General features: G+C 45.8%; 1 protein-coding gene across 6 annotated transcripts; it reads left to right on the top strand.

Moving 5' to 3' along the window:
- The first annotated feature begins 29,103 nt into the window (after positions 1-29,103).
- JCAD (junctional cadherin 5 associated) lies at positions 29,104-90,860 on the top strand. 6 transcript variants are annotated; one of them, XM_071805270.1, is made up of 5 exons: positions 29,104-29,389; positions 44,054-44,189; positions 58,276-58,454; positions 74,351-74,703; positions 81,284-85,043. In XM_071805270.1, the coding sequence occupies exons 4-5, from the start codon at positions 74,411-74,413 to the stop codon at positions 85,026-85,028; spliced, it is 4,038 nt and encodes a 1,345-aa protein (XP_071661371.1). In that variant the 5' UTR covers positions 29,104-29,389; positions 44,054-44,189; positions 58,276-58,454; positions 74,351-74,410; the 3' UTR covers positions 85,029-85,043. The 6 variants fall into 6 exon arrangements, with proteins under 6 accessions (XP_071661371.1, XP_065686216.1, XP_065686215.1 ...); XM_071805271.1 differs by lacking the exons at positions 29,104-29,389; positions 44,054-44,189; positions 58,276-58,454 and adding exons at positions 61,244-61,362; positions 89,018-90,860 and having other exon boundaries at positions 81,284-81,727; positions 81,806-84,933; XM_065830144.2 differs by lacking the exon at positions 58,276-58,454.
- Positions 90,861-128,198: the final 37,338 nt, after the last annotated feature.

Raw genomic sequence — 128,198 nt, forward strand, 5'->3', positions numbered from 1 at the left:
GCCCAGTGGGAAATAATCACAAATTATTCAGAATGCAATAAAAACATAGAAGTCTGCAAACAATTGTAAAATCAAGGAGCCTGCACATGTCTGAAGGGTTTGTGAAGGATGTTGTGGGCAGTCTGACTGGGGACCAGGCACATGCCACTGTAAGTTGAGCAGCGGCATCCAAGTGGTGCCATTCGGGCTGAGCTAACCCGCCCTGGGCTATGTCAGTGCTGGAAGCAGAGAGGCGGCTTCCCCACGTCTTTGGGTTTTGTTTGCAAAGCCTGAGTCCCGGTCAGTGGCAGCCACACTGTCACGGCCAACAGAAGGTGGCTTCAGAAAAGGAGATGCCATTTCCCTGTTGTCAAAGACACTGACCTGTGCACCATGTTTGCAGGAGACACTCTCTTTTGAGCAGGAGAGAGCTTTTAGCTAAATAGCTTCTTATCTAGCATCAGTGCCATATGGGACACTGAGCAGCAAAAGAACACTGGAAAACTAAAGTGATGGACAGCACATTTTGCTTTAAGACTTCAGTAGCTGGCTACAGAAAGAAGCCAGTTTTAATATAAAGTCCAGCACATCAAAATTTGGCAGCAGGACCTACCCAGTGGAGTTTTAGATGGTTTACATATTTAAGAACAGATGTGAAGCTGAAGTTCTGTTATTGCTGGGCATTTCTCAGCTATTCTTTGCCATGAAACATTTCATATATTTTATATTCCAATGTACTTCCTCTCCCATCACTATCGCCCTGAAACATTTAAATTAAAACTTCATTTTTTACAAGTGGAAAAAGAAAATGTGTTCTTTGTCTCACATCACCCTCTACTCTCTCTCCTATCCATCTCTCACACACAAAACTATTATCCCAAAGGCTGTTCTGGGCTGCCTCTTGGTCTTTGTCACGCACAAGGTGGAAGATTGCTGCTGATTTTTTTCTGCCGTCAGAGACTGTGGTCACTCCTACAGTCCACTTCAGTTTTACAAATGTAACTGCTTCTTTGGGCTGTAGCATAAACTCTGTCAGTGAAATGATCTAGATTAAGAAATAGCAAGCCAAAGAAGGAATGTTGAATCTGTTTAATGTATGTTTAAGGAGAGCAAATAGTTTACTTTTCTTAGCCATTTTACTAAGGTGAAGTAACTGTCTGCTGGCAAGCGAGCCAAGACACCGGTCGAGCTGTGGCCAGCAGCTGTGCAGCCTCTGGGCCTGGGGGCTCCGTGCTGGATGCTGCTGGGACCCCTGGGGAGGTCTTGGGATCAGAGCTGGTAGTGCCAATGTGGCAGGTTGCCTCTTTATTCCAAATCTGTAACGAGCTGATGTCCCAGGTGATGATGAGACCCACAGGCCAGCTAACAAGGAATGGGTTTGTAGGATGCCAGCATCAGGAGACCCACCAGTGTGGCAAAATACAGAATAAAACCATGAGCATAAATACTTCAAAGGAGCAGACACATCATGGGGTCTCACGGTTCCTTCTTGTGTTCCCTTTCCTTCCAACATGCTCTGTTTACATCCAGGGACGCTGTGTGATCACCTCTGCTCAGCTTGCTGCTGGTGTGCCACCAAGGGGTGCTGTGTCTGGCCGTGCCAGCAGCCACTGTCACAGCATCACCTTTATGTTGCCTCTTTCTTGTCCCTGCTCTAAGTTTCTCTTTAAACATTCTTCATGATCCCAGTGTCACGAAAACCAACCAAACAAAAAAGATAATTTCCAACAGCCAGGAAGCTGGCATATTTCTAGTTATAACAAAAAAAAAGTGACCATAGCCTGATTTATACAGATTACTTCCTTTGGTTAGGCCAAAAAATGTGACTATTTCAAAGCTGATTTACACTTCTAACTGAAGTCCAGAATCTTAATCTCTCTTACTGTTTCCCTGTCTGAACCATGCTTGGCTGTGTGAAGAGTGAGGAACTGGGGTCAGAGGTGGAAGTCAGAGGGAAGAAGGATCAGTTCATATTGCAAAAGTAAACTGCATTAAGTGCTTAATTGTTTCTCTATTTTTTAATCAAGTGGATTTTTTCAGACTCCTCCAAAGAGCCACCAGTGTGTGCAAGCAGCACAGACTGAAACCAAATCAATCCACGTCCTCCTCCTCTCTTCAGGTGCTTATTTTTCTTGTCATCAGTCCAGGGTGAGGCCAAGCTCCTCCAGTGCTCTAAGCCTCTGTGCAGGAGAGGACTGCAAGAAACTGGCTTCTCAGTGGATCAAAACAGTGGTATCCAGCCCCAAACTGGGACAGGTCAGGAGAAATGTCAGGAAATCCTGCTGGGTCACCTTCTCAGAGCAGCAGGGCAGTGCAGCTGCACACTCAGCACAGAAAGTGTGGTCGTGCCCTTACAGCTGTCAGAAACATTGAGGGACCATGCCGCAGAGCTCTGACCCCTGACAGCCCTTGGGAGGTGTGGGAATAAAATAAGCTCATGCAAAATCAAGCCCTTGGTAAACACAGGAGCTACTGACACCTCGTTTCCAATGGGTTTGTGTTTTGTGCTTGCCCTGGGAAATGTGGCCTCCTATGCTATACTTTCCAAAGCAGGTGGGCTTTACCCAAAGCAAAGAAAATGAGGGTTTCTCAAGAGCCTTGCTCCATTGTCAACATCAACCATGCTCCATGTGGCCTGGTCCTGATGCCAGCCAGGCTCCACAGGGGTGTGTGGATGAAGACAAAGCACACAGCTTTGCTCCACACACCAGCGCCTGGTGCTCTCACAATCAGCAGCAGCTGAGAACCGTAGAAAGCATCGCCTATTTTGTAACAAGCCTTCATCAGAAAGAAAGCCACAGGCTGGACTCCTGGCTGCCCACACGTCACCCCCAGGCTGCCCAGGAATTTCCCCTCCAGTGGGATTTTTAATGGCTCCCTCCTTGCCCTCCTCGAAACAAGCTGTTTATTTTAGCCCTAGCACGTGTCCTTCAGGAACATGTCTTCAAGTAACTGAGGGTCAGCCTGCACTTTGCTTCAATCTGATTTCTAGCAGACTGGCTGCGTTCAGCAGGAACAAACCCCTGCTGCCCAGAACAGCCCTCTCCTCCCAAAGACGCTGAAAGGTGTATTTCCCCATGAAGACAAGGATATTTGATGCTCTGGGCTGTCATGGTGATGAATGATATTCCTGTGCTTGAAATGGCCCTGTGAGTGGTGAGATGGAGAAGGACTAGATGAGCTTCCAGGGGCCAGCTGCCTTGTATGTCCTATAGATGATTTTTTTTCTCCCCGTTCATATTTTTTCACAAGGTTTCATGTGTTTTGACAAACAAATGTAACCAAGATGCTGAGGGATTAACCAGGATCAGAAAGACTTCCATGTCTGTTGATGATTTGGGCTGTTATATTTCTCCTGCATTTCCCAGAGTCACTGAAAGGCTTCAGTGGTCCTGTATGGGACCTAATGGTTATTGTATAAACCCAGGCTGTTACGCTGCAGGTTAATTGTGAGCAGAGCAGAGATGAAGAAAAGAGTTTAGCTTGGGCGAGAGGCACACCCTCTCTTTTGGCAAGAAGCTGTTCAAATTCTTACTCTGATTTACACTAGTTTATAGAAAAGGCTGTACAGAGCTCTTGAAGCATGTGGTAGTATTTAACTGTACGAAACTTGGAATCAGCTTCAATACTGCATGCAGGGAGACCAGAGCTATATATTTTATATAGGGAATAGCTGCAATGGAGAAACAAATTCAACTCAGTGATAACCAACAGGGAGAATCTTATGCAGAAACAAAGGCTGGTGCGGTGGTGTTCCTCTATTTGCTTGTTTTGCAGGGAGATTGTTTATTAGAGCCTCCATTTCAACAAAACGTCCTGTACTTTGCAGGAAGGCGCTGAGCTCTCGGGGCCGAGGCGTGCAGCAGCAGACGGAGCTGGGGTCTCTGGCCGCATGGCACCAGGGCAGCCCTGCCTCCCCTGCCAGGGAAGGGATGCGGCTGTGTCTTTCTTCTCAGGCAGCAACATGGAAAATACTTTCCTCCTAGTGTGTTCAGGCTGATATAACTGCCTATGGTTGTGTTTTTCCAAAAGAGGAAGAGGGAGAAGAAACCTTTGCCTGGCTGTTTTTTGTCACAGCTGATGACCAGTTGCTTAGTCCCAGCTTAGCAGGAACTAAAGGTGACTTGTGATGCCTGTCCTAGGGGGCTCAGGGAAGGCCATGGTATTTCTTCACCCCTCGGCACTGCTGCTGACCTTCCACCCATCGCTATGGAAGGTTCTTCACGTTAGAGGACAGCAACCATTCCCTCTGTCATCCTCTTCTGAGACCTCCACTCTCCCTCTTGCTGCTCACTCTTTCTCACCTTGTGCAAGTTCAGCTTTTATGTTCTGGTTATTTGTCTGCAGCTCTCCAGGGCTGCCCCGCATGGCTATTTTAGTCATTTCCTCCAGCAAGTTCCTGTGATTGTTGGGCTGGCATTGTGTGAGTCACCCACCACGCTTCCTCCCACACTCCCTCCCAGCTGGGAAAAGCCTCCTCCTGCTAATTTTCCTTTGTTAACCAAGGCATCCTGAAGAAATCCCACCTTTAACAGCACAAAGGCCATGCTTGGCTACGGCAGCCCGATGCTTCGTGCTTTGCAGGTGCCTACACTGTTGACCAGAGCAGATGATGCCACCATGCTGCCTGGTGTAGTGTCAGAAGCAGGAGGAAGCAGCGGGGCTGACCTGCCACTGCATTTGCTGCCTGCAGCTCCATGTGGCCACTCAGTGCCAGGGGCTTGTTGGCCAGCAGTGAAGTGAAATCTCAACCAGAGAGAGACCCACACCTATGGCTTTGCTCCTGCTCAGCCCCAAGCCTGCCAAGGAATGAGTATTCATATGCAGTGACCTTCCTGGTGGCCTCTCCTACCCAGAGGACACTACAGGTTGCAACCAGCATCTGCTGGCCCCAGCATGGGTAGTGGTCTGTTTCTAAAACCAGCCAAGAACATCTGCTTTAGTAGACACAAGACACAACAAACTACACAGCCCTAAGCCACAAGTCTGTGTGAGCAGAGCTGTTTTGGTGACAGGGCTGCTGGGCACTGGCTGTCACCACCCGGGACGGGGAGCAGGGCTGGCAGGAGCCGCCCCAGCACGCTGCCTGTGCGCAGGGGCGAGACACTGCGCTGTGCATCTGGGCACCACATGGTCCTGGAAACCACGGCACACACCTGGCCAGGCATGCTGGCCGGGCTCCCCTGCAAACGAGCTGCTAGCGTGTGAGTGCTGAAAGTATCCAAAATAGACAAAGGGCAGGTACCTAAATATATGCGATGGGCAAGTGTTAAAAATCTGAAAGAAACAGTCCAGCGTGTTTCTTTACACTCCGTCATGTTTCTTTTCATCTGTTTGTTTTGCTTTTGGGCTTTTTGATGTTGTCTTCCAAAATAAAAGCACATTTTTTTTCTTCCCCTGAGCACCAGACTGGTATGGGATTAACACTTCGGCCCCCAAAAAAGTGGAAAACATCAGCAAGCTTGAGTTTAGCAATTCCTTCCTTTTATTTGATGGAGATATCATGTTTTTCACTTTTGTGCTGTGCTGGACAGACTCAGGGATGCTCCTTGCACACCAGCCTTGGCCCTGTTCACAGAAGTACAGCATTATTCTTGCAGGGACACTATCTCTGGCCACTGGTCCCCACTGGAGATGCCAAGGGCACCAACCATGAGTGAGCGTTTCTTACAGCCACCCAGGCACATACGTTTCTGAAGCTGTCTCTGAAAGACTAGGGACCATGCATGGGCTTTATACTGCTCCTCCTTTATGCAAGATGTTGGCTCGGCTGGTGTTATTTCTGCTACTTGCTAGGTTTGCTCTTCAGTAACTGATTTCCCACTAAGAAGATACTAAAATCATCACCCAGCGGCAGGGGATAATTATAATTTCTGCTGCTTGTTAGGTTTGCTCTTCAGCAACCACTTTCCCACTGGGAAGGTACTAAAATCATTACCCAACTGCAGGGGATAATTATCATTTCTGCTGGAGCAACCCTGATGTTTCTTATTAGCACCAGCAGTATGTGTGGAAACCTGCACTTCAGAAGGAGCAGATGGTGACAAGGTCACCTGAGAGTGCTGGGAGAGGAGCAAGGCTGGACGGCTACCAGTAGAAGTATCTGCCAGCTCCGTGCCTGTGTAACATCATCCTGGGCATCACCAGTCTGAGGCTTTTCTAGCACATCGACACATGGCAGAAGGTGGGAAGAAAAGGAAAGGAGTTTAGAAAGAAAGTTCAAAAAAGTGGCCTGTGAACAAAATCCTATGACTATTTTTCATGGCTTCACTCCAGCTATGCTGAGCTGGTAGCAATGCAGGAGGCAGGTCCAAGTCAGTGTTGTCTGGAGTGATGCCATGAGCCATAGGTTGGGCTTGGCTTGTCCTTCAGCATCTCGCAGGACAGGGTCATAAAGAACAACTGCTTTAGGTCTGGGGAAGGGGGGACGGCCTAACCTTACTGGGTTCTTTTTAGTGCATGTGCAAGGTGCCAAATTTCTTCTCCTAAACACTGTGTCCTCACCGCATAAGGAACATAGGGCCACCTTGTACATATGAAAAGGCAGGTGGCACATCTAAATTACTTCACTCATCTCCAGAGACATCTATTCTCTATTCACCAGACAGCTGCAAGGAAGCTGTTGGCTCTGAGCCTGGTGCAAGAGCACAGTAACACAAGGGTAATACACCCAGGCCTTGCCTTCCCTTGTCATTTCTCAGAGCATCTGGGATCTTCTTTCCTAAAAAAAAAAAAAAAAACCACAAATCTGAAAATCACTCGAAAATCATCAAAATCATGAGACTGGGAAGCTGAAAATGCCTCCTTACAGCTATTTGGGGTTGTTCTACACCTGGGGACTACCCTCCTTTTGAATTTGTTTCTCTAAAAGCCTGTTGGGATGGTCATTGTTGGAATAGGCTGCTTTTCTGGCACTGACAGAGGGATACTCCAACTGACCTAATTTTACTGATCTTTCTCATCTATAACTCGTGTGGTTCATTGACTACAGGGATTGCTGGATTTCTCCTTAGTCGTTAAAAAGTATTTTTATGTTCATATTCACTCAGCACAGAACACACAGCAAAATCTTCCAGAAGGTTTCCTTCTGTGCAGGTCAGGGCTGCAGTGCAAGGAGAAGCAGGTTCCTGCCACAAACTCACCCCTTTTCTCTAAGAAAAGTGCAGATAAGAAAACTGTAATCAGACAGGTATTCATATAGAAAATTCTCCCTGTGCCGACATCTTATTTTTTATGTAAGTTGCTAAAATTTGGAATTTCTTTAATCAGGCCATTTCTCTAATCACATAGCTCTGAATTACTATTTCTTCTCTCATTGCACTTTTTGGCGGTGGAGGTCTTACTGATGCGTCTGATAGCACAGGGTGCTGGGTGTTTTTCTGCCACCCCATCCTTTGTATCAGTCATGGAAATGTGTCCCGGGCTCTTTCACACCCCCTTGGGTGAGGCTGCGCAGCTGCAGAGGGAGCAGGCAGCGTTCACTCCAGCTGCCATGCAGAGTCCTTCTCGCCAGCCATCCCCAACAAGCCACTGCAGTCCTGCCAAGTTTACACAGGGAGAAGAAGGAGCAGCGTGGGGGCCCTGTTATCTCTCTGCAAGGGGGTGAATGCCCTGGCATCATTGAGATGAGAAATGGAGCTGAGGCTATGTCCAAACTCCTCCCAGCAGCCAGCGGGCAAGGGAGATTGTATCCTATCTCTGGGGCAGCACTATTCCCAGCATGTCTAACTGAGTCTGAACTCTGTTGCTTCTTTTTAGTTGATTTTTCAATTTCTTTGCTGTCTCTTTTCATGTCCCATGGCCACCCACAGGCAGGGGCTCTGCTGGGGACCCTGACCCACCAGGTCCCAGTGTTGTACCAGGTACTAGGTTGCAGAGCCCACAAAGGGGTGCTGAACATCAACACCTCACCTACGCTGAAGATACCCTGCAGGACATTTCCTATTCTTCCTACACCATGGTGCTTCCCCTTATTTGTTTCCTCTTAAATCTGACTTGCTGTTTCTTAAGGATGGAAGGAAAAAAAAAAAAGGCAACTCTTAATTAAGCCTAAGATTTCACAGATACCTTCTCTGAGCCTTTTGGTGAAGATCAAGTGCAATATAACATTAAATATTTAGTGTGTCCTCTCAAAAGGGACTTGATCTTTGCATATGAAAAAGGGATGAGACTTAAAGATTAAACAGATATTTTAATATCCAGCTCCAGTGACTCAAAATAACAATGCGAACAGCAGTGACTGAAGAATTTGCATGGGGGGGATTAGGCATGGTGATGAGATGCTAGGGACAGAGCACAGCTCTGGGGAAGCTGTGCTGTGCCAAGGATGTCACTGGGGGAGACATGGAGATACCTGGGAGGAGGTGACATGAGACTGCAGAAACACAGACAGCCAAAAGCAGAGCAGCAGGAAAAAAAGTGATCACACGCATGAAGAAGGGTTGTGTAGCGTTCAGGTGTGGTGGTCTGATACTTTCCCAGTTGGTCATGGAGCAAAAAACCCATTATGTTACAGTGCTGTAGTACCTATTTGTGTGCAATGAAGCCTAGGAGCCTTCCCAAAGGGCTCTGAGGGACCCCTCCTGCAGATTCCTCATCAAAACCACCACTCCCACCCCAGGTAGTGCATTTATGCCATAGAAGACTTTATGCCATAGATACATGTACTTACACATGTGCAGGCAAGTTAAAAAAAGGATTTGTAAAATGTCTTTGTCAAGCAAATGAAAAAGATGCTACAAAAGGCAGAAGAGAAAATCACAACAAAAATCTTTCACGTGCAGTTTGTTAAAACTAAGGGTTAAAACAGAGGGATGCCCCTGCTGCCACTAACCCTCCTCTTTTTCTGCTTTTAAGCAGGAAAACTGTGAGATGAAGACAGCTCATGCAAGAGCCAGCAGCGTGTTACTTTAAACCTCTCTAGGAGGGCTTAACTAACATGATGTGGCAGTGGCAGGATGCAGTGGAGAGCCCTGCCTTGGTACAGACCAGCCAAGCACGGCCAGAGCCGTGGGGAGGCTGCACTTTGCACTTCGCTAGTGACCTGGCTCAAGCATGATTTTCCCTTCAATCTTTCCTTAACAATGCACCTATAGTGTTTGGCCTGGAAAAAAATGCTCAACTGACCTTCTTTGAAGTTCATTTCAGCCTTTTTCCCAGTCCAGCTTTGTGCCATTCTTGTGTCTGAATGAGCAGTAACTAGGTATGTGGGGGGAAAAAATAGGTGGTGGCTCAGTCCTGAAAATAAGCATTCCCCAGCCTTTCCACAACATCATAGTTTCAATTGTGTCCTGTTTTGTTCTGTGGAGCAAAACCCTGAATGATTGCCGTCATTTCCCTTTCAAAAGAATTGCTTTCCTGACACAGCCTTGGACAGTCCAAGCAAAGAAATATTTTTCCTTCTAGCAGCTCCAGTGAAGGAGTGGCAGATACTGGAAATGGAGCTGTGGTGAGCTCAGCATTACTAATGCCCATCAGATCCAGTTCTCAACACTGTAGTGCGGCAACTTGCAAACCTTAAAAAAAAAATGCACTAAAGCTGGTGAAACCTGTCCTCGGTTTGCCATTTAGATTTGCTGGATACAGAATCAGAAGAGACTGTTATAGACATTTATTCTGACTTCCCAGGCAGCTCAGGCCAGAGCTTCCCTGAATTAGTTTGCCTTTGAACTATAGTATTTCTGTCTAAAAATGCATTATAGGAAAATTTCTGGGTTTTGAAAATCCACCTCAGCCTATTCTAAACCATTCTCATGTTTGGTTAATGTCATTGCAAAACATCTTCCTTTTGGTCTAAAATGCCTGTGCTCTGATGTCCAGCTCCAGATTTTGCTGCACTTTGTGTTCAAGATCGATGAGTTCCCTGATCACATTTTTATTCTCTTTAGCATCACTTACAGAGGAGTTCACTTTGCCTTCTCTTGGATAGCTGCTGTGGGGATGTCTCCAGCAGAGCAAGTCACCACACACTCTTTATACTCAGTTGAGGGAAACAGGTACTTTGAGGATACAATCTTTGTCACCTGTTTTAGACCTCTCCTCCAACAGAAGGAGAATTGTGCACGCAAATGCTAAAATGCTTATTTCTCTGCATTGATTTCAAAGGGAATCTAAAGAATAAGATTAAATATATCCGTGCTTAGTTAGATGAGACCCACCCAAGCAAGCGGTGATCCCAGCCCTCTGAACTCATCTCTGACAAACTGAAAAGCCAAACCAAGTGCCTCAAACACTGTTTCAGAAAGCAGTGTTATCTCGCCTTCCAGTTACGCCCATTGTCCTTTCTCAAGCCTTTACAGTTTCCAAACCCTTCCTGCAGTGGTTGCTACTGTAATTCACAAGATCCCACCACATCCCATTAGCACAGCAGCCTGAGCCTAAGCTAGGGAGTAAGCTCCCTACCCATGATGAGGGTGCAGCACCATCGTGGTTGTTTCAGAGTTTATTTTGTATTGCCTTGCTTGTGTCCATGGAGAGCTCCAGGGTCCTTTTAGCAGCTTTATGTTTGCAATGAGGCTGACACCTAAACAAGAATTACCTGCTCCCAGGGCATGACACATCTCCTCTTCCCTTGCAAGAGAGTTCTGCTACATAACCGCAGCTGCCTTGTCCAAAACATCGTGACATGCTGAAGACATGAAATAGAAAGAGAAAAGTCATCAAATGGAATTTCCTCAGCTCTCAGAATAAATAGTAGCTAAAGGAAAAGCTTCTCAGTTTGGCAAGGTGAGCCCTGAGCAGAGATTAACCAGTGTGAAAGATGGTTTCTGCAGGAAAGTGCTGTTTTCCTGCCAGCAGAATGCGTGCACATCTGGCTTCCTCCGTGCCCTTGGCAGAGGTAGGTGGCTCTGCAGCTGCCGCGACTCCAGCGCCAGCTCTGGCTGCGCTGCTACTGCCCCACAACAGGCATCGGAGCTGCTGGGCTGCAGTGGTGCAACCCTCCCTTCCTACTTCCCCCGGGCTGCCTTTTTGCCCTTCTGCTCTATTCCAGTTCTTCCTTTTGGAGACGACTTTTCCTGGGCACTCTTCACCTGCACCATTTGTATGTACTTCCAGTTTACCTGAAAACACCAGTTCACTCACAGATCTTTCTCCAGGACACTGTGGACAAAAAGCAATCAAACAGACCAACTGAGGCCAATAAAAGAGGATTCTCTTTTCCTTCCCCTCATCAGCTTTTGGGACATTTTGCTGCTACTGCAAATTCAGAGCAATCTTTGCTCGCTATGGGGCTGTGTCTGGGTGTCTGCTTGGTTCCCTTAGTGCCTGGTGTTCCCCTGGCAGCCAAGGGAAGGAAGAAACTTTTCTTTCCTGTGTGGGAGTACTGGGCTACACCTTAGCCCAGCCTGCATGCAAATATGCAGTCCCTAAATGAGGGACTGGAATTGCCAGCTCTGCAAAGCAGCCAAGCAATGTGCAGAGCAGGAGGGAACACAAAAAAGACAATAATTGCTCCCCAAGTGGATGGTTTGCATATTTGCAAAGATCACCTGGACAGATTGCCGACACCCTGTGGCTCCGGGCAGCATCAGGCACTTCAGAGCAAACAGCTCAGATCCAGCTGAGAGGTAGCTGACTTCTCAGCCTGAAAAGCCAGCCTTGACCCTGGCAGTCCTGTCCCCCCCTGCCCTGTTACTGCCAGTCCTGTCACCCCAGCCCTGTCCCTTCCAGACCTGTACCCTCAGCCCTGTCCCATGCAGCCCTAGCTTCTGCTGCAGCCATTCCCCTTGATATTTATAAAATGTGCTTCTTACATCTATTGGGGTTTCCTATTTTAAATCACAAAATGTGATGTACAGCCACAGGCTGTCAGATAGCTACCTGAGCTGGATGTGAAGTGAGCTCTGGTGAGAGGTGGGGGATGAACAGTTAGGGACCAAAGTGTTCTGTTCTCCTGCACGATGGAGCGATGAAGGGTTGGCATTGCCAGCTTCTGCCTTATTAACTGCTGGGGTTTAGCATCCAGCCCTAGGGAAAGGGGGCTTGACTAAACCTGACCCACAGTCTGCTCATGCTCTGCAGCCCAGAAGACAGGCTGAGGGGACCTGCTGTACCTCATCTGGGCTGGGTCCCCCAGCCTCCAGACCCATGGCACTGCCACAGGGACATGGTGTGCACAGTCCTGCTGTTCTCCTATCCATGCCCACGTGGGCTGAGGGAAATTTGATGTGTTTGCAAATCCATATTGCTTCTGAAGTCATAGTGGATTATATGAATATCAATATAACAGAATATGACTGCCACTGAACAGCTGATTTTTTTTCCTTCCAGCCTTGTTTTGATGGAGATCTCTATGCTTCTGTAGAACTTTTTCCCCATTAGTTATACTACCATTTGAGTCCATACTGACTTTTCCTCAGCTGTGTCTTAGCTTTTGCTTTTACACGATTCACCAATAGCAGAGAATTCCCTTAAGAGGAAAACAAAACTGCCATTGTCTTCAATTATTTTTTGCTCTTTTTTTCCATATATTCTTTGTCACTGATTGATGGAAGCTGGGTTGTTTTGTTTTAAAAACAGGTCTATTGAGCTAAAGCTAAAAACAACCTATTGGACAAAACTCTTGAAGGTAATGAAGGGTTCCCAACCCATGATGCTCCTTCCCTGGCTAAGAAAAGCTCCACTGGCATAACAGCTGTTCAACACAAGTCTGGGGAAATGCATTCCCGTAGTCATCTTCTCATAATACAGATCTGTTAGGTTTGAGCCTTTAGTCTTCCAGTTATTTCCTTGTGAATATAGTTAGCATTGATCCCGAAATATAAAGCAGTCCTTAAGAAGGATAATTTCTGCATTGTTACTTACAAGTCCATTATGCACATCTTTCTCAAAGGTAAACCTTAAGGCTTCATATATGTTCATATAAAGACATTTTACCTCATGAAATAACTGGGGAGAGTATTGATAGTGAAGCTGTTAGGACAAGACAAGCCATTTGAAAAATCCATCTTTGCTCTGATAGGAGGTGCAGAGCATGGACATGCTCATTGCAGGCACGAAGACATCAACACAAGGCAGGCAGTTTTGATGAGGGCTCTAAACAGTAGCACAGAAAGAAAAGGGTGAGTCAGATGGATGAAGAGCAAACCTCAAATACCAGTATGGGTAATGTTCCTTTGCAAGAAGTGTCACTGTTTGTCTCTGAGGTCGAGTCCACAGAGGTGAAAGAAATGCTCTTTCATTTTTCCATTCAACTGCATATACTGAAGGGCCATTCAAATCTACCACAATTGTCAATGGCATTTTCCTTTTGGATGACCTAAGCTAATATAACGCAGCAGCCTTAGGCTGAATCCAAACTGAGATCACAGTTGGATCAGTTATATTACTTCAGTTTTTGATTGTCCTCATAAATCCTTTATAAAATAAAACAGCTGTATCTAAGGTAGCTTGTAGGTGATGATGCTTGCTGATTTGTGAGAAAGGATTTTCATGGCCAGCTAAATGGATTATCTAGAAATCCCATCAGCAGGGAGAGTGTGGCAGCACATCATTACTCTGTCCCTGCAATCAGTAGGGTGGGTAGAGCTTGTTAGACACTGGCCCTTCATTAGGGCTTGTGGCTGTTCCCCACACACCAGCCTTCAGCTTCCTCTGTTTAAAGTGACCAACAGTGGCACGTTCCCCAGGTAATCCCATGTCTGATGTGACCATCTCAGGGGGGTGGTTCCCAGCTCCCAGGTGGTGGGTCCATGAGCCCTGTGGCCAGATCGACAGGCAGAGCAGGATTGCTGCAGCATCACATACGTGCAGCACTGATGCCAGATGGCTTATGGTAAGAAGGGAAGAAAAAGGGAAAGAGAGAAAAAGAAAAAGAAAAAGAAAAAGAAAAAGAAAAAGAAAAAGAAAAAGAAAAAGAAAAAGAAAAAGAAAAAGAAAAAGAAAAAGGAAAAGAAAAAGGAAAAGAAAAAGAAGAAGAGAAAAGAAAATGAAAAAAGAAAAAATAAAAAAGAAAGAAAGAAGAAAGAAATGGCTCTTAAGATCTGGGCTATTCTCTAATTAATTGCTATTTAATACTGTTAATAATTACACTGAAATCTTTATTTACTCTTTTAATCTGTAGAATTGAAAGCACTGTACAGAAAAGGTGATTATTCCCATTTTACTATGGTGAAAGTGAAGCAGAAGTGGGTGGATTGCCTACCCCAGTGTCACACATCAGTTTACTGGCATATCTGGGAATGAAACCTGTTTTCCAAGCCTTCATTCAAGCTGGAGCTGCCAGGTCCCCTAATGGGGTTTCCTGAGTGTCCATGACTGCTTCAACACTTTTCCCATTGCAGTACTTCCAGAAACTGGATGAAACCACTTCTGGGCCGGGATTCACACACTAAGTTCAAGCTCACACTGAAAATCAGCTACCAGATAAGGATTTTCTCCTGGGTAGCTGATGGACTGTCTTTCATGGCAGTACACAGAGCAAACATGACTCTCTGGATGGTTCAATGCCCTTCCAAGTCACAAGTCACTTCTTTCTGTCTCTCTTCTCCTTTCTCTGTGTGTGCCCTGTACCACTGCCCAAACACAGACCACCACATTCATTTTTTTCTTTTGTGACCCCTTGTGCTGTGGTAGCATTGATCCCCCCGTGCCCCACATTTTATTTCAAGATCTCCTTTCTTCCTGCATCTTCTTCACTCTTTCCCTGGCTCTTTGTATGAATTTGTTGTGTATTCTTGGATGCATGTTTCCAGCACCTCTCCAGGTAGTGCTTATGTCCACCCCTGGCCACAGCATTGGGTGGCTTCATGAGAACCGCTCTTCTCTGTCCACTAGTGCAGTGTAAGAAGAGACACTCAGTGACCAGTTGTCTGACACCTTGTACACCATTTCTGTAGCACTCACTATCACGCACCCTGATGTGAGTATTATGGGTTTGTTGAGTTTGTGTAATGATAGCAAGACCTCTAGGAAGCCTGTTACCCTGGAAGGACTCAAGGACGACTAACTATAAAGGCATATTTGATTTTTTTTTTCCAACTGAGATTTCCTGTATTTCTCAGATTTCATTGGGTGAATTCTTATTTTATAGACCAAAACAGACTTAAACTTCACTCTCCAGCGAAATAATACCTGCATCCTCTCTGTCACTGAGTGAGCTCTCATGTCTGCTTACCAGAACCAAAATTTTTGCAAAATCTCTTTCAGGCAAGGCTGTAGTATCCTGAAATACAACAGGTTTAAGCAATCTTTTTGTAGCTGGATATTCCTCAGTTCCCCTGGCATATCTAACTAGAAAGGAGACATGAAGAACAGCTTTAAAAAGCTGGGAGAAAGTGGAGCATTTCTGTATTAGCTATTAGCAGGCCAAAGGCTTTTCCTAAAGAAACCTGCCCATTTAAACAGAAAACTGAGCACACAGAGTATTTTTCCCCATCTTCCCTGCAGAGAGTGAAGTGAAATCTAGGCACTAGTGCTAAATTGTTTCCAATTTTTGTAATGGCTTTACGTAAGTGGCTTTGTCTCCTCCATGTCAGTACACTTGACAGCTGTTAAATACCACCCTTGTCAATACAGGACCTTGTCCCTTCACTCCTTATGTTGGTAAAACTCCCAGTTCGTGACTGAAATAATGAATCCCACACTGCAAGTGAACCGTGGTATGAATCTCTGCAGTCCCAGTGCTCAGGCAGGAGGGCACAGGGTGGACAATCTGCCCAGCCCAGCCGGGGCACCCTGAGCTCCCTCCTGACACTTGTGTTGTGCTCCACGGAGTTTATTAAAAAAACAAATCAAGCTATTTCAGACTCTTTGAGTGCCTGAAGACAATTGCCAAAATAACTGTCTACTCTGTTATAGCACCCAATGCCTCTACCAGTGTGGTGCTGCATGCCACACGAGAACCAAACCTTTGGCAAGAGCAGCTCCTGACCGATGGGTTCAGAAAGAGATATTGAAAGCACAAGTGATGAATAAAGCTGCTTTTACTATGTGACATCTTCTGAACACTTCACAAATGAACCTTCAACCACTGTCTGAAGTACTTAAGGACCCCTTGCATTCTGGGTTTCTCCCAAGGTCTGAAGAGTCCCCAGCACATGCCAGGGGAGGCTCCCTATCCAGAGTGCAACATGGGCAATCTGGAGTCAACCCTCGAACCTCAGGGTTAGACTCCAGGTTCATCTACAGCAAGGACACAAGTATTGCCCTCATTTGAATTTTGCATTTGTGAGGAAAGGAGTGGAAGCAGGTGGGTGCTCACCTGCTGTGGGGTTAGCAACACATTTCAGGTGACTGAACACCTGGCTGCTGGGTTGACCTCCATCCCCACCAGGCTTTGGCACCATCTGGTGTCCACCCAAACAAGGACATGCACCAGGAGTTGATGGATCTTTATCCCACAGGACTGGGTTTCTGATGCCAAGATCATTGGCAGGAATTAACCATGGTGACAAACAGCTGTACCAGCCTCCTCATGCCCAGGTGAGGGGGACGAACAAGCTAAGAGCAACCAGGTTACCACCACCATCATCGTCCGCCACTGCTCCCTCCCATTGCTGCCATTAGGACTTAGACCCCAGCAGAGCTGTGGCTTCTCTGGACAGAGGAGCACTAAGGGTACCCACAGTCCACTGCAGTCCTTCAGCTAACGAGTAATGACAAATTCAAGCACATTTTCAGGGGATTGTCCACCAACAGACAGACATGGAGTTTCCTTGTGTTGGGAAAGGGTCCTGTAGAACACACAAGACATCCCCTCTCCAGTGTCTCCTGCATTTCTGGGGTTGCTGGTGTCCCTGACACATGCCATGGAGGAGTAGGTGACCTGCTCTTGTGAGTACATCCCACATTCATGGCACCAGCTGTCCTTCTAAAAGCACCTCCCCAGGGTGTGAGACTAGCAGCCTGGCTGGTTGAAGCTTTTCTATCTCCAAAAGCCCCATCAAGAACATACATGTCTAATTTGGCCATTATGCCAGCAAGAAAAAGAAAATGTTGCTTGCTTCCTGCATCATGTTCCCCTGGTGTCCTTTCTCTGCTATTTTGTTCTTTTTCCTCACTACAGTCATTTAAACAATTTCCAGTCTCATATTGAAGTCATTTTAAGGCGGCTTCCTCCTGGTTAAATTAGGAGGAGAAAGAAAGGGAAAAGAAAATCTTTCTTACTTGCCTAAAAAGGTACTGCCACACTGCAAATCCAAGAGAGACACTTGCAAGGCAGGCCTATGAATCTAACTGCCAGGTCGAAAATATCTACGTGTTGTTCATTCAGCAAAACTATGGTGGTGATTATAAGCTTTCAAACACAATATTTTCATTATATGGATATTTTCCAATCATATGTTAAGGTATATTGGTAATCAAAAAAACTGTTCATTATATTTTTCAAAACTATTACTCTCTGTTAAAGATCCATAAATAAAATATTCACGGAAACACATCATCAGTTTGTCAATCAGGGGCAATAGCGTGAGGTACATGCACCGTCCCTCAACATGACTTTGAACCAGCCATTTGGTCTCCTCTCATCATCATGGTGAGGACATATTCATCAGCATTCAGGAAGTGCTCAGAGATTGGGGTAATGAACACCACTAATGAATGGAGGCTGAAAGGGGACATGCCACTTCCCAGTTCTGGCTTTTGGGGCACTTGCTCCAGCTTTTCCTCCCCTGGGAGGGCTCTGTGAGAACTGGGAGATGCTTGAGAGGCCATGATGCTGTGTCTGGGTTTAAGGTGCTTGGCCAGGGAGAGTCGCAGTGAAGGCACAGTATCCCAGTGCACGAGAGCAGCTGTCTCCATCTACAGCTTCAAGCACTCTCACAGCAACTAATCAGTGTTGTTTATTAGTGCTGTCTTCCCCTAGCTGGGCATGCTGCAGATTGCCTCTGTTATGCTCCTCCCTACCAGCCCAGGAAAAGCCCTGGAAGCAAACATGCCCCATAGGTCAGCTCATCCTGCTCCTGTGAGACCAGAGCAGAGGGCTGAGCTTCATTGATGCAAGGAAACCTCATCCAAAAAAAGCATCTGTGCAAGGAAATTATTAAGGGTTTTCATCTTCTCTGCAGTGGGGTACTTCTTGCTGGCTGATGAGACCAGCATCCCTGGAGATGCTAAAGCTGTAGAAACTCAGAGATGCGGTGAAGTCCCCTAGCTGGCACAGCCGGAGTGTGAGCTGGTGGTGTGAAACCTCTGTGCGCCCTGGTCGAGCCCCTGCCTGCCCACAGCACAGGCTCTCCAGCGTGGCTACCAGCTGACAAGGCAGACTTGCCATCACGCCATGCAGCTGAGAGCCCAGCAGGCACCATTCGACAGAGATACCCAGCAGAGAGCCCGATGAGAAATGCAACATGCCACCAGTGCACCATAAGCACCATGCTGCTCCGAAGATGAACACCACGTTAATGACAACATCTGCTCACACCACATCTCCTGCTGGCTCTTCTCTACAGTGACCACTAGCTGAGCATGCAGAGGAAAAACTCTGGGGGAAAATTAAAGAGCAATTTGGTTTTGTCTGGCTGAAACAGGAAAAAGGATCCAGCAAACATGCTCCGGTGTCGAGACTCCTTTGACAGGCGAGAGGATGGGACTTTGGCTGTGCCTAAGGCAGGACTGGCATTCAGGAGACGTCTCCACGAGGTATTCAGGCCAGTGCAACCTTGCTTTCTCTCCCAAGTAGCTTGTGCTGCAGCTTGTGCTGTGCCCACCGCCCGCACCAAGTGGGCTCCTGAGCTCCAAGCAGTGCTCCTGCTGCAGACCTCACACCGCACTCCTGGTGCAGACACCTCCCTCGGCTCAGCCTGTGCGTGCCCCATCCAGCACAGCCGGTCCTGCAGTGGGTGCCAGTCTAGCCTGATGCTTACTTATAATCCAGATATTGTGTTAATTGTACTTCATGGAAGAAGTGCATGTGACCTGTGGCTCAGAGGGCTTCCCAACAGGCACAGGAAGGTCTCGCAAGAGAGAAAGCACCTCACGAGCAAGGGCAAGCTGAGGGGTGAGCTAAAAGAAGATATTCAGCAGCTTTTCAATTTGCCACCTGGATTTTGGTCCTTCAGCTTCATATTTTTGAGCTTTTCTCCCCAAGCAAGAGAGCTACAAACATTTTCCTTAAATAAACTCAGGTGTTTTCACATAATCAGTTTATTCCAGGAACTGCAGCCTTAAAGAAAAGCCAGAACCTGTTACATGAGGTGTGAACACAGGATCCCCCAAGCATCACAGTGCTGTCACTTGGGTAGATGGGAGACACATTTTTGGAGGCGTGGGGTTATCCTTCTTTTTTAAGATTTGCATTCTGATCCACTTGGCTCCTTGAAAATTTAGCAGCCCCTCCCAAAGTTTCTCAGAGCCTCAAGGGCACAGTGGGAGAGAGAGCAATGCAGGAGGAGGACAACGCACCACGACAGCACGAGATTGCAGCAGATGGAAAAGGAAAGCTGCAAAAAAGCGGGGTCACTGGAAGGACAGTGCTCAGATCCTCACAGTCACAGGAGTTCTCTTTAGTTTGATACTAAATTCTTGGTACTTGCCAAGAGTTTTGAGCAGGTATTGGTTACATCCACCAACACCAGACAGATCACCTGAATTATTCTGCTGTGAACTTCTGGAGCAGCAAAGTCAAATGGGTCAGGCACAGGTCAAGAGTCACTGTCTGAGCCATCAATCTGGCAATGACCCACAGCATGTCTTAAAGCCAGCAATTCAGCCTCCCATGTTTCTGTTTCTTTTCTGTAAAATGGAGCAAACCAAGTATTTCACTCAAAAAGCCTGAAACTCATGTTTGTGTGACATATTGAAAAGCAGTGTTATGATTAAACTCATATCTGCAGATTCACAGGAAACTGAGATAAGTAAAGCACTCTGGTCTTTGGTTTCCTAAATTCAGAAAGCATTTTTATCTTCATTTGATGCAGGCAACACTATGTTACCTTTTTCCAGGAGGCACGAAGGGGCAGCAAAAAGTAGGTTGGAGCTTTGAGTGTCTAATTCATGCAATTTTTTCTCTGCTGTTTTGCTTAGCAGTTGAGTTTAAATAGGAGGAGGAGTGGGTTTGTTTTCAGGCAGCTTGGTTTCCATGGGACTTTGAGTTATTGATCAGTCAACATCACTAACACAACAGTGATGTGGACTTGCTACAGTCACATTCATGGCACCATCTGGGTTTGCTAATACACAGATTTTTTGCTATCTTAATATACCAATGCTGGCTGTGGTTCATTGTTAAGGCTCCTCTTGGATTCATTTCCTTTCGAAAGCTACGCCAGCCCCCAGTGCATAAATAGCGTGTCAGTGCAGCACATCGTGAGGACTAGATCCGATTGGATATTTTCCAGCTCAATGTTTTTTTTCCATTTGAAAATGCTAGTTGGCCAAAATGGGGATGTTTTGCAGCTATGTGTCACTTTTGACAGAATGCAGCATCCAGGGGAGTTAAAACCCATCCGTTTTGCCATAGCGGCTCTCACCACAAAGCCCCTCTGCACCCCAGGGCCCCGGATCTCCGCAGCAGCTCGCGCAGCTGCAGAGCTGCAGACAGGAGCTGGTTTTGCCTGAGGGTTCCCTCCTCACTTTCCTCAGAGCAGCCCTCAGAGGGGAGCTGGGCTCATGCAGGCAAACCAGGCAGGGACCTCTGGTTCCTCACAGCAGAGCTTTCCTCAGCTTTGTCAGGTCTCATGAGTTTTCCCAGATTGGAGGACTGCTCTTCTGCCCTGCCTCAAATAACAATCCTTAAAAAAAAAATCCTGTTTATAGACTTTCTGTCATTCTGGAATATCATAACACTCAGATGCATTGGAATAATTGCTGGTTAACTGCTTTGCATCTGAGTATTGTTAACAAGTGCAACCATATCTCCTTCAAACAAAGATGTAAACAAAAAGGAAAAGAAAAATTCTAACTAGATCAAGGAGACAAAGCTGACTAATAATGAAAAATGCTGCATGGGCCTGAATTTCAGCAGCAAACCACCTTGCTTTCCTCTTCCCTACCACCCTCAGGCTCTGGCTCTTGCTCACGTCTGGGCAGGGAAGCCACCAAGCAGCAGTGGGGCACAGCAGTCTGGCTTTGTGCCCAGAGACACAGTCGTGCTTTGAGAAGAAAACACCTGCAATATCTCACTTATCTCCTCATGTGGCTGTGGAGAGGGTGTAGTATTTCTCTTTGCCCCATCTGCAAACAGGGATCAGGATGCTGACTAGGGCTGCTGCCGATCCCCCTGTGACAACATCACATCCTCTGGAGCCTGGCCTAATTCATTTCATTTCAGCTGCCAAGTAGTTCTCAGAGGGTAAGAGCTTCAAATTGCTCCCGTCTTAAATAGATTTGAAAAGATTAGCTAAAAGTGAAAGACTCTGAATCCAGGCCGCTCCCTCTGTACAGCCCAGCACGGTCTGACATTGCCTTTTTGCAGAGATCTGAAATGCATTGCAAAGGGGGTGGTAAGGAAAGAGACGCACCCATTTTGTTACTTAAAGTATAGTAAAACCAGCTTCAAACTCGGGCACTTCCATATGAGGGGGTAACACATACAACTGAGATATTTGCACCTTATTTTTGCTCAGGTAAATGTTCCCACTCCTGTCTTCATAAAACCTTTTATTTGGTGGGAAATCTCACTGCATCTCTGTCACTGTCCAGGAGTCCTCTCTGACCACATCTTGAATGGCGATTAAGCACTCAAAACTTGCATTGCAACAGCAGCGAGGGGGCAAGCACAGGAGAGAGGCTCCGTGCTGTACAAAGACAGATGCAGTTGCTCATCTTTCGGGGATGCTTTCTCAGTACTGAACCGGCCAGTGCCCAGAATAAGACTTGTGGCCTCCTGTGAGTTGTCTGACTTGCTGTGGGCAGGTGGAAACGACAGGTCATGAGACAGGGCTGACCCTGACTCCACCAGCAGCTGCTTCGTTGCAAGCTCCCCAGCAACTAGTGCAGGGACATCCATGCCACTGCACGGACCGCAGGGCAGATAGAGCTGCCCTCAGAGCAGGATCTGGCCCATAAAGTGCCAGATTCCCTGGCTTTAGAAGGAGCCACTGGCACTTAGAGCTTTCTACCAGGCATTCACAATTTCAAAAATATCATCCTGTCAGCCTTGCAAGTTGTGTCTGTGAAGGATGGAGCTGGGAGCTCATCTGTCAGCCTCTGCACAATTTGCCTGAATTTTGCCATGCTTGCTTGTAATTTCTGGTGGGAAAGTTTGCTGTAAGCTCTTTGGTCTTAGTGCAAATCCAAGTCCGATGATCAGAACTTTGCCAAAAATATCCTTGTTTTTCTCCATCGCCTCTAAAGATTTGTGCACTGCCAATCAGTGAGTGATCCACATTGACACTGTAATGTTTGGTTTTCTGGAATATGAACAGGGAGGAACGAGTTTTGATCTGCTAGGGGCAGTGTATAATTGGAGTACAAGTACTCTTGCAGCTTCGTTTGTAAGTTTCCATAGCTCAAAGGAGCAGTTCCAGCATGTGAGAAATCCCATGCTAAACAACAGTTTCATTAAAAAATTTCCAATCAGAATTGCTGTGGCCATAAAATTGAGGAAAGTTCAGTTTTCTCTGACCTTAAGCTCAGTTTCTTTATACTTCCTGGGAAAGCCTGGTGTTTTCCTCCTTCTGATGTTCACTCTAGACAGGGCCAGCTCATCCTTTTTCATCTTCAGCATTAAAAACCCAAAGAGGATTTACACTGACTTTCCCAGAAAATGTGTCTTCTAATCCTCCAAGTGTACAAAGCAGAAATAGGTCCCAAACACCCAGGATCTTACAAGAGAAAAAAAATTAAAGTGCACCAAAGAAGAATCTAACATGATGTTTTAATTCCCCTTTTAGTGTCCTTCCTCTGAGCAGTTTGCTGCTTCAAGTTCAATTCCTGTTACCAAGGGTGTATATTTGTATAACAGGGGCAGGTAGGTCTGTGTCAGAGGTGATCTGCTGTGCCAGAGAGGTTGGGACACCTCACATGAGAGTGGTCTCACCACTGGGAACTCATGGTTGGAATAGGAAAGCCAGATGAAGGGCTCCAAGGAAAGATGGTTTCTTTCAACATGCAGATGGGAATGGAGGCATAAAGGTGCGGGGACAGAGTTTCTTAAGAACTTCAGCCTGCCAAGCACGAGCAGGTTTTCAGAAAAGCTGAGCTCTCCCACTTAGCAAGTAAAATAATGGGCTAATTCTTCCAAAGAACTCTGGACAAGGGGAAAAGAACTCTTCTGGGGATCTTGCCTTATATAGTTATTCTAATAACTTGGATTTAGTGCCAAGTGTATGAAAATCCATCACAAAGTGACTTGCCAAAGTGATACAGGGAGTCTGCAATACATCTGAGGATCAAATCCTGGTCTCTGAGACAACGTACATTATTCAGGCCTCTTACTTGTCTGGAAAGCACAAGATTTGGCCTTGTCTTAGCTGTATTGCTTTAGACAAAACAAACAAAAACCAACCAACCACACAAACAAACAAAAAACCAAACTCAAAGCAGATCTTGCAATTCCTTAGGAGCCTTTTGTGCATTTCCCCAGGGAGCCCTAGAGAAGGATCTGACATCTCTATGTGGAAATGTCCTCAGGGCTGGTATGACTGTGATGAGGTAGAGATGTCCCCATCTTGTCCTACCCACCCTGAGTAGTGCAAAGGCCTTCAGGGCTCAGTAGGTTTTTAGATCTTCCATGCACACTTATGAGGAAATTCCTCTGGGGCTGCTAGACGTGATGAAGGTTTGGAGAATGCCTATGAGCAGGTTGGTGAAGCATCTTCCCCTAAGCCTTAGAATATCATACACGGGATAACTTTTGTTGAAAAAAACAAAAACAAAACCAAAAACAAAACAAAACAAAACAAAAACAACAACAACAACAAAAAACCAAAGGCAACACACAAATACTGCTCTGCAAGCAGCACAAGGGGTGAAGATTGGTGTGGTGCCACACTTTCTGCATTTTATTCATGACCTACCTGTTTATTCAGTAGGTTCTCTAGCTTGGTGTTACCTTCAGACAGGTTTCACACTGCAGTCTGGATAGCCACTTTGCCAGTTGTAACAGAAATAATTAGAGGTAAGTAGCTCAAGGCAAGACAGAGGCTTTCTTAGAGATGCCGGTTGCAGTTCTGAATGCATTAAAAGGAGACTTATTCCCCTCCCTGTTGCCTGTATGCCTCCTACCTTGCTGAAGTCATCAAGAACTGTTATGTGAAAATAGCCTAGGAGCCACAGAGGCCACAGGACAGGACTCCAATTTGTGTCCCACCCACCCTTACTTTCATTAGCAGCAATTACTCCTTTTCCCGGAGGAGCAGCTATCAGGTCAGACCCACTCCCTTCCTGGTGGTCAGCTCTGAATTTTACTTTCATGGCATGGAGTGACAAGCCATAACCACCACCAGACATCATTAACATGATGGCACCTTCCACTAAGATGGTTCATTTTGTGGTCCGTGATACAGGGATCTGCCAGAGGTCCCTGGAATCCTGTAATCAGAGGTGTGAGAGAAAAGAGGAATCGATATTATTTTATAACAAGAACCATCACATGCTTTGTCTAAATATCAACATTTTTTATGAAGTTCAGCAAAGAGCTCTGCTAACTCTGTTTTCCTCATTAGCCACTATTTTCAGGACCTCTGAGGTTCCTGCTCCAAAACCCCTATTTCCTTTCCTCTCAGCCTGCTGTTTCTGCACTTTTTCCACAACATGTCCTGACACCTCCAGCTGAACAAGGACCTCTGTTATTTGCTCCTGTCTCCTTGAATACACCCTCTAAATCAGGGACTTTATCTTGTCACCTTGCAGCTGGACCAGTTTGTGGGAAAGAATCCTCTGGGCTATGGGGACCATCACTGTGACCATACTTTCATTTTGAGTCACCAGAAGGACTTGCTGCACATGGGCCTCCTGAGGCACATCATGTTCTTGTGCTACTTCTGTTCACACTTTTGATATTTAAAGGATAGCTTGGCAACATGTTGCTCCAAGTCTGGATTAACAATCAGCATCCTAAGTATACACACCATCACTGCGGGCAGGATGGCACAGTCCGTGGGGCATCGCTGCTGTGGGACCACATACAGCTCTCACCTGTGGGGTGGGTTGACCTTTACTGGTAACACAGTGTTAAAGATACACATACCTGACTGTAAGAACATGAATCCTTTGTTAAACCAGGGAAAACCCTTAATCTCATAAATCAGAACTCAGTTGCCTTTGGTTTTGATCCTAAATGTCACAATATACAATCTTCCTTTCCAAAGTAAAGATGAGTATATAAACCTTGCAGGAGATGCAACAGCAGAGCTTTCTAATAACACAAGTTCTCCAAGGCAGAAATTCAGTTTATAGCAGTCACGTATCTAGTACAAATGCTCCCCACTGACAGATGGGCTGCCTGTTGGGATTTAATATCCTTGAGGACCTGAGAAGGCACCTCATAACAGAGGCATATTCAGTAGTAGCAATTGTATCTGCCCATCTGGTGGGACTGGAGGAGAAGATAACATCTTCTGGAGTGGAAGGTCTCACTGGGCACTGCTACTGGCACTTCTCTGTTGCTGAGCAAAACCAGCTCTTCTCTAAGAGTATTTTCAGTGTTGTGCCCAGTGAAATTTAGCTGTCTACACAGCCTCGTTTTCAGCTATGTCATTCACTCTTCAGGAAATGCATCTTCTTCTTTCTGAGATCCACATGGACTTTCTTGTTCTGCCTCATACTCACAGCAAGCCAGAAAAGGCTCGGAAATGGGATGTAGAAGAGGGGCAGATAGAGAGACACAATTTGGTATCCTATAGTACTTGATGTTGGCAGGGGATGGTTCAGAACTTCAGTTTCTGGAGCAGTTTGATTAAAGAAAACGCTTTCTTTCACAACAGATGTCAAAACTACAGAGCAGGAGTGTGAAAATGTGGTCTGCCACCATTCCCAATGGGCTTTTTTCCTCAAAGCTTGTGTTTTCTAGATCAGCCATGTGGTTTTGTGTGGAAGATCTTTGTGTGGATTGGCAATATCACTTCTAGAAGTGGTACCCTAATTCAAAAGAAATAGAAACTCTTTATCTCTAATTCTCGGTTCATTTTATAAAAAAGGAGAAAGCATGCAAAATAGGTGGGCAACTGTTCAGGTTCCTTTAACATGTAATTTCTCATCAACAATGTCTATTACGAATTCTTCATCCCATTATCTCAGAAGGGGAGGCCAGTGTGGGAGTTCTTGCTGCTGCAAAATTGTACTTCATTGTACTTCATTGTACTGTTCATTGTGCTTCAAATTTCCTTTCATTTGCTGCCCGATTCATCTAAGCACTGACTGAAATGCAAAATTAAATCCCTAAATAGTTCTAGCATGGGCTGCATTTTATTTTGCAGGCTTTAATGGAAGGCAGGTGAGCACCGCAGCTCACAGACCTCAGCCCAGTGTGATTACGGTGCAGAAATATCCAGCATCGCACAGAGGATGTTGAAAGGGAACATTTCTCTCACAGACCGTGAATAATTTGTTGCTGTTTACACTTGAGAAAGAGCTATTCCTGCTCAGATCTCTAATATTAGGGTTGAATGAAGAGGAAAAGAGCTCCAGAAACTGTGTGGAGCTGACTTTGTTTTGGAGGCAGTGGGCAGGTTTGTGGTCTGCACCGCAGCAAGAGGACACACTGGGCAGGGAGCAGGTCTGAGTGGCTTCAAGGCACAGAAGAAAACTAGCAAACTTCATCAATAGGCAGCTGTTCGACTTCCAGATGCTGGCTGCTGTGTCAGAGCCTGAATCTGGCAAAGGTTTCAGACAGACTGTGTTTTTTGCTGTTGGTGGTTTTGCTTGTTTGCTTGTTTGATAAAAAATACTAACTTGAGTGAACCAGTTTGTGAATTTGAGTCCAACTTGTTGACTTGTTTAGGAGGAAAAAAACCAAGCAAACACTAAACCCATCCCTCTGTTACTACTTATTTCTGCATCCCAAAGAAACAGCAGCAAAGTGGAATGCTGAAATGTCTTGCCTTGACATTTTAGAAATTAAACTCTTCATTTCCTTTATTTTTGTTTTTTAAAATGCTATTTCTTTTTAAATACAATCTGATGTGAAAGATACACCAGAAAAACAAAACCATGCATTAGGATCAAATGCTTTCGCTTAATTCAAAATTATTTTTGCTTTCTTCACCCCCACCTTTTTTTAGTTTCTCTGGAAAAATGGATTCTTTTCAGGTCAACCTGCAGAGCAACTTCTGCTGGCCTCTCTTCCTCCTGCTGTTTCCTATTGAGCCAGCTAAGCAAAAATGAAACCTTCTTTGTGCATGCAAACATCCAGGTGGAGTAGAGAGCACAAGAAAAGGACATGGAGCTGTTTTCTTCCTAAAGTCCTCTCCAGCAGCTTGCAATGTTGGTGCACAGATCTGGTGCCTGTCATGCCAGTATCGCTGTAAACTGGGAGACCTGGGTTCTTCCAGCGGGAGCTCCCCCTGAGAGGGCTGTAGCAACACCTGCCCCCATCCCAGGAGCATTTCTCATGCCTGCTTTCCTTGTGGGGTTCCATGCAAGGGTGAGGTGGGACCTGCATCTGGGAAACATCAGCAGGGTTGATGTTAAGACAATTACAGCAATGCCAAAAAAAGTCAGCTGGGGTAGAGTAAGCTGCTCAACTGGTGGAAGAAGATATTGGCTAATGGGCCAGAGCCATGTTGATGGGACGTTTGGGGACATTTTGTTTTTAGCTCAGGTGTACATCCCTGCCTGTGACACAGATGCTTGGAATCCCAGTTGCCTACCCTGCAATGGTGAGCCAGGCTAGAGCCAAGCATCCGGGGGAGCTCCAAGAGCTCAGCCTGAGCTCTGGGAAGCAGGCTGACTTCTCCAGAGATAACCCTGTCCCTTTTGGGAACCTGCGGGCTTAGCTGGTCATTAAAAATATCCGCTGCTGGTCATTAAAAATACCAGACCTGTCAGTCAGCATGTGCTCTCCTGCACCCAGTGGTGCCCAGGTGGTCCAACAAGCTGACACCCCATGCTCCTGGCCGGCACCCCAAGAACAGGGCACTGTCTGTGACGGCCCAGCCAGCTGCCAGCTCCTGCTGATGGACAGGAGCTGACCAAGCTGCCACAGGATGCTCCATCCGAGTTGCTGTGGGATGCTCCAGCCCAGCTGCTGTAGGATGCTCTGTCTGAGCTACCGCGGGATGCTCCACTGCCTGTCTCCTGCCCAGCACAGGCAGCGCTGCGGGATGGCACTATTCTCCACGCCGGGGTGGGAGGTCTGCCCGTGGTTTTCAGACAGGATGATTACGTCTGCAAAGCACTGGGGAATGCTTTGGGATGAAGAGTGTTATGTAAGTGCAAGATAATGTTATTTATAGAGCCAGGTTTTATTAAAAATGGAATTAAACTTGTGTTCCTGAAGCCTCTGCTGTCAAAGACAAATTGGAATTTGTCCCCTTTCCTCTAGTGTTTTGTATCCAAATTGTTTTCCTCAGTTCAGCCCAAAGATTAAGAAGACCTTTTATTTACAAATCATACCTCTCAGAAAGTTAATAGATCTCTTTTCCATCAGCTGAGAGGTGGCCCTGCAAGCCTGGACTGCAGCCATGCTTTGCAACTGCAGCAGCTGCAGCACCAAAGTGTCATAAACCAGGAAATGAAGGCAGAGCTTGAGCTGGATTAAATAATAAAAACCCCAAACCAGTGTCCTGGGCACAATATTTTGCCGGCATTTAACAATCTCCGTAGCAATCCATGAGCTGCAAGGAGGATATCAAGCTTACATCCCTGTTGGAGAAGGCACTTGTTCGCCGGGCTAATGTGTGTGCTCCTGCAGAACTATAGACCTCATAGCCTTTTAAAATCTTCCCTTATTACCTTAAAGAGTTTTATTTGCTCTTTTGAAATATTAGATTCAAATCTCTCATATCTATACTTTTTACAAGCCATGAAAACCCAAATTGCTGGGGTGCCTGCTGAAATCCATGCTAACAGGTGTTGAGAATATTGTTTTATGAGGTATGACACCTTACATAGGTTAATTTGCGCAGTTCTGCTGCCCCTCACTTGTCATGGTATCTAGCATGAAATTCCACACATGCCTTTTATTTAGGAAAGAACACAAAAGTATGTTATCTTATTCCTCTGGAATTTTCCACAGTTATTTAGCATGTTAGTTTAAGCATAATTGGTTACTGGGCTCTTGAAATTTATATCTTAGCAGTACTTATTTACATCAGACTTAAAGTACTTGGTTTCAGTTGAGGTAAATGTGAAGCATTAGAATGCAAACGTACCTAATCCATCTCTCCTCCCCCATGACTAGAAATCCTGTGGTTAAAATAACACAGCCTCTATTCAGAGCACAAACTTAGAGCTGTGAGCAGGAGCAGGCTTGGGATTTAGACAACTCTCAGCAGATGAGCCTCTTCAAGGGTCTTTCTTGGCTTTGTTTTTCATCCAACTTCTGATCCATGAGAGTAAACCACGTTCTCTCCTCTGGGCATGCAAGGTAAGGATTTTCTGCATTCTATGTGTTGTTGCATGTGCTTGTAAAGGAGCATATAAATGTGATTGCAAAAATGTTGTTGCAAATGTGATTGTAAAAATGCTGTTGCTTATAGAGCAAGAAATGTTTGGCAAATGGCTTCACAATCTTTTGACTGTTATGATGGTCTTGTGACTGTTTCCAGAAGGCAGTGAAACGATGAAATTATAACCTTGCACAGAGAAGCAAGCAGCAGCCACTCTCTGTCACGCTTTGGAGAGGCTGAGCATGCAGGCAATGTAGGAAATAACTCACTCTTGTGATCAAGCCAGACTAAAGGAAAACTGGCATTCTGTTGTCTGCCAGGTATAGTCCCTCCTGGGTTTGCCCAGCTGCTGTAATCCCCACACGGGAGGCTGAGGCTGTGCTGGAGGATGCCACTGACTCTGTTTACAGAGTATATGCTAATGCTGTTCCAGCGTGACTCTGACAGTAACGGCAGGAGGATGCTCTCAGAAATGTTTGGATGTGGCGTGCCAGATAATTATCTGCCTTTATTTGCTCTTATTGCTTTCCAAGTCACAGGGGATGTAGGAAAGCATCATTTTTTCCTTGAATCCTTATTTTATTTGAAATCCAGGAAACAAGCGTGATGTCTGCGTTAATGCCTCTGGAACCGTACTCCCAGTGCTGGAGTCTGTTAACTCTCCCAGTCCCAACACTCTCCCTTTGCCCTGTGCTGTGATTCACGGGGGTTCCCGAGTACCAAAACAGTCCTCCTGCAGCATAGTGTTCAAACACAGCAGGTCACGCTGCTGCATAGTACAGAAATACAGCTTATTAATTCAGAAACACCGTTACTTGGATTTTTGCTTAATTTGAAAAAATGCTGCCACTCCCTTCCCCTCCCTGCCCCTTGGCATGGGGTAGTATGTGTGCATTGGGAGGGTACTTGTGCTCTCATAAAGGCAGAACTGAACAAACTGACCCAGGTGGCACCTTGCCCATGCTGGAGAAAGCCTCATCTCCCACCCAGAGATGCTCCCTTTTCTCTTCCTCTCCACTCCCTCTTCCCTTCCCTAAGCAAGACAGGGTCCTCCCTACAACAACTGCCCTCCCCTGATCCCCGCTGTCCCGCAGCCATGTCAACCCAGCAGCACACACTCCACTCCTCTGCTCCTCCGGAGAAAAGAGGAGGATGCTGCTTGGCATGCCAGGTCCCTCGCAGCACAGAGCTGCTGTGCTGTGGGGAACCCTCTTGGCTACAAAGGTGCCCTCGTCCCCTGAGCCAACAACACTGCTTTGTCCCGGAGGAAGAAATGCAGCTTTATCCACTGGGTGTCCAGCGCAGGGAGGGGCAAGCAGGACTACAAGGAATACAAACATACAGCTTTTCATGATACTCATGTACAGCATGCCGTGGCAGAGAGGCAGCTCTGAGGAGAGAGAATATGTGCAGAACAAAGAAATGCGGTCAGGCAGCAACTATAAAATTTCAATATAGAAAGCGGAGCTGATGTCATTTTAATGTCCCAAGCAGTGCCAAGAATTCTAAGCTCTGTATCAAGATTCAGTGCAAATCCCCCACATACTCACAATTTGTTCTTGTGGAAAAATGAACTTTTATGGAAAATATGCATGGGAACCTGCCAGAGGAGTGTGTTGTTTTATTTCTTTTATTAATTTTGATTACATTAGTTCAGAAAGCAATCCCATTTTAGCATCAGTTGCCTCTATCCAAGAAGCTGAAGCTCAAGTGCAAATACTGGAGGCAAGGGAACTGTGGTTTTTTGTACGACCAGTTGTTAGATGGGAAGAGCTGTTTGAGTAGGAAGGGGTGTGGGAAGGCTCAGTGGGATGACTGAGTTAAAGCTTTCTTACTGGTGAAATATGTGAATCGTGATAAGATGCACATGAATGGAACAGCACCATCAGCTATTATAATTTTGAATGCGTCAAAGGTCGGATTGCATGCAGCTCCTATAATTAAGGTTACTCATATGTGTCCCGCTATAATACTGTATTCTCAGTTGCTTTAAATTTGTCAGACTTGAACCGTTTAGACTGAGTTCTTCCAACTTGATTGTCTGCCTTAGGCTAAGTTCTTTTCTGGAAAATTTCAGCCAAAATTGTCCAGCCATTTCCAAGAAGGAGCACAGGGAAAAAGGCGTTGTAGTCCAACTGGAAAATAAAGAAAGGAAGAAACAGGAGGAGGGAACCTGGTGATCCTTGTCTTGGATACGTCTTATCCCTCTGCATTTTGGAGTAGAGATCTGAAATTTGGCAGCTTTGTGTTAGGACTGTGGGTTTTTTTTTTCTTACTCTGTAAATCTCCTCCAATTTGGCTTAGTGTTAGCCTTTGAAGGGAAAAAATAGCAACTTACTAGAAACCTGCTAGGGCAGTGTAGTCGAAATCAGCTGAGATTCCTTCCCACATGAGCAACTCAGCCCAGCATCCCATCAGCTCCCAGTGCCAACCCCCGTGCTCCTGTGCACCCAGCTGGTGCTACTGAGTTCCTGCTGCTCCTGCTGCCTCTTTGCAGCCCTACAGGGACTGCGGCTACTCATGTCCCCCCAGTGCAGCCCTACAGGGACTGCGGCTACTCATGTCCCCCCAGTGCAGCCCTACAGGGACTGCGGCTACTCATGTCCCCCCAGTGCAGCCCTACAGGGACTGCGGCTACTCATGTCCCCCCTCTGCAGCCCTGCAGGAACTGTGGCTACTCATGTCCCCTCTCTGCAGCCACAGAGCCATCCCCAGCCCAGGGGTAGGATGGAGCTGGGCTCTCCCTGCAGTGCTGCTCAAGGCAGAGGGGCTGGGCAACAGAAAGGCATGCAGGGAACAGCACTCTTCTTTCAAAACCCTTCCTGCAGAGCCAGGGGGCACCCAGAGACCCTGGGGATGCTGGGCTAATGGAAGGTCAGGTACTAAAGGGATGCTAAAACTGAAGGATGGTATGGGAACTGGGATGGGGAGTACATGGTGCAAGTGAGGAACCAGGGGCTCGGAGGGCTTGGGATTGCAGCAGGGAGGAGTACGTCAAGATGTGAGCCATAGGGAGAGTTTGGCCATGCCAGAGCCTGATGTGAAACCTGACCTGCCCCATCGATTGTCCCTTCTTAGGAAGAAAAGTGCTGCCTTTGCAGAACTGGCTTCAGTCCTGCTCTCCCTGCAGGGTCTTTTGTGTTGGGTTGCACTGAGGCTCTCCCCAGTAACCAGTCAGTAGCTGTGGTGTTTGCCCCCCTGTCTGCAGATACCATGACAGCCCAGCACTGCACACCTGCTCCTGAGGTGGGAGTACATGGGCACTCTGCCTCGAGCATGTCTGGTGCCACCTGATCCTGAACACTTGCACAGCCCCAGCTATGTCTGTTGGGCACTCCTAGGTCTCAGCTCACCACCTTGATGCACTGGCTATGGGACCTGTGAAGCCTGCAAGGGTAGATGCAGGCATGGTTGCAGGGAATGCCACAGTGGGGACAGCCAGGGCAGGTGACCACACCAGACCCCTGACAAACTGATGCTTGATGTGATCAAGCTAGTTACTCGCACACCGGACTCTTCTCACCGTTTCCTTCTTGTTCAAGTTGCTAAAGCAGCACCACACCCCTGACAGAGGTACCAGAGCTCAGGGAACTCTGTGAAGTACCAAGAGACTACAAGGAGGTGTGTCACTGAAATTTCCCAGTGTTGGGAAAATCAGCAATTTTTATTCAGAGGATGACTAGGGTAGCAAACGCAAGTTAGGATTGCATTGAACACTACGGAAAAAAAAATTCTATATAACACCTTCTCCAGTAACAACATCCTGTACCATGGGAGAAAGCTAAGACCTCTGGCAAAGTACTGTGTAATCATCTAATTAACAAGTGTATCATAACACATAGCACAAGGAAGTCCTAATTTTGGCATCATGGGTTTTTCAGTCTTAACAGTATTCTTATAGCCTATTTTTGTATGCATTTGCAGACAGATGGTGAAATGTCAGGGTTTCCATTTTGCCACTTGACATGATTTCCACACTGAAAGGTAGGGAGCTGCAGCCTGCTTGTTTCCACTACTGCTGGAGAGGCTGGGAGAGGTGGTTTCCTTCACTTCTTTTATGGCTGCAGGCCATGGAGCATCCCGTGTGACTTTCCTTCCACAAAGCTGGGCAGTGAAGTTTTATCATCTTCAACAGCTCCCGGGAAGTCTATGCACACACCAGGCCTCAGCTGTGTGAGACAATGTAGAAATAAAGACCAAAAGAAAAGCTATTGTTCCACAGGAGCTGACTATGTGAGAAGACCAGAGCTACTACAGACAGCTACTAAGAGATAAAGGAGTGCTAAGAAGCCGTGCGATGGGGTTGGCCAGTGTGGCAGGCAGTGCTTGCTGTAAACCAACAGCCTTGCCTTTGTCAGGAATGTCACAAGAAGAACTTTTAAGCAGAGATTTGCAGGAGAACTGAAACAGAAAAGGAAAAAGAGTGGTGGTGGATGCTTATGGGCAGCTGCCCCAAGTGTCATGGAAGAAAACAAGAAAGTGCTTGTGTGGATGTTGTGGCAAACTGTGCCCTAAACTTTGATGCTGGATGAGAGCAGATGGGTGGAGTGGAGACTGACAGTCAAAGGACCGCAGATGCTTATTGGGGATGTCCTTGTGGAAGTTGTCACAAAACAAATAAATCCAGGAAGCTGTTGCTGTTACAACTTTTATGTGATGATTACAAGTGTGAAGCAACATAATGAATGAAGCAGTCAGGTCTGTGCATAAGTTTTCTTGTACAGCTCTGGAAGAGCTGCCACCTCCTAATCTGCATCCCTGGCTGGTCCAGCCAACTCCTTTCACCGCACACAGCCCAGCAAAAGAGTGAGGTCACCTCATGGGTGCTAACCTAAAACGTTCATTGCCTGATGAATTGCCTGACCTACTTGAGACTCAGGTCCTGCTCCTATCCCACCTCTATTACCAGCTAGCTACTGGCTATATCACATCATGCTCTTCCTACAGTTTTGCTCTGAATTAAAGCAGTATGTGAGACATGACTAGTTCAACAATCACAACACTGTGCCATGAGACTTAGCCTTTGCTGGAAACTAAAGTACATGCAATTAATTCTGTGGTTCCTCAATGAATAAAATGGGGCCTTTGTGTAATTCCCAGTTTTCACTTGTTTTCAAATAGTCATGAATCAGGAGCTATATTATTGTGGAAATTCATGTTTTTTTCCAAAACTATTTTCTGACCTACTCTGCATATCCCAGTCTCTCCACAGATTGTGTGGGCCAGGTCTTCCACCCTTGAACCATGCCAGGGCCTTGGTTTTCTGAAGGCGGTTGTATAGTAACATTGAGGACCGCAGATACCATGGTTGGAAAGAACCATGCTGATTCCAGCCCTGAGAGAAGCTTGATACATTCCTGTGGTTGGACCCTAGATACAAATTTGTCTTCAGGTTATTCTGCTGCCCAGTGACATGAGATAGGGTGAAATATCAAAGAAGTTTGTTCATGAATGCATGCACAGGTTTTCTCTCCTACCAAGATACCACCCTGGCACCCAGTAACCATCTTGATAATTCAGTGTTCTCCCATATAAATCATGTCCTACTTCATACAGGGGATCTGCCATACCTTCATATGCAGCCATGAAATACCTGTCACCTGGGCTGTGTGACCTTTACAGAATCCTCCAATTCCAGTGACACTTTGGAAAAGTGACTTATTTGGTGCTCTGTTGGCTTGTGACTTAAATTCAGATGGGGAGTGAATATGCAGTTAAAAAGAAAAACTCATTTCTAGTAAGGCAAAGATGTTACCTTTTTTCAAAGGGTGAGGAAGATGAGCATTTCAGCCTCTTGCACTGATGAAGACCTTTGGGAAACCTCTACCCAGACATAAATTCAGGTTTGCCACCCTGAGACAAGTGTCATAGGTTCCCCTAGGTCCTTTTCCATCAGTTGATTCATAACACCCTTGTGAATCCCATAGTCTACATCTGAGACTTAGGACCTACATGGGTTCTTAATAAACTCAAACTCACTGAGAGTTTTTGAACTGCTATGGCTTTTTAGCATGTTACAACTTTTATTTAGATGTCCCTCAGCAGCGAATTTCTCTTGTTTTCTCTTCTTTTCTGCTGCTGCTGGTTGGATGTTTATGCCCTTGGCGTTTTCCCCCTGCAGGGCAGAAAGCACCTCCACGTCCCAAACCTCTGGCAGCGCACAGCGTGGAGTTCTGGCTGTGCTGAGCTCACCGCACAAGGTCACTCCAGCTCTGCAGCTACAGAGCACAACAAGCTCTCACCTGAGCTGCCATCCCTGAGCCTCAACCAAATCAAGCAGGGTTTTAAAGTGAACCCCTGTTGCAATGTGCTGCCCTCTTGTATCAAGGTTGTCGTGTATCTGTCAAAGACTGGCCAGCAAACATGATGGCTCAGGCACGATCAGCCGTGCCCACCTTTGTCCCCTTCTCCTGGGGCACACAGTCCTGCTGCCGCATGCCAGGTCTCTAGTTGCCAGGCAGGGCATCACCTGCAGAGCTAAATCCTGCACTTCTATCCCCAACCATCCCATCAGACAAAACACCAACGGGGCTTGCAGAATGGGCAGAACGGCTTCCTTGCACTGCACATCCACTGCCAGGGTTTGTACCCCTGCTGTTCTTTGGCACGAGGCAGAAGTGGTGTTGTCAATAACCTCTCTTGGAGAAACAGAATCAAATGAAACTGCTCTCTCCTCCTCTGCTGCCTTTGTTCGTAACGGTTTGCTTTGGCCTCTTGCATATATGTAATCAAATGCTGCTGCTTTCCACATGCTACAGCTTGCTGTGTTTAAATTGAGAGGAATCTCCCTTAAATATTTATTTAAACAATAACATCCCTCGAGCTCTTTATAAATTGTTGTACAAGATTGCCTTTCATAAAAGACCCCAAGCTTTTTTTAAAATTTATTTGAACTGCTTTCCTGCCTCACCACCATGCTATGGACCAGCATCTCCTGCCTGGGCTGCAGATCCCGCAGCTCCGAAAGCTCCACAGACGCAGCCCTAATTTTAGCTAAAGGTGGACTTTCACCCAAGTACTGGCTGTATTAATGTCATCTCTCTAAGAGTTTGCCCGAAATTGTCAGTTTATAAGTGGTGGAGAGCTACAGTCCTTCTGAATTTCTAATTACACATTTTTCCATCATCTTGATGAATCAGATATTGGCAAAACCTCTGTAGTCAACATGGTTTTGAGTAGAAAATAGATTACTCACCAGCTAAAGTGCGTGCAAAGGAGATAACTCATTATGTTGTTCCTTAGCTATAACTGAGGATCATCTTCCTGTTCTAGGCTCTGTGTGGGTTTAGTCACGGGAGCTAAACAGAGAAGAAGTAACAGAGCTTCTCTGAATCATTTTTATTCTTGTCCCGGTTCTTTATCATTAATTACATTGGGGTGTGTTTCCACGGAGACCGAGAATGATGCCATCAGCCTCCTGTCCCTCAGGTCCCCCTGAAAACTTCTCTTGTTTGCTAAGAGCAGTGCATGTCCAGAGGGTTCCCTTGGGAGGAAGGGACAGGCTGCGTTTTGCTTCTTGATCCTTCTTGTTCAGAGTGTAAGTTTCAGCAGACTAAATGAAAAGATATATCCTTTCAAGAGCGAATGCTATTGGTGAAGCTGGGGGATTAATTAGCTTTTTCTGGTGGCTGAGGATGATTGCAGAAACAGTTTTGAACATCAGGAGGGCACTGTATTACTTTCCTCCCACAGTGAATGCAACATGTGGAAAGTCTGCCTCAGACATCTTTTTCCTTTTCCCAGTCTGAACTGGAAAGACCTCCTTGTCCTTTTCTCCCCATCAGACAAGGCCATGGTCAGCAACACAGGTGTAGTATCACAGTTTAATAATTTCAAATCAATACTCCATTACTTTTCTCTGTTCAGAGGACGCACATTTTTCCATGCATGGGTATGTGGAGCCTTTATCCAGCTTGCATCCACTCAGCCATCTTGTGTCAGTGTTAGGGTCAATTCCCTCCTTTTAATTTCCTCCCATTCTTTATTCACAGCATCTGGTGTAGACTTTTGACAGTGAATGTGTCTGAAAGAGTATTTGCAGAATAAAGTTCTTAATTTTTTTGTTTGTTTTAATTTCTTGTCTGGACTAGTCGATCTGAAGAGCTGCTTGGTAGCAAGAAAGGGCTCTTTCTTCCTCTCCTTCCAAGCTTTTGCCTTTCAGCAGTAGCTCTTGCACAGCTCCTCCATTGCACATGGCTGCACGGGGCCCAGCATTTCCATTTAATGGGAACTTCTGAGAGTCATACCCTTGTCTTTGTACACAATCAGGATAGAAATTCAAACTGCAGAAAATCTGAAGGAGGTGCACAGTCCTGAAAACGTCATTTCAGACATGTCCAGGTCACTTAATTTCAGATGGTTTAGAGTTGAAACAACTTGTTTTCAGTTTGAACTGAATCAAAACCTCTGACTTTTCTTCTCAGCTTGACATTAGCCCATGCCCTGTCTTTTCTGCTCTGGTGTCTGATGGGGGGCTTGTGCTTTTCTGCAGTACCTATGGTTCACCAGCTGAGCTGCTTGCACCCATGAGCCACAGCAATCACACTCCTGTGTCACTCCACTGGAGGTGGGAACACTTCTTCCACCAACGAATAGGTTTTTCTCATGATCCTGCACACCTGTAATGGACAGTATCTGGTGATCATCACTTGGGTGATGTGACCCAAGGCACTGCAACAGAAAGCCCATCTCCTCCTGGAAGTCCCTGGAGACCTGATAGGAGACACTGAAAAATGCAAGACTGAGGCAACCCACCCATGTGCCATGACCTGAAGCTGTGCCAGAATAAGCAAACTCACTCATTTCACTGTACTCTTGCAGAGGCTGGAACTGCTTGCTGGACACAGTGATACTCACTTTTCAACCTCCATCCTCCTAGATTTGGAGAAGGGTTTTCAAGTGCTATGCCCCACATCTACTCTGGCTGTCCTACCCACAAAGCAGCCATTTCCTTCTGCTCAGTAAGTGCTGGAGGTCTGTGGACAGCATAGACATGGGGCAAGAGCAGAGCCAAGCAACTGTGACCATTGTACCAGGCACCCTGATGTTTGCACGGCCAAGGTCTCCTCAAAGAAGCATTGGTTTAATTTGGCTATGTTGCTGTGGCCTTATGAGCACTGAAACAGCGTGAGTCCACATGACTAACTGTTGTTATTTATTAGGCACAATACTGCCCAGTCCTGGGGCTGAATTCTCTAAACTGAAGCCCAGTATATACAATCAGTCTTGCCTCTCTCCAAACAGTGCCCAGCATCAATTGTGGCACTGTAAATTGTTTACATAAAAGTGCAGACACCATAACTTATTTAATAAGTCTTTAGTCAGTCAGATAAGTAAATATTTCGAAAGACTGTGAACACCATGGCAAGCTCCAACTGCCCAGAACAGCTCCAAATGGATCCAAGTCAACAGGGGACCAGATTTGTCTTGCCTTTGATGTCCCTGCTCCAAATCAGGTTGAGAAGGGATCTGAAAACAAGCCTCCCTAAAGAAGGCTAATGCAGTTTTCAAGACACTCAGCTTTCTGTAGAGGTAACGGGAGAAAGAAAACCATAGAAAGTAGAGTGCAAAGAAACTGTCTTCCTGAAGCTGTAAATTTGAACTTTTTGGAGTTCATTCACTTCTTGGGCCATAACTAGAGACTGCAGTGTTGGGTCTCCCACACGGCTGGTGAAAGGGATGGTAACAGCACCTTTTCACAATGTCCTCGTGGTGCAGGCTGCAGTCCCACCAGCTTTGCATGTGAGGATCAGAAAGGCATCAGCATCGACTCTCATACTTCTATTGCCTGCCCATGGTAAGTTCTGTTCTTAAAAACACACCATTTCACAGCTAACTGCTTCTAAAACATTCAGTTCTCTGTTTAGCTTAGGATGTTGCTTTACAAGATATTTCTTTCCAGTCATTTCCAACAATTATTTAGGTTCTTTTTCCTTTCAAGTTCACTGAGTTGTACCAGTTCAGCTCGTTTTCAAAAAGGATCCAGTTACAGGCAGGAATGCGGAGTGGAAAGGGCCTGAGCCTTTGCAACAGGAATTTGTTTTGGAAGCAAGCGAGTTGGAAGGAGAGGAACTGGGCAGCCCACCAAGGGCTTCAGCAGGATTATCCCATCCCCTCAGCAAGGCAGAGCTGGGCAATCCGTGGGCTGGAGCTGAGCCTGCTTCCAGGGAAGGCAGGGACAGACACAACACTCTCATCAGCACTTCTACACAGCACAGAATGTGGTCCTGCTGTTTGAAACCTCATCTGAAAAATCCCCTTGGGCACAGACCTCACTCATATGGTGGCCACCATAGGTGTTGGAAACCTGGGTGCTGGTACAGCAGACTTTGTGCTGCTGCCACTGGGTCACTGGGGGGCTGAGGGGAGCAGCCCTCCCCACAGAGCCCCAGCAAATGCCATGCACATGGTTCATTATCAGCTGGAAACTCATTGACTTGAGGCTAACCTGATGTTGTTTGGCATTTACTCCTTTGGTACCTGACTGGGACCTCCGTTCACCCAACTCATTTAATAAGATTTTAATTCTTCGTCTTTTGAGTTACTTTGGTACCTCCTGTTGCTCATGCATCTGGGTGGTTTTCTTAAAATATGTTACCATGCACTGTGTGTATTATTTATTCAATGTCAGAGGCATGTGTGCGGCTGTCCATGTTTGCAAGAAGGCAGGGTTTTCATCCCAGGACTAAATCAAAGGCTGCAGTACAATACGGATGTAAATAAAACATAAGTTGTAGAGACAAACTGTCAGTGGTTCTCATCTCCTTAAATATCTGTTCGTGTTTGCACAACCATACTTACTGGCACTCATGCCTCAATGTATTCAGTATAAACTGATTATTGATTGAGAAAACAAGTTAAAAAAAAAAAAAAAAAAGAGTAATTTCTTCCCGTGGTAGCACAAGCAGGTAGATGCAGAGAGGAGACAGGAAAGGGGTGCAGAAGTAACATTGACTAGGTGGGGCATATACCAACTTGAAATACAGCCAGTACAGTTAACAAATTCACATCCCAAGGGTGCGGAGAGGCTCCACACAGTGGAGTAAATGTCTCCTCATTCCTAGATACACAGGATAGAAAAGGACAGCACACAGGATGAAACACATTCAGGGAACCTGGCAGAAAGAAAGGTGATATTTTTTAGGAGAGCTGGAAGCACTCCAGCTCTGGGTCCAGATCCAGCTCTAGCCTCCAGCCATGGATACTAACCCGCACTGATACGGACACCACCTAAGTGCCACCACTCTTATGGGCCACAGATCTCTACTGCATTGCTGATGTATTTGCCAGTGAATGGGGTGTCCTAGTGGGCTGTATGGACCCATGGAATCACAGGAGGAATAACCTCCCACCACCTGGAGCCCCAAAGCCCTGGGACTCCCACACTGTGCAGGACCCCGCAGCTCACATGTCCCATCAGTTGTGTCCCATCTCTCATGCCAGGGGAAGGGCTGATCCATCTTTTCCATCAACCACAGTCTGCCCCAAGGTGCATACCTTGCTGGCTTCCCTCTGAGTAGGTGAAATGTTGGTAACTATGCTACCCGAAGCTGTTTTGTAAGCCAAAGTTTCTACGTAGTTGTCTCTGTGTTCTGTCAGTTCTTACTGACCAGCACCTGCAATGGGAAGCTTGCAGTGGGGGTAGATCTGCCCTTAACTAAGTGCATTTCTTATCTTCATTGCAACATGTCACTGTTTTTTCATCCATTAGTGATTTTCCCCCCTCCTCTCTTAACATTGTCTCTGATTTCTGTGTCATGAGGATGAGTATTGTCAGATCACATTCTCATGATGGGAGAGGCAGAAAATCCGTTCTGTATATCATGTGCCCTTGGCTCCCAAAACCACAAAGGATTTCTTCAAGCCCTGCTCATTATCTTGTTTTATACTTTAAAAGAAAAGATAAAATGCTGGTGACAAATGGCCTCATTTATCACATTTAATTGACTGACTGTTTTTTTAAGCCTCTGAAATACACACTTTGGGCCAAAGCACTGGAAAAAGAACATGCCATTTACTCTGGTCTGCTGCCAGTTCACATTAAAAAAATGTTCAAGAGGTGCTTGCTAGAGCAGTACATGGAGCGTGCTTTCTCCAGCAGTATGATGTGTTGCCCTTTGAAAAGGAGTTTGAACAATTGCTTTAGAGGTACTTCTTGTCTTTTTCTAATTTCACTAACAATGAGAAATTGGTGCATGTGCCCTCTGTAGAGAGTAGGACCTAGCAAAAGCTGCAAGGGTCCAAGAAGTAGAAACACAGTCACTCCAGAGTTGGGTCTCCCTTCATCCCAGAACTAGCCAACATTTTCATTGACAGCTTGAGCAATAGAAAAATCGAGCAATGTGCCTCTTGCAGCTACAGCAGGTGTTGCGCTGGCTGTAGGTTGCAGGAATGACAAACTGGAGACAGGGATTGAAAAGCCCCAAGATGCAGTTTGGCAGGGATGAACGGAGACCCCTCCCCAGCATCCCCGAGCCAGGCTGGGGCTCACTGCCCGGATGCTGGTCAGCTCCGGGGACTTGTCTGTTGTGATGGGTCACAGGCTGAGTGCAAGCCAACAATGTCATACTGGTGAAAAAAAAAACACACCCAGAATCCATTGTCAAGTACACAAACAGAAATACAGGATGCAAGACATTTGCCTTCCCGCTGTTCAGCTCCCCCTGTTAGCATGAGACTTCACCTAGAGATTTTTTTATGGATGAGAACGCTGTTCCTCAAGAAAGGTGTATACAGGTATGTGCAAGCTGGAGAAAGTGGGTTTCAGTAAAGAAAAGATGTCTGAAAGGAGAAATAATGGCTTTCAGGCACATAAGGGGCTGAGCGAAAAGAAAGTAAATTGGCTGCTCTCTGTCCCTGCTGTAGATAGCAGCCATGTGCTAACATTTCAATGAGGGTAGGTACTGGGTCTGACCGGAGGGGAGTTAAGAAAGATTTAAGAAATGTTCCTTATAGTAAGAGCAGTAAAACACTGAAATACTTTGTCTCAGGAGGCTGTCGAGGTTCTGTTATTAGTGGTTTTTAAGAACAGGTTATCCAGACATCCGTAAGGACTGACCTAAGCATGGGGCGGAGGGATGGACTAGAGTCAGCCTGGGTCCCCAGGGACGCTTCTGCATGAGATTTTCATCATGCTAATGTGAACACAGGAGACTCCTCTTATAAAGCACTAAAACCATCACTCTGGTTTATAAACAGCCCTCAGAAAATTTTCAGCCTCAACTGAGCCCATTTCCAGTGTGAAGATGGAAATCTTTTGAATTCTTTCCCCATCCCACCCTCAGACCAACCCACTGCAAAGAGGACACTGAACCCCAAAGTCACACAAATCTTCTCTCCTCTCCTGTCCTCTGCTGGCCTGGGAGCCCCAAGTTGGAAAGGGCAGCAGCAAGACCTTTGTCCCAAGGAGCACCGAGGTCCTGTGCCCCAGGAGAGCCGGTCCCACATTCCTGCTCCTCCCCACAGCAGCATACACAGGCGACCCCAAAACTAAGTGCCACCCCCATGGCTGCTTGCCCCTGGGCAGACCCAGTCCCTTGGCAGGCCCAGCCACCCTTTGCTGGGGCACTTGGCATCACATCCTAAGCAAAAGATTGACACAAATCCTGCTGTCCTGATTAGCAGCCCATCTAATCCTCATGATGTCAGCAGGGTTTTGCGTGGCAGGATTTGGCCCCCTGCCCTCGCCTGGGCCCTGCCGAGGCGCTTTGGGCTGGATTCCCCTGGTTCCCAGCTGGTGGCGGGCAGGGGGAGGCTGCAGGTGTGAGCCTGCAGTAGGAGCCTGCGCTGGGGTTTCAGCTACACAGCACAATTCACTGCCAGATTTTGTTTATCCTGGTGGGAAAACGGGACAGAAAGGTGTTTCCTGAAGAATGCAAAAAAATCCTCCCAGGCAGTTCCTCTTTAACTGCACAGCATAGATATATGTGTGCGTTTGATTATATGTGTGTGTATAAATATATATATTGGAATTATACTGTTTTCATGCTTCCTATAAGCACAGTTTCTGGGGTTAAGACAAGGTACATATGTGGCGGGGGGAGAAGAGGGAGAGACGGAAGGAGAGGAAACTGCTGCCGGACACAGAGGCTCTCCTCTAACCCCCATTTTTTACACTGCTGGAATGCACCCAGATACTGTTTCTACTATTTAAGGAAAAAGGTTCCTATACAAAATCCTGTGGTTTCAAAATGATCCTTTTATAGGCATAAAGAGATTTTTCCATATCCCTCTATTTGATTTCTTTTTTCACTCAGACCTGGCTATTCAAATATATATTTGCAGAATATCATGCACTAGAATCAGAAACTTCATTTCTATTCTTGGTTGTGGAGATCAAATAATCCCACCAGTTTACCACATAAAGCCACAGGGATGCAAACTGAAGTCAGTTTAGCTGTAGGGCAGGACAAGAAAACGTTGAATTTGGTGCCGTACCCATCCTGAGGGATTTTGAGCTGGCAATGCCCCATCACAGAAGTGAACGTGCTGTATGTTCTGCAGCAGGTTCACCACAGTCACAGCACTCTCTAATGAGTTGTTTACTCTCATGCTTCTCAACAGTGGTGAACGTTAATGGCATTTGTAATGTCCTCGATGTGTAATAAGGTTAACTATATATTAACCTTGAGTTAATAACACAGGTTTTTAGGGTGTGTATCCTAAACAGCAATTGGATGTGATGCACAACCTGAGCCTGGAGCAGGGACCTGAACACTCATCTCTCCCATCCCAGAAGTGACAGATGTGACATTTTCATCTGTTTGGGCCCAGAAAATGGTAAGCACATGCCATGTCCTGGAGAGCGAGTTGTCAGCAGTGGTGTGAGACGGGGAGGTGATGAGGGGTGCCTGGGCTGTGGTTTTGGGGAAGATTCAGCCAGGCATCATATGTGGGGTCTTGGGTGGGAGACATCCAGCCCAAGGGTAGATGCTAAGCTGCTGGGCCTGGCCAAATTGCTGGGATTTGAGAAAGCAAAGCAAACCTTGGGGATTTACAAGGAAGCTCACAGACATCTGAGAGCTCCCTGAGTCTCTCTCCAGGCACTGGAGTCTGCAGGGGCATCCAGGCAAAAGTGCCAAGCTGGGGACCCAAAAGCTGTGTCACACAGCTCAGTGCTTTGTAAGGACCAATGTAATCTTTAATTTCTTACTTCAGACTATACAGTCATATACTGTCCTGGAGGTAGCTTTTCTGCATAAAACTACAAAACAAGGGATTTACAGAGTCCCAGTAGCCCCTCAGAGCCAGATGTCCATTATCTCATCGCATACATATGCCATGCAATGATGCCGATGCTAATCCTTTCCTTCACTACCATGGAGACATGCCTGGTACCACCAGCTTGCGCCGACGTAAATAACAACCTGTCCAAGCATCTCCCCTACAAGTGTTGGGGGAAGGGGGAATGGAAATAAAACCCGGGGTTGTGCCCTCGCTGGCTTCAAGTTGTATAATTTTATCTCAATGTGACCTGAGTGGGAGTGATTCCTCCATGAAATGCATCATATTTGGCTGCCTACACATTTTTTTATGAAAGAAGGGGGATTGGTAATAGGGAAGATAACAAAACTACAGCAAAGCAGCTGAGATACCCAGTATATAGTAAAAAAAATTAACTTGCTAGCTGGTGTCCCCTTGACAGTTGAGGCTTGTTCACTTTTTCCCACTCTAAAGCGATGTAAACATCTGACTTCAGAAGAATAAATCCTGATTTACTCCCACACTGAATTAGTGGAAAATGCTGAAGCTGGATTTTGGATAAGTGGTACATGTCTCAACTCCCCAGGCTTCGTGGACTCTCAACTTCAAATCTTCTTGTAGCTGCATATAAGACCACTCTGTAAAATTATGTGCTCCAGATATGCTTCCAGCTCATCTAGAAGGAACAATTACGGCAGGCTGGAGATACATCAGCAGAATGGGGCTGGAAAACTAAGTGATGTCTGCCCACAAAGGGACAAACTCATAGCACTCTCCCAAATTGTGGGTGGTCTATTGTTCATCACTCCAGTCAATGAGAACATTACACTCATACATGCAAACTTAGTTTGAAAAACCATTATTTAAACTGAACAATGAATGTATTGTAATTTCATCATTCACACACACAGAGACTCACCCCTCCATTCTTCCCCAGTACATAGTAGTCCTCTTCTAAATCCTGCAATTTGATTTAAAAAAAAAAAAAAAAAGAATGCTGTGGGCGTAAAGTTAGCATAGAAGTACACAGACCACTGATGACTCTGTTTTCATCCACACAGAGCATAAGGCAACCAGATGATTTATTTTTATTGGCACTGCAGGCAGATAAGCTTCCACTATTATGAAGGAGAGAAGCGCGGGCTGACCCACACTGTCAATCAGAGATCGCCCAGCAGAAAGACTAGAAACCCCAATTCAGTAATTACATTCTCCTCGGGGACATATTGCTGAGGAAGGGCAGGATCTCCGCTCCTCCCATCACACTTGGAAATAACCAGGAGTGCTCCTAGTCAGTGAAGGACTGTTGTTGATTTTTGTGAATGTTGTGACATGTCATGGGACATCATGGCTATGCTGCAACTGAATCAAAAATATCCAACTTAAAATAAGAACTAGGCACTTAGGCTGAAAAATAGAAATCCTCTATAAAGGTGCTGAGACATGGTGCAGCAAACCCCCTTTCCAGACCTCAGTGAGGTGGAGGGCAAAGGCAAGGTGGAGCATCTCTGCTTCAAGAGCTGCATCCCGGGGGGACTGACCAGCCCCCAGGGAGGATCCCCAGCTTCTCCCCTTCTCCCAGGGAGGCTCTGCTCCACGTAGCCCAGACAGTGTTCACCGAACCTGTGCGCAACCCTCAGCAGCCTGTCCCACTGCACTCGACTGCCTCATTGCTGCCCTTCACCTCCTGCCTCCCACGGGAAGCAAGGGCAGCCTGTGATTATTCACATTTTTCTCCTGTGACCACTTCAGCAGGACTTTCCAGTATACAGAGCCTACTGGCACAAATATTTTACCTTTGGTTGTTGTTCTCCTGGCTTCTGCAAAACAATGTTTTGTGGTCACCTGGACTTTGGAATTAAGGGAACAGACTTTTGATGGATATTCCCACTCCTACTGGGTTGTGGCTGATTTATCCAGATCCTACACTTTCCTTGAAGGAGACCTTGATTATCGTGCAATTTTTTTTTTTTTTTACTCTGTTCCTCTGAGATCTCAAGTGGGATTCAGTATGATTCTAGCAAGTAAAAAGACCATGAATACAAATGGATGATCAGGGATGAACATCAAGTGATATTAACAGCACTACAGAATTGCTCCATTGCTTTACATTTCAGTGTTGTGGGTCTGTGTGCCTCCACAGTGGTACTCACATTTCTTGGATGGTAGCATCGGACTTTGTATGCCCTTCTGCTGAGGAGGAAACAAGGCAGCTCTCCTGCAGCTTCAAGGCCAACACAAAGACACCCCAAAGAAGAGCAAGTCACTGCTCCATGTATGCATGGGCAAGCTTTGGGCATGTCTTAAAGAATTCACAGTGGGGAGCAGGGCCACTCAAGACTTTTGTGTCTTAAAAGTTTCCTGCCAGAAAAAGGGATTTTATCATTGTTTTTTAAGTCCCTTGTTGTGGGAAAATGTTGCTTTTGAGCAAGTTTTTCCAGTGGATTTAAAATACAACACCTGTAATTTAAGTTTTGAAAAACAAAATACCTTGAGAAATTTGAATTTCATTTTTCTATCTCTGGTACGAGACCTAACAACTCAAAAAATATCAGAGAGTTCTTTCCATTTGTTTCTGCACCGCCTCCCTGCCGCCCCAGCTTTTTATCCCTTTCTCTTTTACCCTTAAAGCCTTCACAGCTGCCCAGGTGCCTCCTGCCTTTCCCACAAGCCTTGCCAAATTGTTGGCACCAGGACCTCACTGCCCCATGTTCTCCCAGCACAGGTCACGTTTTCCAGATCCAGCAGCCTGTGAATGCCAGCCATGCAGGGAGGAGCTGCACCCCAGGTGACACACGGGTACCCATGCGGCACCCCAGGTCAGACCCCCAGTTGAGTGTTGTGTCTAGGGGCTGCTCCAGCATTACTTCTTCCCCCCAGTTTGCAGCCAGGGCTCAGCAAAGGTCTGAGGATTCTGAGCGTGCTTGGTGCTTTCTGCTGCTGGCATTGGACATCAGGTCTCGGAGGTCAGTGTGCTTTCCACAATGAAATCTAGTTAGAAACGGTAAAGATCTGAGGGCTCTCTCAGCCGAAAAATCAGATTGAGCTTACCTGAATGTCAGGTCATCTGGGCTGGAGTTAATAAACAGCTTGGGACAGACGGGGACAAACAGGGATGGAGCTGCTCATGAGGCTGGCCACCTGCAGGGCCCAAACCCTTGTGCTGCCTTGGCCGCTGCCCTCCCTGGCATCCAGCGCTTGCCTGGGCCAAGGGCAGCTGGTGCTGAGCATGGGCCCAGCTCATTGCATGTCCCAAACCTGTGCGGACTTAATCACTTTGAAACGTCTCCCCCATCAGGACTGGGTGAAAGTGGCTGGCAGAGCCACACACTGCCATGGGTAGATGGACAGAGAGTGCAACCTCACCAGCCTTCTCTTGCTGGGAAATGTAGCAAGACATCTAACTGGTTATTTGTACTTGTCACACAGCAGCCCAGGTCCTGCTGCTGCCAGGCTGCCAGGTACCGTAGACACCAAAATGGACAGTCTTGTGTTTCAAGGGTCACCCTACCTGCATCCTTAACCACACAGCCAAAATCCTTGTCTTTTCCCCCCACTAGAAATGTCTGAAGAGGTGGAAAAAGGTGGATTCTGCAAGAAAACCTTGGTACATGGTACCTTTGCATATGCTGAAATGCTTGTAGATAGAAGTCCCTGCTTCGGCTGTACAATCACCTCCCTGGAGCATCTCACACACCCTCCTTCCCTGGGCACGTGCTGCCCAGTTCGGGGTCTGTGCACTGTCACGCTGAGCCAGGAGTTCCTTTCCAACATGGGAGAAGAAAGAAGACCCTCACATAAGTCAAGGGTTATTTCTGGGACTGACTGCACAGGCAGGGCTTGCCCACAGTCAGGAAGCCATGCAGTGAGATACCTCCCTTTGTAAGAGCAGACAGGGACGTAAGTGAAAAATGCAAAAAAACACACTGAGAATGTGACTCCCAGTTGCCAGGGCTGTTATCCTCAGCTGGAAGGAAAACAAGGTGGCTGAAGGCAGCCAGGGGCTCTGCCATGGGGATGCCGTGACCTTCAGAGGACACAAGGGAGGATGACAGGTGTTGTGAGGGGTTCACCCCTGCAGGCACCGGTTACAGCAGTGCTCCTTCCCATGGATGTTTTGGGGCTCTGGCATGCCTGGATTTGGACCCGTTCTGTTGCCAAAGCATGAGTGCCCCCAAAGCAAGGACTCCGCCACTGCACCCTCCACCCCTCTCTTGAGCACGGCACCACGAAAGGGGTGCAGTGGGAAGGAACCTCCAGAGGTCATCTTGGGACTCAGGTCATCAGCCCTTACCTTGTTTGCCCATCTCCTTCTAGTCAAAGATGAGATTGTTCCCTTCAGATGCCAGAGGCTGAAAAAAATATGGCTAAAATCTGATTTTGTACCACTGCAGTTAGATTTTCTGTCCTGTGCAGGAGAAACAATGAAAGGTGAAATCCCTGCAGGGAAGGATTTACGAAATTCTGCGGGAAATAGGTATTACAGATAATTGTTTCCTGCTGAGAGGATCTAACAGAACTTTGCAGAAAAGCTGCCCTTTTCAGCAATATCCACTGCAGCATACCTAGGCACAAAATTCTGTCTCTAGTATAAATGTACTTTGCTGTATATTTTCCTGCTGCACCCGAAATTCAATATTGGTTAATTCCACCAGGATTTCTTTTAAAAGATACATCATAGTGTAAATTGTTAACCTGTTCAACTGCAAATGAAGTGAAATGGTGGGTGCTTGGGTTTCTGGAGAACAAAAACTTTGATTCTTAATGGTAGTGACTGAGACTTAACTGTTGAAAACGTGTAGGGAAATTTTATTTGTTATCAGAACAAACCCTCCCCTCCTAAGCAGGCTCATACTGCCAGAAGGCACCAACTTAGTTTCATAACATTTGGCTGAGGATAAAAAAGACACTTATGAGCAGATTCTTCTTTTCTATCTGGTTCCCAGTATTTTGAGAATATGCCCTTTATATATCCCTGTTGAAGGTAGTCTCTTAAAATAAGCCAGCATTAATAGCATAATAAATATGATAATTTATGTAATACTAGGTTTTACCATTGTATATGGTCATGGATATGCTTGTACACATCCAGAAAAATCCATTTTTTCCCCTAAGCCAGGACACCTTTGGTAAGCTCCTCTGAGCTGCACTAGTGTTAGCAGTGGATGGGAGAGCGGGCCCTCGGGCAAGCTCACCTCTTTGCTCTTCCACTGAAATCACCAAAGTGGACTGATGGCACTCGCTGGATCGGACACCGCTGTCCCTTGAATGAAGCCCTCTTACTCATCTGCCTCTGACAGCTCTAAGCACCAGAGATTTTGGCTTAGACAAAAGAAAACTTCTGCTTATAATTATCACAATCAGAACAAAACCAAGGGCACTGTGACTGTTTTATTAATAGCGTGCTTTGCTGCTTCCAGCCTTTACAAAGTCAGTCTATCTGGCTCTCCAAGAGTATGACTACTTGGACCTATTTCACATGGATTGTGAAGGATACAGACATTCCTGAAAGCTCACTTGCCAGCTCTACTGCTCTGCCAGCGCCATCAATTTGAGGAAGAATGATGGTCCCTTTGAAATACAGATTGCAGCATGGCTGAAGTACAGGGCCCAGCCAGATACACATGCATGGACAGATCTACAGGAGATTAATTTTCCATCCCACAGTAGCCTTCATCTTCCCTCTTCTGCTCTGTAGTTTTCATGCTGAGGACACATGTAGGCAGAGAAGGCACAGAATCTGATCTTTGAGATCATTTCAGAAACTTGCCTCCACATCAGGCTCTCCTGATTGTAGGAAGAGGAGCCAGCAGCAGAAGGCTGCAACGGGAAGGAGCTCAGATCTCGTGTTTTCCTTATATGTCTCAGTAATAGCTTTATGAAGAATTAGAGCATTTTTACAGGACTGAAGGGTGCTGATGGCATCTGGTTTAACATGATAAACCTTGTTTGTCATCCCAAATTTACCAGCTATCAGATCAGCTCATCTACTAGATTGGCACAGTGGCTCCCTGACATCATCAGGAGTGAATATGTTACATCGATTAAGCCTTTTACAGTCCAGCATGGATTTAGGTAAACTGCAGGAACCAAAGGACTTAATGAGAAAAACAGCCTGTGTGTGTAGAGCCCTACCTGCGACACACATTGGAAAAGTGCAAGTGTCTGTTACACAGACCCCTAACTGCTTTGTCAGACAAGAGAAGAAACCTGACAAAGCTTAAAGATCTCATGGCAAGACATGTGAATGTGGCTAAAGGTATCTGTCAGCTCACCCAGACAGATCCTCGGGCTGCGGGAAGGGGTGCTGCCATCCCAATTCAGGCGTTACCAGCACACGCGCCTCAGCTCGTCCCCTGCCCAGACAGCTTCCCAGGAGGTAATCAGCTTTTCCAGGAGCAAGGTGAACAAGCTGTAATAGAACAACTGTGCACTCTCTCACTCCCTGTAAGTCACAAGAGCTTGATAACCAGATTTCTGTAACTATTTTGAGCTCTATCTTGAGGAAGGAGGCAGATGGACAGATATATTCTGCAATGTAGCAGGAGAGTTGGTAAATGGAGGAATTCTATACCACGTTAGGAATGACTTTAGGTAGTTCTTGTATAGCTTTACAGACAGATGACAGAATGAGTAGCTTTGAGCCTGGCATCCCGTGACCCATCCAGCTTCCACACAGGCAGCAGCCACCAGACTGCAGAGTCCACCTGGCCCCACTGTTCCCTGTCAGGCCATCAGCAAGAGCAATGGAAGACAGACATCTGTTTTCTGCGATGATGTGTTGTTCATCACATCTATCCTGCACCCCTCTTTGGGAGTGCTACATGGGGGACAACGTACTCCAGCCAGGCTAGTGGCAGCCTCTTTCCTTGTCACCCTTGTGACATGCTCGTCATGACTCTCTGGCTACACAGAGCCAGACAGCACCACCGCCCCCATGGTGGCCGTACCCACGGGGAAGAGCAGCACCAGCCATGGCTGGAGAATTCAGGGCAGAGCCACAGAGCATCTGAGCGACCCCAAACAGCCACCTTGCCTGCAGGGTTGGATGGTGCAGAGGCAGAAGGCAGGCTCTGGTGGCCAAGCACAGCTAAAGCCACAGCACCCAGAGTCAACCTTGTTGCAGAAGTCCAAGTTTTTAAAGAGGTTCTTTGAAGGGTTGTACAAAAGGGGGAACCTAAGTCCTTACGCAGTTGTGAATTGCTGTCTTGGATTTAGGCACCTAAGTGCTTTTTTGGACCTCATCCCAAACACTTCATTGAGTGAGTGTTGCATTAACAACAGCCCAGTCAGAGGATAAGCAGCAACAGAAATGCTCCAAGCTGCTCTTTTAATGCATCCTAGGATCTGAACAAATGATGACTGCAGAAACAGCTGTATTGGGTTATGGTGTCATTGCCCCAAGCCGTTTCCTTCATCACTTCTACAAGGAAACACCCCTCAGCAGAGCTTTCCTCACTGGCTTCACTGCAAAACCATCGGCCTAGTGCACTCCAGAAAACCAGCCATGCTAGTGCCACTGATGGTGCTGAAACAGATTTTCAGCTCCCGCCACCCCTGTTAGGGAGGAAGGTGGCTCCCAGCAGGTAGAAGAGGACAGCAGCTTACAGTAGTATTGTCATTTCTGTAGCGGTTGTTTGCTTCTTTCCTTAAATATGAGTGGCCACTTGTAAGGACCTGAGCTACACTCTGAGCTTCACAACTCACCCTTCAGCTTCCCTGCTGAGGTGTGCCAAGTATTTACATGGTTTCTGGTGCTGCTCATGACCACTATGGTCATGTTCAATAGAAGAAGAACAGAGGCTCTTCTAGAAATGATGGAAATTAAATGTAAGGCTGTATGTGCCACTCTTCACCTTGGGCAAGCACACTCTGACTTTGGAGGACACACAGTCGCAGGGCACAACAAGCAGAGCTGAATTACGAAGACTCATTTCTATTTAAACTTTCTACTTGGAGTGGATGCAGCTCGGCTCCTCTGATGTTGTCTGCCTGACTATAGGTTGCATGTACAGGGGAGGGCTTAACTCCTTTCAAACAGCAGTTCATTTGGAGGCTGGCTGGCTGCTTTTCTCCCAGACCCTTCCTGAGGACAGACAAGGCTCTCCAAAACAGCTTGAACAAAGGGTCGCCTTCTAGGTTCAGGTCTTTGTGAGGTGAAGGGAGGTCTTGGGAGGTGCCCTCCAGCCTGGGCAGGGATGTGGGACCTCCCAGGGTGGGGACCTGCCTGTGGGGATGACTGGGTTTGGGCACGGTGCGATGTGATTAAAGACTGTGTGTGTGGTACAAATGCCCCTGGTCTTTAACCAGCCTGTCTCTGAACAGGAGCCTGTGTGACACTTCTGTATCACAGCACTGCAATGTGCCCAAATATAAAGGGTGAAGCTTGAGCCAGTGAAAGAAAGGGTGTGATAAATTAGGGCTTCCAGGTGGCTGTTTCTAATCCAAAGCACAGAAAATATGGTGTAAATAGGTGTAATTTCCACTGATGAGTCTGAGAGCCCTCTAGCGCATCAGGGGGCTGCACACTTGTACAGAAGGTGGCCTCAGACCAAAATAACCTAGTAAAATGCACATGGATACCTTCTGATTAATCTGAATGAGGCTTTGCCTAATCAAAATCTTCTATTATTTTGGTGCTTGGTTCCATTTTCCCTCTAGTCCTAGACAAAAGGAGTTCAGCTTGGCAGGAAAAGCACTGTGGAATGAGAGCTTGGATTTCTCTATCTTCCAGGCAAGACTTCTTTGTAATTTCAGTATCAACTTCTACAAGATAATTAATAGATTTCAATGACTTTCAAACCCACATACAATCCCTACAGACCTGCAAATCTTTATGGTGCAGGCTGACTTTCTGGTGTTGGTGCTGCAATCTTTTGCACAGTTGCTATAACTTTAAAGGTTATCAAGCAAAACCATGTTTCTGTAATGCTGCTCAGATAAGTTCTTGGCAAAAGTAGTTTTCCAAAAAAGTGTCTCCTCTCCAGTCCCTCTAAAAGCAATTCCAGTGGAGAGCAGGTAAGAAATGGGGATGACAGCAGTCTCTGCAGAACTGCATACCCTGCTGTAAAGTAATATGAGAGCAAATTAGAGTTAAATGAAAGACTAAAACATACATGCATATGGCAAGTTTATTACTGTGGGGCTAATGACACATCCCCACTCGCTCCTCTAAACCTGTCCATCAGCAGATGTGAGGGGGAAGGAAAGCCGTTTGGCAAACATGAGTCTGTGCAACAGGGATGCTCTGCACAGCTATATTTTTATTTTTTTGGATTCCCACTTGAAGCAGAGGTGGGTCTGTACCACCCCCACAGATAACAGCACACTCCCTGTGTTATTTCATAGCTTTAAGCCAAGCATTTGGAAGAGATTTTTTTTTCTATGAAGAATGGATTTGAACCTTAATCCTTTGACCCCAAGGCCCATTTGAGACGTCCATGACATGTCACTGCTCTCTGATAACGATGCTCCACATGGCCTCTGCCGGCTCCCGTGGTGGTGAGCTGCTCCGGGGCGGGTGCACGTCCCTGGCCTCTCTCCAGAGCTCTGGGATCTGTGTAATCTCCAATGTCAAGATGTGTTTGGATACAGAAAGCCGTGACGCTCTGGTATATATCAGCTAGATAACAGGAGTGTCCCCCCGCCTGAGGAAACAGATGCCCGGTGCTGGGTGTTAAGCCACCAAGGGCCCATCCCTCTGTGGGCTTTCTGCTGTTCTTTAACCCTGGATGATGATCACATCTTAAAGGGGCTGTTCTTTGGCAGATAAACATAGCTTTTCTGGTTCAAAAATTACAAGCCATTCTCACTTTTTTTCTCTTTAACAGAGAAGGACTGTAATTTCAGCTTTCTGGGTGAGGCTTTTTGTGGGAATGCACTGGCATGAAGGGGTCTTGCAAACTCTTGTTGAACTTTTTGAGTAGTCCCGTTACAGACAAGCCTTTCTTCATGCTCTGCCCTTGCTCCTGTGCTCAACTTCTCTTACAAAAAAAATCAAACAACCTACTATAGATAGTTCTGTCCCCTCGACCTCTTAAAACCAGCTCATGTAGATCTACAGGAGGGAGACAGTATTTCAGAAAGGAGAGTTCTGCCCTTTGAAATATATGATTCAAAATCTAATGCTACCGCAGCTAAAAGCTGAACTTTCTAAGTTAAATTTAAATAGCTATTATTTAAGTCCTTATGGAGCTAATAGGAACTACGCCACAGAGCATTTATAAAAACAACCTTTTCCTTGTGTGCTGTGGTTTTGCATTAAAACGCATAATCTCAGCGATGTTCCCCCCTCCCCAGCACAAACCTGCACTCCCCAAGGAAGAGCTTTTCCCAGAAGCTTCGGCATGAGCCGTTCCCAAAGCCACACCGCTCAAACCACGGCAAGTGCTGTGGGAAGGATGGACTCTGGATTTTGAAGCTGTGTTTATCTCCTACGTCTCTATGATGCCAACAGCTGGCCCACAGCCTATAGTCACCATCCTGAAGCCCCGTCCCGCTGCATGTCCCTGCCTAGCTGTGCACAGGTTCCCCAGCACCTCCCGGCCTCGCTAAGCGGCACTGACTGGGGCTGGGGGCAGGGGGAACCTGCTCTGGGGCAGGTTTCCTTCATTTTGCCAATAACTACAGCCTGGCCAAAGCTTTGAAGAGTGTAACCCCTCCAGACTCTATTTATTGACATTTACTGCCATAACTATATGTTTTTTTCTGGTCAGTATATATTTTTGCTTGTTCCTTATGAATCTCAGGGTTTCAGTTGGATCTTACAGCAGTGATTTTTACACTGTAGCAGTATCAGTGAGATAAGAGTAAGAATAAGTAAGAATCCTCCTATCAATATTGTATTTGCCACCTTCCAGGTAATTGCATATACATATATGTTCAGGAAGGAGACATTCCCAAACTGCCTCTCCTGTTTCCACATTACTTCACATATCTTCATCACCCTGCCCCTTGTGCATCTCCTCCCCTAGGTGCCTGTCTATTTCAGACTCTATTCTTCCAGATAAAGAGCCACTCAGCACACGCTATGTGTTTGTGAGTTAAATTACCTACACTGTTAATATGTCTGCAGCTGCTTTGAAGTTGAAGTTGCTTTTTTTCGAAGTCAGTTTGCAATTAGTTTCATGAAAAAGACAAAGGACTTTTAGCTGATGCCTGTGGACACCCTGAGTTTGCTCTCACCCTTCGCTCTAACACCAACAGGTCAGTATCTGCTCTTGCCACACTAAACCTGGAGTCACAGCTGGACCGTGCTGAGGTGTAGCACGAAATTCGGTGAGAGGACAGGGTGCACCCTATTGTTTGACTAGACCTGTCCTGGATGTCGAGCATGACCCAACAGGTCGCTGAGTGTTGGCTGGTACCAGCTGACTGCTCACAAGTCAGGGTGAAGTGGGCATTTTCCCCGGAGATCAGTCACAACTCGTGGAAACACATGAGATCGAACCAGGGTCTGATTTTCTTTTGCCTTATTTGAAGTGTGTTTTCCATCAGCACTAGTCCACACAGCGATGTTAATAGGATCCACAAGTCTTGCTAGCCCATTCTTTTTGACTAGCGAAATCAAGCTAAAACCCTCCCTGTGCTTGGAAAAAGACCCCTTCCTGTCTGGACACATTTCAGCCATGACCTCACTTCCCAGTGTGTACACCACTTCTTTCCTTAATGACTGAAGCTCACATCACTAGCAGAAATTACTATGTGGCCATCACAGCTTGGCCTACATAGGTACTTCTGTGGAGATTGATGGACCTGTGATAAGATCTGTATTGTACCGTTCATGTACCCTTGTACATAATGCATCAAATCTATATTACTTTATTAAGTGAATGCAGGGATTAGCCTTCTCTAGAGTAGTAAGCAAGTAAATTTTAAACTAGGAAAAACAGGACATATCCAGAACCAATGTGCTTTGCTATTGCATCACTACTCCCCTTTCATCTTACCCTACCTTTAGGGATGACCCTCTCCATCCTCAATCCCGACACCTTGCTGGGTGGCCAGCTGGAGCTCCTAACCCTTCTCAAGGGCTTTTCAGCTGAATGACTGCACAAATATCTTGGTCAGGAAACTCTCCTGAAAAATGAGGCCTAACTGTTCTGCTCCTTCGCTGGGCGACAGGGGTAATTACTGTGATAACCTCCCATCTCTCCTGGGTGTTATGATGAGAAACTCATTAATATTTGCTGAGTACCCTGAGCCAAGTCCTTGAATGAAAAACTGTAAGGATTATTTTAACAATACTTAACACTTCAAAAAGTGCAAAGCAAACTTCAAAAGTTTTGGGAGCACTACCTAATTTTCCCAAATGTAAAACACCCACATTCTGAAGGGTAATTTGTGTGCCACACCTCAGTCTTTTCAGCAGCCTTCACAACGTTCAGGTGTATTCACACATACGATGTGCGTACACTTCCTCCATGTTGACTATTCTTTTATTGTTTAGTTTTTTTCCCCCATTTTTTCCCTCCCTCCACCACACATTCATGTGTCATATTTTAGGACTCTGAAGTACATCTAACAGAGGTGATAGCTGAGCCCTTACATTAAAGGAAAAAGTGGTCCATTAGTGCACTGAACTATTACTCCTCCCCAGCGGCCTGTGGCGCAACACCTTGCACAGACACTGACTGCTGTGGACTAAATCATCCTTGCAGAGTGCTCAGCACCTGACACCGTGAGCTATTTCCCTCTGTTCAATACAGACCCACACCCATCCCATCTGCTTCTTTGGGATGCTTAGGAAGGCATAAAGTAGTTCAAGACCCACACCCCCAAATACCAGGTCAAAATAGAACTAAAGAAGCACCAAAGAACTGTCAAATGAAAACAACTCCTCTCCACAGCAGTGCTTGATGTTTCCCTTGATGTAGCTATAAAATATCTGAAGTTCCTTTGTTTCAAACTAGAAAGAGGTGCCAATCCTATAAACAGGTGGTTACTGGCAGGATAGGTAATGTGTCATGTTTTCTTGCAAAACGGTAATAGCTGTTTTGTTTATGACTAGCATCTGTTCTAAGAAAGTTTAATATATGATGGCTGTAACGTGCCATATAGGACAGACAAGAGGAAAAAATAAGCATGGGTTTAATAGCACATCTGTGGCTAGTTAGTTATGGTAAACTTCAGGTATGTGGTGATTTCAGTGTATGTTCCTAAACACATTCCCGGCAACTGGATCTAAGACAGAAACTGTTAACAGTCTTTCAGGGGATAATTAATGCACCTAGTCACTTCAAATCACACCAAATTACAAAAAAATCTGCTTGATTTCAATGTGAAAATCATGAATGTAGGATCACCTCCAGAAATGAGGCTCCAAGCCTGCAACAAGCTTGGTAGGAATGGGAGGACAGCTCTGGCCCTGAGCAGCAACACTAATGATGGGACATAAAACATAAACAGGAGAGTCCCGATCAGGGACTTTTTAAGTTCAGGGAGAATTATAAAGGCATAAAGCAGCAATTACTTGCACCAGGCAGAGCAGGACTTCCCATTCACTCATCACACAGCAATGGCACGCAGCAGTGCTGTTGCTGAAGAGCTGGCTGGCGTGCAGCATGCCTGTGTGTTTTTCTTTTTCCCTTCCCTTTGCATTAATTCATCTGTATTTCCCCCATCTGGCCTGTCTCTCTCATGTTTGTGTGTTTCTGTTTTCCAGGATTTCTGTCCATAATGGCCACTCACTCAGACTTGCAGGCGCTGCTCTTCATCTCCCAAGGAGCCAAGCCCTGGCATTCCTTGACCGCCCCAGCACGTGGACCAGCTCCACCATGTCCCACAGGACACTGGTCTGAACCCGACCACTGTGACACAGGGGACAGCTTTACTGCTTGCTGGGTTTGTGCAGCCCCTCCATGCTCCTGTCCAGACACACACCTTTGCCGCACACAGCTACTGATGCCATTTGATTCGTGGTTTCTTTGCCCTTCTCCTTACCCCCTGCAAGCCATGCAAAGCAATAACAGCTCTCTCCTCAGTTGCCCCATCATATCACCCTGTTCCATCACACTGATTTTCACATACCTCAGGAGTCCTCAGTGGCAGGGCAGAGGCTTCAGCACTTTTTTCTCTTCCACAAACCCCATTTGTACACTTTTCTTGCAGCCATGTTTAGTACTTGCAGCCTTCTTGAGGCTGAAAATCCAAACTGAAGATTGTCAGACTGTGATCCCCTTCTCTGGAAAGAGCTGGGAAAGGAAGATCTCCCTAGGTGGCCACAGGACCATGGGCTTTGCAGAGGAGCAATGCTCCATCGATTGTATACATTCACTCTGACCATGAAAAAGCAGACTTGCTTTCCTGCCACCTTTTCTATTCTTCATCCTGGCCCTTCTGGTACTCATAGTCTGCACTGCAATAGCCACCTGAGACTACAACCTCATTGATCTGGGCATTGAGCTTAGGCAAAACCAAAAGCAACATCTGCCTAAAGAGTTTTCACTCTAACAGGCAGAGGGCAAGATGCAGCAGGAGCAGAAAGAGTCCCTGAAAGCTGTGTTGCCACTGAGAAGCATGGCACTCAGGCTTCCCAAACTGCAGAATAACGGCTTCGTGCATTACACCACCCACTGAGCAATCCCGCTTGGATGTGACTTGAGGCTGTCAGTAACCATCAGTCGTTAATTGTGAATCCGGCCCAGGAGATCCCTCAGATTGTCTCAAAAATCATGCAATTTGCTTTCTGGTGTCTGACCATGGAGCTAACTTCAGCACAGATTTTCAGGTTTTGTTCTGTAACAGGACAGCTAGAAGTAGAAGTGGCTGCTTTGTTTTTTTTCAGGAGGAAAGCTCTGTTTCTCAGGTCAAGACCCTTTGACTTGACGTGAGGAAAATCTTCAATGACTGCAGGACTCCAAATAAATCCGTAGAAGTGTCTTCTTCCAAGGGCTACACCTCCCTTCACAGCCCATGAAGTGCTCTCAGAAGAGGTGTAACAAAAAGAACCCCCAGAGGCAGAGAGGCAGCTCTGAGGTGTGCTGTCTTCTGTGCTTTAATCGTACCTTCTGCAGGCTGAGGCCTCCTGAAGACAAAAATGTGTACCTTCCCTTCACCTTGACATTGTCCAGTAAATGATCCAGATTTCCTTCACTGGAGTGGCAGCTCCAGCCTGTGCCTGCCTCTTCCCACCCCCTGAAGCCAGTGCCACAGCAGCTTTCCCAACGGAGAGCCGAGAGCTCTGGCAGCAAGGAGCTGCTCTGTATGGTGCACCATAACTACCCAACAGGGAGCAAAACATTTTTGGCTTGGGAAGGAGGGATGTAAACAGGACTGTCTCCTACAACCAAGGAGAGCAAACAGCTCAGAGCTGCAGACACGCAGATGAGAAAATAATCCTGGAATACAGTAGAGACATGTATTTTTAAAACCCACAACTCCCAATTTGCCTGTCAGAGTCAAGAGATTTAAGTAATAAACTGTAACTTGTGCCAGCATGGCTTCCTTGATGGAAACTCGTGCTACCATCACACCCACAAGAAACTGCTTTGTGACAAAACCTAAACTTTCTACTGACTGACTATGTCAGCTACAAGTTTTCCCAATCAGAAAAGTCACAGAGAACTCCACAGGCACCCTGTACGGACAGGACAACAGGTGCTGGCACGGGGTCCTACTGGAGGTCCCCCTGCTCCTGGTGGCATTGCCCTTGGTCAGGGCTTCATGTGTCAGTGGCTGCAGGCCCACAGCCTCGCTGCTGGAGCATGAAAGGAGAAGACGCCTGCAGAGAAGTGGGTCAATGACAGCTACTCCCAGCATCCTACAAAACTGGGGCACTGGGAAACCTGTAGTCAGTTCTGGCCTCTCCTATAGACTTCTCCCTTGACCTTGGACTCACCACATAACTTCACTGGCCTGGTTTTCCCGCTATTAACTAGAGCACATACTGAATAGGGCTTTAGTTTATGAACATGTGTAAAGCACTTTTTGATAGCCTAGGGTGAAAGTCATCAAAGACACGGTGAGCAGTTGATGGGCCCAAGCAATTGGTGAAGTGAATGATTCACAAATATACCCTTTTGAGAGTCTCATTAAACCAAAATAGATTTGCAAATTATTTACTTGTTTCTAACATCTGAATAAATGACAGGCAGGAGAGAGGTGGAGATGTTGGCAACAAGCAATGCTTTAAAAACACTTGCAGATGTGTCAGTGAAAACAATGGGGAGGATGAGCCCTTCGGATGTGCGGCCAGGTGGCAGCAGGCACAGCCAGCTTTGAGAGGGTCTCCTCCGGTCCCTCCCTGTCCCTGGTGAACCCCGTCTGCAGGCTGTCCTCATGCTGAGAAAGCTCATGCCTTTCTTCTCAACTGAGCCATGAGCTAAGGTCAGGCAAGGAGCAAAGAGACAGAAGGTGCCTGTTCAACTTGTCGGAGAAGACAACCTGCCCCCTGTAGGAGCGTGTTCCCGGGGCGGGCTCCTGGCCCAGGCCCCTCTGGCTTCTCTCTCCGACCCGGCCTCCCAGCTGGGCGCGCAGGGAGCAGCCCGGGACGGGCGGGCTCTGCCGCCTGGAGCCACTTCCAGGGCCTCACGCACGCTCCACCGCCACCGGCCGGCGAAGCGCAAGGAACCGCCCGTGGTCGGGGCGGGGGAGGCGGGACGGACCGAGGGGGCGGGCAGGGCGGGGCTGGCCTCTCCCCGTCCCGCCCTCCTCCCGCCCCGCGGCGGGCTCGGCGCCTCCCGGCTGCCGCGGCCGGTGAGCGCGGCGGCCCCAGCCGCCACCCCGGGTCTTGCGGAGGCTGCCTGGAGAGGTGAGTCCCGGCAGGTCGGGCAAGGGGATAGCGGGCAGCGGGAGGAGGGGGACAGAATGTGCTTGGGGATGTCGCGGGGCAGCGATGGGCGGCAGTGGGGGGACACATCCCTCAGGTTCCCAGCGCTGCTCCGGCCGCTTTGCACCTGCTCGTTCCTCTCTTCGCCCCCGTGTCTCTGCCCACACCCCGAGCCCAGCGCAGGGCCCGGCTCCCTGGGAAGCCCCGTGAAGCAGCGGTCCCGGGAAGCTGCCGGGGCCGCTCGCCGGGGCCGCTCACCGGGATGTAGCGCCGGTCGCTGCCGTCCCCTGCGCTGGGACCGGGCACCGGCTGCCACTCAGTGCCGGCCCCTTGGACACCGACCAGGCTGTGGCATCACGTCAACTGCCGCCCCTCTTGGTGTTTATTCTTATTCCGATATTTACACAGCAGTCAAAGAGATCTTTGGGGTTATTTCGGTTTTGGTGGCTGATTTGAACCGTGTACAGTTGCAAAAGAGATGAAAAAAACCTGTTATGTTAGAGGGAGATCTGTGCTGTTTAGTCATTTCATAATTGCCTGAGAATTACAAATTATGGCCTTAGTCTGCTGCTGGATCTGTGCCAAAGGACTCTTGCATCTATTAAGTGGGTTTTTTTGTCAAGAGTTGAACATAATGGCTTTTTTTGTGGCGTGGACCCTACATGCTAAGTTACTCCAGCCCATGTCTTTAAGTAAAAATAGGATGTACTATTATGAGTAGTCACTCTGATCCACACAGTCAAGACACTAAATCTTGGCTAGTGACAATGAGAATTGTGGCCTGCCAAAAAGTATTCAGCTACACTTTTTTGCCTGAGCTGAAGCATTTTGTCTGTGTTACTTTAAAAGTTCTGATTCTGCCCAGAAACGCTATTGCTGTTTGTGGGTAAGAGACACATGGAAAATAGCAACCTTCCAGCTTCAAACTAAAGAATGTCAGATTAACGACAGAGAAAGGCTCTGCAGTTCAGAGATACAGCCCCTGTGAAAGCCTCAATTTGTGCCAGTGCTTCATTTGCAATCACAGAGGCCAGATCTGCCCTACCCTGCTATGCTCTTGCAGTTCTACCACTCACCATGGAACCACTTGGAGGAAAAAAAAAGTGTGGTCCTGACAGATGTTCCCTTTGCCAAGGATGCTGAGGGCAGCGGGAGTGCGGAAGAGGCAGAGGCAGGTTGCTGCTGCGGGGTAGAGAGGCTGGTCAGGGCTGTCCCCCTCTCGGCAGGGTGCTCTCCTAAGCTGTGCCACCGGGGCATGGTATAATACCAACTAGAATACCAGTTCAGTCTGTTGTTTTCGAAGGCTGGGCCCACTTCTGCATCTTCCTATGGTGATGTTCAGGATTTCTCCATGGTGCAATATGTATTCACCAGGTCCTGGAAAAGGCAAATCTTTCAGAGTCGGCTGGGCTGTGTGTATCAAGTGGCATGTTACAGTAGTATATTGTTCTTTAGATGCATAACTTCACTGGCCTCTTATGACCTAAAAAGCACACAGAAAATAAACAAGGGCATATTGTTTGGTAGGAAGGATGCAGAAAATTCTTCTGCCTTATCCATTAGTTAGGGAAAGATTACTTTTAAGTGTTTCTTCTGATTGTCAGAGAAATGACATGGCACATGTGAGCTTGGTTTTTGCCAAGCAGGCTTTATTTGGAAGGTGATGCATTTCTGAACTTCTAAGTCACCTTGGAACTAGTTACGAGTGCATAGCAAAGTCCTACCCAAATCTTCTCTTCTAATTAATTTGGCTGGAGGCCATTCTAATTAACCTTGAGGGAGTTCTGGGGTGGGAGACCTTGGTCTGAAACAATTGTTCTCTTGTAATTTGCTGTTCACAATGTGTTGACCAAGCCACGAGCTGCATCTCTGAAATCCTCTGGGTCTCTTGCTGAAGCCATTACACTGTTTTATTTGTTTTTTAACAGATGTTGTTTTCCACTTCTTGAGTGGAAAGGGTTATCTCACTTTTTGTAACCTTGTTATTGTGCTTTGTTTCAAGCCCAGTGGGCTCAGGCTTGCTGGGGAAGCTTACTCACTAGTTCCAGCTATGAAGGAAGGGGTTGGTCAGCCTTTCAGCGGTCTTGATGTGATTGTTAAGGTCTCTATGTGAACTGATGGCATCTTTCTACATCTGCTGAGAGATAACCCTCAGTTCTTCTGGTCTGGGCAGTGCCTGCCGAGAACAAAGATCAGCAGCAGCCTCTTTGGCAGCCAAGCGTATTACAGTTAGGATATTAATAGAATTTCTCTGCCATAACTTGGACCATCTCACATGGTGGGACAAGGGAAAGGGTTTTGAAATCTGAGATAGCCAAAATAATAAAAAAAAGTTAAAGGCTGAGTTATGCTTTTTGAAAGTGCCAAGGGCACCCTGCATGTCATCAAGTGTATGACAAAGAGGTGAAAATTAACAGTTGTTTCTGAAGTTTTAGGATGGTCACTCTTCCCCCATCATGATGATGGCTGCTCACCTGGCTGGCCCAGGGCTCTCACCCGTGCTCAGGAGCTGGGCCATGTTTCAGCAGCCCGGGCTCACCTCCCCGGCGGGCAGCACCACAGGGCTTGCCCATAGGCTTCTCCAGCGTCGGTCTTTCTTTTTTTTTTTTTTAAGCACTAATGCACACAAATGCTACTTTGGCATTTATTTTCTGGTAGTGCAGGAGGTCAGAGGGAAATCCTGCTGGGACTACAAGGCAGGACGCACAGATGCAAGAAAGAAAGATCAAAGGCGTCTATAATACAGGAAGAAGCAGAGGGTCAATCCAGAAGAGAGGGCATTTAATTATACATACAAGGGTAATATAAAAGGGATAACAACACAGAAGGGGATAGTAATGTCTGAAAATGAGTAAACAAACAGATACGTGAGGCTATGCTGAGAATTTATTTACTCCAGCAGACATAATCTTTGTCTCTTTGAAAGAGGAGAAGACCCCACCAACCTTGGAGTGCCTCCGCTCCCAGCCACCTTTGTGAGCAGGACAAAGTGTTTGTTTACGGATCTCTCCTCCGTGAGTCCTGGCCTGATGGGCCGGCCGGTCCTGCTGTGATTAGGAGGATGCTAATGTGTGTAATCCTTTTGATCACAGAGCCCAGGCTCTATAAGTCATGTCACTGTCACCTCAAAGAAGTTCAGCTATGTGATGGATCCCTTATTAAAAATTAGTAGTTCGAAAGATTTAATACAATTATTATTGAGTTTTGTTTTTTGGTTTTTTTTGGGTTTTTTTTGTTTGTACAGAGGGAGGGCTTTTCTGTTAAATGATCATGATGGAATCCTAGCATGGGAGTAGCTTATTAGTGCTTTGCCCATAGATATTTTAGGTGTAATGGTTAGCCTTTAACATCTTGATTTTAAGATGTGAGCCACAAATGTGATTCCCTGCGCTTTGTTCCACCAGAGTAGATTGATCTGTACAGAAGTGTCATGAACACCATTGGAAACATTAATGCGAGTCCTAAGAAATATCCTCTTCTGCAGTTCCTATTTGGGAGGGAAGAGCTGGCTAATTGCACTTTGTTTAATAAATGTACTATTTTGTTCTTCTATTGTGACAAACAAAAGCTGTCATTTGAGGAAATACACCATATGCTGCCAATTGGTCTAAGAACTGGTTGTATCTGGAGCACGGAGTAGCAGTGAGTGCTCTTTAACAATTCCTCCTTCTCTGAAAAAAATCTGGACCAATTTCAGTGGAGTAATGTGCTGCTCTGTCATCGGTGGAAGCAAGCTGTTGACATTTTGAAAACCAGCTAATACGAGCAGCAGTATCTGTGCATACTTGGACGTTTCCACTCTCCCTGTATGCGTTTACTTCTATGTGGATGCTTAGGAGCCTCAGCGAATCAGTGCTCAGTTGGGGCTGGATTTGGCAAATTCAAAAATCAATCTTATTTCAAATACAAACTCCCACCCATGCATCGTCAGACATGTTTCAGCATTGTGTGAACACAGTACTAAAGTACCCACATTACTTAAAAAAAATAATCTAGCTCTCTACCATTTTTTCATGGCAAATCTGAGAAGGTAAACTTTAAAACATGACTTGAAACCTCCTAACAAATGGGGCTGGCAATCCCTGGAGAGCAGCCGTCACTCGTTACAGTCTCCCCCAGGAGATGCTCTGTGCTCTCTTTCATGCCACAGTGAGTTTGCTGATGCATCTGCACCAGTGAAATACAAGACAGGAATAACTACTTTCTTCGAGTTAAAGAAACTCTTTAACATGCTTCTCCTCCCCACTTCCCACTTTTATTGGAGACACGTAGTATCATCAATTTATTCTCTGGCGCAGTTCCTCAGTGATTTCAGTGACGACTTTTGGCTCAAAGAATGAAAAGAGGATGTGAGCTGTAATTTTTCACTGTCTGAATCTCTGTGTTAGAGAAAAAATGTGAATCCTCCTGCCCACAGGTAATGAGGGTTAAACACAAAAATTCACAATTTCTTTTTAATTTCTGTGAGATGAATGGGAGAGACATGCAGGTCTGGGAATATGTGCAGAGCCAACATAAAGTTGGCTTATCTTCCACCATGGCTTTGGCACATCTTCTTCCCATGTAGTCAGCAGAGATGACTATGCATTTAGCATTAGTGGCTTTGAAGCTCTTGGTGTTGGCTGCAATGGGAACTTTTTTGAAATTTTGTCTGGTGTGTGTCCATGATCTGATACAAGTCCTCTGGTCAGGACTCTGTTCTTGTGCCTCCACTCAGGTCGTCCACTGCCTCTTCTCTGTGTGGGATCCTTCCATGTGAGTGCATTTCTTGTGTCTCAGCCTTCCCATCCCTCCCATCTCTGGGGAGAGGCAATGTTTCTCTTCCTACTAAGTGGTGTTTGCTCCCTTGCCTGGCCTCCCTGTCCTTGGCACCCTGTCCCCTTCCTTGCGGAGCAGAGGATGTCAGGACAGCGGGGTGCGAGGTAGGTCACTGGTGGCATTTTGTGATAAAGTGTTTGTTTTACTTTGGACAGTAGTATCAGAGATGGGGGGAGGAAGCCATATTGTAATTCAGGCAGGGTGGCTATTTATAAGACTGGAAGTCTTGTACAAAAGGATTTTGATTTTGTGGGAGAGAAGATCAGACAGGTAAACAAAGTTGTGTGTATGATGTATTACCTCGGGGAGTTATACTTCCAACACTACTACTTTGTACAACCCCAGAGGACCTCTGCTCCCCAAAACCAGTGCACTGATCCTCCTCAGCTCTATGTGTGTCACCAGGGAGGTATATGGAGGTTCATGAGGGATTACAAAGACCAGGAGCCAGCCCCACAGGAGAGAATGGAGGCCAACAAACTATAACTGAGGAATCAAGGTGGGAAATACCCAACTTTTAAAGTCCGGAAACTCCAGGTGTGGGGCATGCCAACAAAACAATACGTTTTTGGGGGGTGGAAGGAGAGGAGGAATGTAAAAATGTTTAGTTTCCATCCCAAATCCCTTGTTTCTGAGTCAAGATCTGCTTCATCTGCACTGTTCCTGATAGATCGTCATTTAGCCTATTCTTGAAAACCTCTGTTGATGGAGATTCAAAGCCTCCCAGCATAACCAGTAACTATCATCATGGGTAGACAGTTCCTCCTAATATCTAACCTAAATCTCCCTTGCTGCATGCTAAGCCAGTCCCTTTGGTTTTCCACATCTGCAGGGAGCAGTTCAAGTTTATCACTGTATTTAGCAGCCTGACATATTTGAAACTTGTTATCATCTCTCATTCTTTCACCCTCATTCCTCCTCCGTTTTCTTTCAACTAAACAAGACCGTTTCTTCTACCCTTTTCTCAAGGGGTCACACTTCCTAAACTTTTAATTCTTGTGAGCAAGTGGTAGGGAGCAGCATCTCGCTTGAGGTAGGGCCCAAAATTGGATATAGGGAGTAAAGAGTCTGACATAATGCTCCTCTTAGTATGTCTCCAAGCCTATACACCTCTGTGTGCCAAGCCCTGTGCTTCTCTTAATGTCTTCTCTCTTTGTGGCTCTAGCCCCCAAGACTCTTTTCTCCATTTTGCACTTTTGCATTGCATCCTTGTTCTTCACCTGCCCGTATTGAATCTCAGTCGCTAATTTCAGACTGCGTCTCTGATTTATTAAGATTTTATTCTAATTTTAATGCCTGAAAATGCTTGCAGCACTCCCTACAGATTTGTAATTGTAATCTTTATTCTAATTTACAAGTCATTAATGGAAATACCGAGCAGAGCAAGACCTGAGGCACAGCCCTTATGTGTCTTTTCAGGTTGACATTGAATTTACTAACTATTCCTTGAGTACAGATTCAAAACATTTGTATACCCACTAGAGTAAATTATACCTAAATTATATTCATCTGGTTTGCATATAAGACTGTCACATGTATCCATCAAAAGCTTTCCTCATTCCAGTGTGCGATTTCTACTGTTTTTTCCTCCCTAGTCACTATGCTCCCAACTCAGTCAAAGAAGAAAATTAGACTGATTAGACTTAATTTGTTCTTGACAAGTCTGTGTTTTCTCTTTTCTCATGACTTTGTCATGTGGGAGTGGATGCAGTTGCAGCACAGGGTGAGAAGCAGGGAGCTGGAGTTGCCGCTGGTCCTACTGGATCACTTGCTCCCTCCTGCTCCATGATAAATCAACACCTGTTATAAGTATTTGCAAGTGGGTTGAATAATAATTTGTCTGAGTCGATATCAAAACCAGGCTGTTTGATCTATGATACCCTCAGATCTGTCTCCATCCCCCTTTTGTTTGAAGTTAGATACTACGTTTGCCCTTCATCCATCCTTTAAGAATTTCTAGGAGGTATTTACTCGTGACTAGTTCCCTACTCCTTCCTTACTCCCAGCCTATGCTTAACTAAGCTCTGCTGAGTTGAATACATCCTGCTTATAATAATACTAATCTCTTCTTTCTGTGTTCTAGACTATCATCTTTGAATTAAATATCTAGTATTTGTTCATAGTGAACGTTGTTGTTGAAGGCTCTTCAAACACATGGATTTTGTCTTTCCCAACGGAGCGTGTGTCTGCGAGCCAGGGGATGTGCTGGTGGTTGTTTCTGCAGCAGAGGGCCAGGGCACAGAACTTCGGGGCAGCTGCACATACAGCAGCCTGATGTTCACAGTCCCATCTGACTTTATTGTCCCAAAAAAGATGAAATTATTTAGGTAAAACTCTCATGTGTTTATTTTTGATAAATTGTCTCATGCACACATGCAAAACCAGAGTGAGAAAACAGGAGTGATTACAATGGCCAAAGACTTACATATTCTCCTGGGATGTTGTTCAGGGTTATATTTAGACTGAGCAAGTACTACCATCTAGTTTTAAAACTTCTACTACAAGAACCTGTTTTCCATTGCTGTAGTCTGTCAAGCTTTTATCACTTGATCTGAGACTTTCAGGTTGTCTCTCTCTCTCAGGCTAAATTTATTTTAATATCGTCAGCTAAACCAATTCAACCATTTCCAAGAAAAACTAGAAGGGAGGAGAGAAGGAATGTTGTTTTGCCCACATTAAAAAGGGGAAAGAAAAGAAATCCTCTAGCTGTTTGATTGAGACCGGCGGTGCCATCATATTCAGGAACAGGATTTGCGGTGACAAGGCTCGGAGGCGTCCGCACGCATTCTCTCCAGAGTTGTCTCTGTTTCTAGCCGCTCTGTTTTCTGAAGACTTTTCCCTCCCATCCATCAGCACCCCCCAGGCTCTGGTGCTGAGCAGCCCACTCGTGACCAGGCCCCACACAGGGACGGTGCTCATGCCTCCAACAGCTCTTCAAGCAGAGCGTGTGTGCATAGCCCCAGCATGGTGCCCCTGCCAGGGCTGCAGTGGTGGAGCTGGGTTGTCCCAATAATGACAGCTCCTGCTTTTGCCAGGTACAGGTGAGATGGTGTCTCTGTGAGCAGAGAACTGGCACAGAAGTGCTTCTGCCGGAAAAGTAGACAGGAGAGAAGCTGGTCATCAGGAGGGGAAGGAGGAAAGTTGGGGTGAAGGATGTGAATGGAGGACTGGTGGGGGGAAGCTGTGAAGGCTGCAGGAGGGCAGGGTGGTCTGACACGGCCGTGGGCTGTGCAGGGAGAGCTACCAGACTGCTGGGACTAGGAGATGGGAAGGTGGGGGAGGGATGCTGGGGGTGGTGGGAAGGAAAAGTGGGAAATGAAGGCACCAGTCTGCATGGTGGTGAGGAACTAACAGGAGTAGGAGAGAGGTGAGGGCTGCCTGGGCAAAAGTGTTGGTGCTGGATTAGTCAGGCATAGGTACAGAGGAGAGTGAGGTAGACAAATTACTGCAACTGATTTTTTGGCTTATCCCATGTCTTCATTGCATGGGCACCTGACTTGCTACACCTGGTTTGACATGCAGAGGCACTAGGTTCTTGCAGCACTTGCTTTCACGATTCCTGGTTCAGTTTTACGGCTATGTTCTTTAAAAAATAAGGTTGTAGACACTTCAGAATGGGTGCCTGGAGTGAAGAGGATTGTTTACACTTTAGTCTGTCTGCATAAATACTTCTGTCTGGCACACATCTGATATGAAATGGGAATAATGTCACCCAGACGTGAGTGAAGATAAACTAGTTTAATGTGTGACCCATCTGGATAATATGCTTTGTAATTCAGATGCCTGTTAGTAACCCTGTCTTCAGAGCAGTGTTTGGATAGCTGCTGTAGATAAAGCCTGGGAAGACTAGCATCACCTAGCCTGTGCGCAGCTGAAGCAGGAGGCTGCAGCCTTCAGTAGCCTGAAGTCATGCAATTACAGACTGTGGCAACTCGTGTGTCCATGTAAGGTGCCTTGATTTTGGCAATTCATTATGTTTATATGTTTCATTTTGCAACACGAATCATGTTCCTTCTTTGATGTTTTCTTTTCTGTGAAGTTGTACAGAATTGCTTACAAAAATGCTATAAGTAGTTGTGCAGAGGTGAGCAGGACAAATCATGCTCAAGAAGGGCTTCGAGGGTTCATATTCAAACGGTGAAAGGGTTGCCACCTTCCACTTTATTTCAGGTAGCAGAGGGTGGGAGAGTTGTAACACAGGGCAACCAGGGCCAAATTCTTGGTCACTTCTGGTCTCCCACCCAATACGTGGGTGCTGTGCCAGGATGCTCTCTGGAAGCGGGGTTAAGGGAAGGAGCAGACCAGTGGGCTGCTCTGGACGCCACGCAGAGAATTCAACGCATGCAGGCCATGCCAGAGCATGGAGGGCAGAACTGCCTCTGCCACTGCTGTGAGTGCTGGCATTTGTCATCGCTGTACTGGTCATTGTACAGGCGGTGGTGCCACCCCGCCAAAATAGTAAGGCTTGGGAACCCCTGCCACTGAAAAACCTGCAGGTGAAAGCAGGCCATCAACAGGAACCAGTGCATTTCCCCCACCAAGAATGGTCTCCAGAAGCAGCTCAGGGGAAACTCTAGCACCAGAGTTCTCCAGGGTGTTTTTCAGAAGTGCTTTGGGCTTTTCTCAGGAACAGCAATGAGATCCTTGCTTTTGGACAGAGCGCCCTGAGACAAGGTGCTCTGATGACATTTCCGTCTGGTGGTTCCATTGTGTCTCACTTGCCGAGGCTGCGGTTCCCCATTGTGTGCACATACAGGGAGGCTAATGCTGATTTCCACCAGTCAGCCTGTGCTTGTTTCTTTGCATCTGAGAGTGTTGCTGAGAAGTTTCCAGAGAAAAGCTTGGCCCCTGTTTCCAGCGTAATGCGGAGTTGTACCGGCTGACGGGGACAAGTCGGAAACGCTGGCAAGATAGCAGGCATCCTCAGGAAGCAAACCCTATCAGAAAGCACTGATGTCATTGGCAAACAAAACAAATGAGCGCTGGAAAAACAAACTGTTTTCCAGCGTTGTTGATCTTCCCTCGAATTAGAAGCTCTTTGCCTTTACTCTTTGGCCCAGTCTGACAGATTATTTACAAGATAGTACTGCAGCAATGTTTTTTTCTACTCCTGCCAATCCAATTTCTTTGATATTTTTTCTTTTTTTGGTTTAGATTTGTTTATCTAAGGGAGGGTGGGAAAAGCATCCCAGCCCAGCAGCCAGGTTTGGAAAGCTGGCCAGCATCTTTGTGGATGTTGGGTGCCAACACAGTTGATGTCCTGCAGGCTTTGCTGGGGCAGGGCCTCCGGCTCCCCTGCCCCCTGCCAGGTTCTGTGCAGGGGGACGGTACCTCCACGTGACTTCTGCATGGCCTTTCAAGGCATGTGTCCTGACAGTGTCCCAGCTAGCAGCTCCCCGCCACCACTTTTGCTGGCTCCTGGGAGCTTGTGCCATGGGCACAGAGCTTTTCTCCATGTGATGGGGCTCGGGAGAGCTCGTCGGGTTTGGTGCTGAGGGCACCAGGACAGGCAGAGGGGTGAAGGCTTTTCCAGCTTGTTTGTTCCCATTGCAGGGCTGTGGTGGGCACAGTGACAAAATCTGGCTCCTAACCAAGCTGTCCCGCCACCTGCAGCACCACGGGATTTTCCCTTCCACATGTGATACGTTTGCAGAGCCAGAGGAAATGGTCACACCAGTTCCTCATGGTGCATTTCCACCCTGCTGCTCCTCACCACCAGTGCCAAAAAGAGGATCAGAGTAAACCCCACGGGCTGGAGGTTTCCTGCCTACTCATCTTTGGCTTTCTGGTGGCACCATGGCTGCAGCAGGCGGCACAGAGAGGGTTAAGTTGTGCTCCAAGCCAGCCCGACAATAATAGCAGGAAAAGCACATTTCTTCCTTGCACCTGTGAGCGCTCCGATGGGCTTTCTGCTGTTTATGGTAGTCACATTGGATCTTTCTCTTGTTAGAAGCTGAACAGCTCTAGCAGCCAGCTGTTCCCCTTGCTCTACTTGTACCTGGCTTCTTGCACGGTTCGGGGCGGCGTGTGGATGGAAAATCAGCCTTTTAGGTCAGCATTCAAAAATAACCCACAAAGCCTTCCCTTCCTTCCAAGAGGGAAGGGTCCCGCTCCTCCCTGCTTTCTGTCTGTTTGTACTTACTGCTGGCTCGCTTAGAGCGCTTACTCGGAATTTGGAGTCCTATTCTAGCAAGGGATACTCCTAAAATATCTTCGGCACAGAGCTTGATTTCTCTGTTTTTAAAGGGTGTGTAGTGTTACATGTGTGAAAAGGGAAAAGATTAATTAAGCTCTAGAGAGAAACCAGTTTAAGTGCTCAGCAGGCTCTCAGACTGAAAAGCCACTTTTGCAGCGTTCCAGGTTACCAGTTGAATTATGTCTCTGCATAACAACCCGTGCCTGTTTTTCCACGCTGTGGGCTGTCCTCAGGCGAGTGCATGGCTGCCGTGGGCAGCACATGGCAGAGTGGCTGGAGAGTGCCTGTGTGCCCTGGAGCCGCACACCAGGCTGGCCCGGAGCGGCTGGACCGACTGGCTCCGTCATCTGCAGAGCATCCAGGAGACGGGGCGGGAGCAGAAAATGGATGGGGCGCTGGATAGACAAAAGGTGGCCATAATGTATGGAGTGCTGCACCGCAGAAACTGATTTATGTTCTAAGCCAACCCATCAACTCCTGCGTGTATGTAGCCTTAGACACTTACTAATAAATGTGCAGCAGCCATCCAGGAGTTGTTCCATCTGAAGTAAATTATTGTCAGCAGCAGTGAACAAAGTTCTCCATTTCTTCTTGCCCAAGGAGAGCATTAGAGGGCTGCGTAGAAAATGCACTTGCTTTTCATGATCTTTGCATAGGCAATCTCCTTTTGAGTGGCTGCCAGTGCTGCCAGTCCCTCAGGTAGACCTGCTACTACTGAGGATGCACACTACTCACCAGACATGTTCAATGAACTCTTCATGCAGGGAAAATCATCTCTAGTGTTTGATGTTTTACATAACAAATCTGTTTCTGTGTTTCACTGCTTCTTTATGCACCTCGCTTTCTTCTTTCTCGCTTTCTCTCTTCTTTCTCTCTTCTTTCTCTCTTCTTTCTCTCTTCTTTCTCTCTTCTTTCTCTCTTCTTTCTCTCTTCTTTCCCTCTTCTGGTAACACAGTTCAAGCAAGAAGGAATGTACCAGAATGTGTCCATTGTTGTACACAACCTACAGAATAAATCATTACCTTCCACTCTTTTCAAAACTCTGGAAGAATGGATATTCTGTAATTGCCATAACAAGCTGCGAGAGTGGTATAGACAATAGAGATTTTTTCCGGCCAAGTAATTCAGTTTGCTGAATCTTTGGTGTAGTCAGTGCAGAACTGAGGGCTGTCACTGGGAAGAAAAATCTTGACTGTCTTGGAAATCATTGAGACACAATAGACACAGGCATCTCGGGTTGTTTCCAGTCATTTTACACAGTGGAAGTGTGCTGTGAAAATAGACCACGCTTGAAATCTTAGGTTTTGTATTACTCTAGTTGAAGATTACTGGTTTCCAACAGGCCAACACAGGCCAAAAAGAAAGTAATCTGTAAAAGAGACTGTTCACCTGGGGTACTGCATGGTATTACCTCGGTTTCTCATGTGGTTGCATAATGAATTTTTGTTCTCATGCATATTTTGTCCTTGTTCATGTGAACATTTTTTCTTAATTGGAATATGCAGAGCTTTAGGGAGAGGCATATTGCCCTGTAATCCGCCTCCTCCTCCTGCAACAACTTAAAATGTAAGACAGAGCACAGCTCTTCATGATGGGGGAAAATAGGTTTTTACAGAAACGCCTGACTCAAATTGTGGGCTTACCTCCTGTGCAGAAATTTTTTTGAGATCACTTAGTGAAATCTGAAAGCTGCAATCACCAGTGAATTCTTCAGTGAAACGGACTGAGTCAGCGCCAGCACGCTGCTTGGCTGAGTGTGTGGAGGTGTATTGTGTGGGGAGGGTCAGCACACGATGCATTGGCATCTGCATGCGCTTTGTTTCATCTGTCTTCTTACAAGGGTGGAAGACTGGAGCCAGGGGATGAGGCTCTTAGCTCCAGCAGCCTACCAGCTGATCAAAGATACCTTTCCTTGTTTAAAGCAGCCTTCTGTTTGTTTCTGGTTTTATCTTCCAGTGATGGGTCCTTCTGAAAAGAGCTTTCTGATGGCACAGCTGTGAGTGAAACCAGCACAATATGTTCAGTGTTGAGGACCTCCTGATTTCTCATGGATACAAATTGTCCAAAAATCCCCCGTATGAGAACAGATATGATGGATACCGCCATGACATCGCGGGGAATAGATCTGCTCAGAGAACGCTGAATGGGTTTGAGGCAGACTCGAGAGCTGGGGCTTACAGCAAGAAACCTTTGGTGAAAACCAACTCGAGCAGCACGGAAAGCAGCTGTGGGAGCCAAGGGAGGCAAGCAGGTCCTGGTTACCACCATGACCTTCAGGGTTTGTCCACTTTTCATACTTCAGAAGGGGGGTAAGTTTCAGCATCATGCCATGGCTTTGCTTTCTCCTCTTTTTGGTCCTGACAGATAACTAAGCATGACCCTAACCCTTGACACCATCTTCCTGTGGATCCTTTCCTGCTCCCACGCTAGTGACAATTTCCATGCACTGAAAATCCACACAAAGTAGTGGTGCATCCATTCACATTCTGCCAGAGCAAGGCCTTTGAGAATATTGGGGTGATGGGAAGTGGCCAGGTGTGGGAAAATTTCATCTACTAATATGGTCTGTATAAGAAAGGTCTTTCTTGTGAGCTTAGAAAAGTTTAGTCCAAGTATATTAAAAAAAAGGGGGGGCAAAACCTCTTCCTTTTTTTCAGTTTTTAAAAAAACTGAACCCAGCTGCTTCTGGAGTTGGGTTTTGCTGTAGATTCAGCCATGTGCAGTTTTCCTTGGGTGTTCCTGCATTCACTGAGGACATTCTTGTTTGTTTTAATGCCACTCTCGTGGAGTAAACATGAGAAGGTGCCTGTGCATTTCTTTTTAAAGCAACTCAAGACCAGTGGAAGCTCTTGTCGTCACTCCATAAACGTGCTTGCACAACCACGGCTGGCTCACCGCGGAGTACGTGCGCGCCGGGAACGCGGCAGCCGGGCAGGAAGAGCTGTGTGTACACACCGCGCTCGGCCATTGTTCTGCGGCTATTTGGGTGCTGCAGATGAACAAAGGAAAGGGGCTAGAGCAGAACTGGAAGCCAGCCCAAGTGTGACGATGGTTTATGAGGAAAAGCCCCTTCCTCCTGCCTAATTGGCGCTTGAAACTGAAAGGAGGGCAAAATGCTGTTGCCTTGGGAGCTTGTCCTCTTACGAAGACCTGGTAACATGTGGCAAGGACACGTGTCCCCTGACTGCTGGGCTTGTCTGCTCTTTCCCTTCATATCTCTTCCCCTTGTGAGCCTGCTTGCCTGGAGCAGGAACAGATGTAAAGCCGTCCGAGGGCAGCGAGTCCCAACCACACTGAAGGTCCCCAGGTAGAACTATCCCTTCTGGAGAATGAAGAAGATGCAGGTTTAAAGGTTATTAGAAGGATCCTTCATGTTGTATTTTGAGTGAAGTAAACTGGATGACGATAAAATTAGAAAAGATACTGAAAAAAGAATGAAAGGAAAAAAGGTTTTGTAGCAGGGGAAGAGTGTGCAGGGGTGTCAAGGGAGTTGATGCTTAGCCTTGGAGCAGATTTTACAGCGTGTAGAAAAACTGATATGAAGAAGATATGGCTGTGCAAGGCTGGAAAGTGATCGCTGCTCCCACGGCGGTAGAGCAGAGCCTGGGTGGGTGCACGGCAATGGGGAGGGGGCTGCTCTGCCTCTTGAATGTAGCAGAGGTATCTGTCATGCTGGAGGAGGCTAAATACAAACTAATACCCTCTGACAGTTTGAATGGCTCTTTCTAACATGTCAAAATGCAAGGGGTGAAACCTGTCAGTCTACAGCATAGTTAAATATTATATCCTGATTTTTAAAAGTGGCTTTTCCCCTTGAAATAGGAAATGCAGCCCTGGAAATGGCTTTATCACACTTCCTCAAAAATAGAAATCTTTTTTTTACTATTATTGTTGCAGCAAATTCTGATTCCCAGAGAGCCTATTGGAACTCTTACAAGGCACTAGCAGCTACGAACAAGGGAAAACCTTTGTACCAGCTGTCCCTTTCTTGCCATCTCTGGGTGTGCAGAGCATCTCTGGTGCAGAGCCTGTCGCTGCTGCTGTCCTGCTGGCACAGAAGGGAGGAAGGAGCGAGCTCCGTGGGCCAGATCCAGGGAAGCTTGTCTGCAGCTTGGGTGCTGCAGCACTGTGTTTCAGTTGCTGAGCTCCAAGGTGACAGTCCCCCTCCAGACCCGCTCCCCTGCCTAGGAGAAGCATCCAAGGCACAGAGCTGCCATGCAAGTGTGAGCCGTTTTGAAATGGAAGAGAAGATTTTTGTGATGACCCACTTTGGGGTGCTTTGGGTTGTTACATGTGGACTATAGTGAACTCCATCAGGGATCTTGGTCTCACTGTCTGGCTTCTGGGCTGTCACAAGGAAAAGGTTCCTGGTTGTGAGGCTGGGAGAGAACTGCACACTGCAGAGATTTGAGGACCATTTGGGCCCGAAGAGGGGACAACCACCCAGCAAGGTCCAGCATGAAGACGCTACTCTTCGGGCATTGCTGGCTTCCTGCAACCAGCTCTTGATGCTGCCTTCCCAGTGCAGTACAGTGGCTTGAGAAGGGCAGAAAAGGCTGTGTGTGTCCTAACCACCTTCCCAGACCTTGACCAGCTCCACAGCAATTTGGAACATGACTCAGGCTCCTCAGATAAGGAATTATCTAAACTACACTCATCCTCAGACCACTGATGTAGAAGAACCAATCACCCTCCAAACACTACAGAAGTGATGTTGCCCACCTCATTGCAGCCCTCGCAGCACGTGTTTGCAGGGCTCAGAGTGACGGCAGGGGATGATGCAGTTACCTCCACTCATTGGGATTCTTCTGCTGATCAATCCTGTCTGAGAAGGAGGAGAAAAGCTTCACAGCAACTGCACGTGGGCACATCACACCACCCACTTCTGCTGCTTGCAAGGGGGAAATGACACCCCAGCAGAGCGGGGAGGTGATGTTTTGCTCCATCCCGTTGTTCTTCAGGCAAAGAGTGGGGGAGCAGATGGTGGGAGGACTGTCCTGGTTGTCCTTGCTTAACTGAGCATTAGGAGGCTGCACAGTAAAGGTTTGGAAGAGGAGACAAGACAGAGAAAAAGGGAAAGATGACCCTATGGGTAGAGATGAGAGGATTTGCAGGAGAACTCCCTCCTGCTTCTCTTTTGAGTGGAGAGAAGAGGCATTCTGCTTAGCTATTTGTGTGGGAGGAACTATGTTGGTAGCTAGCAGATTTAGAGATAAATAGATAGCATCATTAATGAGATAACCTTCTGGTAAAAAATGAGACAAGTGTACTGGTGTTTCCCAGTGTTGAGGCTTGGAAGAGTGTATGTGAGGATAGGATCCTAAAATAGAAGAGAAGCTGTCAGCATCCAGAACAGCCCTCTGAAAATTTTTCCTCCTTGCTGCCAAGTCCTGGAAATTTCTTAACGATGCCTCCTCGTTGGGTACAAAGTCTGTCCTGGTGCCTGTGGTTCCCCTAGCCTGAGCTACTGGATGTCTAACGCCTGCTGCTTGCAGCCAGAAACGGGGACAGGAGCTCCTGTGGTATTGCTAGATAGCCCTGCAGTGACCTCATTCTTCAGGGGTTTGACTTCATAGTCTGTGCCATACTCCTTCACTTCTAGCCCTGTTCTGTGGGTTGTGCAAGGTCCTGTTGCTCCAGCTTTGCCCTGGGGGAGCTGAGCAGGTTCAAACCATTGCTCTGAGGACGGTTGCTTAGTGAAGTGCAGTCATGCAACCGATGCAGGATGGACTGATGGCCTCATTTCTTGCAAAGGCCTAAAATTCATAGAAAGCTAGCAGTACTTTCTTTTTTTCATTTTAATGGTTTTTGTTGGATTCATTTTATATATAATCAGTTCAAAGCACTAGGACAGCGAATGTGGTATTTGTTAGAAGCAGGCCTGTTACAAAAGAGTTCATAATGTTAAGATCTACCTCCTTGGTCCGATGGGACTGCTCCATCCTTGGCACCCCTCCCAGCTGTGAAGCACTTACAAGCCGCTGTGTCCGGGTGTGCACTTTTTTCGTGTGTCGGTACCATTGGAGTGAGACAGAGTTCCATGGTGGCACAGCCAGAGAGTGGCTGCTGCGGAGGGGGACTGTGTGGTCCCTTCACTGATAATACGTCATGAAGGCAAAGACTGCAGCACAACCAGCATTTGCCATCCGGAGATGCAGCATTGCTGAGGCTGTAGTGAAGCATTTTGAACTTGGGGTGGCTCTTGGGTGCTTCCCCTTGCCACCACTTCACTTGACAGCAAGACTCAACAGTGTCATGTATCCCGGAAGGAACCATGAGCAGCATGGTTGTGCCGTCCCGCCTCCTATGGCTGCTGCCTGCAGCTGTGCAGGAGCCTGTCTGCATCTTCGGGAGCAGAAGAGTCTTCAGGCTGGAGCTGAGCTGGAAGGTTCCTGAGGAGATGGAGCATCCTCTCTCCCTGTGCATCACAGTGCCATCCTCGCCAGGGGCTCGCAGGGACCGGGAAACACCCTGTCTGTGCAACCACCTCTAGTGCCTGCGCCAGAAGCTGCAGAGGCTGGTACTGTCCGCCTGGTGAATAGGTTGTAGTAAAGGTCAGGTTTAAAATGCACCAAGTACCTCCTTTTAAATGTCTTTTCTTCATTCACGTTCCAATGATGACATAGTACAGGTCACAGTGGTTTGTATCACGCTCAGAAATCTATTGCTGGAGCCTAGTTATTAATCTTTTTATCTTTAAAAATAAATCTAGTCTTTTAAACAGCTTTTAATAAACAGAGGAATATCCTTTCCATAACTGAAGCTGTCCTAACTTTAGGGCTGGTTTACTTTAATGAATGTTTGAGCCTGAGTATTGTTTGTTTTTTAAAAAAAGCAATCTAACCAAAACTATTCTGTTTTAGTGGTTTCCTAGGAAAGAGTCAAGTAACACTTTCTTCCCTATTCCTGAATTCCTATTAAATCCTTTAAGCAACCATCCTATTCCATTCTTGTGCTGTTAGTTCCAATTGTTGCAAGTCTCAGTATTATCGTCTACCATACCTCCTTCCCCCAATGTTTTTTATACTTGGGTCGATAAGAATTTGGATTGACTTCATTTTTTTTTTTGTTTAATGCTGAATTAAGTTTAGCAACAGCATCTCTGGAAATTTAAAGATAAAGATTTTTAGATGCTTTTCTAAAAGACACGCTACCGCTGAAGCAGGAATTGTTTTAGGAAGTCTGATGGCCTGTGTTGAGCAAGATGTCAAACTAAATAATCGTAGCCGTCTCTGCTGATCTTGGAATCTATGACTCTGTACTTCCTGTGGTTTCTGTAGACCCTTTTACGATGGCAATTAAAATCAAACAGAGCAATCTGTCCATTCCCTCCTCACTACTTCTAGACCCTGTTTCTCACCTAATTTTGTAAAAGCAGATACAAATGGTGCCATAGAAGCATGGGAATGAGATGAAAAGGTAGTTTTGATAATCTCAGAAGGCAGCATTTGTTCAGCTGTGTGTTTCCATACGCAGAGAGGCATGGAAATGTTCATTGTTACAGCAATCAACTTTCCAATATAGGAGGTATCCTGTTATATCTCACTGATCAACAAAGTCATTTGTTACTTCCTGGGGTTCGGCAATCGAACTGTACTTTGTGCTTCAGAGACAGAACATTTTGTTCAGATGTTAAGTCTTAATCCAGTTGAATTAATATGAACAAGATGCTCCTTATCCCAGTTTGGTTTTTAAACTTTTATAGTCGCAGAATGAAGTTATTAATAACATATATACAAGAAAATTGCTGTGGATCTGGATTGCTTAGTTTTCATTCTGAATCTTCACAAACTGCTGCTTGGAAATATCATTGTTTTTAGTGAAAAAGAGCCAGATGACACGTTTTATATACCTTGGGGTAGAGGGAAGAGAAATAAATTCTTGGGTTCTATCTACGTACTTGTCCTATTTCTGTCGATTTTGATTTTTCTTTCCAGTCTTATGCTGGTGGCAGCTTCATAGTGTAAAGGCAGTTATATTGTTGGACACCTAAGGTACAAGAATAGCAGAACATGGTTCAAGTAGAAGATTAATTATTTATATAGAAAGATACCAATTTTGTTCTGCAGTAATACACTAAATAGTTTGCAGTCTGTTCAGAACACACAGAGAACTTTTCTGTTCCTGTAAATGTGTGTTCTGAATTTCTAATATGCAATAAAATGTCTAATGTCTTTCATATTTCAGTAATACATTGCTGGAGTTAATCTGTTTTCTATATAAGAGCGTTATACCTCTTTTGAGCTACTTCAGACTTCAAATAGTGGTTCCATCTTAACCAGAACTGTGCTGATACATCACCGTTGTTGTGGCATGTATCATTTCATCCAAAGTACTTCCAAGAAATTTGTTGCCTTTGGAAGATGAACAAGAATCAACACTGGAAATGACATGTTTAATTTAATGTCTAGGATGCACATCATGCTTCTTACAATTCTGTGTCTTGTGAAATAGCCCCTTACCTGTTCTCCCTACCTCTGCTTTTTAGCTGTGGATTCCTATTAAAGTTGTATACTACAGTAGTCCCCTTGATGTCTATAGGTTTTGATACAGCAGAGTGCAGAAATAAGTTCAGCACAATCATTTCTGATGTCCATCGAGGAGGGCTGTGCATGTTTGCACAGCACCGAACTGTGTGCATTTGTTTCTCTTTCTAACAGCTTTGCATAGCTAACAACATGCCTGCAGAGCATCAGTCCCTTCCTTTTACTCATGTTAATGACTGACTTTTAAATCCTCTCATTAAAATCATAAAGTCATCTGGTTGCGAATAGATTTCACAAACCCCATTGACATAACTCAACATTTGACCTCCTCATGGCCTTAGCCATAAGGGACACACAAGGGGCATCTGTGCAAGCCACCTGTGACATTGTGTTTCTTTTTCAGGGTTTATGACAGGATTCCATTAGCCTGGTCTTCCCAGCCCAAGACTGATAAAGATCTTGCCTACTGGAGAAGACGAGGACAGGACTTCAGTGTGCTCCTGGGCTATTCCCAGAAAGGTTGTGTGGAAATGAAAGGCCTGGCTGCAGCACCAGGGGGTCCCCGGCACCCCAAGGAGGGCCAGCTGAAGGTGGGGATGGCTGCAGGGTACGTCAGGAGAAGCGGCTTGCAGGAGAGCTGTGAAGTGCCTGGTGACTGCAAATGGCAAAGTCTGGGAATGGAAAGCTGGAACCAGCCGAAAAAGGTCGGGAGGCAAATGTCCGAGGGTGACAGGGAGAAGCTGCTTCAAGAGCTGTATTCACTGACCCTGGGAGACAACGTGCTCAGCGCCCACAACAAGGGAAAATCGCAGTCGTTGCCAAGGGTCCTTTCGCCCGAGAGCATGAGGTGCGTGGAAATGCCCTCCCTGACCAAGAGTAAGAACTCTCTTAGTGTAGCTAAAACCCCCTCTTGCCCCCCAAACAGACTGAGTGTGGAACCAGCCAAGCACCATGGAGCGGGAGGCCGTTTCGTTCCCCTGGTGAAACCGAAGTATGGGAGACCTCTCAAGCCTCCATCTTATGACCTGCAACGACACACCAGGGCACCTGCAGAAACTGTGGGTTTCCAGGACCACTGCCAGAAAGAGGAACCCACCTCCTACTTAGCCAAAGTTAATGAGCCAAGGCAAGATGCTTGTGTTCAAGACTGTGGTTTGGAGCCCCCAGTCTACGTACCTCCTCCATCTTACAAATCACCATCTCACCAAAACGTAACCCCACATCCCCTCAGTGAAGTGCCTAACAACGACACACCCGCCAGCAGCGATCAGCAGGGTCCTGCGGAGCGGGTTGTCCCCTGCCAACGACCAGCCGTGAATACTTCTGAAGCGGGGGGTGACCCTTGCAAAGACAACCATCTTCCTCATGGGAAGCAAAGCCATGCGAGGCGTCCCGCTGACCACCTGCGTTCTGTTCAGTATATTCCCTTTGATGATCCTCGGATACGACATATTAAAATTGCACCACCGGGAGATCTGCAAGACAACACTACATACGCTGAAAATGCGTGTAGTTCCAGTTCTGGTGCTTTGCAAGAGAGAATTCTTGAAGTACAGTACAACAGTGCCTTTTTGGATGCAACAAACTTGTCCAATTCTGCAAAGGGAGAAAGAACTTCTGACAGCTCCACCCATAGCAACAGATGGTTGGCACCATCCATCCGAGATCAGGAAAATTGTGCCTTGCCGGACCAAAGAGACAGTTATAGCACAACGAATCACAACCCCCATAGTGAAGCCGGTGCGGAGTACACAAGAGGCAAACTTTCTGTAAGACATTCACATATGGACAGCACCTGTGAGACTGTTACAAAAGTGAAAAAGTTTGAACCTGGAACCGGGATGCAGAGCAAAAAGAGTTCAAAGAAAAAAATGAATGAAACTATATTTTGTTTGGTCTCTATCCCAGTTAAATCAGAATTCAATCTGCCAGATACAGATAGGAACAACAACATAACCCAGAGCCCTGATAAGAATGGGTTTGATAACAATGGGGCTTTGCAAGAACAAAGTCTCTTAAGTATGTCTTCAACGGACTTGGAGTTACAAGCACTTACAGGAAGCATGACCAATAAAAATGAGTTACAAAAACAAGAGCTGTGGAGACCAGAAGAGTTCAAACAAATGAATGACCTCAGATTTATTCAGCCTGCAAAACACAGAGAGCTCAAATACTCTGGCTCCTGGCCAGGTGATCACTACAAAGACCAGCAGACACAGACCAATTTCACTGAAGAACCTAAAAGCCCACAGTTTCTCCCTGATACAAAGCCTGGGCAGCCCAAGAGTAACAAACCACTGTCTCCAAAGCTCCTAGGATGTACAGCATCCATGATCGGGTCAAAACAGGCAGGGCTGCCTTCTGATGAGAGAAGCTGCAGACAGAGCACGTGTGGCATGAAGGGTCAGATGTACCTCAGCCAGTCTAGCAACAGTGCATTTTCCAGGACTGCCACCTCGGTCCTTCAGTCCCCCTCCCCAAAAGCCCACCAGAGCCAGCCCACGCCTGCCCAGGAGAGGGAAAACGGCTTTCTTCCCAAGGGAGATGTAGTTAAAGGAGAAGCAGGCGCTCCCTGCAACAGTAAAGAACTGTTTGGGCAGTTCCTGTTGAAGCCTGTGAGTCGCCGTCCCTGGGATGCAATAAGTGAGCTGGAAAGTTTTAACAAGGAGCTGCAAGAGCAGGAGGAGAGCACAAGCAGTGAAGAAGATTTGGAAAGTGGTGCAGCCTCTCCGCAGGCAGATGCCCTTACAGAGGGGAGGGCATCCAGAAATGAGAAGTCCAACCAGGAGCCAAAACATGGTGGGAAATTGGAAACGGTTGTGCCAGAGGTGCCTGTATTTAGGTCAGGAAGAGTTAAAAGTAAGTCTGAAAGTTGGAGCGTGGGGATGGAGCATGGTGGCGAGCCAGGCTGCGTTGGCGCTGGAGGCTCCTGGCAGGCAGGAGGGAGCAGTGAAGGAGTCAGGCCAGCAGATGGAAGTCTGATAACAGAAACCAGGACAGGGGAAGCCGAGAGCAGAACAAGCAAGCAGCCAGTTCGCCTGGGCCCTTTCAAGAGAGTTTTGTCCAGTAGCCCAAGCAGTTCATGTCCCAGTAATCCTTTCAATAACCCTGTCTTGCAGGAGATGAGTGAAGACCAAAATTACCTAGACTTTGTTAAACTGAGTAAAGGTGCAACTCTCACAAATGATACAGAATTAGAGGGAGGCTCGGTAGCACACTTATCCTTAACAAAGAGGAACCAAGGACGCTCTGAGCCAGACTTGAGGTCAGTGGGACTTGATGTGGCCCCAGGACCTGGTGCTAACAGTTCTGATCACTCTTCAAATGCAAATGCAGTGGAAATCCCTGTGAATGAGTCATTGGAGGCAAGAGCTGCAAGAATTTTAGGTATAGATATAGCAGTGGAGTCTCTCCTTCCAGATGACCGTGTTGGACCCCATCCAGGGACCAGCCCTGCAAATGATGCCCAGGACTTTGAGTCATCAGTGGGAAGCACAGTAAGTGACAAAGAAGGAAAAAAAGATAGTTCTTATGAAGGCAGACGAAAATGTGGCTGGACAGAGAGTGCTCTCTTTGTTGGAGCAGGAGGCCGATCTTTATACCCTGATGAGCACCAGAGCACTCAGCAGGAAACCAGTGCTAAAACCCTGGTAACCGAGCAAGTTCTTGAACAACCTGCAAGTCCCAGCCAAGGTGAGGAGCAAAACTTGGTTTGCAAGTCAGCTGTGTATCATTCAGAAAAGAGAATGAGAAGCACCTCAAAAGTGATAGAGACACTCCAAGGCAAGCTCGCATCTCCACCGAGCAGGACTGCCATGGATCGCTTAGTGCGAATGAAAGAAGTTGACTCCGTGTCCCGGATGAGACGTCTGAGCATTAAAAGTGCAGACTCGGGAGAGGATGCGGATGAGGAGAAGCTGTCGAGGGTACAAGAGGAAAGAGGAGGCAAACTGGCAAGCTCAGGGTCTGTTTCCAAGCGTGTTATCTCTCTCAGTGAAAATGGATATTTAGGTGGAATGGACAAGAAGAAGATGGACAGAGATTTTTCTTTAGGTAAGAGTCTATTATGGGAGATCCAAGTGGGTTCTGTTTCTTTATGTAATGGGCATGATTGGTTTGCTCACACCCACATAACGCTGCTCAAATAGTAACAGGCTGTAGGTGGTACTACCGCTATCTGGTTGCCACCCGCTTTGCTCTCCTTGTGGAATAGATAACATGAGTGTTCGCTGATCCTATTTTAGGAAAAGTTACTGTAAAACTCACTTGTGATACTGAAACTCATTCACAGAGACTGGAGCACTCCCTGAGGTTTTATCTCTGTCTAATTGTTTCAGGGAACGACCAGCTTCAAACAGCGGAGTTCAAACATAGTCACTGTAGTGCCAGTGTTTGGGAAGATGTGGTCATTTAATCATAGCCTCTCCTTGAATACCCATTTTTTCCCCCTCTAATACTTAAGTAGACACATGCTATATCAGAGTTCAGAAGAAACTAAAAATAAAAATCTGATGTTCCTTCTGTGAAGCCTCTGGGAAATGACTGCATTAAAGGGCCTGGAAAATTCTCTCTCTCATTAATATGTTCCAGATCAGATGTTGAAAATAACTGTTATCCCTAGGTCAAATGGAAAGTTTACTTTTTCAGCAAACACCTTTTTTTTCTGTGTGTTCCTTATTTCTCAAAAGCTTGTAAACCTGTGTAGTCCATATGCATGCTCAAAATAACATAAGCTGTTCTTCCTGCCAAACGGTTTTCCTATGGCATTGTGCTGAACAACTGAAAATCAGTTGTTGCCGTAGATGTGTATAAGGGAATAAATCTCTCAGGACACCTGTCTAGTCCATTAAATTAGTTGGAGTGAGCAAATCCATGGTGTGAAAGCTATTAATATCAATTTCCTCCTTCCATTTTCCATCCTCTCTGTAACAGCTGACACTCTACCTTTAAATCTACACAGGTTATTCATTAAACCTCATTGATATAAATCTGTTAACAGTTTTCCAGTGCAGAGGGACTGAAATTAAATGGAGCGTACTTTAAAGCAGATTTATGTATTTCCATCTGAAGAGAAGTATTTGTATAAGTTCTAAGTATTGACTCCTACAGTCTTGAAGCGTTTCCCTTCATGTTTTTTTTCTGTATCCCACAGCTCTGTCTCTTTCTGCTCCGAACCGTATTGCCCTAGACCAGATTTTCCCAACTAATTCAGCTTCCTTGTACCCATCAAGTCTAGTATGCCCCACATGCGTTTCATATGCTTTCCTCCCTTGGGGTTTCTGCTGGAGTGAAGACAGTAACTGTTGTGGTGACATGACTTCAGGGATGTATCAAAACAGATTGTGTGTGTTTTATTGGAGAGTTATTCTGCAGTAAATTAGGTCTAAATTTATCCCTCTTGCTGACAATGCCAGGCTTGTATTCTGCAGTGTGTTCCCATTGCAGTAGTTCCCTCACAGACATAACAGCCATCCCCATGTCTGGGTAGCGTGGATGTCCCTTCCTGCGCCACACATCCAGTACCACAGGTGACATGCACTCACATGGGGCAGGAAGGTGTCTCCTCCGCTGACTTCTTCCTATTCAAAGAGACCCAAATTTGTTGATGCATGCAAGATCTTCACCTTACCTTAATGGAGCAGGACTGAAGATTCATGTTTGTAGGAAGGCCTGATGCTGTGTCTTCTTCTGTTAACCCTCACTTCAACTTCCAGACTAGCTCAATAGCCAAAATGAGTGTTAATCCTGGAAAACCATTGTATTTGTTGCTTTTAGAGAGTGAATATTACTAAAGTCTTATAATTGCAGACTGGGCCCGTCACAAAGGCTAGAGCCCTTAGCAGAAACCAGTTTTCATATGTATAATGCAGCTTGACAGATGAACAGTCACCTCAGAGTAAGAGCTCTGACGAAACTCAGTGCAAGAAACTGATCTTACTATGCAAATACTGCCATTAGAAGAATCTCCAAAACGTTCCCAAATGCACTGGATGTCTTTTCACCATTGCTGTTTGAAGACTGCTTCCATGAGGCTGCTGATCTGGCTTTGTTCCTCTAGAGAGTATTTCAAATCAGCTTAATCAAATGTTGAATAAATGTTTCTGTATCAGTGCTAGAACTCCAATGTTTGTGCCCCCCGGAAGTGTGATATAGCCTGGCAGTCTAGCCCTGTTGTGTCCTTGGTTTGGGTGCTGTGGGTATGGGTAAGGTTTCAAGTAATAAACTGAGCCATGCAGACGTTCCATGTCACGTGGCCTGATTTTTTGCCCCCTGCTGAACAGTGAGCACCTAATGGTGTGAGTGTGTCTGGCCTTGGGAAAATCAGGCTTCTGAAATGCTGAGCCATTTTTATTCTTAGGTCAACCTCACACAGAACAGTTCAGAATTTTTGTACATTCTATCACGTTAGATGGCAAAATATTTACAACTGAAAAAATGTTACTGCTTTGCCCAGGGAAGTGGTGGAGTCACCATCCCTGGAGGTGTTTAAAAGGCATTTAGACGATGTTCTTAGGGACATGGTTTAGTGCTAGAGTTAGGTTATAGTTGGACTTGATGATCCTAAGGGTCTCTTCCAACTGAAACGATTCTATTCTGTTCTGCTCTATTCTGCTCTATTCTGTTCTACTCTATTCTGCTCTATTCTGTTCTTTAGAGGCATCTTCCCATACCATCAGAGCATTAAGCTTAGAAAGATAACAGCATTATCCTGGAGTGCACTAGCCCTCAAAAACTTTCTCTGCATTTTTTCACATTCATGTGTTGTCTGTTCTTGAAGTTTGGAAATACCAGAAGAGGCTGAATAGTGATAAGCAGTTCTGAAAACATAGGTGGTGCTGGTGCAGACTCCTTTCTTGGCTGGCTTAGCAATTTGAGGAGCGTGGGCAAGAGATACGATGAAGGATCCTGCATCAAGAATACACCCACTGGGGCCAAATCCAGAAGTTCTTTCATATCCTGTCTCCCTTTGGTATGAGTGTGGATGCTGCAGGTAGACACTTTGCACACAGGAGTAGAAATTTCCCTCTGAGGGTTTTTATGATTGAATGAAGACATTCACTTACATCAACATGAAAAGTCCTGAGGGTGATAAGTCCAAAGTGTGATATTTATGTGTGCATATTTTCACGCTCAACAATTTAAATGTGAGTGCTGTGGGAGCACAGCCTACAGGAGGGACGTTTAAGGTGAGCTCAGGCAGCCAGGTTGTGTAAGACCAGCGAGGTAGCACATGGTAGCACGGGCTGCAGCACTGGTTTGTCCGGGCCCCATGTGCCTACAGACTCCTCCATAGGTAGCCCTGGTTCCTCCATGACATTAGTGTGCATCCCAGGGAACCAAGGGTAAGTCAGATGTGTGCATGGTGGCACGGGGTAAACAGATCTCACAAGGCAGTGCTGTCCCAGAGTCACAAGGGTGAAGGAAAAGGCTCCTATCTGCTCACTTCATGGCCAATATTAGGATAAATCAAATCAAACAATCTGATAGAAGAGTGTCCTTGGGGCTTCAGGAGAAGAAAACTGAAGTGTGGTCTGTCTTTGTGAACTGGCAGGAGTTAGGCTGAAAATGAAGACCAGTGTTAATAAGCCAGTCCAGTGCTTTATGAAGAATGTGAGCTGCCGTTCTGCAGACTGAGACAGTCCAACCATAGTTAAGCAATGCAACTGTGCTTTCCCACATTCTGCTGTATTAATCTGAAACCAAAGATTTGCGATTGAATGAAAAAATCCTGATGAGTGGATGGCACCATCACTTCTTCAGCCAGCCTTAAACACTCTGCTAGGATGCTTAAAGCGTTTACTTGTTCTTACTGCTCAGTACAATGGGGGGGCAAATCATATGTCTTTTTCTCCCTGTGGAAGCATCTGGAAACTATAAGTAATCACTTAGCAGTCAGTGTGCTTGTTCCTACCTACTCGAGGTTTCCCAAATTATATCTGCATATATTTGATCCAAGTTGCTCCCAAATGGAATGTAGTATGTATCTTTAAGGTTGTAAGTCCAGTAGTAGTTTTGATGTTTGTTTGTTTGTTTGTTTTAATAAAAGCTAGAGAAACAATGTCTCATTTCCACAGCTAGTGATGTTGAATAGATTTCACAATACATTATTAATAGTGTTTTCTTGTCTTTTTTTCAGATACATATGACCCCACCAAAGTTGAAAAGGTGTGAGATGAATGGAGGGGAGAACAGAAATTTCTTCTCTACTAAGAATGTTTCACTGATTTTTTTCTGGGTGCTTTTTGTTTGTTTTTTTTTGTTCTTTGATGTTTGGAAATTGCCTCGATTTGTGGTGTTCATGGTGTACTGATAATGCCTTTACCACTGCCACTAGGAATTAGCTATTTGTATCTGAAACTGTTGTGAAGACCACAGAAAAATCTGACTTCTACATTGGAACCATCTGGTTTTGTAGCGTTAAGCCTGAATACCTACCGTTGGCAAAGAGTTTTCATCTGAACTCTATTTTAGTCTTCAGTGGGGATGATGAAATGCATGAAGTGAGGCTTTTGAGTTTCCTCCTTGGTGTAAATGTAAACGTGGGCGATTAGTGAAATGATTTTTAAAAGAATGTGAATTTATAAGCTAAACTTCTAAGTATCTACAGTCTAAACTTTGTTTAACTTAAGGGATTTTTGGCCATAAGTAGAAAGTGCTGCTGCACTATGTGGGGGAAGGAATGCAAGAGAATGGTAGCGAAGAGTGATTGTGAAATTGTTTCTGGCTTGCAGAGTTTGAATTTACTTGGATTAAATACTTACTTGCCACCTAGAGAGAAGAAAAGCGAAAACCCCAGAACTTCTAAAAGATGGAAGACTTTTGTAGTACAGTGTACAGAACGTGTAATTATAGTAGCTCGCAACTAGTGTTTCAAACCAATGCAAAGTATACCACTGGCTGTTTTGCACTCAGTATTACCTATTTTTGTTTTGCTGTTAGAAATTCTTTATATGAAAGAATAGTAACTGGTTTAAAATAGCCCATTTTAACAAAGTAACTATATTTCTTGTTACAGAATGCTATCTATTTTTCTATGATGTAAACAATTGCTAACAAGTGGCAAGTATAAAGAAGTATTATTATTATTATTATATTATATTTTAAGAAGACTTATCCCTCTGAGTGAAGGTGCCCCAAGCAGATTTCACTTGTATATCTTAATGCACACCCCATATTGCCACATACTCAGTAGTGCTACCTTATTTTGTTCTGAAAAGAGCCATCTATGTGTGTGTGTGTATGTATGTACTACAGGGTTAATTTCTATTTTCCACTCAACCTTTGGATTGTTCTTCTTGGAACCACTTTCTGAAACACAGCTGAGAACCGTCCGGGCTGGTGTTGCTGCCATTGCATTCCAGTGACAGCAATTACCAAAAAGTGGGTTTGGATCTTTGTCCCAGTGTCTCCGAGTGGCTCAGATATAATACCTGGTTTCTTCCTTTCACTTTGTTCCCTTTTACAGATTATAGGTTTGGATTAGGCCAGTGTATAAAAATAAATGAAACTGGGTTTAATTCTTCCCTGAAGTCAACTGATATTTCTAGGGAGGAGTTCAGGCATTTAAATACATGGCTTTAAGTATATTTTATCTGCACACACAAATGCATGAATTACGGAGTTTATAATAAAGCCTATGCATTCTGCTCTTTGATACTGAATTAGCCTGCATAGCATCTGTGTCTTTAAAACCTTTATGTCCACTCCTGTGTGTTTTTTTCAAAGTACCTATGTACTAACATTCTTCTGATGACTTGTTCATGTACTTCACTGGTCTATTCTAATGGCCTTTTCTGGTTTTTAGCATAATTTTATTTTTTAAAATCTTCTAATTTCTTGAAATGTATTTTCCGAAGTCTGTAATTTGGAAAGAACGACAGGGTAAAACACTCATCTTCTGTTTTGGCAGCAAGAATTTCTTAACTGTAACACATGATTCTGTTACATATGGACTATTTAAAGCTTGTTTGAAAAGAAAATCTGGTGTATAATTTATTTTATTAACTCTTGTGCATGCTGTGTAGCAATACTTGTTGACAAACTGTTCCCACCATTCTTACTATATCCACCTTTTTTCATCACCATCTAGGATATACAGGGGCTAGTAAATAACTACAAAACATGTTTCTCCCCACTCCGCAAACCAATTCTGCCCATTAAAAACAGTTATGAAAAAGAATTGCTTCAACTCTCATCATCCCACTTACTAGTAAAGCTGAGATGCCTGGCAATAGCTTGAAAGTTTTAATTTATCCCTGATTTCTGGAGAGCTGTTAATTGTCCCATATAACCAGTCCTGCTACCTTCAGTTCATGCCTATGTGGAACAAGAGTTTTCTGTGCACTTTATTTTCTTCTGATGGGGAGGGGGTTAATTGATTCTGCAATATGTCTGTTTCATCATTCATGTCAAGTAATGACTTTTCCAATGCACATAAACAGACAAAATCTTAACACAAAGGAAGCAGCAATATTGCAGGGTAGGTTTTATTGACTAAGAATGAGAAATTTAAACCTAGAAAGTTAGTAAGCTTTATTTTGCAGTAGTATGTGACTGACCAGTGGATGAAAGACTAAAACTTGTACTGCTTTAAAAGTTTCATTTTCATTTCATACTATGATACAGACAAGTAAGAAATACATGCGGTATAGTTACATGAAAGACTGTGGCTCAGTTTTTCTACAGTACCTGTGCCATAATTAAAATGTCGACTCTCGGAATGGGCTGGATGGTACCACAGCTGAACACCTTTCCAGAAACCTTTTGCCCGTTACAAACAGCAGTCAACAGAAAGCTCCTTTTGTATTAGAGGTAGTTGAAAAACAGTAAATGGTGACCTTCAGGGGCTGTCTCCATGGGTATGTAACACTGTCATAGGAACAGCACTCACGGGTAAGGGCAGCGGCTGGGATGGGGCTGGGTGGCTGCAGAGGAGGAGGATGTGCCAGCCTGTTCCAGCCCATCCTTCAGCGCAGGTGTGTGACTGCAGGGCGGCAGTGAAGGACTGTGCATTTATCTTTGTTCTCTGGAGAAGGAGCAGAGCTAGAACATCTGAAATTGCATTGGTACAAGCTGTTGTGTATCCAGCTTGTGCTGTTGCTGTACTGCTGCAGCTGGGGAAGCTGGAGTTGGATGACAAGTTATCCAAGGGCTTGATTGGGAAGATACTGTTTTCATGAGCACTCCCAGAAATTCATGCAAAAAAACCATGCCTCGTTTATATATTTTGAAAATGCTTAATGGGGAGACTCCTCGGGAGATAGATAGCTAAGTAGGACCTGCCATCTCCTTCCATTCACCCTGCTGAAATCCAGAATGGATCGTCAGTCAGGGCTTAGTGATGGTGACAGCAACTGGTGGCAGTGCCAAGCTGCCAGGGAGATAAACAATGAACACAAAGTTTCAGGCTCTTGTTATACAAAGAAGAGTCGCCGTGAGCTCCTGGGGCTGCAGACCTGGCCAGTGCAGCTGTGCTCGCCCATGCAGACCCAGCCAGTCCCTCTGGCAGCTGCCCAGGGCACAGCAGCGCCTGGGTTCACCAAGAACCGCTCTTTTGGGTCCCGCTCCCTTCTCCTTGCTGGAGGCATTTTGAACCAGGCAGAATTGTGTTCCGAGAAGAGCGATAAGAGTCAAATCCCAGCGGCACCGCGGTGGGACGGGGAGGCAGGGGAGGGAAATGCCCCTGAGTGGCTCCTGGTCACTGCTGCTGGAAATGCCCACGAAACACCTGACTAAGCATCGCTTGTCAGCTACCAACTCATGAAACCTTCCCTAGGCAGAAGAAGGACCATTGTAATGCCCACCACAGGTAGGTTAGTCTTTACTGCAAACTCTCATTTATCAAAACCATCAAGTGTCTTTGACTCAGCTCCTGAGCAAAAAGTCTCTCTACTGAAACATCCAATGAGTCTTGAAAAAAATTGACAGCATGTGCTTAAAGTGGTCAAGTAACAGAATTAATGTCACCCTTTGAAAAAAAGTCTCATCAAGCTTATTTACATATGAGTATTGGAATTTAGTATAATATTTTTGATTGTCTAGTATCATAGACCAATATTAACGTCTAGGGTCAACATTCTGTTGCCAGCTGAATGTTACTTTTATAGTACTTGACCTTCTCTTTGGGTTAAAATGTTGGTATTTTCATCACTGCCTGTTTTCAAAAGAAAAACTAGGGGAGTGTTTGGGAGAAAAGTAGAAGTGAAATGTTTTTGCATTTAAATCACAGAAGTTCTTGCAACTGCAAAGTGGGCACTTTTGTCCAGGTTCAAGATCTGATAAAGGCAAGTACATATGAGATGTGAATCTTTACTTGTCAGGAGCCACCAGCTCAAAGAAGAGAAAACAGTGTTAAAAGGACCGGAAAGGATTGTCAGCTTGTCAGCCTTTTGGATGTTTTCTGTAAAGCTGTCCTTTTGGAGGACATTGGTATTTTCTTGGTTGAGGATCAAACAATCCCCTAATTCCCCTCCACTGGCAATAAGCCATGATGCTGCAGTCCTAGTTTACTGGAGTGTGATTTAATTACAAGTGGAGTCTACAAAGTTTAAACTTATTTTCTTTGCATAATCCCAATAAAGGATCAAGTTGAAGATTTCATGAGATGATGACTATATCACTGAATTCATTAGAAAAGTTGGGAAATTGTGATTTAATTCTCATTTAAAGTTGCTTGAAAATGTTCACTGTACCTCACTCTTGGGGACTCAAAGAAAGCTGTTTATCATCAGCTCTATTTTTAAAGAAAAAATGTTTCAAACAAAGAAAAAGGGAAATCCTGATATCAATAGCAAAGCCCCAAACCTCAGTGCTACTTCCCACCCATGCTGAAAAATATGTTTGCAATATGGCTTGCAGAGCTGCACAGCAAGGAGAGGGTGAAAGGAACTGAAGTCAGAATTGACCAACACATGGCTGAGATTAGAAATAAAAATGAAATTTCCCAGCCAAGAGAAACCGCAATAACATACAGATACTAAAATGAAGGAGGAACTTTCCACCCTCAACAGCAGCAATCTCAGCCTTCTTTTGAGCTCTGGACCAGCAGAGAAAACAATCAGAACCATTCCAACCAGAACCTGGAAGGAAAACAGGGAGATATATGTGCTAGACAGTGTATCAGTATCCTTGTGTCTTTGACCTCATACAATGCAGATAATTCTCCATACTGACTTTCAAGATACTGTGGCCTGTCTCCAAAACTAATACTAGCTCATTGCCATGGCTTTCTCCTCTAACTAGCCCAAAGGCAGATTTAAAGGGATAAAAAGAGAGGAAATAGGGGTAAGCAATTACAATACTATTTACATGATATCACAAGATGAATGTGGTTTTAGAATTTTCTTTGTATTTTCTTCTGCACAATGCAAATACTGTGTTTCTGGGCTTATGTGTAAACTGGAGGGGTGCTGTTATCCAAGAGGAGACATTCTCCAAATAAAGATTTTGCATGGATATGTTCCTCTGTGATGTTGTTGATGTTGTTATCAGGGGCCAAAATGGAACATGTGCTCTGATGTTTGCATTGCCTTCAAGAAAGATAAATGTATTGGTGAAGTGTTAAAAGGCTGCAGTATTCTCCAGGGGACTGCTGCTTCAAAACCTAGCACTGTGACTGGCCTGTTATACCATCAGGTACAGAAATCGTGTGAACTTGAGAGAATTACTTTCCACATCTGCACTTTCTCAGATCAGCACAGGCTGTAGGTCACTCATTTCCAAGTTGTGTTCTGTTTGTTTGCTACCTTTGGGGTATGTTCCGCCTCTGTGTGAGAGCCGATTCCTCCTTTCCTGCCTGGAAACCAGCCATCCGCACTGCGTAAACCCACAGTGTCAGAGCATTTTCCACTCCATGTGAGTATTTTCCACTCCCTTTGCACAAGTTGATATGGCACTGGGATTGTTTACTTTGGCTACGCTGCAGTAAAGAATGGCATCCTCTGTATCTGTGCTGATAGGACTTCAAGAGAACTAAGTTATCAAGTTAATATACTTTTTTTTTTCAGGCAAAAGTGTAGGCTGCTCATGGCTAAAATGGGCAGCTCTGTCTTTTGTCGCTGGCTCAGAAGCAGATCAGATCTTACTGTCATATTCACATGTACTGCTGTAGAAAAACAATGGATTCATCCTGGATTTTCTCACCCGTCACCAACAAACCTGTGCAACAGAAGACCAGAAAGATCTGGGGAGGCTGAAGATGTAAATCACTGTGGTAGTTTTGCTGTCCTTTCTTTCCATCATCTAGCCAATCCGATCTCACTACACCTTCTCCTTCCCCCACCTGCTGGAAGTATAAAAATCCCTATTCCAGCATAAACCCAGTTTCCACTCAATTTGCATCTAGAAACCAACTTTCCTAATTTTTTTTCTACCAGTAGGAAAAGGAAGGCATTGAGTTCTTTCCAATTGCTGATAGGTTTTTCCTGTTCCTACTCCTCTCCTTAGTTTTGGTCCCTGCATCAATGCACACACATTGTTCATTACTTTTCCAGAAAAGTAGAATTGGCCCATTTGCTACCAGCTACAACAGGAGGAAGTCCCTAGGATGGCTAGGGACCAAAGCGTCCTGTTACCCTGAGAGCTGATGCTTCAGAACGAGGAGCTGGCTGTGTGTTGGGAAACCTGCACACACAGTCCAGTAGGAAAGGTGAGGGCATGAGGGTAGAGACATTTCTGCACTTGCTCCCACCCGCTCTCTCTGCAAAGAGGACAGCTGTACCAGGACCAGTGCTGGCCCACAGCAGCCAGGAGCCATCTCTCGCTTTTGCTCTTGGATGTTACATGGCCAGTACACCCATGACATGCGCCAGGTGGGCAGATGTTCTGCTGCCTGCCACCAGACAGGGACAGGTCTGGCCAACATAGCCTGTGCTCCCTCCAGGCAAATCTGTACGTACTCAGACCCACCCTGGCCTGCAAAGCAAGTCAGAGGGAAGATGTAGGGGTGGGTGAAGGTGAGTGGATGATGTTCAGCCCTCAGAGGGTTTCTTGCTAAGTCAACCAGAAACCCTCCCAGGCTTCCCTTCACCCCTTCTCTGTCACTCCAGCTCACTCACCCCTTGCCACACCAGCCCACACACGCCTGACCCTTGGCTAATAGCATAAGACCCTTAGCTCTTATCTTACACTACACACACCTCATCTGCTTTATCTCTCCCACTGACCTCTTACAGCCCTAGAGCATGTTTGACCTTTTCTGGGTGACAATGGTATGCATGCCCAGGTTCAATTAAAGCTGTATTATCTCTCTCTGTGTTCCGCTCTGAATCTTCCCTTTCCTGGGGGAAAGAAAAACAGCCTCCTGGGAGTCCCTTTGCAACACTTCTGCAGTGAGGTGCTAACGCAGCAAATGTCATACCTCAGGGGGGTGATGCAGAAAGGAAGGAAGCCAACTCCCTCCTTTTGCCCCTTAAAATAAGACCATTTCTTGTAATGATAATCAAGATCATGGCTAATGTCTGCAAAATGACAACAGGAAAAGAACCCTTCAGTCCCTCTGAGGTGCTGCACTGCTGCCCTGTAGTAGCATACTTCAAAGGCTAGCTGTGGCTCACTTTGCCATTGATTTAACAGCCAGTCCTTGGGAAGGGCTGGGAGGCCAGATGTTGCGCTAACCAGAGAGCTTCAGCCTCTCCTCTTCCCCCTTCCCTTCTCCATTCAGGCCGCAGAGCATTTAGGCTCTCTCTCCATGTCCTGTGCAAGGAACAGCCTTTAGCCCCAGCTTCACTGTAGAAGCAACAACAGTAACATGGAACCTGCAGAGCAAACAGCATGGTGACCTAGCCAGCTTGTGTCATTTGAAGTGGCAGGGTTATAACATTTTGTGGGCAGGAAGGCTTGTCATTTGTCCCAGTTTCTCATTATTATTGTAGCACAATGTTTGGAGTACAAAGGAAGTCCTCTGCTCTCCCAGTGGTGGGTCACACTATAAATACCCCAGGTGGCACAGGAGGACAAGGAGGGCTGTAAAACTCAGGATGTGGGTCACAAGATGGCTGTCTGCTTTCTGTCTGGGAGAACACGATAATAAACCCTCGCAAAGAACTCAGATAACACCACATGAAAGGAGTACAAACACTGTGAACGAGATGTTCGGCTGCTGTAAAATGTCACTGCTCTCTTCACTTCATCATATGCTGCTTGATTTCCTTCCCTTCTCAGCCTTCTGTTGCGTTCCCAAGGCAGAAAAGTATCCACTAAACTTTTTTTTCCTTCTGCATGACTTTTCAGCTCCTTCTTGCTCTCAGTGCAGACACACCTCTATGTTCCTGCAACACTCTCCTTGCTCTAAGCAGCTCTCATACAGCTCGGTCACTTCAGCCAAAGGTCCCCTGAAGGATATCAGCACCATGCCAAAAATACTGGGCCCTTTCCCCTGCCGCCAAGTCACTGCAGGGAGGTGAGTCAGGACAGTCAGAGGCCACTGAGCTCCTGGACCAGACTTTAAACAGAAACATTCCTTATGTAAAAATCATCTTTTGTTCCCCTGGAGAAGTGAAAAACAAAATTCAGGAATGTTGTCGACTCTTGTAATAGGGGGATGTTAGTGGAGAACATTGTGCCTTTTATTGCTGTGCACTTTGCATTTTTATTATCAAATGATTATTGGTTATGGTGTTGGTGTTTTAAGAACCCGTGGATAATGTTTTTGGTAACAGATCTAGAAAGAGGATTTGGGGCAATTGGGAATCATGAAACAATTGTGGATACATTTCAAACCTTCCCAAATGCTCTTTGAAAAATGCATTCACCCCTGACCCCAAAAAAAAAAAAAAAAGTATTTTTTCATTTTTTTAATCTGGTTAGACCTCCAGGTGCCCCCCCAACAACAACTTTTCATACCACAACCACCAAAGCCTGGTGTGCACACAGCTCCGTGGAACAGAATATCTCTTCCAGCTGAAGCTATAATTCAGTGGTTGCCAAATGTTATTGACTACATTTATATCTGTGCAGTTTTCTTGACTGCTGAGAAATTATATGGCTTTAACTATGAAACTGAAGCAGCAGAGTTTTGTAATAATAGGTCCACATTTCACCAGGCAGGGTTGTAAGGTGTAACTCAGGCCTCCAAAGGCGAAGATGATTTATTTATATCTGTTATTCTCCTTCCCTCTGAGATGGAACTGCCCTCTACTGCTGAATCAGCAGGATATGCCCTGTGACACCGACTTGAGCTGGCTGAAGAGCTGTTAATGGGTCTGAAAACCATATCCTACCCCAGCCTCCCTCCATGCAGCAGGGAGCAGGGAGCCGAGCAAGAGGCGTGAGAGGGAAGCGGAGACCCCTGGTACACACAGCTGTGCTCTATGATAAGCTGCATCCTGTGCCACGCTCCACCTCACTGCAGCAGGGAAGGCGTTTGAACTCCGAGACCCTTTCTCACTTCAATCCCTATCAGACAAACACCCAGCAGGCAGCTGGAAGAAAAAAGCAAAGTTCAACCCATCCCCAGTGACTCAGCTTCTAGGACTTCAGACCAATTTCCTAAAACTCTGCCTTAAGGACTTTTTTAGGCAGTGTCGCTACATTTGAGCCACATAAATAATTGAAGGAGTTCCTAATGGCCGTGGAGCAGTGAAGCAAAGAGTTTGAGCTGAGAAAGGAGACAAAAAATCTCAATTACATGCAGGTAGGGCAGTAAAAAAGCCAAGCTCCTTTCAGGAGAGCCACTTGTTTAGAACGGCTACAGCTGACCTCTGATCTGTCAGCCCATGCACCTCACTGCAGTGTGGTTGTTGGCTTGCGTGTCCCCTTCACCAGCAGTTTGTAATCGCTGTTCTTGCTCTGACAGTTGGGTTTGACTGTGCTCCTCAATGGAAACCCCTGGGATGGCAGTGGCAGATCTCCTTCCCCAGCGTTCTCCTCAAGGACGCTTCACCCTCGAAGGCGAAGTCATGAGCAGAGACAAAAATCACACTATGAAGTGTGTCACCCTTAACTTCAGGCTATCTTTGTCAAATACTTGTTCCCACTTTGAGTGGCCACCCTATTTTTACACAGCTACCACTGCCCCATGCGCAGCTGCTGTGCTGTTCCAGTCCCTCCCAACACATACTCCAAACCTAACCCAAAATCTGTGAGGAAGCACCAGGGTTTCCTGCACCCAGAGCCACTGTGCTACTGCTGGGGCTGGTGCCTTTTTGTGCCAACATTGCGCCCAGGCACTACAGGTCTCTCATCCGAGGGAAGGCTGCCCTCAGGCTTGCTGTCATGGTTGGTTGGTTGGTTGGTTGTTTCCTGCAGAAGAAAGTCCACCAATAAAAAAATTACTCCACTTGATAGAATGATAGAATGTCCTGAGTTGGAAGGCACCCACAGGGATCATTGAGTCCAACTCCTGTCCCTGCATATGACAACCCCACGGTTCACACTGTGTGTCTGAGGACGTTGTCCAGTCTCTTCTCAAACACTGTCAGGATTGGGGCCGTGACACCTCCCTGGGGAGCCTGTTCCAGTGCTCCAGCACCTTCTGGATGAAGGACCTTTTCCTAATGTCCAACCCAAACCTCCCCTGGCACATTTTCCTGCCATTCCCTTGGGTTCTGTCACTGGTCACTAAAGAGAAGAGGTCAGTGCCTACCCTTCCTCCTCCACCTGTGGGGAAGCTGTAGCTGTGATGAGGTGTTCCCTCAGTCTCCTCCAGGCTGAACAAACCAAGTGACTCTAGCTGCTCCTTATACGACTTCCTCTCCAAACCCTTCACCAACTTTGTAGCCTCTTCTGGACACTCTCTTTTTCTCCTTTTTCTCCTGTGTCACCCAGCCCTGCACACAGTGCTCCAGGTGAGGCCGCACCAGTGCAGAGCAGAGCGGGACAATCCCCTCCCTGCCCGGCTGTCCATGCTGTGCTGGATGCACCCAGGACACAGTTGCCCTCTTGGCTGCCAGGGACACTGTTGGTTCATGTTCAACTTGCCACTGACCAGAACCCCAGATCCCTCTCTACAGGGCTGCTCTACAGCATCTCATCTCCCAATCTGTACGTACAGCCAGGGTTGCTGTGTCCCAGGCGCAAAATCCAGCACTTGCCCTTGTTGAAATTCATGCGGCTGGTAAATACTTTTTGTTTGTTTTATTGATGTTCTTTATACGAGGGAAAACGTGACAAGAAGAAGCCGTAGTTGGTCAAGTCTTTGCGACAACCGCCCATCCCGCAGCAGCCCCGCACTGCACAGTCTCCTCAGGCGTCCCTCGGGATCACGGGGCTCTTGCAAACAGCGGTAAATACCGGCCAGTTCAGGGTTTCCTCGTAGTCTTGTACAAAACCGCGCCGCAGTCCCAGCGGGCAGACTCGCTGACCGGCCGCGCCTCCCCAGGCGGGCTCTCGGGACTGCACGGACCGCCCGTCCCGTCCCGTTCCGTCCCGTCCGGCCCCGCCGCGCCGGGCGGCGGCCTTTGCAGCAGCGCCACCTGCGGGCGCGCCGCGGCCGCCGGTCCCGGAGGCGCTGGGCGCTGCCGGAGCGGCTCTGCAGCCGTGGGGCCGCCCGGGGCGGCGCCCATGGGCAGGGCCGAGGGAAGGCCCCGGCGCAGGCAGGTGCCAGCAGGCGCGGAGGGTGTTGGGGCACGCAGAGACACTGTGCTCAGGGTGCTGGGGATCTGTCTATCCCCCAGGCACACCGGGGAGCTGAAGTAGAGTGGGCAGGAAACCTGGCGATCCTGAGGGTCCCTGGGGAGCTGAGCTGGTGCCGAGCAGCAGAGAGACCCTGGCCCTGCGGCAGGACAGGCTGGGCCGTGAAAATCTGCTGCTGCCAGGCCTGTCGCCACCAGCCCACCCAGGCGGCTCAGCCTGGCAGGGAGGTGACTCACCCCCTGGTCCGGTCATGTTCACCCAGGCCCCGGGACAGGGAGGAGTGGGACAGGGTTGTGTGCTGGCCAGGAGCCCTTTACCAAAGATTAAAGGGGCTTGTGAGACAGCTGTGGGGATTACGGTGGGTCTGTGGATTCCTTGATGGAGGGCACAGGAACAGAGATCAGCCTTGAAGATATTGAGGTTTACCTGTAAAAAAGATGGGAATAAAGGAGTATCTGGAGATATTAAGGTGAACCTGTGAGAAAGAAGGGAGTAGAAGAGTAACACTGATGATAGCAAAATTAGCCAGTGACATGTTACTGCTGTAACTTGTAACCAGTAGTGAAGAGACACATGAACTGGTAAAACTGTATAAAAATGCACTTGTGGCAAGAAATGACATCTATTACTTTCATCCTGGAAGAACCTGGTCTATGTCATTTGTCCATCTCAACCGCAGCACACAGCTGAAACACAAACAGGCTGTGAAAGGGCAATAGGATTTAGCATTCTAAGATAGGTTGGGGTTGGGTGGGAGATGGGATGGGTGGGAGCTGGTGGGCTCGGAGTCCTGTTAAACTGGAGCCTGGACAAGAGGCAGAAAGAGCCAGCGGCAGACGAGGGTGGAGTGGCCGCACAGATCGCTGTGGTGGCTGGCTGCTCTAGCTGGTGCTGTGGCACACTGCTAGAAACGTTGTCTGGCAGACCTGGAAAGGGACAAAAAATTCAGAAAACCTTCCACTGAAGCTCCTGCTTCTTTGGATTAATCTGTGAGACATACATCAATATAACTCATTCCTGAAACCACTTTTGTTGTTACATTCCTTAGGACAGGCCTACCCAGGAACGTGTACTTGACCTCAGCAGCTCCCTTTGGGTCTGTAGAAGCACCTATTACAGCACAAGGCTCAGCATTTCTCTTTGCAGGTGGGCAGTCCATCTACCACCATCAAACAGTTTGCCCTTCTAATATCCCTGAGACATGTGGATTCTGCTTTAGCAACTTTCCCAAAGGTGTGGGGACCCATGACTACACTGTAACAGGGTTTCCCAGGACTAGGAAAAGATCAACAAAATACATGTGAAGTTACTCAGCAGTGTCACCACATTGCTCAGCTACTGCTGGGCATTTAAAACATCCTTCTTTACTTCACAGATGTCTTGGTTCTAAACACCACTTTTAGTTCCACTTTGGCCAAAACAACATCATTAGCACTTGATTCTTCAGTAAACCCCTTCAGAGCATCGTGCTTTCCTCCTGTAGCCATCCCTCCTCCCTGCCCTTGGTGTCATGCCGGGCTTGTTCTCATTTATACCTTACACTCTGGCCAAAACCCTCTGGATTTAATTCCTTCCTCTTTCTAAACTGGGATGCCAGTAATTATTGATCAGTTTACTCCAACTAATGGCCTACACTGACATAATTTCTCCTACTCTTATCAAATATCAAGTTATCTATACAAAATAGGATATTTCTAGAAGAATAGACTGAGACATAACCCAGAATCTCAAAAAAAAGGATAAAAGCCAATGCATGGCAACTAGAGTCTTTGTTCTGCCTGATACATACCCAGCGTTGTGAGGTTAGGTTTGCATACTCCAGGCTGCTGGGCTCTTCTGGCAAGGGAGAATGTTTTATTTTTAATGAATATTCCAAAAGACCTGGGGCTTATTCCAGCGATAGTTCTCATGGAGGCAGAGCAATAAGGGGCTGTTTTCAAAACTGTATTCACCACACTTTCTTCCCACTTACCAACAGCCAGAGCTCCATAGCTCTTTTCATGACAGCCATCCTACAAACCCCAGTCCCAAATATGTAACACAGAATCCCATTTGACTTTGACACCACAACTGAATTGTCCGATCCCAGTCCTGTGGTTTCAGACCCAGCATAGGCAAATTTGACATTTTGCACTTACGTGGAATATAGCTTGAGGACAGTTAGTAAATAGGAAGTCATGGAGATTGGCTTTGTTTTTCATTGTTGGTTGTGTTGAGATGGCTGAAGAATAACTGGGAAGGGACTGGGCATGTTAGCTTGATGCTGGAGGAGGAAAGCTGTGTCTTGGCATTTCTTTCATGGGGAGCTGAGCCCCAGGATGACTGGGAACAGCCACTGAGCTGAGCAGTCAATTGTTCGGCTGCCCTGTAACCTCACCCATCACTTATACATTTTTCTCGAAATCTGAAAGAGATTTTGCCAAAATAACCCCATTTTGCCTGAAATCCATGTAAATCCCAAGCTTATCTTAGGTTTCCTCCAGCCTTTGAACTCAGTATTGTGGGGAAGGGAACATTTATATTGAAACATCGCAAGATGAGCTGGGAGGAGGAGAGAAGAACGTTGCAGGAGTGCAGGAGCATGAAGATAATTTTTCACCCTTGATTCTGTTGTAAACAAGTTTGATGAACTTGGCAATGGACTTTGTGTGCTTTCCATATTGTAAAATGGTGATGAATTTTGAGATCTGATAATAGGAAAAGGCACCCAGTGCTGTCACATTACCTACATTAGACAGTCCTTGGAATTGCCAGCAAGTCACACAACACAGTATAACATTTTTTACCTCTACTGGTCCCTTTGGTGTTACAGACTATAGGAGGGAGATAAAGGCAAAGCACTTCAGATCTGCCTGGGGAGGAAGAAAACAAATGGCAATTGCACTTCTTTTGTCTGCTCTTCTCACCACCTAATGCTGCCTATGATAAGGCAGGGTATTCACACAGCGGACACCAAAGCATTTATCTGACTTTTTCAGAGCTGACCCAAGCCGGACCACAGGCTGTCTGACAGGGAAATGCCTGCCAGCCACCACCTCTGAACAAACATTTCTCAAATTAAGTCTTATTTCACAAGAAAAGACAAACACAATGTCCAGCCTAAGGGGTATCTGCATTTTTTAGATACACAGAGCCAAGCAACTCCCTTCAAGCACTGTGAGGGTGAACATCTCTCCAGGGTCAGCCACCACAAGATCCCCGCGTCCTCACACACGTCCTCCTGCTCCCACTGCAGCACAGCCCAGGTGTGAGTCTGATAGCGGAGAATCTCACCCTCAGACCCACAGGCTGCTTCCCACACAAGCCAGGCCAGCTGCTTTCTTCAGTCTCTAAAGGGCACAGATTTCTCTTCCATTGTTTTTCTGCACAGATTTATTTGAGTAAAATTATTGTTCCTTTTTTTTTTTTTTTTTAAGATCAAAAGCCTAGTGTCCTTCAGTGCAGCTGTGTCTGTCTTTTAATGTGTAAGCCAGTATTATTGTAAAGATCTACACAAACTAGCTTCAGGGAGCTCTTCTTTCCTGCAGTGCAAGACATTTTTGGGAAAACACGTGTCAGTGAAAACTAAATCCAGAAGAATAGAGATGAGTGTAAAGCAGAGACCCCAAACAGCATCTGGGATGATAAATGTTCAGGCATATCTTTCGCACATTTGGTATCTAAATCAGAACCTTTTTGGATCACTGTTTCCCACATTTTAGCCCTTAGAAAGTGAAAAGCAGGTAGAAAGAGGCAATGCTTACACAGAGACAGTCAGTGTCAAACTAATGCATTTCTCTTTTCTTGCAAACAGGGCTTTCTGCAAATGAACAGTAACATTTTTGAAGAAGCCATCTGCAGGAAGACAGAAGCTGATTTGTATGAATATTTGTTGTCACTTTGATTTTAAAAGGTCTTATTTATAGTCCATGAATTATTTGCACAGGTTGTTAGTGTAGAACAGAAATCTCGTGATTCAACCTGAAGAGACTGGCTGCTCACATTAACCAGGAGACACTATCACTTTTCAGCTGAGGATTTAGTTCAGTACAACTCTTGGTGTCAGTCTAATCTCAGTAAATGTCTACAGGAAAACGTAGAGCATTTTCTGCAGTCTTACTAAGTCTTTATAAAACACTAGTCCTTAGCTTATTAACTTTGAACCCTATGTGGAGAAACTCTTATAGATCTTATATCGAGTGCTATTTTGGAGAGATCTAGCAGCTCTACTTATTATTTGGGTTGAAAAATTTTCCCTAAGACCCGAGTCTCCCTTGTTTGTGATTTTGCCAAACTTTAACAAATGTTTAGTCAGGAGCTTTTCCATGCCAGACATCCAGCTTGAGCTACTTCCAAGATTCAAGTTAGGGTGAATTTCTTTTTTTTCATGGCTTGAAATCCTTGAGTACCTTTTTTTCAGGTGGGGAGTAGGATGGGTGACAGTTCTTTCACACTCCAGAAAAGGCTCACAATGTGGCAAAAGAACTGGCTATAGTGCAGATCATGAAGCAAAAGAGCAGCCTTTGAAGCACCTGAGCAGTCTTCAAGGTACATTTGCAGACTGGTTTTAGTACCTCCCAGAATTCATCCACTCTGAGCACAAATGAAAGTTCACATTGCATCAAGGAAGCATGAGGATAGGAAGGACAGTACCACCCCAGAAACCTGAATTGTCCCTGTCCCTGGGTGACGTGGGACACATCATTCAAATAGTCTTTGAAGAGGTAGGTAGTGCCACTGAACACCAGGGCTTTGGGCAGATGAAGTGCCAGGCTTAACAATCCTGTAAAGTCACTTCGAACACTTCAGAGACACTTCAAGCAGAGCAATCAAATTTCTGGCAAACTCTGGCTGTCATGGTTTATGTGGATGAGTATAGATGGCATCTTCACTCACAGAAATCCTAATCTCACAGACTGTCTTGAAAACAGTAATTGTTTTCTGTGGAGGACAGACAATACAGTGATGACTGCCACAGAAGAATAACATGGCTGTGTCATTCAGAGCGCTAAAACAGAGCATAATAACTTATTTCTGGTATTGCCTAGCTTTTGAATACTCATCCTGGCAACCTTTGAATTGTTCATCTAATATAAATTTTGTGTGTGATGATTTGACTCTGGCAGGCTGGAATGCCAATTATTAGGCAGGCTTCTTAATCTCTTTCTAACTTTACAGTTCCAACATGGAAAAAGCCCAGCCCTGAAACTGAGCTGTCAAATATGATTGATCTGAAACTGTGGTTTTCAGTCATTATCTGTGGATCCCTGGAACAACTCCTGCGGGGATTGTCCAAGTTAACTGCTTGTTGTGAGCCAGCTTGCATTTGAAATGCAGGATCTTCCCCTCCACTACATGATTCTTCAGAGGTTTGCAAATGAAAAAGATGGGTTAAAAGCACCAAAGCTGATTTACTGGTGGCTTGCCAGTGGGGTGTGACTGGATACAGATACCTGTGTGTTGCCCTGTGATTAGAACAGAATAAACTTCTTGGAATGAAGATTGTATTTGGATGATTTATCTTTTTTCCCTTGACTACAAGCAAGTTATGACCATTTACAACATTTTTACTTAATCAAAATTACTCCATGGATAACTCCCTGGTCAAAGAAATTTGGGAGCAGCCTACATCTAGTATGCAGTATTTGGACACCAAGTTGACTGAATTCATGACTCGTAAGGATGGTTTTGTTCCTTATTCTCCCATTGGGCAAGTGAAACTTAGCTTTGGGTTTTGTGCATGATCACTCCCATTGTACAAGTCCAAAATTGCCCTTTTCTGTGAACATTTGGAAACGTTGCTTGAAAATCTACTGCTTGGCACAAACAATAGACCCTGTCAAATCCAATGTGCACTCGAACACCTGCAGGGCCTCTGAAAACTAGTTCCTGATAGCTGGAGAAACATGAACAACTTAAATTAAAGGCAGTAAATGCTTCACCTCACACTTCCATTTTATTAAAATTCCTACAAGCTTTTTTGGCCTTTATGATTTTCCTATAGTAAGTGAATCACTTGTGAAGATGTGAATGAATGTTTCCAGAAAACATTTTGTATGCACAAGATCTGACCAGGGAAGTTGCTTGGTTGTGTTCAGGGCATCTTCTGGAAGAGCTGTGTGTCACTTGTAGGTCACTACAGCAGATCAGATATTACAAGAACAAAATAACCATAACATAGCATCATAAATCAAAACACAGCAATTTCCTTCGTTGGCTACTATAAGTCTGTTAACTCCTGGGCATCATGGATTCTGAGCAGTTCTGAAGGGGCTGATACTAAGCTGTGCATTACTCATTAGGTTTATTAATTAGCATATTGCTTTTTATGGATTTAGAGAGACAAAACCAATAAAAATTAGAAGCTTCCACAGTTTTTTGTTTTGGTTTGGGTTTTTTGTTTGGGTTTTTTGTTTTGTTTTGTTTTTTTTTTTTTTGGTTTTTTGTAAAATAATCCAGCTGCTTTTTAAGAACAGAAACTTAAAGGGTTCAATAAAGGAACAGGATATTTTACTCAATTGTTTTGCACTCTAGACATAAAGGCTAACAAGGGGCTATTTTAAGGGGAGGAAGAAGAGGACTAGAAGGATTTTGGTCTGTGTTCCAGATTTCCACATCTGGATCCAGCCGTTGTGTTGCTGGCGGCTTATAGATAGCACTGTAGGTAGTCACACTGTGTTCTGCCACATGGATGGACAACCAGTATGTAAATGTGGCTTAAACCAGAACCTGTGGAGGAACTTCACCTCAATCAGGGCCAGTCACCCTGGCTCCCTTTGTAGTCAATGGAAAGAGGGGGCCCAGGCTCTACTACTGTATTAACTAGGTCTCTATTTGCCAAACATTATTATGCCATAGTCTATATAGTCTAGCGTGTCTCTCCACAGTCACTTGCACCATACCTTCAGCTCCCTCTGCTAACCATGCTGTTCCAGTGTGGCTGGAAAGTCACCTCAAGTGTAGAAGGCATCTACAGGGTTTCAGCACTTAGCTGAGCAGTTCTCCAAGACAGGAGAGACTACACTTTGGAGGCAGTGAGATGTGGCAGCTGGAGCCCCCCTACTCCCTGCCACCTCCCCTGGAGCTGCTGGGGTGCAGAGGATGGCAGCAGGAGCAGTGATGTGCAGAGCACCCCAACAACCCCCATGCAGTCATGTCTTGCTGTGACATCTCCTGGGATGGCAGCAGATAGGAGGAGATTGCATTCCTTCTCTCCCAGATCACAATCTCATTTCCCTGCTAAACTATTCTCACTCCAAGAACCTTGCTCTCATGCACTTCTCCCCATAACTCAGAGTTTTTTCTTTCCTCTGTAAATCACATGCATAATGCACTATAGAGCCCCATTTACGAAAACAAGTTCTGTAACAAAACCCCCTTAACACCAGTAAATCTTCTTTTAATGAATTGGGACTGTAGCTTCAATTATGAAACTGGGCTGTGACGGCTGCTGAGCGAGCCATGCCAACAACAACACTGAGGCAGATCACTGTCATAAGGGTGTTAGGAGAGCTTTGGGAAAGGCTTGGACGCTCCCTCCTTCCCTTCAAGCACTTTCACATCTGCACTGCATTATATCCCCATCCAGATGACTTTGCTGGAATATCCAGTGTTCTTGGGAGTATTTACATTATCAGAAAAGAAACCACTAATTTATTTGTTCAGTCTTCTACATAAATATACCCATAGCCCAGCGTGAAACAGCTCACATTTTTCTGGTTTGCTTTGTTTTCAAATGGACCTACCCTGGATTTTCAGTTTTACAGTGTGTATAAAGTATTAAACTCTTTAATTAGGTTGTAAACCCTCTGGATCATATTTTTGCCCTGTTTTTGTGCACTATGTAGCATCAGAGACTACTCTTCTTCAGCATTATTATAAATATATAAAGTACTTCCAGGTACCTTGTAGGAACTGGATAGGCCACTCGTGGAGAAGGGCAGATCTTGTGTCTCCTGCACAGACAGCTGATGTAGAAAGGCTGAAGATACTATTTCTGTCCTTTCCTTTGGGTGGTACATTTGGGCCATCCATGAGACAGGGTGTCGTGAAGCCAAATGTTCACTTCTCTGGGAGTGAGAAATTTCCAGTGGACACTGAGATGTTCTTATCCTTCTGGTGTTGGGCACAGAAAAAGGTGCAAAGCACAATGGAAATGCTCACCCTCAAACCTCCGTGGCCTTCTCTGTGACCACTGTGATGATAAAGGCACTGGGCCAGAGGGACACGATTGCCTGCTCCTGCTCGGTGAAGGACCTCAGATCTCCATCTTTAATGTGGAGACCAGGATGATTTGCACCCATATTGACACCAATTACAAGCTTTTCTTGCTACCTGCTTCTTCTATTGGCCTCACAAAGTAGCTCTCTTGAATCATCTTGGTGCTGTAGCAGAACTCAATATTGCAAAGGACCTCTTTGGTTCCATTTTGTTTTTAGACAGCCTACGCTTGTCCTGTTTTCTGTCTTTCTGCAGCAAGCTGAGTCATGTTGATTTAGTGATGGAAGATCCCTTGATGGAGAAGTGAGAGAAAGGAATATTAAAACAATAAATTTCACTTACTGGAATGCCTGGCCTGGAGACACCTGGTCCTGTGGACTTTCATCACTGAAAGCAGACCCTGGGCTAAGTGGAGCTAGTGCAACACAGGCACTCTTGTGCACTGCACTGTGAACTGGAGGTTGGGGTGATGTCTGGATTGATGACAAAACCAGACACCTGGCTTGCTAAAGAGAGATTGCTGAGCACTAAGAAGAACTACTAAGGTTTGTGTGTGTTGTAGTATCTCCTTCCCCTAAGTTTTGTGATTCATTAGAACTGGTAAAGAAGAAAAAGTTATTGAAAGTATTAAAATTTTGAACACAATCAGATGAAACTGAGCTTCTATGCAATGTTAATGATCCAGCTTTGTTACTGTTTTTGTTTCTGTGAAAGTGCCTGGCTTGGTCAGGAGTTTCGGTTTGAGAAAATTTGGAGAAATTTGAGGAATATTTCTCTGTAGATTTTGAAGATTTAAAAAACAAACAAACATGTGGTTTTTTTTTTTTGAAAGGATAATATAAAAAAATTCAGAATCTCACACTGGGTTACTGCAAAGATGTGTTTAAATATTCCTTTAATTAAATCTCAAAAAAAAAATTCCGATGAAGACAGGTACATTCTGCAGAAAATGTCCCCTCTGCTCTGCCCTGCCCCAGTCCTGAACTGGAGCGCAGTCCCGCACAGCATTGCGTGGCTCTGTGGCTTTGCCGGCTGGGGAGGGGTGGACGTGTGCAGGTCCTTGTGCCCCGTCTCCGGGTGCTCACATTGCAGGGCAGGGGCAGCTGGAGCAAAGCCAGTGGCTCTCACCCATGCACCTACCCCAGAGCGGTAGTTTGGGGTGAGGCAGAGGAGAGGCGTGCGGGTGCGCATTTGGCGTGGCCTTCTGGTGACATCCACACAACATCTATGGTGCGTGGGAATTTGAGGATGAATATTTCCCCTGATAGCTCGGTTTCTGCAAACCAGCTGGGGGTACATTAGTCAGGTCAGGCATCGCTCATGAGTCAAAAAAGAGACAGTACTTTAAGCTCACTCTTTATCTATTTATCAAACCCAAAATGTTCTGGTCTGGAAAACCATTTTGCTGGTTTAGACTGATCATTAAAGGCCCCAGACCTGGGGTCAGCTGCACGACCCAGGAGGGGATTTAAGGGAAGGGTGTGACTGAGAAAGCAAGAGAAAAGCCCCTAGGACTGCAGCCAGTTTTAGACAGAGGAACTGCTTTGTTATTGTATTACAGCTGCATGGTGTTTTTAACTATAAACCATGCTTCAGACCCAGGCTGAAATGGGCTTGCAGTGAGTTGTGCACAAAACAATTTACAAATCCCACATGAAGCAGTGTTTGAAAGTCCTTTGAAAGCATTGTTTGGCCAGCAGCAGGACTCTTTTCAAACTTAGCTCTGGTTGCAACTCTTATTTCCAAAAGTACAGCTATGCAAACAAGTGACTGCAGGGATTTGCATTGACATCACATCATGTTTTCCACAGCAAGATCCCGTTCACAGCCTGTCGTATGTGAAAAGTTGCCTAACCATAAAGGGGAATTTGCTCAGAGGCAAGAGGCTGCCTTTGAGAATTTGCCACTAGCAGCTACACTGGCACAGTGAATCTGCACCTCCACTTCTTTCAGAGTAATCTGCATCGCTGTACCCTGTGTTACTAACACACTTGCTAGAGGTGCGGTTTTGTGGCCACAAGAAGGAGCCATGCAGGAGGTACATGCGGAGTGGAGTGTCTGGGTCTTGGAAAGGGATCCAGCTACTTGAGCAGCTGATGGGGAAAAGAAAAGTCAAGTGTCAATGTCACATTACAAGCCTATGTATTACAGTGTTTTCTGCCTCCTCCATCCATTGCTTGGAAAATTTTGGCTAGTAGGATGTTTTCTGAATGAATCTTAATCTCGACTTTAGCAATCAAAAGGACACGGGCTGAATTTGCTGTCTGCTCCATTAGACACATTGCAGCTATTGGCCACGTCAGCGAGATGTGGAACTAGTGGGGACCTGCTGGAGGCACTTGCAGCCTTGCACGAAAACAGCTCCCACACTTCTGATGAGCTCTTACAGATGATACATGGCCTGGGTTGGTGGAAGCCACATCTTGTTTTGTAGAGAAGCTACAGACTCAGTATAGACTTCATTTTATAGACTTCATTCTTAGACTTCATTTTATCTGTTAGCCTCTTTCATGGGAGCAAAAGATAAACAGTGCGTGAATGGAACGAAGTTTGTACTGTTAAATCTATCTGTATTCCCCCAAGCTAGGATTTCTAGTGCCTCTAATCCCCTAAATTAGTGATGAGGTTAAATAGTTCCAGAGAAATATGGGCTAAGGTTGGAGCTCCAGCCAGCCAATATCTAGGTAATAATTTCAAATGTATTATTCATGAACACTTTATTAATGTTCACATTAAGTCATTATAATTCTTTCAGTACCAATGTCCCTGCTTCACATGAGAGGTGTTTAATATTAGCTGCTGCTCAGCCCTTTCCAGCCAAATAAAATCAGCCTGAGTTCATTCTGTCTCGCTTAGATCAACAAACATGGAACATAATGAACTTGCTCTGTTCTATGACTTATCTTGCCAGGATGGGAAAGAGAACATACCACAGCAAAACATTCCCCAGCACTTTCCTTTGACAGCACACAGTCCAGCTCAGGCAGGACTATGGCAGTGCCAAAGGGGACTTCATCCTCCTCATCCCCTCATCTGACAGCCACTGTGCCTTCCCTCCCCACTGCCAGCTGCTTTGGAAGGCAGTACAGCAGCACTGTGGGTCCCACAGATGGGCTGCTTTCCAAAACGGCTCCAGGAGGGGTGTTCATGGCTCCTGTACATGGTTTGGGGTGGCTGCTGGGTTGGACACTGTGCAAGCAGCCTTGGTGCTGGGCTGGTGACACGGGAGGTCCAGACTCTGCAGCAAGTGAAGGGAAACCAGCTCACCTCTTGAGTAAGTCCCACCCATAATGATGGAGACAGGAAATTTTGGGTATACCCACCCCCATCTCTATTAAGAGTTTGAAGCAGGGCACTGGTAGTGTTTTTCATCGTCAAAGCAATGCCAAGAAAAAACTATAGAACAATGTCAGGTTCTTCTGATTAAATGTAAATTTTTCCCACTATTACTTGAAAATTAGAAGCAGGCAAAACTATCCTTCATGTTATGGATAACTTGGCTGGAGAAATATGGCATCAGCATATGCTGAAAAGTAAAAGCTAACATGATTAGTAGACTATTAATTCTAGCAGCAGCCTTCCCTGTATGGGATCCATGTGTTTAGAAAGTAAGGTCTTCGGAGCAAAAACCAGCTTTTCTGTGTATCTGTAAAGCAGGTGGCATATGTCTGTCTGAGCGTTAGACTAAAAATCTGGCATTGCAAAATTGGCAATGACCTTTGAAGATGATGGCCCATCTGAAGAGTTGCCAGGGTCTTGTGCTTCTATTGATCCAGAGCTTGATGATGTCCATAAGGTTCATTCCACTGATCTGATTGGGCTGACTTGGATCTGCCATCCAGATATGTCCACCCAAAAACCAGGTTTTCAAAGCACATTGCAGCTCCCGGAGTTCATAAAACTGTGATTACAGAAATGGTAGTCAGTGGTCTGTGTGATACAGTTTGCATAATAATGCATTGGACACTGGCCCCTGGCCCTCCCAAGCCTCCATTTTTTTGCAGTTGGTGTTTCCCAGATGCTTTAACCTAGTAGCATACCCCTTTCCCCATTTGAGAAGAATAAAAAAAAAATTCAAAAAGCATTTGATTAAAGACTGGTAAAGACTTGATACCTGCTAGTATGATTAGCCCCACTGAACTGCAGTGCTTCTCCTTTCACAGGCAAAATGAAGACGAAATTGCATCCTGCTGAGTTTTGGTGGCAGTTTGGGATGAAAAGGTCCATAAAAAAAACACAATCAGCAAAGGTCTTGTGAAAAACAAACTTCACCATTTCTTGATCCAAATAGTCCTGTTAAATCATGTTCAATGTTTTCTGTGCATCCACAAGGGGTATGACAGCTGGTGTCTCCATACTGCTGCAGCCTGGGTCAAGTTACAAATTATACACATACCGTCCTCTGCTAGCCTTCTCATTAATCCAGCTTGGCCCTTCTTAATCAATTTGGTTATAGCATTTTCTGGCCTGATCTTTAGCATTTTAACATAAATAATGTGTGTGGCAGTTCATCTATCCCAGGATTCTCGTTTCCCCAGTGGAATCCATTTGTGTTCCTGGGAAAAGCAGTGATTTCCTTGTGGTGGGTGAAAATTTTGCCATCGTGGCCACTCTCTGCCAAAATAGCTGTCCCTGGCCAAGGGACATGCTGTGCTGTGCAGCCCCCAGCCGTGCCTCATCTGACCTCCAGAAGTCACCCTGTACCACGGCTCCGTCACAGGAATTGTGGCAGCCCAGAACAAACCTGCAGAAGACCAGTAGACTCTCCTATCTGTGCCCTCTCTGTCATTTCCATTAATCATTTCATTACTTCCAGCAATTTTTACGTTAAAAATCTTGTTTACAGGTGAGGAGGAAACTCACTTTATACTAACTGAAACCTTAACAGTAATTCAAGAATCACAGCTAGTCTAGATCTAACTGTTACAGAAAAAGAATTAACAACAATGCAGTTAAAATCTTTTCACACGCAATTAATTTCTACCCCTTTTCCTGGTGTCGGGCTCGCCCATCCCCTGCTCCTCGGTGCCCTGAGGTGGATGATCTCGATCTGGTGGGGCTGGGGGTTTTGCAGCAAGTTGGGGGCATCTGGAGTGCTTTGTGTGGAGGGGCATGATGTTCTGGTTGATGTTGTTTCTTTCCTTTGTCTAGGATCTACTTTGAGTAATTTTAATATGTTTGCTAATTTGTTTTTTTTACACCTTTCTTTTTCTCCACTGGTGTGAAGCTCCATGTTTCACTGGAATTTACTGTATGTGGTACCTTTTACAGGGTGCTAATTCTTTGTTGTCTTTTTTACCCTAAAACCAGTTTTGTCCAGGTCCATTTTTTCTGAACTACGGGTGAGATATTTATAGCTGTGGGATCATCAGTGCCAGCCTGTGCCGCATCTCTCATCATCCCATGGATGTGCTCCTCTGTGCCTCATCCTGTGTCTCCACTTCTTGATGGCTGTTGTAGCAGTCCTGTCCTCCTCTACACTACAGTATTATGTTAGTCATAAATATCTCATTCTCCATAGAATAACTGCTATCACTATAAAAGTATGCTTGTACCATGTAAAGATATACAAAAGTAAGACAAATTAGCTTTGCACACATGGTCACTTAGAGAACTTGCTGCCACAGCTAAATGAAGCAAAACAAAGTAAAACAAAGCTGCAAGCAGGTCAAGAGAAGTTCAGACCAAGCACAGCTCAAAAGCCTCTGTTCTGATGCCTTACAAATTCAGTGCAATCTTATGGCCTGGCAGTGCTGTGCTGCAGGGCTACAGTGTTGTGCAATGCTCTGCTCAGCTTCATGGGCAAGAACTTTTCCAGGGCCTCACCTAAAAAAAAGCTGTGGGCTTTAGAGCACACAAGGATGAATGACAGTGACATCCAAAGGCAACAGAATGTTTCGAGTGTTACTCCAGTCTGTGCTTGCTTTTTTGCTTAGTTGTTTGAAAGGCTGCTAGTGGAGAAGTGCTGATGTGGGTGATGGAACAGGTATCTCTCGCTTGTCGTCTCTTCAGCTCCTGGCCTGTTTTAACAGAGGCAAAGGCTGGGTTTGACAGCCCAGCTGTGTCCCAGCAGGCCTGGGAAGGCGTATCTTCTCAGGCTTCCCCCTGCTTGCTTCCAGGAGACAGCTAAGCACTTCACATTTGGCATGGACAGCTTGTCAAAATTCTTTTATTTTCCCTTCCAGACAGTTCATTTCCCAGATAAATAATGCCTGAGAACTTCTGGCATCACTGCAGTATATTCATGTCATTTAAAGAGATATGAGTGACCACGTCTGCATCAGACTGACTTTCACCGGGGTAGTCACGGGGCACTTGGCACTTCTAAGCCAAGCTGTCAGTAAGTCTCTCTCACTGATGGCCCTGCTGTAATGAGACACTTAGTGCTGCCGAGCAAGGAAAATGCCACTTCTGTTTGCAAAATGGACACACTTCTCTGGGTAGTAAATGAAGCGAGTCACTGTCCGTATGGGCTGGCAGTTATCTTCTGCTCCTTGCTTCTTGATTTACTGTGTGTCGGAGCAGCTTAGCGTATCGATATTGCAAATTAAATACCAAGTGGATAGGTGATCTTTTGAGTTCCCATCTGGGAAGGAAACAGCTTTCAAACACAGGTTCAGTTTTCCTCTTCTTCTGTTCAAATCATGGCACTCAACTGATATGATCAGAGGTTTTTATGCAGCTCCAGTATGCAAAGTCTGTTCAGGTCTTTTCTGTCTCTCTTCCTCTCTCTGTCTCTCACTTTCAACAGTTAAATTTTATATCAAAGGCTGGTTGAAGCTTTTAGACTAGTATTACACCATTCACTGATTAAGCAGAAGCTGCTTAAAATCCTGCATAATTACAATGTCTTTGCATATCTGTTTTCCTCGGTGGCTCTCATGGCATGTGGAATCAGTGTGTGTCTTGAAAGTATCAGTTTAGCCAATGAAAATGCTAATTAGAATGGAAAAATATATTGTATGTGTCCCACATGTTTAGCTTTTAAAAAATATGAAAAATCCTTGACCTTAATACTCTGAAGATGTCAGATACTTCTCTCAGATGATGACTTGAGAACCCTAGTAAGCCTCAGCAGAGAGAGATTATTTTGTTATTGCTCTCCTGATAATTATATCCACATGCACACACGATACATCATGAGCCCTGTCTTGCTTTTCAACTTCAGGCCTGTGACAGTGGTTTATGTTGAACTTCAGGGTGTGTTTTAAGATAGCATAAAAATATGTCTACTAAATATTGGAGCTACCAAACGCAGCCCCCAGGCTAGGGAGGGCCAGTATCCATGCCCATGCTACTCATAGAATCATAGAATGTCCTGAGTTGGAAGGGACCCACAACAATCGAGTCCAACTCCTATCCCTGCATATGACAACCCCACAGTTCACACCGTGTGTCTGAGGGTGTTGTCCAGTCTCTTTTTGAATACTGTCAGGCTTGGGGCTGTGACACCTCCCTGGGGAGCCTGTTCCAGTGCTCCAGTACCCTCTGGGTGAAGAACCTTTTCCTAATGTCTAACCTAATGTCCTACCCCACTGTACCTCCTTGTGTCACATCCTGCACTGTGGCAGAGCCTCTGCACAGCCAGATGCTACACATCTCCTGCAGGACTTCTGTCTCACCCAAGGTAGAGCAGGCTACCATTAATTAACATCTAATCAAGAGATTGGTTTCACCCTGATCCTCAGAGGGTAACCCAGCACCTTGGGTTCTGCAGCCTGTTCGGCCCTGGGCAAAGTCAGACCTCAGACCTTGCAGCTGGAGCTCAGCAGCAAGTTGCCATCACTTAGGGAAGCTGGCGAGGATGTGACTGTCCTCCTGCCTTCTCCGGGCATCCCCATCCAACTCGACAGACCTGGTCCTTCCTCGGTGTCATCCTTCCCTCCTTCCTGCGGACAGGCCCCACCGATCTCTCTCCATCCTTCACCTCCCATGAAGGGCAGGGTGCTGCATCCCACTCCTTGTCACACTGTAGGCAAAGGGACGTTTGGGAGCCCAGGAGGGAGCATGGCCAGTGCACAGAGGGGCCATGGGGCAGCCCGTGGCTGCTGGGTGCCTGCAGCAGCTGTGCTGGGACACGTCTGGGGCAGCGGGGCTGGCTCACTGCTGGGGCACCTCTGGCACCTGGCAGCTTCTGTCTCTAGCACGCATGAGAGAAGAGCAAGTTCTTTGAAGCAAGAGGGACCCTCAACTTGGAGAGTGTTCCCAGGAGAGCATGTATCTGCAATGGTGATGCCCAACTGCTGCTCCAGCACATAGCGGTAGCTAGAGGAGGCTCATCAGAAAGGCTGCAAGGGAGGCTGTTAATGTTTGCAGTGAGCTGAGCAGTGTATATTTTATTTTAGCCTTACTCTTGGAAACGGATGAATTGTTTCATACTGCACTCTCTGGGTCACAGGGCCCCTTGCAATGCCAGCACTTCGCTACAGACCATTTCTGAAAGATAAAGCAGGTGAGACCACATATTTACCCACTGGAGGAAGAGACCACTCAGACCCTTCCTTTTACCTCACCCCTGCACCTCGCACTGGTTCCCAAAGCAACACGTGTGCCCAGGAGCCTGGCCCACTGCTCTGGCACTGGTGGGTAGTGAGGAGGCACATGGGGATGGTTTCCACCTCACGCTTGGCGTGTGTCAGGACTCACCTTCCCTCCCCTTGGCCCCGGCGCTGCCACAGAGACACAGAGTTTATGCATTAGTGCAGGAGGAGGAATCCTGTCCTTCGGAGGAGCAGAGCACTGAAACATAAATAACTGCAGACAATGAAAATTATGTTAAGAAAACAAGTCCAAAGGCTTAACTGTTAAAGTAAAAAATAACGTTTCATAAACATGATCTTCCTAATACTGCATAATATACTTCTCCGTGTCACGCGGCACAATAATTTCCTGTTCAGCTTCACTTTCTGAGCAAAACCAGAGATGAAGATTGGCAAGCTCTAATGGGAGAGCCGGTCTCTCCCCGCAGCCCCAGCCACCACAGAGGGCCTGGTTTCTACTCTCTTACTCTCAGCATAAGCATTCAGCCACCGGGTGATCCTCTTGAATCACTTTTTAACCAAGTCAAGAAGTCTTCTATAGCAACAGCCTTGTTTGTGTGTGAGTAATGAAGGGGATTTCTACTGAAGTAGTGAGGGGGGAGGGAAGAGAAGACATTTGGCCAAGACTGCTTGCACAAGTCAAAACCAGATTTCCTCCATGTCTTGCTTCAGAGTAAGTTTTTGGAGCACCAAAGCTCTATCAACATGTAATTACCATTTGTTTTCTCTCTTTTTTTTTTTTTTTTGCCATTGGGGCATTGTTGTTTCTTGCTCTGGTAGAAGCTGGCTTGCTCCACAGGCTGAAGTCTCTATCTACCTGCTGTGTTTGCAGGGGAGACCCAGCTCCTACGCAGGGACTGTCCCCCTTCACTGGCACTTTTTCCTTCCATCTCTGCCCCCACGAAGAGCTGACTTTTTGCACATCGTACAGCAGGGCCCAGCACCTGAGGTGCATCCAGATTAGTTTTCCTTTTTGATGGAGCTGTATTTAGACTGTCCAGTAACTGCATCCTGGACTTTCTAAAATAAATCAATGCACAAGGTCCTGATTCAGTGGCCGCCTGTGCCAGCGCAGAGCCGGGCCTGCCCCCAGCTTGCCTGTAGTCTCTGGAGGCTTTGAACAGCCGCTGGCAGAGATCCAGTTGCAAGTTCAGGGTTTAGCAAGTCTCTTCTGCCCCACTCTGCCCTTGTGTCCTGCCTGCCATCTGCTGACCCGCACTTAGGTTAATATAGCTCTGGAATGAATTCAGCTGAATTACAGATTTGCACCTATGCAGAGAGGCCAGAGCTCCTGGGGTATTTTCCTATTTTAACCATCACTTGATACCCATTTAGATCTGTGAAAAAAATAAATGCCCTTCTTTGACCTCCATAGGAAACAACTCAAACAAAACAATCTCTTCTGTTGCAAGAAGCAGAGTTTGGTCCCCAATCTGTATTTTTATCCCAAGGATCCAATTATAAACTGAACTAAAGGAAAGGACTGTAATTTTCAGAAGTTGTTCTGCAAAAATTGGAGAGCCAGGCACAAGAAATTTTTTCCTTGCTTGCTGAAGACCTTTTTTTTCTTGTTGTGGACTGGACATTGTGGAGCTAGTTAGAAATTTCAGTTCGCAGTATTTAGGCCTGAAGGCTTGAATATGAACCCTGTATGTTTCAAAAGTGCAAAGATCTGATTTTAACCTGTGCCTTTCAGCAACCGATAGCTGGGGTTTTAGCCATACACCATCTCTGCAATAGAGAATTCACAGGCAGAAAGTTCTTTCAACTCTGTTTTCTGTGAAGACTTTTCTATGTTTCTGTATGGCTCACCAACATATTTATCTTACAGACTAGCCAGTGCTGCTCCTGACCTGCAGACATCAGCCGTGGGCTATATGAGTAGCACCGTCCAGAGGTTCTGCAGAGCTGGGTTCCCGTGGGGCTGGCGAGGCGCAGCGCCAGCACCGGGCTGGCCCGCACGGGGAGCATCGCAGGGCGGGGAGGAGGATCTCTGGCATGAAACTGAGCTTCATACCTAAAATGTCAGCCTTGAAGACAGCCACATTCTCCTTTATTTGGAAGTCATTTGTGACAATGTTAGTAATTAATTGGCTGTTAAGTTTTTGTTGTTGAGATAGGATTTTTATCAAGCTTTCAGTCATACAACGCTGAAATTGAAACATGAAAAACATCTTCAGCCCCTCAATGTAGTCCAGCTCTGTGCCTCTTCTCGTGCTGAAGTGTAACTGCATTCTCAGTTTACCAGATCTTGTGTAGCCGAAGCATGTGTGGGTGACATTTATAAATAAAAGGTATCATTGCTGTGGTCATGTAGATTTTGAACAGCAGACAGCTATTCACTGAGGTGCAAACTTGCCAAAATTAAGCAATGTGAACATCCAAAGTTCAAAGGAATGGTCAAAGCCTACCAAATTGCAACATTTCTGATAAATAAAAATGCTCTGATGTATCAGCTGACAGGAATTCAGTGCCTAATCTGTCCCATCATTGACTGGAGTGATAGGGACACTGCAGTTGGAAAGATGCCATTATGGGGAGCTATCACATCTAATCTGTAAATTAATTCTCAGATGTTTTCAACAGTTTTGTTTAATCAGCAATTTTATTTCTTTTTCAGAAATCCTGTGACTTCTGCTCCAGTGATCTAGCCAGACCCAAGAGTGGGGGACTGAGAAGCTTCAAATAAAATCCGACATGAGAGTTAAATAAATTGGGGTGTTCTTGGCAAGGTTTCTCAGAAACACAGAAACAGATGTAAAAAGAGGCACAGAGGAAACAGCAACACCTCAGCTGCTCCTAATGAGAGTCCCAGCAGGGAGCTGGTTAACTCTGCTCAGGGGCTTGCAGGCTCCAGGCCAACTGGAGGAGAACCCAAAAAGAGCAGAGTCAGCACATGCAGGAGTTAAAATGGCTCTTACCAACCTTGCGAGCCGCTACCACGTGCTGCTGGTGTTTTGCTGTGGAATGCATGGCACAGCCTAGCAAGGCTTCACTGTCTGTCTTGTGAGCTCTGGTGCAGGAACCATGAAATGATCAGTTCAGCCAGTTTTGCAGAGCTTAACTAGAGAATGTGCTTGAGAAAAATGCATAGACAGTCACTGTCACCACCGTGGCCTGTGCTGGAATGAAATTCAAGGTGTATCAAGGATTCAAGAAGAGTTATTTTCCAGTGGTTCCAGGTTTCGGGACTGTCTTGGTCTGCACCGATGGCGCCAGCAAGCTCTTTAATGAAAGAAAATAAAAAATAAAAGAAACCATAAGACCTCCCGCAGCAGAAAGGTTGCTGCTGCCCTCTGAATAGTGGCTGGAACAATTCCCATATACTTCAAGTGCCTGCGGTTATATTAGTCATGCGACGATGAGAAAATAGCCGGCTGAGGGGGCTCGGCTGTGGTGGGGGGTGGGACGGAGCTGCCTGCACCCGGCTGCTCCACCTTTTCCTTCCAGACCCGCAGCAAACGGGAAAAGAAACCACCGACAAACATGCCCGGCAGCTCAGGTCTGAAAAGTCATCAGGGCAGACCCGTTGTTGGAGCCCTGCTGAGCCGGGTGCCAGAGGGATACACGCGCCAGGTATTTTCTAGAAGTGAGAAGCGGTATTTTAGCAATTATTTTGAAATGTAAACAAGGAGAGGTCTACTGTGCAATGTTTCCTGGGTTTGAGGTAATCTTTGTTACAAAAGCAAGTTGTCACTTGCACATTTTGTTTCATTCCTGTTTAAGCAAACTCCAGATTGCCCACATCTGAAATACTCCTGTTTTGTGACTCTGTCATTACTAGAAAAATAAAAAGACAAAACCTGACTGGCATGAAAGCTCTTTTCTTGCCTTTTTTGGTAAAGAGTCCTACTACAATAATTCTGTCGAAACACAAACAAAGGGCACTTTCTAATTGCTAAGCAGAAAGCAAAACAAAAAGCACAAAATATTCAGTGAGGTAACCCTTGCTTTAAGGATTGTATTTCTGGGCATGGTGTCATGTTCTTCTTGTACTGGTGGTAATGTCCTGCACCCACTGTGGTGGTGGGGTTTGAAATGCTGATACCCAACAAGCAGGTAGAGAACTAAATAACAGCACAAAAATCAATTATTTACATTTTTTTAAAAAAGCCTTTATCCTTATTTTTGCTGAAAAACAGTCATTTAGATAAGTACTGTAGTAACTTGTAGGTGCTGTGGCTCGCATATCCCATGCCTGTTGCAAGGGACCTGGGGAGCCGGGCAGGACCGGGGGGGCTTAATATAACAGCAATTTGGGAATGGCAAAGCTTGAAAGGATGCTGGTTTGTTGTAGTTTCTAGGAGTCGACTTGTTCCATATAAAGCCAACACTGTGAGAACTGAGTGGCATTAAAAATTCAATATTCCCCCGAGGAATCGGACTGCCTGGAAAAGCGTTGGCCACTTGCAGTAACAAAACACCAGCACACTGCTGCGCTGGTCCTGCGGAAGTGTCCACGTGTCTGAAGATGCCCCCTAGTCAGGGCAGTTTCTGTGCCTTCGTGTTCCGGACCAGAAGGGCCGGGCTGAGCACGGACACGTTGGACACCAGTGCCATGCAAGGCCGGTCACAAGCTGCAACGATGACAAGCAGATGGCCAGAGGTACTTGTTTAGTATATCTGTCTCGTGGTTTTACAAAGTGAACTTAAAGTATCTATATAAGGAACAGCTGAGGTACTTATGATCCATTAAGCTTGACAAGGACCATTACTGGATATAATATTCTCTCATAGTGGTCTTGCTGGGGTAAAAACCAGTGTTGTAACAGCTATTCCTATTTGCCTTGGTTCCCTGCTAATCGCCATTTAACTGCTCTCTTTGTTTTTTTTCTCCTGCATTTTTTTTTAGTTAGTACTTGCAGCATCCTGTGGTACTGGGGAGGAAGTTTGGATGTGAAGTTTCACAGCAGGGATAAAGGTCACGGTGGCAGTGAGAAGTAACAAGAAAAGATATGCAATATATAGCTTGTTTCTTGCTCCCTTGCCTTGGGTGGTCCGGTACAAATTATATCTCCTGCTAGACTACAAAAGCTGGAGAGGAAGCATGCTAGATACCAAGGGATTTAGCTAATAGGAATCAAAATACATTTGTATTAATTGCTCAATGCTCAAATGTGTTAAAAATATCCATATAACAATAACAATCTATTTCATAGCTTATGTATGACTTGATATTTCCAAAGACACTGTTAAGCAACAATTCTTGCTGAAGTCCCTGACAGCAGAGGACAGCTTGTATACGCACTAAAATGGATAGGTTGAATGCAAATAGACATTAAATTTTCTGGCAGAAGTCCCGAACTCAGATCCCAAACTTGGGGAACCGATGAAGTTATGCATCCTAGCAGAGGGTTTGGGAAAGATTATCTTCAAGGAAAGCTACATGAGCTTTGACTTGTGGTACAGCAGCCAGAGTGAGCATCTACAGATACAAAGCAAAAAACCACCAGCACAAAAAACTTGCAGAATATCTGCAGATCTCTCAAATCATCATGTTTTATGAGTGTCCAGAATTGCTCTAAATCTTTCCATGTCAAAGTGATGTCTCACTCCTGTTGAAAACAGCAAGAAAATAGATTAAAAGTAAACCAAACTCTACCAGAATTAAATGCATTATGCCAGCTGTACTGCAGCATCACAGATGTTACATGTTTGAATCTCTGTGTAGTTACTATGCATGTGTTTAAGCAGTAAGTTGGACATGACATGAACCTTCTTTGCAGACAAAAAAAGGCAACATAAAAAAGAAAAACCAGTGTATATGCATTTCAGATAATGAGACCAAGAAGCAACTTGTTTTTTGGAAAATGGTTTCTCAGTGAGCTGCTACGTCTGAAATGGGTTGAGCTAATCTCCAGTCCTAAACACTAGCAGGACTGATCTTGGCTGAACTTTGTGACTTTTGTCTGTCACATTTAGTGAGAGAGGAGCCAACGGTCCCTAAAATACCCATTTCCCCTGGCGCTGGGCAGTGGTGGCATCCTGCTCCTCGCATGTGGAGCTGCTGGGGACGGGGCGAGAGGAGCGTGCTGGAGACCCCAGGGCATCTCTGCACGTCAGAGGCCTCCGGTGCTGAAAATGACACAGCCAAATAGTGCAGCTCTGGTTGGCCTTAAAAATAAGAATCAGGGAAAAGTATAAAGAGTCCGTTAAAACTCCCAGGCTTGCCAACATAGACAGCCATCCAATTGAGACAACTTGGTCAGACCAGGGGAATGCAGCACGAGGGCTTGTGCGTCTCTCTAGCTTGCCTGTGCAAAGTGACCAACCCAAACTAAGGCAAAGCAGTTTACAGCCTGCGAAGAGCACATTACATAACTAGCACAGACCTTTATGCCATAACAAGACTTGGTCTTCTTGAAATGTATATTTGAGACCTTGAGAAACACATCTGAGAAACTATATAATAGTGAGAATAAATGTAGGTTGTCTTGAAATAATTGCATTTTCTTGTGTGCGCCTTTGAAACATTTAACACTGTTACAACCTTTTCTGTAAAGCTTGTGGAACTTTATGGCCCTCGTTATTAAAGTCGTTGACGTAATTTTTATCAGGGAGAGGTGGAATTCTTTCTCTGCATCACTTCACACAGAGCCTGCATCAACTCAGTTTGATTTTATATTATTCCTTGCAAACGTGACCCGAGCCCACTCCAACATCAAATGAGAGAGAAGGTTAGAACCATAAATTTTTGACCTTGCTGGGTGAAAGCAGACACTACACTCAAATCCGTTACTAATGGCAGCTATACTTCATGGCAGTGCAGGCGGTGCTAAAGGGCACCAGCAATGACATCTTTCATCACTTGCAGTAAAATGCTCTTCGCTTATTGCCGCTCGCATGGGGTGCCAGTGAAATGAGATGTAAATGAATCTGTTGACAAACAGGTTAAATGTCAACACCTACGGTGATACATTGTTAGTAAGGGCACAAGATACTACAGAATTGTTTCAAAGGGGCAAGTGCTGAAAGGTGAGTGAAATTGTCATCACAGTTACTTACTGTGTAAGTACCATGGTTTGACTGGTTGGCTCTGGTTCAGTGCAGCCCTCATCCTAATCTCCCTTTTCTTTCAGGCAGCCTTGCTTCAAACTTTGCTGCTGATCATCCACATCTCTGTGGCTCCCTCGTCAGTGTTGCAATGCAACATGAGGAATCAGAGAATGTCCACAGAGGCAACAAGACCTCTAGGGACCAGTGATTTGGGACTGAGATGCCTTCTGCTTGCTGGAGGCTGTTCTGAAGAGTGGTGAGATCTTCAGATAGAAGATGTTCGATGTTGTGCAACTCAGGACAGCTATGGGATGTAACACTCCTGTGTGCTCTGAGTTGTTTGGTTTAAAGGGAGATTTTTTCATCACGCTGACATTTATATAATTTTGCATTGTTTTTATTATTATTCTGAATCACTATCCAGGGCTTGTGGTAGGCACAACTTAGTGCAGCTTTTCTTATTTGCTTCTCAAATAAACATCTCAAGATGCTGAGAGTTGCTGCTAAGAGCACCAAACTGAAAACCTCCCTTTCTCTGATGCTGAAATACAGTGTTTTCCATGGTCAAAGAGCCAGAGTCAATGACCACTGCTTGTTTCCACTGTACCTCAGGCAAAGGAGGAAAGTTGCTACAGAAATGTGGTAGGAACATATACATACAAGGTGATACTCCTGATCAACTTAGTATCTTCTACACAAAATACTTTATAAGGCTCTTAGGGACATGGTTTAGTGCTAGATTTAGGTTATGGTTGGACTCGATGGTCGTAAGGGTCTCTTCCAACCAAAATAATTCTATGATAAGCAGGATAGCAATTAGAGAAATGAACCATTCCTTTTGTAAAGCTGTTATTACTATGTTATGTTTAATATACATCTGTCCTCATGTCCCATTAAGGTATGCTTTCTTGGGTGGAGTGTAAACATGACCGAGTATATAACAGGCAAGATTAGACTTATTCCAGTCAGTTTTTGATGAATAAATATTTTGATGGTGTATTTTAATAATGTGAATGGAGAAACTATCCTGTGAAAGGGATATGAATATGAAATAGCCAGAGGGAAAAGCAACTTCTAATGAGATATGAGTAACTTTGAAATCACAGGGTTTCCTGTCTTAAGCTGATGGATTTGTCACTTCCTCCCTTGGCTCTTTCCCAAAGGTAGATGCCAAATGAAACAAAAATAAAAAATGCAGATTAAAATCTTCATAGATAATGACAAGAATAAAAGATCTCCCTACAGAGCATTTAGAAAGTATCTCCATGAAAATATAATGTCAGTATAAAATGTGAATATGTGTCATACTAGAAAAAGAAAATATGTTAAATAATAAAAAGAAAGCATGACATGTAAGGTCAGCTGGAGCTTCTGTGGAAACAGGGTTGGGTTATATCTCAATCAACAATCATCTCATATGTTTCTTACAGCTAATCCTGAAAGAACTTCTTCTTCAGCTAGAACAATGCAACTTTGAGACGGGAAACGAGAGAAAAAGTGGGAATTCCTGACACTGAGGAAGTAACAATACATATACTTGACGGTTTCTGTACTTTGGAATAGATTTTATTTTCTTCGGTAATTAGTGGGAATGCAGTATTGTTCAAAAGAGATTTTCAACTGTGAGGGTTAGATGTTGGTTCAAAAACCAATAAGAACCACCTACATTCTAGCGTTAAACCGAATAAAATGGAAAGAGCAATGAGAAGGATTTAAACTAACCTGTCACCCCACTCCTGGGAAAACCTTTCCTTGCAACATCTTTTCCCTAATGTCAGCTTCAGGCTTCGTTCCTCCATGGCCATGGCTTCTGCCTGTTCTTCCACAGGAGATGCTGGACTGTGGATGTGATCCAGACCAGCAGCTCCTTAGTCCCCATAAGAAGAAATAAGCTTCGTGGAAGTATCTCAGACATACTGGTGATGAGTCGCAGCTTCCACTGCCCTGCCTGGCCTGCTCTCCAGCCCCTCTGCATCCTGATTTGGATGTGTCCTCCAGCTACTCCTGGGTTTCTGATTCCTTTTGCATTTTCCCCATGTCATTCTTAGGGCTCCTTTGTTTTGCTCTCTAATCAGGCAGCTCCATTGGGCTCCTTCTAGTGCTTATTCTGTTTTGTGATTTCCTTGGGTGTCCCTCAAAGAGTGCCATGTAGAAGCAGACACTTATTAGACATCTGTCTCATTGTTTGCAATAACAAGAAAGGGAGTATATAGCTCATTTATATGAAATTTCTTGCAGGATTACAAAACTGCCCCCTTGCTGTGGTGCCGAAATGCTCTCACTCTACCTCCAGGCTATATATCCCTGCATGCTTCTCGTAAATGGCTTCATCCTGTATTAAAGGCAGCACCTGGAACCTGGCCATCTATAGAACAATGCTTGAGTGATCTCTGCTTCATTGCCACATCAGTTTTCCTTCTACCTACTCCTGCTTCTTTCTTTTTTCTCCATGATTTTGTCTGTGTTTTGAGCCTGACCTCCCTTTCTCTGCCTGTTCATCTCTCCTGTGCTTCCTGGTGGCGTTCTGTCTCTTGACAAAGCAAGTGACTCCTTGGCTGGACCTTCTCTCTAGACCACTGTTGAAGCCCAGGATCTCTCCCATCTTCCCTGCCTTCTGCCACTTCTTGGGTCTCTCAGCAGTCACAGGACAACTTTTTCCAGTTCCACCTATCCCTAGCTGCAAACTCAGTAGTTGTCTCTCAGACCCAGTAACGGCAGTCAATGTGTTAGCATCTAAACTGGTATTGAGGCTTTATTGACTTGCTGTACAAACTGAAAGGGAAGCTGCCAGGGGTGGGTTCAGCAGCGCGCCTCGGGGCAGCGCGTATCCAAGGGTGCCTGTGCCGTACCGCAGAACTCTGCCTTTTCAAGTGGGAACTTCAGAAACTTTTGTGTACCATAAATTTACAGTCTGTATTCTGCTCTCCTGTCACTAGGTTGCCATACAAATCCCAGCCAAATAACTCGTACTGCATACAAAACATTGGTTAAAGAACACAACGCATAACATAAACTTACATAAACTCCTGAGGTTACTGAAGATTTAACTCCTCAGAACAACAATATTTAGCAGCCCTAAGACAGTAGCATGAACTTCCTCAGGAAATACCTCATCACCTTCTGCCTCACTATAAACTCTGTTTCTTTGATGTCACCTTCTCTTAAATGTATAATAACATGTGTGTGTTGTTATAAAATTCAAATCGTTGTATGCACTGGAAGAGGGTAAAAGAAAGCGAGCACGTGAGAAGCTAATCCCAGTGGGGACCTCCGGATGGAGACGTGCTTGGATGTGGTGCTGGAGTGTGTAAGTTTCAGTGTAGGAAGGACAGAGCAGCTGAGTGGCTGCCAGGATGGAGCAGTGACTTTGTGCTGATGTGACAAAGGTCTGACTCCTCTCTCTGGTTGGACGGGTTTTCGCAATTAAGAAAAGATACCCCATGCCTTCCTGCTGTAACAGGCACTATGCAGAATAACACAGTAATAACAAATGCAATGACACATAGCAGAGCCTAACCCTAAGGTGAGAGCAGAGATAATATTATTCCTGCAGTAATCCCCTGTGGTCATCTGTGGCTGAGTGCAAGGCTCCTTAATGATGACACTGGTAACTCTAGGACTTGATAAGCTTGCCTTTATCAGTGAAGTCAGAGCATGTTATTAGCAAACGTATACAGACTCTGTGTTCTGCTATAGTGCATATTTGTATAGACATTTCTGACAGTTAAAGATGTGCTAAGTTTCCTTGACAGAAAACAGACATTTTAAGAAAATGGCTGCCATATAACTAGAAACTCCTGGGCAGGGCTCTAAGGAAAACAGTTCCCATGACCTTCTGTGGGGAATAAATGCTTATCTTTTAATAGGGCTCCATACTATAAAAAAATCCTTACTCTGCAGTATATAGGCTTTTTTAACACAACCCTAACAGTACAAATCCTGAGGAGCTGCATAAGCCATTTGCAGAAATATATTGCGAGTTATACTCATCTTTACTTTCAGAAAAAGGAA

Source organism: Patagioenas fasciata, chromosome 2, assembly GCF_037038585.1.
Source record: "Patagioenas fasciata isolate bPatFas1 chromosome 2, bPatFas1.hap1, whole genome shotgun sequence".
Classification (NCBI taxonomy): domain Eukaryota; kingdom Metazoa; phylum Chordata; class Aves; order Columbiformes; family Columbidae; genus Patagioenas; species Patagioenas fasciata.

Bases quoted from the DNA above. Each gene is read 5' to 3' on its own strand.
- JCAD (XM_071805270.1), top strand. From the start codon at position 74,411: ATGTTCAGTGTTGAGGACCTCCTGATTTCTCATGGATACAAATTGTCC. The intron at 74,704-81,283 runs GTAAGTTTCAGC...TTTCTTTTTCAG, and splicing joins TTTCATACTTCAGAAGGGGG to GGTTTATGACAGGATTCCAT.